Source organism: Mirounga angustirostris, unplaced genomic scaffold (genome assembly GCF_029215605.1).
Source record: "Mirounga angustirostris isolate CCGP_5_RB_7025 unplaced genomic scaffold, mMirAng1.0.hap1 SCAF_1, whole genome shotgun sequence".
Lineage (NCBI taxonomy): Eukaryota > Metazoa > Chordata > Mammalia > Carnivora > Phocidae > Mirounga > Mirounga angustirostris.
This window is the reverse complement of record NW_026991709.1, coordinates 78695844-78817739: the sequence shown is the minus strand read 5'-3', so window position 1 is coordinate 78817739 and position 121896 is coordinate 78695844. Positions and strand designations below refer to the sequence as shown.

General features: G+C 45.2%; 2 protein-coding genes and 1 long non-coding RNA gene across 7 annotated transcripts; 2 read left to right on the top strand and 1 right to left on the bottom strand.

Annotated features, from left to right (window-relative positions):
* The first annotated feature begins 1490 nt into the window (after positions 1–1490).
* On the top strand, positions 1491–4007 carry RTP1 (receptor transporter protein 1). Its single transcript, XM_045863662.1, has 2 exons — positions 1491–1762; positions 3488–4007. The coding sequence occupies exons 1-2, from the start codon at positions 1491–1493 to the stop codon at positions 4005–4007; spliced, it is 792 nt and encodes a 263-aa protein (XP_045719618.1).
* A 10957-nt stretch (positions 4008–14964) lies between these two features.
* MASP1 (MBL associated serine protease 1) lies at positions 14965–79496 on the bottom strand. Of its 4 annotated transcripts, XM_045903176.3 has the most exons (16): positions 79289–79424; positions 70561–70792; positions 50798–50975; positions 49083–49214; positions 46704–46900; positions 45082–45229; positions 43662–43780; positions 42639–42717; positions 36222–36359; positions 35316–35390; positions 24725–24862; positions 23211–23324; positions 22146–22331; positions 20338–20405; positions 18251–18350; positions 14965–17832 (listed from the first exon to the last, which is right to left on the bottom strand). In XM_045903176.3, the coding sequence occupies exons 1-16, from the start codon at positions 79291–79293 to the stop codon at positions 17642–17644; spliced, it is 2100 nt and encodes a 699-aa protein (XP_045759132.2). In that variant the 5' UTR covers positions 79294–79424; the 3' UTR covers positions 14965–17641. The 4 variants fall into 4 exon arrangements, 3 of the variants coding, with proteins under 3 accessions (XP_045759132.2, XP_045759131.1, XP_064438895.1); XM_045903175.3 differs by lacking the exons at positions 14965–17832; positions 18251–18350; positions 20338–20405; ... (1 more) ...; positions 23211–23324; positions 24725–24862 and adding an exon at positions 27261–31334; XM_064582825.1 differs by lacking the exons at positions 14965–17832; positions 18251–18350; positions 20338–20405; ... (2 more) ...; positions 24725–24862; positions 70561–70792 and adding an exon at positions 27261–31334 and having other exon boundaries at positions 79289–79496.
* On the top strand, positions 78651–97244 carry LOC123863530 (uncharacterized). 2 transcript variants are annotated; one of them, XR_010408615.1, is made up of 4 exons: positions 78651–79191; positions 84271–84463; positions 86795–86885; positions 91781–97244. It is a non-coding gene; the product is annotated as an uncharacterized LOC123863530 (long non-coding RNA). The 2 variants fall into 2 exon arrangements; XR_008505027.2 differs by lacking the exon at positions 78651–79191 and adding an exon at positions 79604–79735.
* Positions 97245–121896: the final 24652 nt, after the last annotated feature.

Sequence of the window (121896 nt, the reverse complement as noted above, 5' to 3'; positions counted from 1 at the left end):
ATACAAATAGGTAGCAAGAGTGAAATCATGAAAGACTGAAAAAAAACTTTAGTACCCCAAACTGGGGATTAGCTAAATAAATTATGCCCAACCAGATCACAGAATATAGGCAGCCTATAAGATGGAATAATATTAATTTCTTAGAAAAATATTCACGATATATTGTTATTTAAAAAACAGATCACAGTGGGGTGTGTGTGTACGTGTGTATATATATATTATATATGTATATATATGTGTGTATACACACATACACACACATGTACAGATAAATGGCAGTCAGAGTGTGTTATAATATTAATGATTATTTTGAACATGGGTATTAGGAAGAGTATTACTTTTGCTTTATTTTATCTGTATTTTCCAGTTTTTCTAAATAAACATCTATAACTTTTTTTTTTGAAGAATTTATTTATTAATTGAGAGAGAGAGAGGTAGCGAGAGAGAGCTCGAGTGGGGGGGGCAGAAAGTGAGGGAGAAGCAGGCTTCCCACTGAGCAGGGAGCCCGATGTGGGGCTTGATCCCAGGACCCTGGGATCATGACCTGAGCCCAAGGTGGACGCTTGACCGACTGAGCCACCCAGGAGCTCCAGACCTGTATGACTTTCATAAAGGAAAAATAATTTGTTAAAGAGTAGCAGAAGAGGCACCTAGAATACAGTCTGTTTTCCCCATGGACACCGCCCTCCTCTTCTATAACCAAGTTGAAAATTGTCGTTTCTGCTCCTGCCAGCCTGATGCAATGGCCCCCACCCCTGTGCACAGGTGGCTGCCCCTGTCCAAGGTTGTCAAAGTACAGATCCTGTTGCATTCTGGGATACAGATCCCCCTGCATTATTGGGCACATACCCGCTTACAACCACCCGGCATTGAGCCTGGCACATGCGTATGTTTGAAATGAATGTCTTAATGAATTATTATGGGCTCAATAGCTTGGATTCAGATATGAGCTCTGCCATGTATAAGATAGATGAGTCCCTGTCTCCTGATCTGAATAGTGACAATAATAATTGTGGGTCCAGAGACTTCCAATAGTTTTTGTAAGTGGCTCAGTGCCAGTCACAAAAGGGTGGGAGTGCAGAGAGTTTACTATTATTGCTGCATCTATTAAGAGGCCCACATCTTCCCATCCCTTATGTCTCTTTGGCTCCCTCAGGCATCATGGTTACCATAGCAGCCAGATGCTGATGATGCCTCCAGGGGCAGCAAGGTGAAGCTGAGCCAGTTCCTGGGTCCTCCCTCTGTGCGCCCTTCACAAGCCAGAGTAAGATGGTCTGAAGTTCAGCCTTTTTCCAAGCCCCCCCACCTGTCTCAGGTCACTTAGCCACAAACCCTGCCTCCACGGCCTCAGTTCAGGGCCTGGAAACACCCCTTTGGAGATTCCCTCTTCCTCACTCTCTGTCTCTTGGCGCCCTGCCTGGTTGCTGTGGAAACAGGTTCCACTGTGGACAAAGGAGGGAGCTGGGTCCTGCTTCCTCCTGGTCCTGTCGATGAGGATTTTTAGACCGTGGAGACTGCGCTGCCCTGCCCTGCACCTGCCCTCTCTCTCCTCGTTCTCGCTCAGGTGGAGCTTGCCCTCTCTCGCCACTGACGAGACCATGTGTAAAAGCGTGACCACAGGTGAATGGAAGAAAGTCTTCTATGAGAAGATGGAGGAGGCCAAGCCGGCCGACAGCTGGGACCTCATCATAGATCCCAACCTCAAGCACAATGTGCTGGCCCCGGGCTGGAAGCAGTACCTGGAATTGCATGCCTCCGGCAGGTGAGTAGCCAGTGAGTAGGGACCCTGCAGGCAACCCTGGGGCACCTTCCAAGAAGAGACAGAGATATGGAGGACCCAGGGACTTAGGGTCAGTCTCACGGTTGGGCCGGTGTAGACTGAGAAGCAGAGAAAGAGTCCCTTACTGGGAGGTAGGACACCTGAGTTTGATTTCAGCTCTTCCACTGAACTCGGTAACTCTCCCTCTCTGAGTCATAGTTTCTGCTTCTGACAAAGAGGTGGGATATACTTATTAGTTGTAAACTCTGACATTTTACATCTTTTCAGATTTTAATGATGTAAAATGGTTGAAAACCAAGAAAAGGAGGCTCAAGGTCTCTGGGGATCGAGTTCTGTGCTCTGGTCCTGGGACAGTTCAATTTCAATCTATTTAATTCAGCCTGACTTAATATAAAATACTAAACACAGGAGGTGTGCTAGAAACTGGTTCTACTATTAGCTCCAAGGCCCTTGAGCAATTCTGTTTCCTTCTTGGACCTCCCTTTCCCCACTTGTAAAAGGAGGGGTTAGTCTAGATCCTTGCCTTGTGGGGCATGGACCAGCAGCATCAGCATCACCTAGAATTTGTTAAAGATGCAGAATCTCCAGCCCCATTCTAGACCTACTGAATCAGAACGCACATTTCACCAAGGTCGCTCAGTGATTTGGGATGTACAGTAATATCTGAGATGACTTTCCAGCACTCTTGTCTGTGGGTCTGTTATGTAAAGACTTCCTTTGGGGACAGAATATGGGGAGGCTCTGTGGTGCAGTGTGGCGGTCAGAAGCAAGGCCTTCCTCCCTGCCCTGGCACGGTGCATTCAATTCAATTCAACATCTATTGGACACCTGTTTTGTGCTGGGTACAGGCTCTGAACTCTAGCTGTGTGTACATGGATCATTTTCTTATTCTCTGTGCCTGAGAGTAAAACAAAAGGTTAATTGGGTGACTTCGAAGGTTCCTCCAGTTCTGACATTTTCCAATCCTAGTTTTATAGTTCAATCTCAGAGAGGGAAAATAGTCCCCAAAGGATGTAAGCGAAAGAGAAGAAAATGAGAACATGGAGCTCCTAAACTGGCTGATGGGAGGGTTACCAAGAGCTGGACATTTGCTGGCAGGGCCCAGGAACTTCTTGGAGACCTGGAAGCCTTGTGGCATCTCTAACCTCGGTCAGTGACCTGTGATCACCAGCTGGCCTCAGTCACCTAACTCTGGGCAGAGACTGCCACCAAGTCCAGGCCTTGGGATGCATTAACCCAGGCACTGATTTGGAGGCTGAGAAGTAGTCATGGTGTCATTTTCCTCCTGATTTGGGTCTACCCTGTTCACACTCAGTGTTAACAGGTAAGAATGTGGGGTGGGTGGCACATTTCCCAAATGTTCGGGCCATCCCCTCTATGAGACTTCAAGGAGGCCTGAGCAGGAAGGACTCATCTAGTGCACCCTGAACATTTTGCAGATGAGGAAATATGTCCAGAGCCAAAGCCCCAAGGGCACGGCCTGAGGGCACTGGGATGGAGGAAGCTGAGGCCTCTGCAGGGCACAGGTGAGGTGGGTGCCAGGTGCATCTTGACGAGCCTGCTCTGGTCCTAAGGGCGCCCTCGAAGGGGCAGACCGGACGGATGCCCCGGGAAAGCTAACAACACCCATAAACACCCTGCCTTTGGGGGGTTGTTTCCCACCATCTCCCCTCGGTCCTTTCCTCTTGCCTCAACCCCTCCCCGCAGGTTCCACTGCTCCTGGTGCTGGCACACCTGGCAGTCGCCCCACGTGGTCATCCTCTTCCACATGCACCTGGACCGCGCCCAGCGGGCGGGCTCGGTGCGCATGCGCGTCTTCAAGCAGCTGTGCTACGAGTGCGGCACGGCGCGGCTGGACGAGTCGAGCATGCTGGAGGAGAACATCGAGAGCCTGGTGGACAACCTCATCACCAGCCTGCGGGAGCAGTGCTACGGGGAGCGCGGCGGCCAGTACCGCATCCACGTGGCCAGCCGCCAGGACACCCGGCGGCACCGCGGCGAGTTCTGCGAGGCCTGCCAGGAGGGCATCGTGCACTGGAAGCCCAGCGAGAAGCTGCTGGAGGAGGAGGCGACCACCTACACCTTCTCCCGGGCGCCCAGCCCCACCAAGCCGCAGGCCGAGGAGGGTTCTGGCTGCAACTTCTGCTCTATCCCCTGGTGCTTGTTTTGGGCCACGGTCTTGCTGCTGATCATCTACCTGCAGTTCTCCTTCCGCAGCTCTGTCTGATTCTCTCGATGGGCTCAAGGGGCCCAAGGCCTGTGGGGGTCAGCCAGCTGGAGGGAGGGGCAAAGAGCGACCTGGGCGGGGAGTGGGGTTAAATTCTAGTGCTGGTGCCGCTACTGACTCCATGGGGACCCTGGACAAACCACCCACCCGTCTTTACTATCTATAACATTAAGGGTTTGGCCTGGATTGTTGGTTTTTCAAAGTGAAACCCAGGGCCCCAAAGTTCTGCATAGGTCCCTCAGGGACTTTTGGATTTGGAAGGTAGGCTGAATGAGTAGGTTTCCCATCCTGGTCAAACTGCTTGTTCCCAGCTCCTACTTCTTCCTCTTGCCTTAATCAGAAGAGTTCCAACTTGGAGTTTCGTTTAAGAGTTGTAGATGAAAATAGGTTCAACAGCTTAAAAAAAAAAAGCTTTAAAATGACAGGACTTGATGATCTCAAAAGGCCTTTCCACAGTGATGAGCTCATTCTTGCTTTCTTGTTAACCCCCCCCCCTCCCCCTCATTAGCTCCCACATCTGGGGCTGCAGCATTAAATTAGCCTGTGCCTAGTGTAGAAGCCTCATCCACAGCTCTGCCTCCGTGCACACAGCAGAGGTTCCTTTTGAAGAAAGAGAGGTGGAGGCGCTTGGCTGTCCCTTTGCTGCCGGGTACACAGGGTGCCTTGCTTCTGTTCCCCAGAACCCCAGCTTCCAGCTTCCCTCCACTCAGGGTGGATTCTGAGGCCTGCCTGGCTCAGAGATGGTGCCTGGGGCAGAGTCCCATGGAGCTAGGCTTCCCACCCATTGCATATGAACAGACAGAGAATTTAGGGGAGGTTTAGAAGTAGAGTGTTAGATGCAAAGCACAAAATCCCTACGGAACAAATATATGACTTGCCATTATACTGAAGAGTCTGCAGAGTTCAGGGACCCAGCCTGCCTGATTCTTAGCAGTTCTGATGGTCACGATGCAGGGGCAGGGGCCTGGCCTCCTGGGCTCTTTGCTGAAACCCTACTTGAGAGGCTTTCCCACATTGGCCATGCATAGGCCCTCTCACCAGCCATCAGCTGTTCACCTAGAACCACAGGGATGGGGTGTCATTAGCAAGAGAGGAAGCATTAAAGATGTGAAGTGTTTTGCCCATAGAGAAGTGCATAGATATGTGGGAGAACCTTACATCACTTTAAAATGGCATGCGGTCTGGTTTGGGGTGGGAAGAAAGATTTTCTGATAGTAGGAGTATGGGTCAGGTATGGGGGGAAAGCAGAAGGCAGGAGGTGGGATGCCACCCTGCACTTTCAAGAATCCTCATTCACCTCACCTCTGTTAATAACCTTACTCCTCCCACTTCCCTCCTCCTTCCTTCTTGACTCCTCCTCCCCTTTTTAATGGAAAGTCACCACCATCTGTAGTAGTGGAGGGAGGAGGGCCACTTATATAAAGATGGGATACTTTAATAAAGACGGGATATCTTCAATCAGGCTTAGCAGTCATTAATGTGTGCTTGAGATTCACCACAGCATCCCTGAAATGTAATGGGCTCTTGGACACCCCCTATCTCCACTCCCTGTCTCCCCTTTCTGGGGCTCCCTCATAAGGCTTTATCTAGCTCCAGTTTCAAGGTCTGGGCCGATCATGTCCATGGCCAGGAAGGATGCGGGCAGCCCTTGGTCAGTCATCCAGGGGGCTCAGCCTAAGGCCGGTCTTACCCTTGCCCTTGTGCAATTCTAGTACCTGTGGTTGGTGACTTCCTTTGCTTGATTCACACAGTGCTCATCCCTTTATCTATCCTTTTATCCATGTGTCCTGAACACCTTCTGCTGGCAAGCCCTGATTTGGGTACTGAGATCCAGTGGGCACTAAAGGGGCAGGTTCTGTCTCTCAGAGATCTCTGCTTATTGCAGAAGTTATCAGCCCCAGCTGAGATTTAGAAATCCTGGGGAGCTTTTGAAGAAATATCAGTGCCCAGCCTCCACCTCAGACCAGCAGAATCAGAACTTCTGGGCATGAGGTCTGAGCACTTGAATTAGAATAAGACTTCTGGGTGATCCACCTGTGCTGCTTGGTATAATCCTTCTGAGGAACAGGCTTCCTTTTGCACCTAGTCTTGTTGTAATGAGCCTCAAGGTCGTCCTTGAGGACTTGCCTTGGATTCTCTAGGGCTAGGACTCAGCTTCCCTCTTACTCCCTACTTCCTGCCCTGGGGACTTGAGTCTCCCTCAAAACTCCGGGTTCCTTCTTGTTCCCTGCTACAATGGCTGTCCTGCTCTGAGAATCTCCATTATTGAGCTCTGCCACCCTTGCCAGATGCTTATCAAATTTTCTTATAATTACTTGCCTATGGCTATACTCCCCCCTGGAATGTGACCACAGTGTGTAAGTGACTTACCTCGGGTCCCACTGCCAGCTAGTGGCAGAGCGAGGAGTCTGACCTTCACCTAGTTTCAGTTCAGACCTCTTTCTTAAAGCATGAAGCCTCTTCCTCTGCTATAGGAAGGTGTCTGCAATCTATGGAGGGCTCCTCTGTCTCCCGTATTGTTCTTACACTTGTTACGGCTGGGGGCCGGGGTGGGTTTCTAGGTTTGCTCACTGGCCTGACCCTCGTCTTGGCAAAGACTTCTCTGGGACAGTTCTCCCTTTGCACATATTGATTGCCCCATGCCACAAGATGAACTTGTTAGATGTGCCCTAGGTGTTATAAGTAAACTTCTCAGAGATATTTCAGGATCCCAGGCCTCTCCCATTGGAGCTTCTGGGTGCTGGTCTTGATGTGCAAGCCAGGAGCAGACCTACAGGCCCTGACTTGTGGTTCCAGAAACAGAAATCCTCCATGTGGGGTCAGCAGGCAGTGCAGCTTTGATCACTTCCCTTAGACTCATTGGGACAGGGCCAGCCCCATGGGAGAACGCTTCCTGGGTGTCAGGAGCCCTGAGAACCAAGAAAATCACCAACTCAGGACAATTTCCAACATAGTGAGTCCAGAGACCAGCAGAGCTATGAGACAGATTCGATCTGGGGCCTTTATGTCACGGGTAAGGAACGGAAGCCTAGAGAGAGTAGGAAACTTGACCAGCATTATATAGCACAGAGTCAGGGAAGATGATATAATTCAGGGTTAAGAAACCCCTGAGTGGGATGTCCACTATCACCACTGCTATTCAACATAGTATTAGAAGTCCTAGCCACAGCAATCAGACAACAAAAAGAAATAAAAGGCATCCAAATGGGCAAAGAAGAAGTCAAACTCTCACTCTTTGCAGGTGATATGACACTTTATGTGGAAAACCCCAAAGACTCCACCCCAAAACTGCTAGAACTCATACAGGAATTCAGTCAAGTGGCAGGATAGAAAATCAATGCACAGAAATCAGTGGCATTCCTATACACCAACAACAAGACACAAGAAAGAGAAATTAAGGAGTCGATCCCATTTACAATTGCACCCAAAACCATAAGATACCTAGGAATAAATCTAACCAAAGAGGCAAAAGATCTGTACTCAGAAAACTATAAAATACTCATGAAAGAAATTGAGGAAGACACAAAGAAATGGAAAAACGTTCCATGCTCATGGATTGGAAGAACAAATATTATGAAGATGTCAATGCTACCTAGAGCAATCTACACATTCAATGCAATCTCCATCAAAATACCATCCACTTTTTTCAAAGAAATGGAACAAATAATCCTAAAATCTGTAGGGAACCAGAAAAGACCCCGAATAGCCAGAGGAATGTTGAAAAAGAAAAGCAAAGCTGGTGGCATCACAATTCCGGACTTCCAGCTCTATTACAAAGCTGTCATCATCAAGACAGTTATGGTACTGGCACAAAAACAGACACATCAATGGAACAGAACTGAGAGCCCAGAAATGGACCCTCAACTCTATGGTCAACTAATCTTCGACAAAGCAGGAAAGAATGTCCCATGGAAAAAAGACAGTCTCTTCAACAAATAGTGTTGGGAAAATTGGACAGCCACATGCAGAAGAATGAAACTGGACCATTTCCTTACACCACACACAAAAATAGACTCAAAATCGTTGGAAGACCGAAATGTGAGACAGGAGTCCATCAAAATCCTGAAGGAAAACGCAGGCAGCAACCTCTTCGACCTCAGCCACAGCAACTTCTTCCTAGAAACACCACCAAAGACAAGGGAAGCAAGGGCAAAATGAACTATTGGGACTTCATCAAGATAAAAAGCTTTTGCACAGCAAAAGAAACAGTCAACAAAACCAAAAGACAACCGACAGAATGGGAGAAGATATTTGGATATGACATATCAGATAAAGGGCTAGTATCCAAAATCTATAAAGAACTTATCAAACTCAACACCCAAAGAACAAATGATCCAATCAAGAAATGGGCAGAAGACATGAACAGACATTTTTCCAAAGAAGACATCCAAATGGCCAACAGACATGAAAACGTGCTCAACATCGCTCGGCATCAGGGAAATCCAAACAAAACCTCAATGAGATACCACCTCACACCAGTCAGAATGGCTAAAATTAACAAGTCAGGAAACGACAGATGTTGGCGGGGATGCGGAGAAAGGGGAGCCCTCCTACACTGTTGGTGGGAATGCAAGCTGGTGCAGCCACTCTGGAAAACAGCATGGAGGTTCCTCAAAAAGTTGAAAATAGAGCTACCCTATGATCCAGCAATTGCACTACTGGGTATTTACCCCAAAGATACAAATATAGGGATCTGAAGGGGTATGTGCACCCCGATGTTTATAGCAGCAATGTCCTCAATAGCCAAACTATGGAAAGAGCCCAGATGTCCATCGACAGATGAATGGATAAAGAAGAAGTGGTATATATATACAATGGAATATTATGCAGCCATCAAAAGGAATTATATCTTGCCATTTGCAACGATGTGGATGGAACTGAAGGGTATTATGCTAAGTGAAATAAGTCAATCAGAGAAAGACATGTATCATACGACCTCACTGATATGAGGAATTCTTAATCTCAGGAAACAAACTGAGGGTTGCTGGAGTGGTGGGGGGGTGGGAGGGATGGGGTGGCTGGGTGATAGACATTGGGGAGGGTATGTGCTATGGTGAGTGCTGTGAATTGTGTAAGACTGTTGAATCACAGACCTGTACCTCTGAAACAAATAATACATTGTGTGTTTAAAAAAAAAAAAAAAAGAAGATAGCAGGAAGGGAAAAATGAAGGGGGGGAATCAGAGGGAGAGATGAACCATGAGAGACTATGGACTCTGAGAAACAAACTGAGGGTTCTAGAGGGGAAGGGGATGGGGGGATGGGTTAGCCTGGTGATGGGTATTAAAGAGGGCACGTACTGAATGGAGCACTGGATGTTATACGCAAACAATGAATCATGGAACACTACATCAAAAACTAATAATGTACTGTGTGGTGACTAACATAATAAAAAAAAAGAATGACTTATATTCTAAATGTTGTGTTTAAAATCCCTTTGCTTTTATTATAGTATGTTACATATAGGGATACTTCATTTAGTTTGCATGCATTTGAAATTTATATACGGTTTACTAATAAATGATTCTTTCTTTCCAATTAAAAAAAAAAAGAAACCCCTGAGTCCTGGTTCTTATGAGCTCTATGGCCTTAGGCAAATTACTTAAACTCTTTGAGCCCCATTTTCCTTCTCATCAAAATGGGAATAATACTTGTGCCTCGTCAGGCTTTGGTAAGAAAGAAATGATGCACTGTTTGTAACATTGTGTGATACAGAGCATATGGCCATCTTCTTCCTTCTTCCCCTTTCCTTTTCAGCTGGTAGCCTCTCCTTCGAGTCCTGAGGGGCTCTTTCTCTTTGTGATTGCAGCTTTGTTGGTAAATGCTTTAGGGGAAAAAAAAAAGGTGGGGGGAAGGTAAGGGTTAAGTTCCCCGCCCATGGTTGAGATGTGGTTTATGTTTATTTTAATATATGTAGAGTCATTTCTTTTCTTCCCCTCAAATTTATTTCAAAGCAGTGACTTCATTTTTCCAGTGGCATGGTAGCCGGCCACTCTTCATTCTTCAAAGATAGCTAGCTATATAAAAATCACCCCAAACAGAAAACACCAGTGATTTCTGGGCTCCATTCCCACTGGCTGAAATACCCCAGAAGGAATTTAGCTGGATTCCAAGTCCCATTCTGGTTCTCTGTAGGACTCCCCGCTAAGGAAATTCCTCTGGAATCATTTTGGCCCCATACTGCCACATGCGTCAGGGAAATGAAATCTGCCTGTTGTGTGGCTATTTTGTGACGCAGCTTGTGAGGGTAGCCGGGGGTGGGGGTTGTGCTACAGAAAGCTAATTTGCCTGGAGTTTGGGCAACATGGGTCCCAGCTCTGGGTTAGATGTTAGCTGGGCATCTTGGCAGCTGACCTTGGGTGACTTCATCTTTCTCCTCTCCTGGGTCTCCATTTCCTCATTCGTAAAGCAAAAAGGGGAGGTGATCCATCAGCGGGTCCCTGCTAGTCTTGACCTTGCTCATAAACTGGCCGCTTAGCCTTATTTGTCCTCACTCATTTGGGGTGGTGCCTGATGCTGGCCCGCCCAGCAGGTCATCTAGTTTCATACTTCAGTCTACCTACGTGGGTTTGGAGTTTGATCTTTTTTCCCTTTCCTTTCTGGAAGCAAACTTGTAGACCTCTTGTTCTAACTAGATCTATCTGTAGCGATATTCACATTTTGAAAGGCAGTTACCTTGAGAGGTTCTGCCTTATATAGGGACTTGTGTGATAAATTAGAGGGTGTTCAGTACTACCACGAAGAATAAAGTAGGCAAGGGAGATGGAAGAGCAAGGGCTGCAGGTGTAATTTTAGATTGGATAACCAGGGAGGGTCTCACTAAGAAATGGACATTTAAAAAACAATGAAAGAACTGAGGAAGGGGAATGGCATATGCCAAGGGCCTGAGGTGGGAGCAGCCTGGAATGTTCAGCTGTGAGGAGCCCAGTGAGGCCAGAGTGCAGTTCAGGCTTAGTAGTCATGACTAAGCGATCACAAGGGTCAGAGTGGTAATGGGGGCCAGAGCATATAAGTCATCAGTTATGGTCAGGACATTGGTTTTTCATCTGAATAAGACAAGAAGTCACTGGAGGGTTTGAGCAGTGGAGTGATGCCATCCAATTTGCCATTACCATGTTGAGAATAGACCAGAGAGGAGCAAGAATGAAAGAGGAAAGTTTAGCTGGGAGGCTCCTGAAGGAATCCAGGAAAGAGGTGATAGTGGCCTGATCCAATGTGGTGGCAACTGGGATTGGGTCTGGGTATGAGTTGAAGGTAGAGCTGAGAGGATTTGCTGATGTCTTAGACATGGGGTCTAAAAGAAAGAGGGACCAAAGAGGTCCCAAAGTTTTTGGCCTGGGAAACTGGGAGAATAGAGCTACCCCTTGAGGAGATGAGGAAGGCTGTGTGAGGAATAGATCTGGGGGCAATGTCAGGAGCTGGGTTTTGGACATGTGAAGTATGAGATGCATCATAGGCATTCTGTTAAACAATTTAATGTGAGGCATTAAATGTGAGAAATGCAAGGTGGCAGTGGAATGTTCATGATGGCAGCTCAAAGGAAAGGCCCAAGCTAGAGATAAAATTGGAGCGTGATCACATTTAGATGTTATTAAATGTCATGAGATTAGCTGAGATGTCTCGGGGAGTGAGGGTAGATAGAAAAGAGGCCAAGGACTGAGACTGGGGCTCTCCATGTGCAGAGGTTAAAAAGAAGGAGCAGCCTACAAGGGGCTGTGGAAGCTGAGGCACAGAGAACATGATGTGTTTGAGCTTCCAGAGCCATCGAGCAGCAGGGCTTGGACTGGAAGCCAGGTCTTCAGAGTCAAGGTTCAGAGCTCTTTCCACTGGCCCAAAGCACCTTACCTGTCATGGCATCAGCTCGCTCCTGACCTGGGAGTCCTGTCCCTCTCCCTTGACCAGGAAATGTCATTTCATCAAGGACATGGGTTGTTGTTTCTGTTTTTCTTAGTGTGTTTGAAGTATTTCATAATTTTAAAATGCGCTAAAATAAAAGGCTTTGTGGGAAGCTTAGACTGCCAGTATGGATTTGGGCACTGGACACGCAAACTCAGACCAAAGGGAGATGTTGTCAGAGTTGTTTAAATGAACAATTCTGTTGTCTTGGATCCCGTTGGCAGACCCGGGCCACGAGTGAGCATTTCAATGGGCATGGATAAAATAAGCCAAGATAGTGTCAGGAAATGGGCAAGATGGAATAATGTCACAGGATAAACAGCTCTAGGGGACATGAAGTTCTTTTTCAAAATAGGTCAGCATCTTGGTCCTGGACCACATCTACACTGTGCCTCCCAGATTCCCAGGGCTTGGTCTGTCTGCTTCTGGCCTGTAGTATGGATTGGGGTCATAACCTGTAAATTTGCAAAGGCCTCCCCTGGGACTGGAAGATGTTGGTGGGGGCGATGTGTTCCCACCCACGCCGATCTGTTCCCACCCACGCCGATCTGTTCATTCAGCATGCTCCCCCTGGGCGCCATCCAGGCTTGACACACATTCTCCTTGTCATAAAACTATCTTGTCCTAACACCCCATTCCTCAGAGAGGACTCCCTTGGAGACTTTGGGATCTACCTAGGTGTCGAAAGGGTCCTGGCTCTTTTTCCTGTCATCAGAAGCTCATTGCTGGGAATTGAGCCTGGGTTTCTGCATCCAAATGATTTTTCTTAACTTCGTCAAAAATAGGCCAACAGACACCAGATGCTGGAGGTGGTTACAAAAGCCCTGTTTGTGTCCTTCCCTCAAATTCAGGGAACCCCATGGCTTCCTTTCTGGAGATAAGTGTGGATGCCTGCAGTTCACAGAAAGATCAGGGGTCTGGAAAACCACTACTGCCCTTGGGTTTGGGACCATGCCCTGTTTTCTCTCTGCTTCTCTGCTAATTCACCTTGAAGTGTTAACAGAAGCTGGGAGTCTCTTAACAGTGTCTCCTTGAGGCTCAGCCCTAGATTCCCAGAGCTCTGAAAAGCAGATTCCTGTCCTCCCCACAGGCCTGTCCTCATTTAGGTCCCTTGCCTGATGTCTGGAAGTCATGTTGAGTCCCCTACCTTCACTGTCTTCTCCCTTAGTTTCTTCTCTGCATTAAGGCGTTACTTGAAAGGTCAAGTGATCACATCTCTCCTTGGTTCAAAAAACTCAAATGTCTCCCTGTTCCCGAAACCAAGCTGAGCATCTAAGTTCTGCACTTCAGATCTTCTTGATGGTGTTCTCTTTTCTCCCAATTTTTCTGGCTCTCCAGGGACACCAAGTCACTCAGTTTCTCCCAAACACCCACTGCCCTTTCATATCCTTGTTTTCTCCTTTGCTATTCTCCCATGACTAGAATGCTTTCCCCTTCTTCAGTTTATGAGTGCAAAGTAAAAAAGACTATTCTGCCAAGAAAACACTCATGCAGAGATGTCTTAGTGATGGTTTTGTGGCCAAGAGTCACAGAAATTTCTGGATTGTGTGCTAGAGCAGCAAGGCATCTATCTCACCTCTGCTTCCCACCAGCTGTCTGACCTAAGTCAGAGACCCAAGCTGGAGAAATAGAGGTTCCCAACATTTTGCAGGGGTCACATATGGGCAAGATAACTAAAAGTGTGGTTCTCAAACTGGATGCACATTAGAGTCACCTGGGGAAATTTTAATCCCAGCTGCCAATGCTCAGGACTTACTGCACACTGGTTCTATCTGAATCTCTGGGGTGGGGAGGTGGGGGTAGGGCCCAGACACTGGCATTTCTGGTAACTCCTGTGTACAGCCTACTTTGAGAACCACTGGTGTCGAGCCAGTGAAGTAAGAGCTGGGGTCCCAGAGCCCACGAGAACTGGTTTCAAATCGCAGTGTCCCCATCTCCTGACTAGGAGACCTTGGGTCACATTTTTAAAATACAAACTTTTAATTTTAAAATACTTTTGTATTCACAGAAAAGTTGTAAAGATGGTACAGAAAGTTTCCATAAAGCCTTCCCCAGTTTCCCCTATTATTAACATCTTGGTTCAAGTGTCACAATTACTAAACCAGTTTCAATAAATTTTTTCTTTTTCTTTTTTTTTTAAAGATTTTATTTATTTGAGAGAGAATGAGATAGAGAAAGAGAGCATGAGAGGGGGGAGGGTGAGAGGGAGAAGCAGACTCCCCGCTGAGCAGGGAGCCCAATGCGGGACCCGATCCCGGGACTCCAGGATCATGACCTGAGCCGAAGGCAGTCGCTTAACCAACTGAGCCACCCAGGCGCCCTCAATAAATTTTTTCTTAACAAAAGTCCATCTTTATTCAGGTTGCCTTCATTTTCACCTAACATCCCTTCTCTGTTCCAGGGTGCCATCTAGGATCCATGTCCCATTTAGTTGTGAAGTCTCCATGTGAAGTCTGCCAGCTAGTAGGAAAAATTAAGTGGATGAGAAAGTCAACCTATGCTGCACTAGAACCTAAGTCTCTTGATTTCAAGGCCTATTCTAGACCCAGATTGGCCACCATCTCTGTCATGTGATTGGCATAGATTTTTCCCTCCCTGATCTTACCTATCTTTGCTCGAAAGGCTGCTTGTTGGTGGTTACTCTTTGATTCCTGCCATCAGGGAACAAGATCAACTCAAAAGAAAGTACATACTACAATCCAGAACAGGACACTCATAGACATGGTGCCATATTTTCTGAACCACACAATTAAACACATGATCCAAAAAAAAAAAATTTTTTTTTCTATTCTGGGTGTGGATGACAATCAAGAAATGGAATTTGGATGCTGAAAGATTGGCATCCTGGGATATTTTGATAATTGATAGGAATAATAGGACGAGGTATTTAATCAGAACTGACCTGAAAAACCTGTCATGCTATTGTATTGACAACAGGATCTCCCCCCATCCCTCTTCATGGTACAGTGATACTAATCAGAGTCAGAGAAATGTTGATGTGAAAAGTAAACTTACCAGAATCATCAGTGCATGAAAAACATACAAGCCCAACAGAATGCTTTGACTCAGTGCAGATGTTTATTGGAACAAATGTGTAGTTACTCACAATAACAATAGCTTCTGTTGCTAATGAAATTGGCATGATCATTATTGCTCATAACAACATTCAAGGCCGGAATCACAGCTTTAGATATACAAACTATATTTTAGGGAGGTGGATTTTTGTTGTATGGAAGAGGCAACCTAAGAGGCCACACATTCTGAAGTTGGAATGGGCTACATCTAGGCGTAATGAGTTTCTCATCTCTAGATAAGATGGTCCTAATAGACATTCCAAGCCTCTGCTTCTATGACCACGTGAGAAGTTTGGGCTTCTTGAACATTCGCAGCCGTGCGGGGGCTGATATATCTAATAAATGTTTGCTGATCAAGGGTAAGCTGGAAGTTCCACAGCACATTTAGACATTTCCTCAGAATAAGGCTAAAATTGTAGTTGGGGAAATAAACAAGAGGAACTGGGTCCAACCAGAAGTCTGGATTTGTACATAAATCTTTAGGCTATTCAAGTCCCATAGTTGTCTGACTTTTAGGAGAAAGGCTATTTCAGATGTTGGTTCTGATCCCAGAATCAGAACAATGGCCTAGTAAATGTCATTTTTGTGAGAGAAGTGAGTGTAATCTCAGGAAAGCCTGAGTGGACGTTTACTCTTGGGCTCCTTCCACCTGGAAGGCCTCCCTCTCTCTTACCCGTGGAAATGCCCACCCTCCTCAAGGGTCAGCGCCAACATCATCTCCTCTGGGATGCCTTCCTGAAGTCCCCTATTCTAACTCCTCCATACCAGAGTGGCCATTCTTTTGCCTCCATGCTGCTCCCAAGGATAGCACTTAGCAGGGTTTATTCTGTTCATGGTAGTCACCTGCATATGTGTCAGTCTTTCCTGTAGAAGCTCCTGGAAGGCATGAACAGTGCTTCCCTCATCTTGGTATTCTCCATAGCAGTCAGCACAACCTAGCCTATGGGGGCACCCAGGCAGTGCTGTGAAATGGAAAGGTATGGGGTTTTGGAATGTCTTAGAGCAACTCCCAAACTTTGCATTGCAATTCTTCGGTGTCCGAGATAAAGCTTCAACTTGCTTGACACATCTCTGATGAAGTTGGGTACCCATTGTCATTTTCCCTCTACAGCACAGACTGCAGGGTGCCAAGAGGTAGAATGACTTGCTCATGGAACCAGAAGCAGGCTGTGAACTGCTGTCCCTGAGCATTCAGCCTAGGGCTTAGTGTCCATGAGTTCTCACCCCTCAGTATCTTCTCCCAGCAAGAGATCCTGAATGACTCCACCAACTGTAGTGCAGGCTAAGAATTGAAATTTCCCATGAAGACCGATTTTGATAGAACAGAAGACAGGAATTTGGAGCTTCTGACCCCTTGAATGGCTTAAATCTCAGAGCTCTGGAAGGGATGAGGTCTCTGGAAGCTTCCTGAGAGAGGAGGTGGCTCTTGGAGGGGAGAGGTATTCTGCCTGGGAAACACTTATGATCTTGCAAGGCCAGGGCATTCAGGGTGAGGGACAGGGGTAAGGAATCAGTGGAATGGCTTCTTGGGGTCAGCTGTGGACATAAGGAGGAAGAGTGCAGGGGCCTGAGTCTAGCCCAGCAGGACTGACCCTTGTGAACCTCAGGTTCCCAGGAAGGGAAGGAGCAGATGTTCTGCCTAGGAATGAGGAAAATTCCCTAGACTAGCACTTTGTGGAGCTACATTCTTGGGAACTGGGGCATGGTGGATGTGGTGGGGGTGGGGAGGGCATTGCAGCAGAGGTAGTATTGGGTCTGCATCAAAGCCCTATTGAACCTTAAAGTGATTTTTACTTTTTGGTTACTTCAGTTTTCATTCATCTCATCAGGGAAAAATGTCTTCATTGGATCCTAGACTGTCAAACCTGGGAGGGTCCTTTCAGATGAGGGGAAGGGACTTCCATAGAGTCACATGGGAGCTGGGGGCAGAGCTAGTTCTAGGACCTGGCCTCTGACTTCCCATTCCATTGCTCTTGGTCCCTCCCTCATCCCCATCCTGCTTCTCTCAGGCACTCTCATGGTTTGGTGTCCCGCTTACATTCATAAGTGCGTTGCTATTGGACATGCTCTAGGACTAAGAATTTTCTCTCTTTTGCTTTTTTATAGGGGACAGGGATTGGGACCGAGAAAAGTGCATAGTAGCAAAGAAGCTTTGCAGGCAGATGAAGGAGATGGTCAAGGTTGAGGGGAAGGGTGCATATGGATCAGCCCCAAGACCCAGCGGGATTTGTAAGAGAACTTCGTCTGCCTGGTAAACACAAGGACCTTTTGCTAATTCATGTTTATCGAGCACTTAGGTTTTGTCTGCACTGTGCTCAGTGCTATGTACATATTAATTAATTTTATCCTCATCTGACATTTATGAGGTAGGTAAGGTATGCCATTTTCATAATATGGAGGAAGAAACGGGTTCAGAGGTAAAGTCACCTGCCCAGTGATGCAAAGCTAGTAGTCGACAGGGCCTGGATTCAGCCTTGTGTTCTGATCACTCAGCTACTCAGCCTTTAGAGAGTGTGAAAAGCAGGCTGAGATGCCCCCGTTATGGGCGAGTAAAGGGTGGGCTGAATGAAGTGGGGGAGGGGGAGGGGCATCCTGCATCAGAGAATTATCCTGTGCTGCTGACTGACCACGGACAGGGGGTGTGTGGGGGGGTGAGGAATGGAATTCAATTCCTCATCCTGGTGACCCTCTGGATCCAGTCCTTATTGTGGTAGATGTAGGAATACACCCCATAGTGGTCCTTCTTTCCACAGTCCTCACCCCAGGACACCGTTCCCACCAGGTACCACTGGCCTCTCTCCTTATCCAGGGTCACCATGGGGCCTCCAGAGTCCCCTGCACAGGCATCCTTTCCCCCTAGATGAAAAGGAGATGCAGGTTAAAGCGCTCCCCTTCTTAGCCCCAAATCCAAAGGAGCCTCCTTTTCCCTACATCTGACTTGTATTTCATAAAATTGGACGCGAGGGGGCGCTATAGACCATGTGACCCAAACTTGGGCTGAGGGCGGTTCTGCTGGGCCTCCTCCGAGCTCAGCGATTTCAGAAAGTGTGGGTTTGGGACTCTCCTTTCATAGGGGAAAACTTGGGCTTGGGGAAGGGAATGACGGGAATTTCTTAGCGCTCCTTTCTCTGACACAGGGGAATTCGAATTCCCAGTGGAATCCTGACCTTCTTCCTCTCCTCTGACTCCTCCTCCATTCAGCCTTCCAGACTGGAGGGTTTCCAGCCCTTCGGTGGCTGGTGGTGCCCTGTTGTATTCCTTCCTCTTGACTTACCTTCCTTCTCCCCAGCGCAGATCATGTCCCTGGTCACTTTCCTCTTCAGAGGGGCATAGGCCTCCAGGCATGTGCGGTGGTCCACAACTGGGATTTCGATCTGGAACATAAGGCCATGGTTGGTCCCCACCCCTGGCTGAGGAGTCCGTTCTGCTCTGACACCCCTAGAGCTGGCTCCTCCCCGTCCCCTTCCAGGATGAGCCTGAGTCCACCTTAGACCTGGTCTCAGCAATTGCCCTCTGCTCCGGGTGAAGGAACACTAAAGAGTCAGGAGATCCATATTCTGCAACTGTCTCAGGCATGAACTTGCTGTGTGACCTTGAACAGGTCTTTTGCCCTCTCTGGGCCTCAGTTTTCTCATCTGTAGAACGGAGATAATATTTGCCTAGCGCATTCATTATTCCAAATATGGAAATGTATTCAAAACTTATGGTCAGTCTACTTTCCCCCCATCCCTACAATTACTGGCTATGGAATCTGCGACATAGAGTGTAATCACGGCCCTTCAGACCTCTGAGACCACTTCCTCATCTGAAGAATGGAAGTCACCATATTTGACATACTCATCACATGGAACGGTACAGAGGAGACGAATGAGCAGATGTTTTGTAAACTACAAGCGCAGTATAAAAATGTTCAGTACCGTAGGGTTTACCGCTGCTCACCTTAGAGCAGGCATTTACTTACTTTCTCCCCCACTACAGTATGAGCTTCTAGACACTGGGTCTGTATTTTGTCCACTTCTACTTACACGGCTTGGAACATAGTCAACACTCAGGTATATATATATATATAAATATATATTTTTTAACCTGAAGCAATAAAGTAAGGTACTGTGATTAGTGTTGCCCTTGGGGCTTGGGGGTAAATGTTGAAGGTGAAGTCTGGAACCACATGAGGAAACACCTGAGTCTCATTTACCCAGAGCAAGAACGGCATGAGTCACATACCCCAAAAGTATAGCTCCTGCTGACTTTCACCTTTTAGGTCCCTCCTGGGCCACGGCCTTCCCAAATAGGTGGGGAGAGAAAGTCAGGGCAGGGTGGTCATGAGCCCATATCCTCAGCAAACCACCAAGTGCATGACTCACCTCTATTCATCGTTCAGGTATTGTTCGAGTGTTACCTTCTCTGGGGAGCCCTTCTGGACCCCAAAGACGAGGTTAGATTTCCTGTTGTACATGCTGGAGCTTCCTGCACTTCTTCCTCATCACATTTACCATGTTGGTAACTACTTTTTGTCCCTCTCACTTGACTATCAGCACAAGGAGGCTGGGGACCAGATGTGTTCTCCCCCACCCCCTGCCCCCAGCATACCTAGTAGCTAGCACAACGTCTGGTACGTGGGAGGCACCAGGTAAATACCTGGGAGTTAATGAAGGAAGCGATGAATGGTTGTTGCAAATCCGAAAATTTAAAGTATGTTAAAATAACATATGTTGAAGGATGCAGAGATTAGCTGTGGCAGTTACCAACCCCAGTCATGTCCGAGCCAGGCAGGTCTTGGGGGACATCCAGCATTGCCCCTACCTTTGCAGCTTGGGATACTATACAATGGCCCAGGGAGGCAAATGACTTGTTTAAGATCACCCAGCAAGTTGGTAGGAGCCAGTACTTGGAGCCATAGCTCCTTACTTCTAGTGCAGTGTTCTTTTATGAAATGATAGAAATGTGAACTTCTAAATGCAACCATCAAGTTCATTACTGCAAGGACTGCAGCTCTCAAGAGGCCATTCTTTAGTTCATGCTTGGTTATTCTGGTATGTGGATACTTATAGTATACAGATGCCTTGTGGGGTGTCCAAGCCCACTGTTTTCTGGAAGAATTTCCATTACCTGAGGCTTTACTATGCTACAGAAACATTGAACAATGTTTAGAGACTAGAGCCCCACGTAGAACAAACAGACCAAGCTTGTTAGGATTCACAATCCCAGTGAACTTTGGGGGTGAGCCTGGGCCCCTGGAGTCTCTCTCTCACCCACCCCCTGCCCGAGACTCTGAATCCCTGAGGGGCAACATGGAACAGGAGGGTCCAATGTGGGGCAGGCAGAAGCATCCCTCTCTATAGGACATAAAATGAACTTCACCTCCATCAGGGTCTCTGGGAACCTTTGCAAGAACTGCTTTCCCCAGCCACTGACGATGACCATGTCCCCTGGAAGAAAGAAGACACGGTGAGGGACGAGTGGCTGTCTGTGGGGTTTTCAGAGGGTTGCCTCTTGCAGCCCCATCATTCTCTGCTTGTGGAGGAAGGGTTAAATTTGCCCCATCAGAGAAAAGGCGACATGGTGGGGAGGAGGACTGCTGGGCTGGAGCTCACAGGAAACAGAGGTTTGGGCTTTTATTTCTGGGAGTCATTAGCTCGTTGATTGGCTCTTCACTCGCCCTCATTCCCAAGTAGCACAGAACCTAGGCTCCACGGAGGCGGCCGTCTCAGCTCTCTGTTCACTGCTGTATCCCCCTGCCTCCAGTAGCGCAGGCCATAGTCGGTGCTCAATCAATAATTGTGAAAAATGTAAAAGTTCAGCCCAGTCCACGATGCGCTATGCTGCCTTTGACGAGCCCCCGACCCACCCTCCCCTGCTGAGCCCCCACTTCCCTACCCATAAAACATAAAAGGAAGAGGCTGGACTTGGGATCCTCTAAAACCTCTCCCAGCTCTGATACCCTACAAGTCTGTGAAGTTGGCAGATGTGGGGACAAGATGGAAATGGTTTGAGCACTGACAGAGAGCAATCATTTCTTCATGTGAAAAAGAGTCTGGCTACTGAAAACAGCATGCGGGGTTACATGGGACAACCTGGCTTCCAGCCCCAGCTATGCTTCTTCCAAGCTGTATCTTGGGTAAGTCACTTCACGTCACTGGGCCTCAGTTTTCTCATCTGGAAAATGGGACTACAACACCCCCCCACAATGCTTTTATAAGTAGTAAATATATTAGTGAAAGTAGAGCAACTGATACATGGTGGGCACATGGCGTCTGATAAATCAGACCCATACCTGTGCCTTTCCTGTTGGCTCAGTTCTATTCAACCACTTTTTGTCATTTGTTCGAACACAAGAAAGTTAGCTATGACGCAGCACCACTGAATTTAGAACAAGATGAAAATGTTGAGTGTATTATGTTTGAGTGTATTATTTCACTTAAATATCACAGCCACCCTATGGGGTGTTATCCTCAGTGTCGGGGCAAGGGGCTTGAGGTTCAGACCCTTCCTCGAGGTCACCCAATTGGGAAGTGGCAGGACCGGGTTTTGAACCTGTGCAGGTGATTAAGCTATTGTCCCTCAGCTCCAAACTTGCTCTTTGCTCTGCTTGGTGATGCTGCAGATGAGATTCTGAAGTGGCAGTTCCGCTTTGTCGGTGGGGGGGTCTCCCCAAAATAAGGAGACTTCCCGGAAGGCTTGTTGTTCCTGTTGGCACTGACCTAGCCCCGGGGCCTGGTCCCAGCTATTCCCCCCAGCACGTCAGCACGGGGCCCCTCCGCAGGCTCCTGAGTCCTTTTTCCAAGCTTCTACGTTCTCTGACTCCATCCTCTCCCCTTTGTTCCCCCAGGCCGAGAAGGGGTGGTTTTTTCCTGCGGGTACTACCTGCGTTAGGTTAGCATCCCCTTTACTGCCCTCGTCCTCCAGGGCCCTGGATTAAATTCTCCCTCTTGCAATGACTCGTCTGGTTTCCGTTTTCTCATCTGGACCCTGACTGATCCAGGCCTTCGAGTACTGATCAAGCCTGCCTGTTTACTGTGTGCTGCCTTGGATCCACCTCTGACTTAGCTGTTCTTGGGGAGGCAGCCGAGGGACCCCGCAGACCCTGGCAGCTGGCTCAGCTGGCTCAGCGGTGCCTAGGGAGGCCCCTGCTGTTCTGCAGGGGTGGGGTCAGGCATCGGGCAGAGTACCTTCCTGGGGGGGGCCCTCAGGCAGACAGATGGGCATCACAAAGTCGCTCAGCACCGGGCTCTCCAGCAGCTCCACCAGAGCCACGTCATTCTCAAATGTGTTGGGGTCGTACAGGGGATGGAGGAAGAGGCGTTTGGCCCTGAGGTGCTGTTCATTCCCATCCGACTGGCGCCTCCAATACTTGCCTGGGCGAGAGAAGGCACATGAGGCACGGGGTAAGGTCCCACCTTGTTCCCTGTCGCCCCTTGTCCCATCTGGTCTGTTTTCAGCCTTTAACCCTTTTGCTGCCCCCGCTCCCCTTTTCCCAGCCGTCCCACCCTACCTGCCCTTCGCCAAGTATTCCCATAGGCTCCCACCTCTGTCTTTCTTCTTGAGCTGATCCCATTGCCTTATAACACTCATTCTGATGCTCACTGCCACATGTTCAAACCATATCATCACACCTCAGTGCCTGGGTCATGTGTTCTCTCCTCCAGGAAGCCTCCCTGATTCTCGCGTTCGATTCTTCAGTTACAAGTCTCTTTCTTTTGAATTCCCATGGCACCTTATCTGTTTCTCTCCTATAGGACTTACTGCTTCCTATCTTATACTAGAGGTCTCTGTGCTCATATTTTATTCCTTTATTAGACTGTAAGTTCCTTGAGGGTAGGGACTAGGTCTTAATTATATTGTGTTCTTAGATCCTGGCATAGGGTCTGTAGTGTGACTATGTGCTGAACGATGTGCTGAACCAAACTGAATCAGCTGATGGTCTAGACTTTACAGAAGAGATGGTAAGCTGGGATTGTCTGGGTATGACTCCCTTGAAACCATGGATTCCTAGAGGCCTGAAGTGTCTTTAGAATGATCTAGACTGGGCTCTTATTTTACCATTATAAAAATGGAGGCCTCGACTTCAGTGATTTGCTCGTGGTCTCGCCACCTGAAAATCTTAGCCTTGGGCTTGGACTCCAGTTCCAGCTTGTTCTTCATCCCAGATGTCCTGCCCTGATAAGTGAGCGAGTGGACACACCCCATGCCCAGAACCAATGCTGGCTTCAGGAGTCAGCCTGCCCCTCACTCACCCATGATGATTTTGAAGTCAGAAGGTCTGAGCAGGTCTGAGTCATGTAGGACTGGGTAATCTGGATCGAGCGACCGGTGGAGGCAGTGAGCGGCAGTCACGATCCAGCTGGAGCCTGAGAACGGAATTGTACATATGTTCTGCCGTACACTGCCCCGTCCTGCCCCCCATTGCTTCAGACCACTTCAGGGTACCCCTTTCCATTGCGTTTCGGAACCCCAAGTCAGACAATCATATAACCCTAATCTGAAGATGAGGAGTTAAATCTGATTTCATCTGCCTATTCTAACCAAGAGGCCAAGACCGAACATCTTAAACAGGGTTTTAGGGCTCCCTTAAACCTATGGGCTTGGTGAGCCCCAGACAGCCCAAGGTGGGTCCACAGAAGACCCTGGGCTTACTGGCCACCCTTCAGGCCTTGTGGTCCCTGGACCAACAGCATCAGCCTCATCTGGGAACTTGTTGGAAATGCAGACTCTCAGGCTCCACCTCAGATCTATTGAAATAGAATTCTGCATTCGGTAGTAAAATCTGGGGATTTTAACAAGACCCTCAAGTAATTCCTATTCACTTTAAAGTTTAAAAAGCACTGATCTAGCCTGGAGCTGTCCTCGCCTGACTCCACTGTGTGAGTGGAGTGAGAGGAGGGCCTGGCAGTCTGGGGGCTGCCCAGGCAGATGTGGACCCATCCAGGCCTTCTTCCTTGTGGTGAGATCAGACCAGGAACTGGCCAGGGACTCTAGGTGGGTATCAATTTTTCCTATAATATCAGAGCTGGAATGGACCTTTGATCATTGGGACCAACCCGTGGCAGGAAGAGCCATCAGCCATTTCTTTCCCACCCTTGCTCCCACTCCCACCCACATTCACTCCATTGCAAAATCCTGACAATTCTATTTTCTAATGCTGTTGAGTCTGTCTTATTGCCATCCCTTGTCTCCTGTCCTTATTCTGAGGCTAATGACTCCCCTCCCCACAATTGCTACAGCCACCTCACTGAAATCCTGGCTTTAGGATTTACTCTCCTTTCAATGTGTATGGCCCCTGGAGAGAACATTCTTATAAATCTGCAGCAGCCTTCAGGATAGATCTAAATTCCTAAGTGTGGTATTCAGGGCCTTTGTAAATCTCCCTTCCTTGGCTTCTCCAGGGTGAGTTTCCTGGTTCTCCCTGGTGCCATAGCCCTGGTACACCTTGCCTTTGAGGTTCACATGAGTGCCTTGTAATCAGTGTTTGAGGGTCTGACTCCTCAACTTAGTCCTCCCCAGTGCCCGAGACTGACCAGGACTTCATAGGTGTTTGTTGACTGAAGGAGCAAGCTAGAGCAGGAATACATATCTCCTAGCTCCAGTTAAGGGCTCTTCCTACCACACTGTCCTTCTGGGTCTCACTTCTAGTGTGGACAGTGAATCTCAATGGAGAAATCTTGGTCAGTCTCCAGGAAGAGGGTTGGGTTCTTTCACTTTCACCCTGCCCCCTAATGCTGGGTCCCCAGCCCTTTCCACATCTCCTTACCTAGAAGGGAGCCCCCACAGAAGGGCTGCTCTCTCGGGTATGATAACATGGCAATCCAGGGGGTGGTGCCTTTCTGGGCTGGGCGTCCATTGAAGATCCTGGCCAACAGCTTTCGGGAGAACTTGGGGACCCCACACACTGCAGCCAAAGGAGGGAGGGACAGATCACACTGTGGCCTTCATCTTGCTCTTTGCCAGAGATACCAGCTCAACACCCTCTCTTTTTATTTATTTGAGCTCAATGCGGGACTCAATCCCAGGACCGTGGGATCATGACCTGAGCAGAAGGCAGATGCTTAACCACAGATGCTTAACTGACTGAGCCATCCAGGCATCTCTCAACACCCTTTCTTAGGAACATCTATTATTTTTGTTTTCCTGGCATTCATTGCTCTTTTAAGTAACAGCACTCTAATTTTCCTCTGGGGTCTATTCTCCCTCAATTCTTAGTCCATATGCCCTGAGTTGGAATGATCTTACCTCTGATTCTAGAGGTAGGAATGTGACCGAGACCTGATGAATTAAATCCTCTCATCCTCTGGGGACGAATGCTCAGAGATGGGAATGTAACTGTGGCCAGCCCAGTGAAGGTCTGCCTTGGGAATTTTGCTAACCATATTAAAAAAGAGAAGGACTTTCCTGTTGGGGTTGCTAAATTGCTGACTATAAGCTAAGGTCTGCCAATGATCACTTCATGGGGAGTCTTCTGAGAATGATGCTACTAATGGAAAAAAGTGAGTCTAGATGAGGAAGAGTGAAGCAAGAGGGAGACTGTATCCTGATATTTGAGCTCCTTGATCTAACCATAACTGAAGCCTTGTGATAAGGACTTTTCAGCTATGTGAGCCTATAATTCTCTCTCCCTTCCTCCCTCTCTCTGTCCCTCCCTCCCTCCCTCCTGTAAGCTGTTTGTATTGGGTTTCTTTCACATGAATGAAAGAGTCCTGACTAATGAAGAATTTTCATGCTGTATCCACAGGGATCTCTTCTCAGAGAAGCCCTTCCTCAGGGCCTTGGGGGGTAAAGACCCCTACAAGTGTCTGCCTGCTCCGTATTGTTTCCACTGATTTGGATTTACAGACACAGACACACAGCATCTTATAGCTAAACAGCGCTTGAAGACTATTTAGTCCATTCCTCTCATTGTAGAGCTAAGGAAACTGAGGTTCTAAGAAGGGAATTAACATGCCAAAAGTTACTCTATGAGTTAGTGACAAGACTCATTCTAGGTCTCCTGACTTCTGAGCTTTTCCTACCCTGGCCAGCACCACTAACTCTTACCTGTGTGACTTCCCAGAGCACTCATACCCAGGTAACCGTCTGCCTTCTTTGTAACTGTCACCTAGCTGCTGAGTAGGGCTGGGATGCATCTTCAGCATCTCCCAGTAGCTTCATTCCGCATGTCCTTGGCCACTGCCCCAGGCTAATGTCCTGTCCCCATTCCCAGTAGAATCTCAGAGCCCACTGGGTGAGAACTCCCTCAAGCATCTTCTCTCCATCTGCCCCCTCTGTAAACTTTTTTCTCTTCAGAAGTAATTCTGGACTCTGGATCTCCTCACTTCCACACTCTCGAGGGCCTGGCTTGGAGGATTCTCACCCTTTTCCAGTATCTTGAATCTCTCCTTTGCTTATGCCTCCAAAACATGGCCACATCTTCTTACCCTAAAACCATGCTTCTGCTTTCCTGGCTTCTCATTCACTCCATAGTCTTTCCCTCTCAGCCTTTCCATAGCCAAGCTTCTGAAAAGAGGAGTTGACACTCAGTCTCCACATCCTTCCTTCTCCTTTGGAGGTGGATTTGGAAGAAGAGAGCGCCAGGCTCTGCACACTCCTGGGAATAAAGTAGCTGTTTGGACATTTAATAGACCCCCAATCATAGATGGAGGTAGAATGGCTCTGGGCCCATTCATGGGACTTCAAGGGTGATATTTACACGTGTAGGAAGATACTATTTGAAATTTCCTCTCATGTATTCTTCATTTCCAGGGATTTCCCTTGCCCTCTGGCTCCCTATTATTAAAGCTGGAGCATCCAGTGCTTTAGGTGCGGCTGGACACAACTTTGAGTTTTGAAGGAGCAAAGCAGAAACCAAAATTAGAAGTGGAAATTTTCATTTGAAGAGTCAGGGATTGTGCTAAAAGATTTGTAGGTTTCAAGGAGCCAAAACCCAGAGAACTAAGTATACCATCATATGATTTTTACTCCAAGTCAGAGAGAAAGGAGGATGTAAGTATAGTCTCCTGCCTCAGGAGAGAGATAAAACCTAGGAGAAGTCTGGACACAGAGTGGGGGAAAGGAGGGAGGGAAGGAGGAGAGAGAGAGAGAAGAAAGATGGAGAAGGAGGGAGAGGAGGGGGAGAAGGAAGAAGGGGGGGGAGGAGGAAGGGGAGGAGGGGAAGGATGAGGGAGAGCTGGAGACTTTGAACACAGCAGGGGGCCTGCTTCTTGGATCCTCTCAGAGTTGACAGTAGAGACTGGATGCTTATCCCTGGGGAATGTCCTGCCTGGAGACTGTCCTCTAGAGTGCCCTGTGGCATTGGTTCTCTTGACTACTTTATCCCTCCTCATGCTCCCTCCGTGGCTTCTGAAGCACTTCTCTTCCTGTGTTTCCGACCCCTTTTTGGTCTCTTTCTTGAGGTTTCTCTTCTCTCCATGCCTTCCATGCTGGGGTCCCCTCGATCGGTCCTTTGTCCACTCTTCTGTACACTCATGGTAGATAATACCAGTCTCCTCCCGTGGCACCCTACCACCTATCCTATACCCTGATGGATTTCAGATCCGTGTCTCTGACCTGCTCTGGCCTCTGAGCCATTCCTTTCTTGCTATTCCTTCCTTACATCTCCAGCTGGATTGCTCATGACCTCCTCCCCTCTGACATTCCAAATGTCTGTTAATGCCCACATAGACGGCATCCCGGTTTCCTCCATTTCCTTCAGCCCCCATATTCAATCAGCCCCTAAGTTTGTAAAAAATCACTAGGAGAAGCAGAGAGTAATGTGTTTCCTCCATGCCATGTCACAGAGTGCTTTCCATGTAACCTCATGGTACCTCAGTATCTCAGTACATCACAACATAAATATCTAGAGGAAAGGAAAAATTTGAAATTTTTAGTAGAATCCAAAACAGATAATCCTCAAGACCAGTTACATGTAAAACATCAAGCACAATTTAAGATTCTTTTAGTTCTCAATAGTGTAAAAAACATGATGTTTTCATTATGATACAAACCCCAAACAAAGGCAAACCATGAGTGCATCCATGGAGAAGCCTCGCTAACAGGTTAGCTATGCACCTGACCCCGCTCCATGCCTGCACCATTTCATAGGATTCCTATACACCAAGCCCTGCTGAATACACTACTTGGATGTTTTAAACTCCTCCCGCATCTACATCTGCACCAGCTTAGCCCTAGGTCTGGTGGGTTTTCACCATCTCTCTCCAGAGTGCTTCCCTCCACTTCCCACACCCTGCTGCCCACCCTCAGGTCTACGCATTCAGAATTCCCTGTCGATGAGACCCTGCATTTCTAACGAGCACTCCAGGTGATTCTGATATACTCCCACTTAGAGAATCACTGGTCATAGGACAGCACAAACATAGTATAGCCTTCGAGACTCCTTCCACTCTCCCGGATTCCCCATGCTCCCGCTCCACTCACGCCCGCTTCCCGGCTTGATCTTCATCCACCCTGGCCCATCTCTCCTGGTGCATTCTTTGCAGCCTTTTTGCAAAGCTCTCCAGATCCCCTTCAGCCCTGTGACTCTCTCCTGCCTTTAAGCTCCCACAGTGCTGCAATCTCTACTTCTCTTATGACACTTGACGCCTTTCACCTGTGTGAGACCTAGATGCATGAGACCCTGTCTTGCATGCTAGTTTGGACTCTTTGAAGTCAAGAACTTAATTGGCAGGCACTTCAGTGAAGGCGTGCACAGCCTAGAGGGACACATGTCCATAACCGACTCCATTCTTCATTACTCCTTCTTGAATGAGGTCCAGATGACAAAAGCTGTACCTTTTCTGTAATGGGAGAGAGAGTAGCTTAATGAGGGGCCAGTCTCTCTTCAAAAAGCCAAAAATAAACAAGCGTCAACAATCATCAAACCCCAGAATGAAGGCTGTTGGTTATCCACAGGAAGTTTATTTCCACTTTAGACCCCTGACAGGAGAAACAGAGTGCAGAGGTGCCTTGCAGAGTAGTGAAGCTTGTGATATAAAATATACAAAATATAGCACCCTCTACATAGGAGTGTGCTTTCATGAACCGGTTGGAAAAGTGGACACTTCCCAATTGTTCTCTTGGAATCCCTCTCAGGGACTTCTCTGGCTGCCTCGCTCTGATGGAGAAATCCCAGAAGAGCAAGCTCTGGGGAGAAGGAACACAATCAACCCTGTGAGGCTCAGGGAGAGCCTGCGGGCAATCAGAAGACTAAATGCTAGAGTCAGAAGGACCCTGAGGGGGATCTAATGTCTTCCTTTTACAGATGGGGAAACTGAGGCCCACAAAGGAAAAGTGATTTGTGAGAGGTTAGACAGCCAGTTAGGGGCAGAGCTGAGGCTAGAACTCAGCACTCTTGGCTTTATCTCTTTTCACTGTCTTTTACGGGCAAGTCTCTGCTTCCCTTGTCTGGCTGCTGGAAACCCAAGGAGTGGATCTGGATCTCTGTGAACATCCATGCCAGGTGGGTTCTCTGAAGAGCTCAGACTGCGGGCACACCAGATGATCTGGCGGGATCAAGTTACACCTAATGTCCTGAGCCCACTCCTTCTTCCATTTTCCTGCCTAGAAGCACACACAGTGGGGCACGGTGTGGGCCTTCTCTTTTTCCAGGCAATCCAGTTGAGTCTCTGTTCCTGGGACTGGGGCTCAGGTGGCCTTTTCAGATGATATCCTTCAGAGCTGGAAGTTTGCTTCATGCTTGTCTGGAGTTGCAGGTGTGGACACCTGTGTTGTCAGCTGGTACTGGAGAATGACACATGAGTCTAAATGATGTGTTCAAAATCAACAATGGAAGTTCTCAGGGATGGGGAGCCTCCCACTGATATTCTCCTCCCCTTAGTCACCACAAAGCTTTCCAGCTTTCTCTTTGTCCTTTAATAGAGAGATTTCCTTTAATAGAGAACACAGGGATAAGGCTTGGATTACAAGAAACTTTTGGGAGAGAAATCCAAGGGATGAAAGTACCCCAAGACATCACACTAGGAGACAGGGCCTTGGGGGTCTGACCCCTGTCTCCTCAAGCCTGAGTGCTTTCCCCCTAAAAGGGACTAGACTCGTCTGTGCCGAGGGCCAATTTGAGAAAATAGATGGACTCAGTGTTCAGCTCAACATAAGGGATGGTTTTCTAACAATCAGGTCCAAGCTCAGGCACACCAACAGTGGGACCGAAGGGTTTGGTAAGTGAGTAGGAGTGCATAAGGCCACCGGGGTCAGGCCCTTCTGGAGAGGAGTGCTGGGATTAGCCAGAGGGCTAGTTCCCTCATTGTACTGCAGGGGAGAGTGAGGCCTACAGAAGGGAAGGGGCTCGCTCAGGGCCGTGGACCCAGGCCTCTTGCATACAGCCTTTTCCTGTACCACACTGTTGCCTCTCAGAGCCCCGGGGGCTGTCTTGGGAGGAAGGGTTCCATTCCGTTTGGTCTGGTGAGTAACTTGGAGTGTGCCGTCGGAAGTGCGCGTACAGCCTCACTCAGGCTGGGGGAGGGCAGGCCGGCCCTGAGGACGTCGGTCAGCTCACCGTTCCACCTGGAGCTCTCCCAGACCTTGTGGGGAGCCCATCTGCTCCCACACCCAGTCCACATAGTTGGAGACCTTCGTGTAGACCCCATAGACCTGCTTGCTGCCACATTCTTCAGGGCCCCCCCAGGACACCAGGCCTTGGGCCACCCAGCGCTGGCTCAAGTCATCCAGAATGACAAAGGCCCCACCACTGTCTCCGAGGCATGTGTCCTTGCCACCCTCGAAGTAGCCGGCACAGAACATGTTCTCTGTGACACTGTAGTTCCCCGACCGGGACTCGTAGCTGGTTTTGCACTCTGCATACGGCACCACAGGTAACTTGACATACTGCAGGACATCTGACAAGGTCCGCGTGCCACTGCTGATGATCTCATCCACGGTCACATTAGGATTGGAGATACCCCAGCCAGCTACCAAGCCCAGCATATGGGGCTCTGGGCCTTCGGGCTCAGGACTTGGCAGGCAGATGGGCATGACGTGGGGCCCCAGGGGCACGGGCTCCCGCAGCTGCACCAGAGCTATGTCATGGTTGTAGTTCTGGATGTTGAAGTCTGGGTGGAGCACCACCTGTGCCGCAGAGCTGTTGACAGCCCCTGATTTGTCCCGCACGTCATGCAGGCCCAGGTAGACGGTGACGTGCTCCTTGGAGACCGGTATTACTGTGTTGTCTCTTCGCTGGGAGCGCAGCACGTGGGCTGCTGTGAGGATCCAGGACTCGGAGAGCAGGGCCCCACTCCCAAACCACTTGTCATTTGGCACCCTCGAGGTATCCTCCACCACGATCAGGGCCTGCCATGGAAAGAGGCCAGGCTCAGCATTCCGGCCCCCGATGATCCTCTTGACCAGGTTTGGCAGTGAGCGGGAGGGCTGACCACACACTGTAAGGAGAAGGAGGGAATGGGGATAAGAAACAGGGACTGGTCAGATCAGCCATGTGAAAAGAGCCACAGAAAGAAATTCACGTCTCATCCACTGTAGATTATGCCAACATGGGACCCTACTCTACATTACAGGGCCATGGTGGCCCGGGAGAGCTCTGCATGGGTGTGACTTTTGACCTAAGTCTTTCCAGTTGGCCTGTGTGTGGTCTAGCTCTTCTGTAGCCAGTGCCATCTATGGACCAGACCATTGCATGCATGGGCCTTCACCATCCTGAACCATTTCCAGCCAAGTTCACTTTGGCCTGGATATTCCAGAAGTGGCCCATGCTGTGGATACTTAGAAAACTTCTGGAAACCATAGGTCATGGGCTTTGAGAGATGGAAGGAAACTAAAAGACTGTCTAGCAGGTCACAGCGAACACTGGACTGGGAGCCAAGATACCTGGGGCCTTGACCTGGCTTTTCTCTCATATGTCCTGTGCGATTCTGGGTAAGTAAATTTGTCTCTCTGGACTTAAATTTTTGACCGGCTAAATGAGGCAGCTGGTCAATATGATCTCTGTGGATCTTTCAAATTCCAAATTCCCTCAATTTTTATTTCATGTTCCCTGGCCACCCCCATTTTATAGGTGAGTAAAACTCTCCAGACGTTAAGCAATTAGCCCAAGGTCACATGGCTATGAAGTTAACAGGGGCATTAGCAGAGGGCTTAACTAGATTCTAAGATCAATGTCTTGTCCTATATCCCACAGTGCTTCATTACATGTACAAATCATGGTCATGGGCTCTATAACTTTTTCTTCTTTGGCCTAAAGGACTCATGCTGTGAATGTGTGCACAGGGCATCCAGGGTTAGGGAAACATGGCATAATCTACAAGCAATGATGCATAGGCCCTGCTCTGAGCCACCCATCATTGCACCCAGGAACCCTGCAGTACCTTCAGGGGAAGAAGAAAGGTCTGATCAAACTTCGTTCCACTGAGTTGTACCCCGAGCATGCACATGCACCACCAGCCTCCTGCAGCCAAACGCCTTTGGCCCATGAGCAGGGGTCTTCAGTACCACTCCTCCACTGGCCAAGAACAAGCTCACATGAGCCTTCCCAGCAGGGTTCTTAGGCCTAGGAGGTAAGCCTGGTGTGAGTATGGGCTTCTTCCTGGTTGCAAATAGCCAGGCTATACTCTTTGGTCCTGGATACTTTCAATGATCCTTTAAAGACCAAGGAACATTTAAATTTTCTTGGCAACTTTGGGAGGTCAGGTTTTCAGCAATCTAATGCTTTTCAGATGTTCTTCCTCCTGATGCCAAAGGTTTCTTACATGATCCTTAGGCACCCTGTCATTCCCACCAGGCCAGATGTGAGCTGGCCTTTGCTAACTTTCTGTGGCCTGGTCTTCCAGAGTGGAAGGCCAGGCTCTTAGTTACAAGCCACAGCCTATGAGGTGACATCTCAAGGCGATCTGTGACTGGCCCTGCACAATAGCTCATTTAGTGCTGAAAGGCCCTCATCTGGTGAGGGCCAGGCCTGTGGCTGAGTCCATGTTTCCAACAAAGCCAGCACTGAATGGTGCCTTTTGCCAGTGTCAGAGCTGGGGAAGCTTGGAGAACCACTAATTTACAGATACAGAAATCGAGGTTCAGAGAAGGCAGGTGACATACTCAAAGTCATTAGTGACAGAGCCAGAAGAAGAGCCCATTTCTTCTAACTCTTGCTTCATTTTCTCCACTAAAGTTTTTCTTCTTGATATGCTTTTGTCCTTTCAAGAGGTTGAATGATGCAACAAGCTTTGAGAGAGCTCATTGAAATGAGGCCATTCTTTTTGGTTGCTACCATTCTCCATCCAGTCTTTCCTAGAACAAAGGTGTCTTCTTGAAAACCTAGAGCTTCAGCTGTGCTGAAGCCAGATTTGGGCTCTAGAGCACTGGAGGTACTGAGAGAGGGCCCTTGAAACAAAAATGTGATATTGTATAATTCTGGGTCCATGAGGATGGCATGAAACACAATCAGAGTCAAGAACGTCTCAGCATTGCTTGTGCTGATATCAAAGTCTTCGCTTCACCTTCCAGCTCTGCCCCTAACTCTGTGGGTAGCCTTGGGAAAATCATTGCATCTCACTGATCCTCAGTTTTCTCACATGTAAAATGAAGGGCAAATAATATTTGCTTAATAAGGTTCCCTGGAAAGGTGGATATTATGATGCTAGATAAAACGGCTTTCCCCTTTCTGGCTTGCTTCTGTGTTCAATTTTGATGTTTTAGGAGGAAAGACTTTAGAAATCTCTGGCATGGTCCAATGGTGAACCATGGTTCTTCCCAATGCCAGGTATTAAAAGAATTTCATGACTCCCTGTATCTAAGATGCTTTGTATAAATATAGAGGATGATGACCGTTAAGGGTCATAGAATGTTACGGATCACCTTGTCCTGCTCCCTCACTTCTTAGGTATGGAATCCTAGCCTCAGAGAGGTGAGATTACTTACCAAAGATCACAATAAGAGAATGATAGCACCAGGACTAGGACCCAAACCCCTGACTCCCAGCTCAATGCCTCTTCCCCTTCCAGAGGTTGCAACATGGCTGCCCAGGACGAAATCTGCCTGAAATGCTTTTTCCTTTGGCCCACATGGTATTTTAGCAAAATGGGAATTAGATTTTCCAGTTTGCCACAGCTCCACCATTCCCTATCTTCTCTGAGGGTTCACCAACTGTGCCCTCGAATGTGCTCCAGACTAAGCCTAAATGAGATGATGGGAATCAGCAGAGTATGAGTGGCTTGACCTTTCCTCTGCTCCACCTCCTCCAAGTTCTCTCTTGGGCATAAAGCCCTCCCAAGTGAAGTCTTCCTAACCAGTCCTCACCCCTCCACTCCCAGACTATCACACGCAGTGAATTCCTCCTTCTCTAGGATCTCATAGCCACTGTGATGGCCAACATGGAATGCTAACATTTTCTTTGGTTCTTGAGGACAGTGGCAGACAACTCCATAGTCTTTCCATTTTAACATCTAAATCTAACATCTAGAAGCTTACTGAGTGGATATTGATGGTTACTAAAATGTACCATTCAGATAATACACTTAGTTTTCCCAACACTCTAATTCATAAAATGCAAATGCCACCCGACGTTTAACTACACGGCAAAGCTCATGCTTTGCTGCTTTTCCAGTGAACATGCAGATGGGATCAGCATCGATCCCCAGTGCTGCTCTGAATGGTTGTGTCTTTCAATTAATTCTGCTTGATTAATTAAATCAATTCTGCTATTCTTGCTTTTATTACAAGTATAAATATCTGTGCCATGACTATTAATTTTTTGGGGTGTGGATTATTTGTTTCACCCTACAGTGTGCATTTGAGGCTATAATTTTCTAGTAAGTCGATTTGAATGTAAGTGTGCCCTATGATTGCAATGCAAATCACCCATACTTTTAATGCTAAAGCAAATATCTACAAAATGTCCCCCAAATCTCTATGCATAGTGACACTTTCTATTACCACAAAATTCTTTTTTCATCTTAAAATGGGGTCAGTAGGTGAGCCATAGAATTGTAGCAGTCAGTAAGACTTGAACAGGTTGCTCTTTGGAAGAACTTCTTACTCTGTCCTATACTTATTTGTTATTTGTCTTACATTGTTCGTCTCCCCTACAGCACAGTGAGTGCTTGAGGACAGGATGGCCACATTCCTAATTTTCCTGGTGCACAGCGGGTGCACACACAAACCGTTGGAGGGAAAGCCTGGTGGGAAGGGAGCAGAACTGCAGAGAAAGGAGACAGGAAGGCTCTTGGTGTGATAGCACAGGCTGAATATAGAAGCTGGTTGGTTTGCAAAAGTGTGAGGTTGGGCGTCTCTATCCTTGGCTCTCTGAGATATCTTTTAACAAAGAACCAAAGCATCATGGTCCCCATCCCCACTCATCAACAGCCAGAGCACCTTGGATGGGAGACCTGGAGGCAGAGGACTTGAGAGTCAGGTACCTGGCAGGCATGTGGGCTGGCTTCTCCCCAGTACTTCATTCATCCAGACTCCTTGGGCGGAACAGGTATATATACCTGGGTGAGTGAAAAAAGGTGGGAGAAGAGGGAGAAAGGGTTGATTTGTAGCACGTGGAAAATAGATCTGGGTTCCTAATTCTATGGTGGACCACTGCACGTCTTCCAAATGGTCTCTCTGATGCCATTCTCTTTAAGCCAGTCCTCCCTGCAACCTGAAGGATCTTTCTAAAATGGAAATCTATGCTTTCCCTCTGCTCAGAATCACCAATGGCTCCCCATTGCCCTCAAAAACAAACAGCACACTCTTCAGCAGGGTACCTGAAGCTGTGCACAATCAGACTCCTGCCCGGGGCAGGGGGTGCTCCTCCCTCTGCCCCCTCGCCCCCCCCAGCCGGCCCTTCCTCCCCCTCAGGCACCAGGTCCCCCAGAGTTCTTTGTGGCACACTTGCCTTCTCTCCTTTCCCCGCTTAATAAACTTTTTAAGAAACCACACTAGTGTCCACCATCTTGTCTGAGTCTTACATTAGCTTTGTGAATTATACCGCTGCTCCCCTCTTGGAAAGTGAGGATTGGAAGCTTAGAGAACTTGGAAGAATTTTCTTAGTACCAGTCTGTGGTGGAGGCAGAGCTGGAGGGCTTTGCCATCTCCCTGAGGGTTCCTTGTCTGCCAGGGCCTTGGGTGTGCATGTGAGGGTACTGGGGTGCCCTGTGGCCTAACCCCTGGGACATCAGCCTGAGGCAGGGAGAGGTGAGGCATGCCGCCTAATGTTTCTCCTCCCAATTCCTCCCACACTTCAGCCAGTGGTCTGGCTGCTGCAGCCCCCGGTCCAACCCTGAGACCCAAATGGTGTGAGGCGGGAACGTGCTGGCTTAGCATGGACGGCTCACCTGTGATATTGTGGAGCATCTTATAGTACGGCTGTTGGCAGGAGTACTGGATCTCAGATTTATATGTGGTAAGGTTGTTCCTGGTGGAGAAGGTGATCAGCCCATGTTTCAGCTCTGCTGGGGCTCCACAGTCTGCAACTGAGAAAAGAGAGTGACACCCCCAATTAACCTTTGCTCTCCTTCTTGGGGCCATATGGTGGGTCCATCTCACACAGATGTGCAGGTTGTGCACTGCACACACCTGCAGAGAGCAATGCTATAGTCTGTGAGAATGGTACAGGGCCTGTGCATTCTGGATTGTCTGCCTTGGGGTGGTGCTGCTTTTGGGGTCTCTCCCATCCACTGTGGCACTACCGTGTGGCCAACTCACCTGGCCTGGTGTCAACTCCAGGGAAGGGGCAGGACTACTGAGATTTAAGCAGACCCCAGACTTTCCCCCACAGAGCCCTTTCCTTGACTTCCAGTTCTATTACGCAATCCTCTTAGTCTCTCCTGTCTAAGCACGAGGCCTCCAGCTCAGCGAAAAAACTCTGGTTGACACAAACAGAAGAATCTTCAGTTCTTCCTGACCGAACACATGCTGAGTAAGAGCAGTTAATGTGCTCACACTGGTGCTTGGCATACAAAAACCAAATCAAACAGAAAGAAAGCAGCTCCTGCGTGAGTACAGGACCCTACCCTGCTGGCTCTCCATAGGCATCTTGCTTGGTCACAGAAGGCGGGAGGTGAGATCTGGGGTAGACTAAGTTTCCATTATTCACCTGCTTATGTTCTCCAATTGCTGGGGGCTGGATGTTGGGCCTCGCTGTAGGATGCCTGCTCCTCAGAGGTGGTCTTAGGGGCATCGCCAGCACAGAGTCCAGCATGAGTCTGTCAGAAGCCAAGTCACAGGCTGAGGCCCCCATTTGTCAGGGCCTCTTCGGGAGCCTCCTTTAGGGGGTGGTGTTCACTTCTAAGGAAATCTTCATCTTAGGTCTAACAGGCTATGCCAGAGTTGAAGAATCATAGTAGAATCATGGAACTTTTTAGTTGATAAGGAACCCCAAGGCAGACAATCCAGAATATCATTTTAACTTTACAGATGAGCTCAGAGAGGAGACTTGGCTGGCCTAAGGTCACACAGCGAGTTACAATCAGAAAACTAGACCTGACTTTAAACCCAGTGTTCTTTTAAGAAAACCAACCGACAGTTCTTAAGGATCTGTTTTCTACTTAAAATGGCTTAAAATCAATATTAACTGGGTAATGATGGACATTAGCTAATAATCTCCTGGTTATTTCAGAGGACAGTATTCCAAAAAGAAGAATTTCCAGTTTCCCCCTCCTTGGGACACAGAGAGAAGGCAATTTGCCCTTGAGATGCTACCCAGAAATTGTAGTTTTTAAATTTAGAACTCTAAATTCATCATTTTGATTGAATAAAGAGTTACCTAATCTAAAACAGAGTTGACTGCAAGGCCCTCCATTGTGGAGGAGAGGGGTGAAGGCTGAGAGTAAAACAGGTGCCTCCTATCCACAAGGAATGCAAAAGCCAAGAGGACTGGTTAATCTTTGGTCTTGACCTCTAATCCCCTTGGACAAATCGTTCCTATTCATTTTGATGACCCAAAAATGGAGACACTCTACCACACTGTGTGAGTGAGAGTCAGCACTAGGATCACAAGAGGCGATAATAGCTATTATTTAAAGCCATAACACAGTTTTAAATGTATTTTCTTGCTGAGCCTCAAAGCAGATTTTTCTTCCTTTTTTAGGAAATGCCATTGACTGGTGCCTGGATCTTGGTATTACTCTTGTCTCTCCTAACGTTGGCCTAGCAGTTCATTTTGCCTAGAGTATTCTCTGAACCTAATACCTAGTTCCAGGGGGAGGAATTGCAGGGTTGGCCTTGGACACGGCTACCTGGTCAGGCTACTGAGAGCCTGTTACTTGGCCAGCAAGGGTGGGGAGTTATTTCCTGAGTAGAGGGCCTGCTTTCCTATCACTCCAGAGAAGTAACTTTGCTTTCCTATCACTCCAGAGAAGTAACCCTATAGCCAGATAGAGGTGAGAAGTGGTATAAAATAGAAGGTCGCTTCAGCTTGGGTATGGTGAGTGGGGGTGGTATGATTCTACTCCCAAGTCTACTGTGGCAGGTGAACGGCCATGTCTCTCTGGGACCTGGGGACGACTTCCCTTTCCGAGGGGCCTTGAGCCCTGGCACAATCAAAGATGCTACACCCAGAGGCCGCTTCCTCAGCTGGTCTCGCTTCTTTGCTTTAGGAAGGGTCTCACCCTTTCCCTAACGTTCCCTCTGGCCAATTCCACACCTTGGAATCAAAATGTCCTTTATGTTTCCATTCCTTTGGCCTCCCTTTCTCCTCATTCTCTGGGATGGGATACACCACCCCACATTCTGTCTCTGCTGTCATCTCTGGCTGACGTTTATTTTCCTTCAGACACATCTTTCTTGACCCGCCATCCTGAGTGTGCTCTGCCACAATCCGGGGCTTCCTGGAGAAGGACACACCATGGGCTCCCCCCGGCCCTCCGGCCTCAGGGACGGCCCCCTACCCCAGCGCCTCTTGGTCCCCGCCCTCGGTGCACCTGAGCTCCAGCATCACAGAGCCCTCACTGTGCCGCTTCCTCACCTGCTTCCCCCACACCGGAACCCCTGGGGTCCATGCTCTGGCCACCCTGAGGCCTTGATCAAACACTGCTTCTTCTTGAGAGTCTTTTTGCAGTCTTCTAATTGGATAGGACTGCCTCCTCCTTTCTCCTTACAGAGGCCTCTATTCATATTCATCTCTCTGACACATTTATCTTACGTTGCCCGGTATTGCCATTATTGGGGTCCATATCAAATCTTCTGCCTAAATTAGGATTCCCTCTATCTCACTGAGTACAATATCTGTTACACTTTGGGGACATAACCATACTGATTGAACTGATGCTCATCTTTACTGCCCACCTCCTCTCTGCTCTCAGGGGCACCCCTGCCCTAGGCTAGCACCACAATCTATGCACCTGCCATCACCCACCCTTGCAGGGTTCTGTCTGCATCAAGAGCCCATGTAATCACCACACAGACTGAGTAGTCACAGTGTAATGCACGGCTTCTCTGATATGTCTATTCCGGTTTTGTTCAGGCTGAAGCAGAGGTTCCCACCGCCACTACAGAGCCCTTTATCGTGGGACCCAGTGATGTCCCACTGCACCAAAGCTGAGGACTGCTGCTTTTGAGGGTGAGACCTCTTTTGAAACCTTTAATCAGCGAGTTTTCAGAAATGCAAGATTGTAAGCCCCGGCCCAGAGGAAAGAACCTCTGATAATGCACTTTCAGCCCCGGGTTAGGTGCAGGTGGAATAGAAACTTTCATGGATGAGACTATGTCTAGGTTTCCTACAAAACCCATGCTCTATGAGTTATTGTTAGTTTCACCTACTCCTGGTTGTTAGAAAGTAGCCACAGATAAAAATATTAAAGTCATCAAGTCACAGGCCTTCTGGCCCATTTCAGCTTCAAGTGTGGAGTGGATTAGGAGCCAGGGCCCACTTTGACCTGGTCAGCCTAGGGGCATGTGGTTGTATATGAAATCTTGGGTCTCTAGGACCAAAGTCATTTGTCCTTTGAGAAGAGTACTGTCCACTTGGAGGTGCTACAAAAAAAAAAAAAAAAAAAAAAATCCCCCTTGTCCTTTCATTATTTTCCAGCGTACTGATTCAATGATGAGTGAGCCCTCCAGTGGAGAATTGTCCTTTACACAGCAGTTTCAACTGCTTGACTGTGTTGCCTGGTTCAGCATCCACACTAATCCGCACAGAAAGTGGAAATGGAGTGTTGGCGGGGTGGGGAGGGGTGCAGTAGTTCTGGGACCCCAGGGTCTTGTGAGTGGTCCATTCCTGGACGTCTGTACTCTGTGGGGTCCTGTCATTCACTCTGTCTCTTGCTCTGACCCGAGTTCGTTCTCCTCATCCATTTCGGTTTCTGCCACCAGGGTGAAGTTCAAAGAAGGGTCAGGAGGTGCAGGGAAAGGAAGCAGAGAGAGGAAGAGAGAGAGAGAAAAAGAAGAGAAAGAGAAAAATTAGCAAGCAAAGCAGAAACAGTTCATGCAGGAAATACAGAAATCGCTCCACTAGACTGATGAAGAATGCAGTTGAGGTACAGCCGGTGTGGGTGACAGTTTGGGATTGTGGAATTTGTACCATTCTGAGAATTTGCACAGTCACAAGGCCTGGCTCATGAGGATTACAGCATCTGCCCCTGGAGCAAGCTTTGTATTCATCTGGTCCAAACCTTCATTTGGCACACGGCATGCAGGGTGGAGCAGGACTTGTCTTGGGTCACCGTGGCAAGGTGGAGGCAGGGTCGGGACAACAACCCATAATTTCCACTTCCTGTTCCAGTGCAAGTGACTTCACCACACATGCACACTTCCTGTCTGTTCCCCACCTCTTTCCCACAATCCCCAGGGACTTGAAATTTCTCAGTCTTGCTCATCTCTGCACCTCCCTTAGGACCCAGCCCATGCCTGGGGCAGAGAGATGCTTAGTAAGAACCTGCTCAGTGAATGAGCAGAGCCACCAGGAATGTCTGAATGGGGATTCTAATAATCGTAATCTGGGCTATCCTGGAAGAACTAGGTCATATTCAGGAGAAAAAAAAACCCCTCTTTTCTTTAGTACAAAATGACAGGCATTCTTTTGTATACTAACGTAAGTTGCATAAAATGGTACCATCAAATACGGTAGTGTGTTACTCTTATCAGCTCTTCTGTTACAATAAAAAAAGTGTGCATGCTTTATTAGAGGGAAAATTATTATTAAAGTTTTCTACCTCCCAAAAGCATGAACGAGAGAAACCAAACCACTGCCTAATGGGGGGTGGGTGGAGAAAGGAGCTTTTATTGGGCTTTCATTTATTCCTGGTTGGTCCACAGGTATGATATGTACAGTAACTCAATTGCTCCTTCGAAGAATCAAGAATGCAGGAAACTGAGGCCAAAAGTCTGAGTACATTGCTTGGGAACATTCACCTGGTTGAGTCTGGATTTGATCTAGAACTTCCTGACTTTAAAAATATCCTGTCCTCCACACACCACATTCTCTTTTCCTTCCTCCTTCAGAATGCCCCCTTGCTTTGCCCTGCACAGTGCTTTTCTTCCCACAGAACTTAGTTACAGCACTACACGTGAGCAACGTGTCGGACGAGGTGGTGGATGTGTCTCCTAGCATTTGAGTTCCTCAGTCTCTGGACCTTGTCATTTCTATCTGAATTCCCTATAGGCATCCAGTAAATGTTTGCTGAAGCCATAAGATGCCCCCCTTTCCCACACTGTGCTCTGACTCCAGCCACATCATCATGTTAAAAAAGAAAAATTAAAAAGCAAGAATATTCTCCAAAACTCTGCCTGGGATTTGCCTAAAGACAGTTCACCCTGACATTGTCCCCCTGGGGCTGTGGGAGTGAATCTGTCTGCTTATGGAATTTGAGCCTTTTAGAAGAAGGGACAAGGACACCACTCCACAGTTTATATGTAGTCATGGGGCCGGGCGGGACCAACCCTAACTCTTGACTTCTCACCTCTCCATCCTAAAGCCAATCCCCCCCTTTCCCCTTCTCTTCCTTCCCTTGCCATCACCACACCTCCCTTCCTCACTGCTGCCATAATGAATTTCCTAAAACGGTGGTCTTTACAAGTCTCGAACCAGAACTACCTGGATAAGGGAACAGGGTGGTGGCTGGTAATCTATATTTTTACAATGCTCACTAAGTGATTTACATGGACTACATTATTGGAGAGACACCTCAATATATTCTAGAGTATTAAAGCTAGTTCAACTTTTTATTTTCCATTTGAGGTGAAGGATCTTGTCCATGGTCGCAGGGTGGGTTAGGAGCAGAGCCAATGCAAGAACTCTGGGTCTCAAGAGCCCATGCAGAGCTGTGTCCCCTGCTTTACACATACCCACTGCACTGACCTCACAGCCTTTCCTGACAGGCCTTAAATCATGAGCTGTTCCAGAAACCTTAGTGGGTATGGCTGATGGCCACATGGAGACTGGCAAGGTCACTGAGCTCTGGGCACTGGTGCTGAAATAGTTTCCTGAATTAGCAATTGCCAGAGCTACTTTGAAACCTGGGGACAAGCTACTTATTCCTGTAGCAAGTGTGGCAACCTGTCTGTAGACAGAGGTGAATTAGCATTTAGGAAGTAAACTGGGACCAACAAAAAGTTTCTTTTGGAAGCTTGATGTCTTATTGCTCAAAGAAACACTAATAGCCTTTTGGTCCAGCCCTCATGTGTTTACTGAATTCCTGCTGCCACCCCTCCTTGAGCACACCTGTCAGGTTTTCACCCTTGTGTGGTCTCTGGTTGGAACCCACCAGTGCTAGGGAGCTCATTATCCTTATCATAGACCAATTTTGTTTTCTTACTTTTACAGGTGGGAATCCTGTTACTCCACGTCCCATCCTTCAGACACTCAATCTGGAATGTATCCATCTCCACATTATCCTAGGAAGAAACATGAAGAAGATATGGCAAGAAGGAGGAGGGGTGGGCTCGGTGGTTGTTTCCCAGTATAACCAGCTCAAATTCCAAACCCAGTTGTCCTTGACTGAGATTTGCCAACCATGGGCCTCCAAGGTCAAGCTTGATGATAAGGAAAAGGGAGATGCTGAATTCATAGTACCCTTTCCTACTGTGGAGAGGGGCAAGGACTGTGTGGAAGAAAGGGCTTGGACAACTGTCTGGGAGGGGAAGCTTTTACCCCTGACTCCCGTTCTAGAGTAGTGCCTCTCAAATATGAGTAGGCATCAGTATCTTTTGCAGACTGCTGGGCCCCACCCCCAGAGTTTCTGATTCAGTGGGTCTGGCTTGGAGAGCATGGTTTGCATTTCTAATAAGTGATGTGATGCTGTGGTGGGGACCCCACGTGGAAGCCCATTCCTTGAGAGCCTTCCTCTAGTTTGGCTCACACTGGACTCACCTGGGTAACATAACAGAAAAAACAATCACTGACCCCGCCCAGAGATTCTGCTTAAATTCATCTCAAGTGTGGGGCCTGGGAGGTGATTTTGTATTATTTTTAAATTAGACAGGTGATTCCTAGGAGAGTGAGCAATGTCTGTCTGCCACCTCTAAAATCTCCACTTCCTGTCCCAGTTTCCCCCAGTAAGCCTGATAGATGAACTTTGTTAAGGTTGTTTGTCCTTTGTCCTTTGTTTTTGAAATTCAAATCAGCCCAAGACTTCTGTGCCATTTCCAGATGTGAAAATCTGGGATGCACGCTTTGGATTTTCAGACGACTGAATTTCCGGAACACGTTGGAGGTTTATGGGGAAGTTAGCGAATACTGTGGTGGGATCATGACAAGTTCTGGAAGCCCATCTGCCTCGGGAGGCACTGGAGCATTTCTCTGGCCTGGTGGCTCTTCCTCCCCCAGCAGCACCCTGTACCTTCAGCACTTTGTAGCCTGCGTCACAGCTGATGAGCACCTGGTCTTTGAAGGAATACGTGGTTTGCAGGGGCTCGATTTTCCCGTGGACAGGAGGCTCTGGCTCTGGGCACTCGTTCCCTGATGGGAGCAATGAAAGAATGGTGGGCAAGAAAACAAGGAGAAGTCTGCAGCAGGTGGCCAGCCCCCGCAGTTCAAGGTGTGTTGCAGGGGAAACCCACAGAACTGGGTGTTGGGGGCCTGCACCTTCTAGGCTGTGAAGACTTATTCTGGAACGTTGAGCAGGAGACTTTCCAACTTGGACCTCTAGTTCCTCATCTGTAAAATGCGGTGGTTGGTCAGATGATTTCATCACGACCATGCATTAAATGTCATTGAGTGCAACCCTTGTCTGAGGCTGCCTTTACAACATCTTCCATAGTAGACATCAACCACCTATTTGCATTCCTATAGGGACAGGGAGCTCAATACCTCCCAAACCTATACCTTTCTTACTGGACTCCTCAGGAACGGTGTTTTCCTATTCAACCAAAATCTATATCCTTGTAATTTGCTCTCATGGGGCAGAGCTTGTCTTCTTGGGCTGCTCAGGATGACTCTAATCGCTCTTTCTCCCCAAGACCATTCTTCCAAGTGTTAGAGAGATTGTGACCATATGCCTCTGAGCTCTCCCTTCCAAAGGCTACGTTGGACAGGATTCCCAGGCTGAGTCTATCCCTGACATTTTTTCCTGGGCAAACTCTCTGTTAACAGTCTCTTCATTCCCTTCCCTAGAACTTGACACCAATGTGATAATGCAGGCAAGGCCAGGATTCCAGACCAGGATCTATGAGCTGGATTAGCCACTCCCAGCACCCTCTTCTTCTGAGGCTTACTGCAGACTCCTGGGGCAAATGACTCTATCAGGGTTTGGGGCAGAACTGGCTGCCTTGGGGTACTGGGGAATGAGGCCTGTGAATGCTGCCAGTCCGGGGCTACAGGAGTCAAACCGCCATGATGAAACATTATGCGCTACAGGCCCACACTCAAATTCTTGCCCGAGGCTTGGAGAAGGCTCAGTTGGGAGGGTTCTCTCTAGGCCCAATGAATCAGAGTGAGAGTAGAATTCAGGAAATAAGGTGGGTTTGTTTGTTTGTTTGTTGTTTTTTAAATCTCCTTATGTGATTCAGAAGTGTAGTAAGTTTGAAAACTATGTCTAGTCTAAACCCACCATTATTGCTGTCCTTGCCCCCCTTTTATGGATGGGAAACTGAGTCAGGAGAGAGAATGTACCTGGTTCCACCTCCTCTGTAGCAGAGCTGGGGGGGGTCCTGCCACATCCCCAGAGGAGTCCCAGGCCTGCACCCCTCATCCCTCAGCTATTGCCCCACAAGGGCTGAGCACAGTGACCAAGCATGACCCACGGAGAGAGGCCGTGTTACCTGTCGCCCTGTATGAGAGCCTCCAGCCCCGGTTCTCCCCTGAGTTGTCGCTGCGGAATAGGATCTGGACGCTGTGGCTCTGGGTATTGATGGGTTCTGGTGCTCTCTCTCCACAGAAGGGCCCCAAAACTTTTGGACCAGCTTTAATCTGTGAGGGGCAAGGTAGAGAAAAAGGGTCACATCTGAGCAGTGGTGGCAGCTGCTGGGACCATCTCTATACTACACCCTGGTTTTCTGGAAGTCTCCATGTGAACCCATAGTATTCACTCATATTTTTAGTGGCATTACCATTCACCAAACAGTTCCATTGCCACTCTCTCATTTAGAGATTACAATAGTCTTGGAAGTGGATGAGGCAGGCTAATAACCCTCTGCTCAAAGATGAATATTCTATGACTCAGAAAGGGACAGAGCCCTGTCCAGGTGCATAGGATAGAAAAGGTCTCGCTCTCAAAGAACCTGCAGTCTAGTCGAGGATGGCAAGGATGGGGGGGTGGTGGGACTGACAATAAATAACAAGCAAAATAATTACATGTTGTGGCAAGAATTATAAAAATAAACAGGACGGTATATACATATAAATATATGCTATATATTTATAATTTATGTAATAAAATCTAAGTAACCTATCTAACTCATTATTTATATAATAGATTACACTTCATTTATTTTTTAATAAAACTTTAAATAGGTGGTCACGAATGGCTTCTTTGAGGAGGTGACATTGGAACTGAGACATAAGGAGGAGGGGAGAATACTTTCCAGGGAGAGAAAACAGCATATGTAAAGGTCAAGGTCAAAGGTGGGAAAGGGCTCAGCAAGTATTAAGAACACAAAGGAAGCCAGAGTGGCTGAAACAGAGGGCGTACCATAGCATGAGGTAGGAAAGACAGGCAAGCGCCACATTGTGTTGAGGAATTACATTTACTTCCAAGAGCAATCCTGAATTAATATGGCTTTTATAAAGATCAGCCTCGATGCCATGGAGAGCAGACTATGTAGGGCAAGGGTGGAAGCAAGAAAACCAGTTGGAAGCTTTGCAGCGGAGATAATGGGGTTTAGCCTAGGATGGAGTCAGTGGGGAATGGAGGGAAGGAAGTAGGCACTATTAGCTGATCTGGATTTCCTGACTCTCAGGCCCAGGTCCTCTAACTCTTTTTCTTTCCATCTCCAAGGACCAGGACTTCTGAACCTCACCTGGTGACTTCTACAATCCTGGGTGATATCTCCATCTTATCACCCTTATTGTGGATGGGGGAAAAAGTGAAGCCCCATGAGGTTAAACGCCTGGAGAAGGCTCACAGCAATGCTCCTGGGATACTGCGTATGGTAGGCAGAATTCTAAGATGGTCCCTGTGACCTTCACCTTCCCTGTGACCATCACTTCATGATGATGTCAATTAACATGGCAAAGGGGATTTTACAGGTGGCCAAGGAGTTAGTGTCAATCAGGGAAGATCCCCTAGGCTGGATCTGATTAAGCTGGTGATGCTATTTTAAGTAAATAGATGCTATTTTGGGAAGCAAGCAGCTTGGTCCCCTATCCTGGGAGAAGGTAGAGGGCCAAGAATATCAATTTTCCCAATTCAGCCAAGATTTCCCAGCATCCATTGTAGGCTTACCTTGATGTAGTCATAGGGACAGGACACCTCGGGATGATCCTCAATGTCGAAAATGTCCTCGAACTGCAGACTGACCATGAAACCCTCCTCTAACTCTATCGTGTAGAAGCATTCTGAGCTCTTAGGATAAGGGTTGGGGAAGTCCGGGCTGGTGATCACGCCGGTCCTCTGGGTAAAGAGGTTGTCACTGCATTCCACTGTGGGAAACATACCAGAGCAAAGTGGCACATCAGAACCATGGCCACAGCAACCCCTCCCTTATCTGTTACTGTACAATTTTTCCCACTGCTCCTGAGAGGCAATCAGGGAAGGCATCACTATCCCCATTTTACGGATGGGTAGACTGAAGTTCAGGGAGAAGTAATTTATCCAAGATCACACACCTAGTAATTTTCAGAGTCAAGACTCAAAGGCTGTAAGTGTGATAAGCCTTCTTATCAGATTCTCTGGTATTGGTGAGGGGGCAGGAGAGGTCTGAGATGGAAAGGTTTTGAGATGGAGTGGTAGGGGGAGACATCTGGACCTCCTATGTCTTGTTCTCCCCTCAGCCCAGGACTCCATTGTCTGTTCAAAGTCTTCCTGATCCCTCATCCAACACAGGACCCTCACACATACCCTCACTCTCTGGCCCCTGGACTTGCTGTTTCTCCTCTTGCTGCTGACAACTACCTGATATTATGCAATATATTTGCTGGTGGATTTTCTTGCCCCCACTAGATTGTATGTTCCCTGAGTTCAAGGATTCTGCTTTGTTCCCCACTGTAGCTGCAACAAGGACCCAGTGTCCTGGGATCCTGGCCATGGCTTAGCCCTGCAAAGACCCTTTATTGGGCACAAAACCTTTCTCTTTGGGCTGACCCATCCTAGATCTGGGATATCAATCCTTTCTAAGCCCCTGTTATTGTGCTCATTTGCAAGTGACAAAATTGGTTCAGAGAGGGGGCAGGGCTAACGTGAAGTCCTATAGCTGTGAGCTTCAGAGCATGGTTAGGAGAGGGCTTTTGAATCCTCATCTGTTTTCATTTCCTACCTCAAGCACTCTCTGGGGGGTGACATTGCCCCCATGGGGGCTAAAATTGTTTGGGGAGGTTACTCTTTTTATGCATAATACACAGATGGACAGAGTACATAAACTCATTTATAGTATTATCTGTGGTATTAAAATTTCACAGATAGGGGAAATTAGGAAGATAATGTTTAAAAAGGCTCCTGGAGGCAGAGGAGAAACTGAAAACAAAGATTGAGAAGCTCTGCTCATTCTTAGCTCCCCCTGTACTTAACATGTAGTAGATACTCAGTCAACACCTACTGAATGAAAACCATGGAAAATATAGCCCTCTTGAAGAAAACTTCTGTATATGCCTGCTTTATAATGATGAGTCACATGAGGGTTTTATTCAGAAGCAAGGGAAGTATTTGAAGGAGGAAGGAAAGGAAGCCTTGTTTCCAGCCTTGCTCTCCTCCAATGATCCCCTAGTCGGCTTCCAAGTGACACTCCTAAAACGCAGATCCTTACCCTGTAGTCATCCATACTAATCTGCTGTCAATGCCCCAAATATGCCAAGTTCTATCAGGCCTCTAAATGTTTGCAGAAGCTGTCCTCTCTGCCTGGAGCACCCTCCTTTTCCTTCTTCTTCCATCTCTGCCAAGGGCCACTATCTCTGGGACATGTTTGCTCGCCACACCGTGTAGACTCAGATCAGATTGTGCTGAGCCCACACTTCTTTTACAGCATTAACTACATTTCACCATTTACTTCTGTGGCGCTTACCCCACTAGCCAGGGAAGCTCTCATGGAAAGTGGCTGAAGCCTTCCATTTCTCCATTTCTCCATCCCTGCCCTGCCTGGACACAACAGCTAAGTGGGCACGTTGACTAGACATGAAAATGAAGAGAGATAGAAGGAATGGGGCATTTTCTTGCTGTCTCTCTTTGTGTCTCTCCTCCCACATCTTTCCTTTGGACTGAGGTTCTTTCGATCACAGAGGAACTTGGGAGACCATGGGAGTGAAGAGGAAAAGGAACTGCTGGGTGAGATCAAGCTCATGGCTCAGAGAGAGGGGACTGGGAAACCTAGGTTTTCCCATAACTTGGCCAGGCTGGTTACCTACAGTAGGAGAGCAGAAATCCCTGCTGCTGAGGAAGAAAGATGGCCTAGAGGCTAGGGCTTCTCAAATGTGGTCCTTTGAGAACCTGAACCCAGACTTCCCCGCTGGTGGGCATTTCAGCATCTTCGTCCATGTGGGATCTGAGGCAGAGATCTCTGGCTTCATTTCTTATTGTTCCTACTCCACATCCGTCCCTCCTCCGAGCCTCCCCTAATCTTATTGAGAAACATGGCACGAAATGGTGCTATACAGTGTGATCCGCAGGCCCCACCTCGGCAGGTCCTGTTGTCTGTGTGGAGGAGGTAGCCAAAGCGGCAGGAGCAATAGTAGCCGCCGATGTAGTTATGGCAGTAGTGGTCACAGGACAGCTCCTCGTCCTCCCGCTCGGTGCACTCATCCACATCTGCAGGGCAATCAGTCCATGTGTGAGGATGAAAACAACAGGCAACATCTACAGAGCACGTCGTATGGGCCACTCCCTGTGTTAGCTTCACATAAAGCCCCAAAGTAGCCATTCCTTCCATTTACAAATGAGGAAACTGGAACTCAGAGCAGCAAGGCAACTTACCCAAGATCACAGAAAGCCAGGTTCAAGGCCAGGCAAGCTGACTCTTGGTGGTGCCACTGCCCTCTAACAGTTGTGGTCATAGCAAGCAGGACTCTTACCATCCACATTCCACAGATGATGAAACAGAGACTTGGGGCCTTTAAAGAGCTTACTCCAAGTCACAGAGATGGTAAGTGGTGGAGTCAGCATTCATACCCAGGTAGGCTGGCTCCAGAACCCATTCTTTCCTTCTAGTCCATGCTGCCCCTCTCTCTCTACATCCTACTTCCCTGGGCAGTGGAAATGTAAACATTAAAAAGTATGCTCTCAACCCAATTTAAAGATCTGATGGTACACTTTCCCCCAACAGATACAGGAATGGCCAACAAGCACATGAAAAGATGCATGACATCACTAATCACCAGGGAAATATAAATCAAAACCATAATGAGGTACCACTACATAACCCACCGGAATTTTAAATTTTAAAAATTTAAAAATTGACAACATCAAACTCTCATACATTGGTGAAGAAATATAAAATGGTGCAAAAACACTTTGGAAAAGGTCTGGGAATTTCTTATACAACTAAATATACACCTGCCCTATGACCCAACAATTCTGCTCCTGGATAGTTACCCAATAGAAGTGAAATCATGTTCACAAAAAGACTAGTACAAGAAGGCTCATAGAAACTTTTTTAATGAGAGCCAAAAAAATGGATAGAGTGCAGGTGGAAGAATGGATAAAAAGATTGTAGTGTATTCATACAATGGAAAATTACTCTGCCAGGAAAGGAGCAAATTACCAATGCGTTGCAACATGACTGAACCTCAAAAACTTTATGCTAAGGAAAAGAATCCTCACTTCAAATGTATTTTGTGTATGTTCATTTATATGAAGTTTAAGAAGAGGCAACACTGATCTATGGTGGAAAAAAATTGGAACAGTTGTTGTCTCTAAGGGAGATAGGAGCAGAGTGTGATTGGGAAGGAACGTAAGGGAGTTTTTCTGGGTCAATGGTAAAGTTCAATATCTTATTAGCCGTTTGGGTGACATAAAAATAAATTTCTCAAAACTCAACAAGTGTGCTTAAGGTTTATACATTTCATTGAATGTAAGTTTTATATTCAAAGAAAGAAAATTGTGGATAGATATTGAACTTCAGCAAAATGATATGCATGCTGAGTTATTTAGGAAAAAGTGTACTGCTGTCTGCATTTTACTTTGAAATGCATCAAAAAGGATGGATTGATGGATATGTAGAGGATAGACAGATGGGAGATATGTGATAGAGAAAATGTAATAAGATATTAATGGCAGAATCTCTATGGTGAGTATATAGGTGTTTATTGTAAAGAAGAGAGCACACAGTACTTTCAGTCTTTAGAGCGAAAGGGAGACCTAGTAGGGATGAGCCACCCACTTCTCCCACTTACCCACGGCCATGTAGTGGGCATCAAAGCCCGTGAATCGCTCCTCATTGGAGAAATCCGACCGGAAAGTGATGGACATGAAGGAGCCAGGGGAGAACACGACTTCCTGGCCGGGGGTCTGCTCTGTGTCTGTAGTCTCCCGGCCACAGAAGGTTGCCAACACCTGCTCTTCTGTTTCTACCTTTGGGGTCAGAGAGAGGAAACAAGATGAGCAGCTTCCCAAATTAGCTCCCCTGCTGGTCTCCAGGAGAAAGAGGAAGAGCCTGCCCATGAGCAGACCAGGCAGCCTGGGAAACCCAGAGAAAGGGGATTCGGGATTGTGGTACTTGAGGAACGACACAGTATGGGGTAAGTCTATGTGGCTGTTCAGTCACTGCTTCATTCACTTTTATAGGGTCCATCAGAAGTAGCTTGACATCTGTCATTCCTATTGACAACAAAATGGCTTATTTGTTGAAAATAATTTTAGAATTCAGGAAGAGTTAGATAATCTCACGGATAGATTCCATATGCAATAGGAACTGATCACATTTCCAAAGAAGAGAGACGAACTCCAGGTCATTCATTGAGCATTCAGTGGGTGCCTGCCAGTGAGCAAAGCACGGGAGCTGTGCACGGGGAGGCAGAGTTCAGATGGATGGAAACACAGACAGGCCTATTATACAGTGTGACAAGGGCTTCAACAGGAACACAAGCACTGGGAACGCATGCACTCGGAAGGAGATGAAAGATCCCATCAGAATGGAAACTGCAGGAAAGCGGAGACTTTGTTTTCTTTGCAGATGTGTTTTCAGTATTTGGAGCGGGGACTAGTGCTTAGCAGTTACCCAACAAATGTCTGTGGTCAAGAACTAAAATGCGAGGGCTGTTCTTTTTTTTTTTTTTTCTTTAAGATTTTATTCATTTATTTGACAGAGAGAGACACAATGAGAGAGGGAACACAAGCAGGGTAAGTGCGAGAGGGGGAAGCAGGCTTCCCGCTGAGCAGGGAGCCTGACGCAGGGCTCAATCCCAGGACCCTGGGACCATGACCCGAGCCAAAGGCAGACGCTTAACCACTGAGCCACCCAGGCGCCCCGCGAGGGCTGTTCTGAGAACAATGAGAAGTCAGGGAGTCTGTGAGGATTAGAGGAGCGGTACGTTGCAGGATAGGTTGAAATGAGATTATGACTGAGCTTGAATACCATAATAACACTATGTGACTCTTCATTCTGTGAGTAAAGGAGAGACACTGAGAACTTTTCAACAGGGAAATTGTGTAATTAGAACTATATTTAATAGGTGGTCTTCATAATTCAGAAATGACTGGAATCTTCCCTGAAATGGTTGTGTTTGTATTAAGACTCAGAGGCAAAAATGACCTATTTGCTAAAAGAATTCCCTACTTTGGAAGAGCCAGAGGCCCTGTGTAAATTCAGGGACCCAAGTAGAAATCCTAAACTGGTTGCGTAAGCTGATGTTGTGTGAGTTTGGTTTGGGAAGCACAATATGGTAGCTGGTTGGTATATTTACTTGACTGTGGATACTTGGCCTACCTGCCACTCTATCATTTACACTAACTGGGTTCTTTTAAGGTTGTGTTTGTGTTTGTAACCTCTAGATTGACATTTTAGCCAAGATGCATGAGAAAATCCTCTTAGCAAGAATGATTTTGCTGCCTTTCAAAGTCATTAAAGGAAAGTTCTCAAAAGCTCTGCCTATCTCTAGTAGCTTCTAACGCATTCATTGTTTTGTTCATTAGCTTAGTATGTCAGAAGTGTCTTGACATTTGACACTTCTGTTTTGAAACTAATGATTTATTTATTTAAGATAAGTGGGAGTTTTAAAGAAAAACAATTTGCCCTGGCAACAAAACACAAGGACAATTAATCACTAACTTTGGGAATTGAAGTGTAAACAGAAGATGAGATCATGGCTTTGCTGTTTATTCCTCTTCTCTGCAGATACTAACCAAACTCACACCAGCCTTATTACTGTAGAATGTACCTATCTGCCCACAGTCACTTCCTCTACCCACCACGGCTGGTTTGTGATTTTGGTTATCTGAGTTTTCCAGATAGCTGAAGTTTACCTGACTATAATTTATTATTGTTATTATTATTATTACTATCATCATCATCATCATCATCATTATTTGGTGTAATGCTTTTTAAAGTGCTTTATACAAATCCCTGCTTTCTTAGGTGAAACATGCTAACCCTTTTTTGTCATCCCGGGACATTATTATGAAAGTCAACCATCTTGGGGATATTGCGTTGTGTCATGTTACTTGCCCTGAATGGAACATCCCAGACTATAATTCCTTTGTAATTCTTATGCCTCCCCTGTCTTATGTAGTGTTTTATTTTGTGTCTTTTTTTTTTTATCAGTTTGTTAACTGAAATATGTCGTAAAATAGAAACTAGTTAAGCTGCTCTTATTAGAAGTTAATAAAAATAAAACTAAATAGATTTATAGTGAAGGCTTAAGGAAGGCATGAAGGGGAGAGCACTTGGTGACTTCTGTTTGGGAGTAATATAAGGTAGACAGACCTGGCAGTTAGAGGTCCTAAGCCTGTTCCTGACTACCATAAACTGTTATATGGCTGCCTCCTCTCTAGCTCTGTTATCCACTTGGTAGAACAGGGGTTTGAACTAGCTGAGCTATATGTTCTCTTCCAATCTGACATACTAGTGTTCTAACAAATCATCATACCCACACATTCAATAGGCCAACTCAAAGATGGTGAGCAGTTTCAACACACTGACTGCTTTCTGTTGAAGAACTTGATGAACTTGAACTTCTTCATGATCTATAACCATGTAATACCAAGTCAGTTACTTAATGAATAATGATGCCTTGAGCATGAATACTTTCAGACTCAGCAGCTTCCTTTCTGTATTTTGGTATCCCCAAAGTCTCTGTAGCATGGGCAATTTCCATGTAGCTACTCTCTGTAGCATGGACACTTTCCATGAAGCTATTGTCTACAGCATGGACACTTTCAAGTGAAACCAACCAGAGATAACTTGGATCAGGGGGAGACCTAATGAAGGTCTGTGATAATAACTCTCTTGTAACTTCCCCCGGACAAAGGACATTTTTATGATGGCAGATAAACAGTCATCACATGCAGAGCCACACTATTTCAGTGAACAGGTAAGCATGTTCTGGCTGAGGCCCATGGGAAAATCTGAGCCATCTCTACCTTTAGGAGCAGGGAAGAGAAGGCCCAGAAAGCCTAGGAATTCAGCCCGCAGCTCAGAATGGAGTCTTGGAATATCAGAGCTGGGAAAGAGGGACCTCTAAAAGTTATTTCAATCCCCCTCCTTCTAGTGGAAACTGAGGTCCAAAGAGGGCCAGTGACTTGCTCAGGAGTAGAGAGATAACCACGACCATTTCCCGATGTCAGTTTTGCTTTGGGAACTCTTGTGACCCTGAAGAAAGGAACCCACCAACCCAGAGAGTACATGACAAGAGACATAGGCACTTTGCCAAACAACTCTTCTGGCTCAAGGGCCTCTTCAAACTTTATCTTGGGTGCATGGACTGTCTCCCAGAGAGGATGTGGCTCAGTGACAGCTCCTACTATAACGCAAACAGAGGGGTCACTGACCTTGGTTAATATGTGTAGCCTCTGCTATGAATTGTAAAATTCTACAGAAATCATTTGCCTCTGAGTGCAGGCAGAAGATTGAGCCCTGGCTTCTGTTTGGACTGTCCCATTTCTGGGGTCATCATATTAATGATGGAGGGAAGTACCTTATCAAATGAAGACACAAAATTCATAATAGAGAACCATCTGGCTGGGAGTCACAGACTCTTCATTTTTCTATTTCTTATTATGGCAACCGTATCCTTTCAGGCTATTGTTATTTAGGGCACCAACACATGGATGCATGTCCTCAATTTATATTCTTTCAACTCAATTCAAAAAGTATTTATATACCAAATTCTGTCTGGACTACAGTGTGGAGGATGCCAAAAATTATTTATTTGTTGCATGAGCTTAAAGAGTAAGTCCCCTGCCTCGGGGAATGTGAAATTTATTAGGAGAGTAATATAGGTGCTCAAATGGGTATGTGTAGGGAATTGTCAGGGCATAGTTATTGCAATGAAAGATAGGAAGCCCCAGGGGGATCAAAGAAGGCAAAAAAAAAATGACATCGAGCTGAGGGAAATCATAAAACATTTAGGAATAAGAGAATGTTCTTTGAGCTGAGGCCTGAAAGATAAATAGGACTTAGGGAGATGGAAGTAGTAGGTGGAGGGCAGGGGGTGGCAGGAAGAGCTTTCAGGATGAGGGACTAGTGAAGTCCCAGAGATACTCAGGGTCTCAACTGTCCCTTCCTTCCCACTACCACCTGCCATAGGAAGGATTCTGTTGAGGTCAGGGAGCCGGGAAGAGAGATCTAAGGAGGAAAAGCCAGAGTCTGTTTTCTATGAATTTTCACCTTAGTATAAACAGCACAAACCTTGGCAAAACTAAGGCAGGGCAGCAGACACGCTGGCCCAATTTCTGTGAGAGCACAGCTGTGGCTCCTTTCCACGTGTCTCTAAAGTCATCTCATTGGAGTTGAATGGATACATTGACCGCTATCCGCCAGTCCTTGGAGCAATGATGGAGAAGGTAACTCAGAAATGATTGCTCTCATTTTATTTTACTTTTTTATTTTATTTTTTTAAAAATATTTTATTTGACAGGAAGAGAGTAAGAGACAGAGAGAGAGAGAGAGGGAGCACACAAGCAGCGGGGAGGGGCAGAGGGAGAAGCAGGCTCTCCGCTGAGCAGGGAGCCCAATGCAGGGCTCAGTCCTGGGACTCTGGGATCATGACCTGAGCTGAAGGCAGACACTTAACTGACTGAGCCTCCCAGGCGTCCCTGTTCTCATTTTATAAAGGGAAACCTTGAAGGCCAGATAATTTCAATGAATCAGGCCAGGTCATTATCTACCGAGTGGTGGCTTCAGACCCATAACTGCAGCATCCCAATTCCCTAACCAGTAACCTCCTGTTCCTTCAAGGCTTGAGGCAAACAAAGGCTGTCCTACAGACCCAGGTACCTTAAGGCTTTGCTTGTCAGTGTTCCCAAGCTGTATCTTGGAGCTTCTCTGCCATCTTCTCTGGGCCTTTGAAGAGCTTTTCAGAATTAATGTAGTCAGATATTCAGGGAGTGTGCTGGATTGTCCTGCTGTCGATTTAGTTAGTCTGGGAACTACCTTCCCTAGAATCTCCTTTCCTGTAAAGTTCCGAGGTAGAGTTGGCCAGAGGAGACACTTGTGTGAGTTTAGAACACAATCGTTCTTGCTCTGTGAAGGTTGTTTTGTGATCAGATACAGAGATGGACAGATGTAGATGTGCCCTTTTGTGATCAGATACAGAGATGGACAGACGTAGATGTGCTCTTTTGTGATCAGATACAGAGATGGGGCAGATGTAAATGTGCCTGATAGGTTCCAACTTGTCCTCCCTCTCCTCCACTCTGCATCCAGCACTTCTTTCCAGCTACTGGCTCTGATGACCAGCGGTGGCCTAGACCTACTGCCAGATGCTCCCACAGAGGTGGGAGCTGCTCAGAGCCAACAGCTTCTCACAGACCTCTCCCCAGGGGCCCCCCTTCACAGGCACACTTTGGCTCCTTAGATGGTCTTGAATTCTCACATTCTCCTGCAGATGCCAACATCTCCACACATGCCAGGGCTTCAGGAGCTGATTAGTGACTGGTCCTCTAACGCCCCAGCCCCGCCCTTCACTGCCCCAGCACCTCCTCTCGTCATGTGATTTCTGATACCCAAAATAGCCATTACCTCACATTGCTCACAGAGGCGCCGCTTTCCTCACTGAACTATGGCTGATACAGTTACTGGAATCATAAGTCCAGTGCTGTAGTAACAATTAGGACCCATGGCTTGGGTTTTGGGATCGGCAGCACGTCGAGGCTAGAAAAGCAGTGGGCCAGTTGCTACTGGAAGCTTGCAAAGGCGATCTGAGTCGTGTAGTGTGAAACATTTGACGCAACTTGCCCATGGCAATGTAGAAGGTAGAAAAAGGTACACAGTAAATTTGTGGCTTTGCTAAGGAGATCTCTAGGCAATGTGGAAAGTGTCAGTATGTGTTCCTAGCTGTATACGGCAAGGTACTTCAGGAAGAAGTAGGTCTTCAGTGTGCAAGCCTTGTGACTTGCTTTGACAAAAGGCATGTGATATGTGGAGATAGGGTGCCACTTCCAAGGGGCCCGGTAGCTCTTTCAGGCATCAGGGGGCCTTGTACCTCTTTCCCAGGTGGAGTATTGCCTTGGGGCCTCTGTGTGAGGAAGCCCTGCCAGGCCTACTGGAGAAGTGAAGGTCGCATAGGGCAGAGATGAATGTCCCAACTGAGGTCTCTAGACCAACCAGCTGACAGCTACCATCAACTGCCAGACAGGTGAGTGAGGCCATCTTGGACCTTCCAGCTTTAGTCCTGTTCTCTACAGGAACAGCCTCAGGCAAATCCAGCCAAAGGACCATCCTGCGGAGCCAAGCCCAAACCTCTGACCACAGGATCTGAGCAAATAAAATGGATGTTGTTTTTGCTACTGAGTTTTAGAGTGGCAATAGATACGCTATGGGGTGTAGGAAGCAAATTTCGACAAAGGGTAAGACTGACATTTTTAACTGACACTTGGAGAATTTCAATCTCATGGGTTCTTGAGGCCTTGAGAGTTACTTAGTCTATCTTCTTATCTTTCTACCACACCCTTATAAAAAAATCATGCCACCTTTTCACAATCAATTGCAAAGATGAGATACTCACTAACTTCCAAGATAGATCAGGCCGTTTGAATTATCCTCAACTTAGAAAATTCTCTCTTGGCCCCCTATCTGGGAATATAACTTAGGGGAAGATGTTCTAAGTGTGGAAAAATTTTTTGTGAACAAAGATGTGTATAGCAGTCATGTATAATGGTAGAAAACCAGAAACAATGTAAATATCCAATTCTAGGGAGAACAGTTAAATTAGCCTTGACTTAGTAAATATTAGACAGCTGTTACTTATCACATTAATGGAAAAATTACAATGATCTGGAAACCTTCTTAGTAGGTTATATTAATCAAAAAAGGAAAAAAAGCCATATATATGGTGAAATCACAACTATGGTGAAGGTATGCTTTGAAAATAAAAAGGAGAAGGAATCAGAGCAAACTGTTAACAATGGCTAGTTGAACTACAGTTAATCTTTCCTTTTTCTCTGTTTTTATATTTTAAAAGTATTTTAAAAAGAAACCTGGACCCACAACTACTTCCCTCTAGCTTCTGTCAATGGCATAAACTTCGTTAGTTAGGGTCAACAAACAAGGGACACACAGGAGGGGCAGCTAACCTAGCCTGGAAGTTCAGGGTCGGTTTGCAACCCCTCTGTCTCTCATAACCACCTGAGTCTCTGGTATGGGGACTCTTCATCACTCTGTCACTTCCTAACCTTTTCTTCTAGCCTCTGGGTTCCAACAGAGCTGAAAAAGACATGGAGATCTTTGCTTTACTTCCACAAAATTATACGGTGAAAAATGAAATTCTGATAAAACAACCAAGAAACTCAGAATAACTAAAATTCACATATGGCAGTGTGTGGCAAGGAGAGTCTCCTGTCAAGAAATGTCTTTGCGATCGTGAAGTGCAAGGGGGAGTCAGTGGATGGAGTGTAAATGGATGGATGAGGGGAGGCAGAAGAGTCCCTTAATGTGGAGTTCATGAACACTTTGTGCGAAAGAAGGAGGGAGAAAGAGAGAAAGAGAAAGAGAGAGAGAGTGTGTGTGTGTGGGTATGTGTGTGAGAGAGAGAGAGAGAGGGAGGGATTGGGCATTTAAGACTGTGGTAAGAACATCTCTGCTCTGTTTTGGTTTCTCAAGAGAGTGAGTTGAATTGTGAATTGCTTTGAATTTTTAAAAGTTTTCTGTTTACTGAAAACCCCTTACTGAGACTGGATCATGAGGGACCTCATCTTTATATGAGTCACACATGGGTCTTCACCAATTGTTAGATGCTGGGAAAATCACTTAAACTCTCTGTGTTGTAGGTTGAATTGTGTCCTCCCTCCCTGAAGGATATAGTCAAGTCTTAACCCTTGGATTTGACTCGATCTTATCTGGAAATAGGTAGGTCCTTGCAGATGTAATCAAGGTCAGATGACATCATGCTGGCTTAGGGGGGGACCCTAATCCAGTGACTGGTGTCCTTATAAGTGGGACATTTGTTCACAGAGACACATGCTGAGCCAAGTGTGAAGGCAGAGGCAGAGATTGAAGACATGCTGCCACACACCGGGGAATGCTAGGGATTGTAAACAACCACCAGAAAGCTAGAAGGGGCAAGGAAGGATTCTTCCCTAGAGTCTTCAGAGCCTTCAGGGCACAGCCCTGCTGACACTCTGATATGAGGCTTCAGCCTCCAGAACCGTGAGAGGATACATTCCTGTTATAAGCCACCTCGTTTGTGGTACTTTGTCATGGCAGCCCTAGGACACAGATATGTTCTGGATGTATCACAGGATTACTGTGAATACGTATGAGCTAATACACGTGAAACACTTAGAAAGGCCCCTGGGATCTAGACAGTACTCAGTACCTCAGTGAGAAGAACAGGACTGCTGAGATCCCGTCATCCGAAATGACCCGCTTCTGGACTCCCTGCTAGGTGGGCATGAGTTATTTCCCAGTGTGAAGAAGAATGAGAGACTGGAACTGTCCCTGGGTCCCCTCTGGTTTCCAGGTTCCACTCCTTCATTCCTAATCTCCCTGAAGCCATCAGCACAGACTTCCTTTCCTGTGAGGACCCCGGAGCCCAGGGTGATGGCGCAGGAGGGGAACCTCGAGAGCCCTCACAGTCTGGCCACTTCATTTGGCAGGTGGCATCTGTCTTCAGTTCCTTTGGCCCTCTGAGGAGCCTCCTGGCAATCCTGGGAGGTGGGTGACAGGCAGAGGGTATTATACTGATTTCACAGAGGAATGGGAGGGATCTCTAAAAGCTTCTATCCCACAAGAGAATATAAGTCCAGGAATCTTCCCCACTTCCCTGTGTATCAAAGGATTGCTCTAGATGTGTGAATTTAGGCCCGTGATTCACTCACAGCCCTGCGCCCAGGACTTCTGACTCACAAGGGAGTGCTCTGTGCTCCCGGGCTCACCCTCTCACTAAGTCCATCACCTCCAGGGATCGAGCCAGGGCTCCACAGCCCAATCTTGCTACTTTACCCACTTGCCCAGATTTCAGAAGGAGCAAATTAAAGTTACAGGGTTCCAGACAAGAGCCTGGGACTAGGGGAAAAAAGAGATGTGTGTGCACATGCATGTTGTGTATTGCATTCCAGAAGCTCTTGAAAGCCATGGAAGTAAAAATAGCACAGCTGGTGAGTCTAAGACTCAAGATGACCTCATCTGAGAGGGGCTGGAGGTTGATGCTTCGATTTTGGCCAGGTCATTTGGCCGTAAGGTTAATAATAAATAACAGCAATACTAGTAGTAGTCATCTCCCTCCTCTGTGTGGAACTTTCCAGCAGACAGGTATGTTCACCTTCTTTATTATATTTGCTTCTGATGGCAGTCTTGCAGTGAATGCACTTCAGGCAGACATTGTGATTCTGGGCCCAGAGAGGTGACGTAAGTCCCCAAGGGAACACAGCCTAGGAGTGGCAGACCTGAGACAAAATCCTGATGGCCTGACTTCCAGCCCTGGTCCAGTAACTGGAATCAGAGAACCATAGAAGGTCAGAGATAGAAAGGATATGAAAGCCTATCAAGTTCATCTCTTTTCTGTCTTAGATGGGCAAAGTGAGACTCAGAGAAATGAAGTAATTGGCTCAAAGTCGCATGGCACAGTCGATGGCAGAACGAGGCTAAGGGATCAGGTGTACCATAGTCCCAGTACAGTGTTCTTACTTACATGTTGATCAGAGTAAAAAGCTCCTCACGGAGCTGGGGTGAACCCCTCAGAAGGTATCGTGTCCATGCGAATGCTAGACACCATTAACAGTGTGGGGCCTGAGCCATGGTGGGCAGGTCCTTGGAGTCCAAGACTCCCACTGTTCCCAGAACGACTGCCCTTTTGCAAGGAGGGCTCTGGACAGAAGAGGGGATGGTCTCCAGGCAGCAGGAGCAAGGGGAGAAAAAGAGGGCTGACAGGGAGGGGTCTCCGGGAGCCTGGGAAGCAGGCGTCCCGCAGGTGGGAAACTGGCAGTGCCCACCGTCCCAGTGGGAGCGAGTCTGGGAGGGGGTAGGCGGGAGAGTCTGGGAACAGGGGCTGGGCAGGAGGGCCAGCAAAGATTCACTCTCCCTGGCTTGTGAAAGACTCCCCACCCCATGCCTCCTGGGACTTCAGAGCCAAGCTCATTCACATGCAAATCCCCTCAGGGACTGAGAGGCTGGGTCTCAAACTGTTCGGAGCTGGAAAACAGTCCAAGGACAAGAAAACACAGCAGGGTTGTGTTCTTCTGCAGCAGAGGCAGCCTGGCTCAAGGTATGTCACAGTCGGGACGGCGGTGAAAGCAGTGATTGAGTAAGAGCTGAGGGCAGTGAGGGGACCTGCCACAGGCCAGTGTCGCCAGGCTGAGTTCCTGGGAATGTGTGAGCTGGCGTGTTCCTCTGCCACCACCAAGGACCATGTCCGGCCCCAGCCAATACGAACATCCTCAGATCTTCACGTGGAAACCCTCACAGAGCGCTGGAATAAGGACCAGATGACCTGGGTTCTGGTTCCCCCTCTGCCCCTCCTATGTCAGGGGTCACTTGTCACTTGAACCTCCCCAGGCAGTAAGTAGTGTGCCGGAGCTGGCTCGTATCTGTTTATAAGCACAAACTGTCAACTTTTCAGAGATTTGAGGACCCTGTTGTTGGACACAGCCATCATTCGAAATTGGGTTTCATAAAGTTGCAATTAATTAAATTGTATTAAAGACAAATGATACAAAAACTCATCCTCTCCTATTCTTAGCATTTGACTGTTACCTCTGCACTCGAGGTAATTACCGTCTAGCATATCTGAATGGTGCGTGGTGCCTGGTGCGCTACTGAGCATTTCATCTCCTCCCCGGTCCCAGAGCCACTTGTTAATCATTTACAAGCACACCGTCTTCGGGCCTCCGTGCTCACAAACATCTAAGGTGGGGACAGTATATAATGCTGTCCTCTGAAGAGTCAAGAGGTCATGAAACATGGCATGGAAAGAGCTTGTAAAGTCTGTCATTCATTGCCTGTCAGCACTGAGCAGGGGCCTTACCTCCCAGCCCTCTGGTGATCTGTCCCTCCTTCCCTGCTCCCGACCTGCACCTCTCTGTCTCCACTTCCCGTCCCTGTCCCTCCTGCTCCAGTCACACTGCCCCCTTGCTGCTCTTCAGACACACCAGCCACTTGCCCCCCTCAGGGTCTTTGCACTCGCTGTTCCCTCTGGTTGGAAGGGTTTTTGCCAGAAAGCCACGCAGTGAACTTCCTCAGCTTTTTCAAGTCTTTTCTCAACTGTCACCCTGTCATTGAGGACTACCCTGACCAACATATTTAAATCACAGCCCTCACCCCTCCTCACCCAGGCCCTCTCTATCCTGCTCTATTGCACTTCTTTGCCTCTCACCTTACTACTCACTGTAGACATTATCTGTGGATTGTGTTTAGTGTTTATTATGCTTCCCTCAGTGCAATATAAGCATCCTGCTGGCAGGGATTTCTGTATGTTTTAATTACTGCTATACCCTAAGCTCTAGTAAATAGTAGGCATTCAGTAAATATTTGCTGAATAGATGAATAAACGAATACCTCCCATTGCCTACCTTTTCCCTTTACGAGCACACCAGAGGAAATTCCAGCTCTGCTTCTTACCGAGGTCTATCAGAGAGCAGCCTGTGTCCACACGAGCATGCGGATTTGCACACCAGGTGCATGGGCACCCCAGAGCACTCCCACTTCACACTCATCTGAGCTCACCCGTGTGCTCTGTCCCAGCACTGGGACCTCCCTTCTGTTTTCCACCACCCAGAGCCTGTGTTCTTGGCACTTCCTGCCTAAAATGAGCTTTGGTCACACTTTTCGGAAGCTCATTTCCACTTTCTGACTCCCGTGTGCCTAGAATCGGAATCTGCTCTCTCAGGAGTGGAAGAATCCCCCTAGGGACTACAACTGAAATTCATGAGAAACATCTCTCCTTTTCTCGTTTCCTTCAGGGGCCAAGGCCGCCTGTCTAATCCCAGAGAATTAGCAGAGCTGTTGCTGTTGCTGGGGTCAGCCACAGCCTGAAGGTCGAGGGCATGTTCTGAGTAAACACAGAGCACTGCACAGAAGTTAGGAGCCGGCGGGTCAGGGAAGTCAGTCTTGGAGCAGGGCCCTGGGAGGGACTTATCTCTCAATAACACAGCAGGATGCAGACTGACCCAGCGAGGCCTGGGGAAGGGAGCACTGGACTGGGAGTGGTAGGCCATCAGAACTGGAAGGGCTTGGAGAGGCCGGCAAGTCCACTTTCCTCCCTGGGCAGATGGGGAAACTGAGGCCCAGAGCAGGGAGCTCACTTGTCCAGCATCTCAGTAGGAGTCAGTGGCTGACTTCTAGACCAGAGCCCCTTCCTTGTGCTCCATGCTGGGAGCCATAGGCCTTCTCCTGCTCGGCCCCGAGACTGTGCTGACTGCCCGGAGCTCCCGGGGCTGACGGTCTACGAGAACGAGCTGGAGCTCACCCTTAGGGCTTGTGTGTCACCAACGGATAAATCAAGTACTCTCATCCCTCACAGCTCACTCTCTATTTCTTGTTATTTCTGTAAAATGTTTTTCCTCTCAAAGTTAGGATAAAAGAGAAAGTTCTTTAACAAAATCTAGACAACACAAGGACCCTCAGGGACCTTCTGTTTTATAAATTTTACTAAATTACCCTGAACGGCAGTGTTGCCTTAGGAATAATACATAGCCAGGAAGCACACCAAGGTCTCTTCCAGGACAAATGTGTTCTAACAGAGAAGGACTACATGGAGAGATGAAATTATGACTTGGGGGTAAGCAGACCAGGGGCTGAGAACTACAGAGACTAGACAAATCCACTCAGGTTCTTTGTGCTGTTTCTCTTTTCTTTTCTTTTTTTTTAAAATAGGCTCCATGCCCCCTGCGGGACTTGAACTCACAACCCTGAGATCAAGACCTGAGCTGAGATCGAGAGTTGGATGCTTAACCGACTGAGAGACCCGGGAGCCCCTGTGCTATTCCTTTTGCTATAAATGAGATGTAATCATCCCGGCTCTGCCTATTCCACGAGAATCAAGTGTGGCAATAAATTAGAAACTGCATTAATGTGTGTTACTACAAGGTAGACACACAGAGGAAATAACCTCTTGTATCTGATCGGTCCTTTCAAAGTACTTTTCCATAAATCGTCTGAAAATACTGAGCGACATGAGCAAGGTCATAGGGAGCCAGTTAGTGGTATAGTCAGAGCAGATGAGAAAAATGATGTTCATTGAGCACCTGGTGACAACAACATGTACTTTATTACTCACAGTGCTGCCATCATTACCGCTCGAACAGTATTGCTGAGTGAATTACATATGTGCTGGACATATGTCATGAAAACATTTGCCTCATTTGGCAATAAGCCCACGAGATAGGTATTATTATTATTATCCCCATTTTACAGTAAGAGGTGGAGGCAGGACCTACCCCAGGTCCTTCTGGGTCTAAAGCCTGATCTGGAAACCGTTGGGCATGCTTGCCTCTTGCAGTAGGAATTTCACTTACAGCCAGCATTTCATTTAAATCCTCCCACAGAGGCGCCTGGGTGGCTCAGTCAGTTAAGCGTCTGCCTTCGGCTCAGGTCATGATCCCAGGGTCCTGGGATGGAGCCCTGCGTCGGGCTCCTCGCTCAGTGAGGAGCCTGCTTTGCCCTCTCCTGCTCCCCCTGCTTGTCCTCTCTCTCTGTCAAATAAATAAATAAAATCTTAAAAAAAAAAATCCTCCCACAACCTGTGAGGAACTTCTTTTTCTTTTTCTTTTTTGTAACTGATAAAACTGATGCTTAGGGAGATCGAGAAGCTTAGGGGAATTGCACTGTGAACTCCTACTTACCCTTCAAGACTTACCTCAAACATCCAAAGCCTTTCCTGAACACCCAGGAATGACTACTCCCCATCTCTATACTGCCTCACATCCTTTGTGTTACTTTGTGCAGCTTTAATTTATTAATTAGATATTTGTCTCATGACACACTGTGAAATCGCAAATTCCTCGAGGGCAGGTATTGTCTCATTCACGTTCGTGGGCCCTGTCTTTGGTGCAGTGTCCAGCTTCCAGTAGGTTCTTACTGAGATTCTTAGGCTTCATTCCATAGATAGCAGGGAGCCATATAAGGATTTGAGAGTATCACAATCAAAAAAATGTTTTAAGATCTCTCTGGACACGTGCCTCTAGAAGGTGGACTGGATGGGGACAGACTGACAGCCAGTAGACATTTAGGAGACAATGGCAATAGACTAGGTGAGAGGGATAAGACTGGAATGAAGGCGTGAACAGTGGGAAGCATGGCGGAAATGTTGAGTAGGTCAAGGTTAGAGGCTCGACAGGAGAAGTGGGTGACTTTGCATGAGCAGCTAACAGAAGCCAGTGGAATTGTGTGTACTCAGCGAGACCAAGAGAGAATAAAAGCCAAATGCAGGTTCTTATTATCTCTTTTTCCAGTGAACAGACGTTGTGAAATGAACTTGAAGATAGGGTGTGTGTGACTATGGGATTCCCTCTGTGGTTCTGTTTTCTCAGTACGTCTTTCCGTGACTATGGCTCTGGGGCCCCTTTCTAGGCACGAGTCACCACTTCCTCTGATGCCCAACCAAAGGAACTAATTTGTTATATTCCTAGGGAAAAAGGCCCTTCTGGACATACTCAAAGACAGTGCTCTATTATACTGAAGAGAGTGGCTAAGTTTGACTATAGGCAATGTTTGCCTTATATCACACTTACTTACATTTACATTACCTTAAAAACCTAAGCACCCACAAGATGGGACTTCACTGTCATTTAATTAATTTATTTTTTTTAAAGAAGAAAAGACTGAGAGTCTTGAGATATAAATTCTGGTCCCAGTGTGGCCCTGACCACTGAATTGTCCTTCCCTAGGCTTTGGACATGATGGTCATAGAGTTGAACCGTGATTTCTGAGGTCTTAGATGCACAGAATATCAGGGCTAGGGTGTCTTCGGAGACCGTTGGCTTCAACTTCCTGTATTTGAGAGAAGAGGAAGTGGAGTCCCCTCCAGAAATATTCACTCGCCCAAGGCTCATTAGTGGAGAATGACCCCAAGAAACCAGCCCTCCTGACTCCCCAGCCAGCGTCCGTGCTCTGCCCCTCGCCTGCAGCATTAACCGCCTGTGACCCGTAAGCCCCATCCGTGCACGGCAGGGACCCACACATTGCAGCCATGTTCCAAGGAAGCAGATGCTCCTGCAGATGTGCACTCGCCTTGAAGACCGAGGACTGCGGGGAATCAGGCCAGAGAGGAATTTTCATAAAACGAGAGCATCTGGACCGCAGCCTTGGGGTCCTACTCTTCTTCAAGCTACTGAAATACAGAGTCAGCTGTTCCATTATTGTCACCCCTATGGGCTGGGCTGGGAAGGGCCAGAAAGGGTCCTTGTGAGCTGGAGGGTGCTTTAAATCTACTCCTTGGCCTGCCAGGGGAACTCAGTCACAGAGTGAAAAAGCCTCCAAATAGGGGCTACTATCGCGTCAAATGGAAATCAGTGATATTTAAAGTTGCTTGGGAAAGGACAGTGGTGGTGTGGTGTGTTTACAGGTTTGCTTTGAATGACATGTCACTAAGGCAACCCCAGCAGATGGTAGGCTCTTATTGGATTGCTTATGGGCCACGGAACTTGGAGAAGTGGATGTTGTAACATATTATTACCAGTGTCTGGCATTATCCTAACTAGGATAATGGGGGTTTGGTGGGGTCATCTGGACAGTTCTGGCAGAAGGAGTAGGATTAGAGTCCAGGAATTTAAGGGACTTAAGGGATCATCTCATGTCACCCCCTCATGGAACAGATGAGAAAACGGGATTTTGGAGAGGGATGATGACTTCTCCGGGAATGACATGGCATGCGCCTGCTTTATTCCTGCTCTCAATCACAGCCAGGAAAGGCACACATTCTGGGGGCAGAGGAGGGGGGCAATTAGAAAAAGTGAATGGGTTTCAACTATATGTGGAAGGCTTCTGGGTTTGGGAGTTCAGAGGCCAGAGTACTCGTCTTGTGCCTGAATTCTGAGCTCCAGGCTCCTCTCTGTCTGGTGGGCACTAAAGCAATACTCAAGCTATAAATCCTCTAAGGCAGGACCTTCAGGGTGACTGAGGAGGATGAGTGAACTGAATGAGCTTCTGAGCCACATTTGACCTGCTAGCCACTCTTCTGTTTTCCAAATCAGGCCTACCAGAAAACTGTTCGAAGAAAACTAGGAGGAAATGTTTGAAAAACAATACTAACCACAGCTATGTGGGATTAGATGAGTCTCCGGAGGGTCGCTACAACTTGACATTCTGTGAGTCCATGAGTGCAGGAGAGGAACTCGGCCAGGGGCTTGTGGATGGGAGCACAGGGTCCGTCTCTACATGAGCACCTGTTGTCAGCCAACCAAGGGGCAGCGTCCCGACTAGGGAGGCCTGCTCAGGCCCCATGGCCGCCGGAACCTCTGCAGGGAGGCTGATGGCCATGCTGGGATGGCATTCTGGAAGGGAGTCAGCACAAGCGTAGAGATACATCTTGCCCTTCTTGCCCAATACGTGAAGCCCTTCTTCCAAAGGCATTGGGAGAAGGTGTCTGAAGTAGAGATGCAAGGACTGTAGGGCCCTTCAGGTACCAGACAGCTTCTTTGCTGTGCCCAGGGGTCATAATCTTATTTGGAGTGAGAGAGTGCTCTAAGATTTTCTTCATTCAGGAGTTAGTGGCAGATCAGGGACTAGCCCAGGCATTTCCTGAATCCCAGGCAAAAATCCAGGACCATGCTATCCTTCCAGGGGACCTACCTCCATCTGCCTGGGCTTTCATGAAGGTATCTCACTGCTCCTGATAGAAACCATCAATCAGTTTCCAAAATATTCTCCAGCCACAAAAGCCAAATTTGGATAAATGGTCACCAGGGTCCTTAATTCAGTGTCAGAAGAGGTCTTCATATTCTATCATCATTGCCCTTGAAAAGTACCTTTCTTTTTTTTTGCCATTACAAAATGCAGCTGATGTCAGCTCCTTAATCTGCCTTGCCAGGAGGTTCAGTTTATTAGGGACAAAGGAATGAGTTAAATCCTCTGTTGTGTGTTTATGATCTCTAGAAGGGAATCCTAACAAGGTCAAGCTTGGCAGCTGTCTGAAGAAGAGGAAAACTTGTGAGAAATGATTGCTTTGTGTATATGAATTGAGAGTCAATTCCTCAGGTGGAGGAAGGGGGTGGATAATGACAGTAAGTTATTGTTACAATTCAAGAAAAAAAAATGCTGTAATGTCCATAGTCTTAAAAGCCTCAGCTACCAGTAAAAGCAAGTGTTTTCACTGAAAAAAAATTCTAGATGGGTGACATGTTTGAAAATAGAGAAGAAAGCAGTTAGGAAGTTCACATCTAGCCTTATTTAAATCTTGGAACTTACTGTCGCATTAAGCCAATGTTTGGTCATTTTCCTTCTGGTTAAGTCCACTTTCTAATCCAAATATTTGAGAATGCCACAGTTTTATGACCAGCATTAGTTGGGGGGATGGGCTGGAGGAGTCAGCTAACCTAATGGTTCCTACCCATAATGCATCTTCTCCTGGAGTCTGGCTCTGGCAGAGGCTAGATTATATCCTGGAAGACATAACTAACATGTTTGTCAGAAATTTCACTTTATGATGATGAATATGTAGTCTTGAACACAAGTCTCCTTGCTGGATCCTTGTGACTTTGAAAAGTTGGCTCCATTTTTAGTGAATTCATGGACACTATATGTCAGTCTAGATGGCCAGCCCACATCATCTCCCAGAGCAACCAGCCCACCCCACCTTCCTCATTCTGTATCCATCAGTCTTTTTGTGTCCTTACTCTTTTCCATCTTATGCAATGGCTACTTTGCTAGGCTCATCTCTCTTTGTAAGGGACCAAATCTTTTGTATCTTTAAATTCTCGCAGTCCTCAGCCCAAGACATTCACAGAAGGGCAGCATCCCACTGAACAGTGGTTCTCAGATTAGGAGATTTTGTCCCTCTGGGGATATGGGCAACCTCTAGAGACATTTTTGGTTGTCACAACTGGTGGGAGAGTGATCTTGGTATCTAGTGAGTAGAAGCCAGGGATGCTGCTAAAAATCCTATAATTCTCAAAACAGCTTTCCTCAGCAAAGAATTATCTGGCTCAAAATATCAATAGTGTTGAAGCTAAGAAACTCTGTCAAAGAGCATCAATTTGGGAAAGTTTTTAGTCACAGGAACCTTGTTGTAAATGAGATATTTGATGCAGACCCAACATATAAAATAAGCAATACCCAACATTTAAAATGAGTTTAAGCAGGGTGGGGGTTCATAGTCCCACTTATCCGCCCCCTTTCTCCCCCCAGCAGTAGTCTTATAAGCCCCTGCAGTATCCTGGGGCTCAGTGGAGAGCAACTTGAGAGCAGTTTGGTGTAGCCAAAAGAGCATGGGATTGAAAGTCAGAAGACATGGGTTTGGAAATTGACCCACTGCTTACTAGCTGTAGCTTCACCTTCTTGGGTTTGTTCCTTTGCCTATGAAGCAGGACAATAGTAGTACCTGCCTTATAGGATTGTTTTAAAGATGGAATGAGATTATAAGTATAAAACTACATTGTAAACTCACTACTTTGCTGTTGATCAAACATTCTGGTTAATACAAGGTTAACTCTTATTGAATTACCGACTGCAGAGAACAGAGACCACATTAATACTAAAAATATACAAAACCTACTCTAGAGTGATTTGATGAGAACTTTTCCAGAAAGCCAGAGAGAGCTTAGAAAGTAGGTTCTTAGGCCTCCACATCTTTTTGAGCCAGATTCAGCCTTAGTAACTTGATCTCTCAGAAGCACTCCAAACTTTCTCAGCCCCACTTTCAAAGAACAGCTTCCCATCCATGGCATTGTTTGTGGGTTCTCTCTAAATTCCAGGGAATATTGCTTCGATGTTGTAATCATTTCCTGCTCCTCTTCTACATGATTTTTACATCCACCTCTGATGGTGACCCCCCACCTTGTCCACACCCTTTGCAGAGAAAATCCAAACTCCTTAGCATCACATTCAAGACCCTTCAGAATCTCACCCTAATCCAACCTTCTGATTTCACCTGCTACTGTCTACTACTGCATACCCAACCCTTCCCCAGTGCTTGATCATTACTTAGGGAAGTGGGCAATGCTTTCTAATGCCTCAGCTTTGCACATAATTATGGCTGTGCTCCAGGCTAGTTATGCTTACTCTGGGGTCTCTGCCCTTTTCTTTCTGCTTGTAAAAGTGATCTTGGAACAGATGTTAGTGGAAACTTTAAGGACTTTGAGAACAGAAAGAAAAAAGGGAGGTTATGTTTGGCTGAGTTATACATTGCCAGCCTCAGTTTCTCTTGTGGTCCTTTCTAGGTTTATCACTGAGCCTGCACCTAGCATACCACCCCCAACCTTCATTCATCATGTTGTAAATTTGTGTGTCTTCCTCACTGGACTGCTACCTTGGGAGGGTAAGCACAGTATCTAATTCATCTAGGCTTCTCTAACTCCTAGCAGATTCTCCAGTAGAGAACCTGGCTCAGTTAGGGAAAACCAAGGGTCTCACCTTCACATAGTCATATTCACAAAGGTAGGAGGATTCCAAGTTGAAGTGCATGAAGTAAAGCTTGATCCGAAATCCCTCTGGGACAGTGATATTCCAAGTCACCTCTGAATCACTTGGATAGGAGTCTGGATAGCCAGGTGACTGAATCTGGCCAAACATATTGTTAAGCTCCACGGTATGGGCCGAAGCTTTCAACAAGGAGAGGCACAGAGCATGACAGAGAAGGAGCCACCTGAAAGACATGAATGGATCTACTTACATTCATGGACACAGGTCCTCATCCTTTAACTAAGCAGCTAGGAGACCAAGCTCTTGACATATCTCTGCCACTGACCTGCTGTGCTTACTCTTCCCCACCTGGGGCCTTGCTTATCCAGTCTATTCTACAGGGAGATGGTGACTCCATGATTTCTATGGTTTCTTCCAACTGTGCTCTTCTGAAGATTTAGTAAATATTCAAGTCTCCTAGACAGTCCCCTATTTGGGACTCTGACACTTATTATTTTACTGTTGAGAATGTAAATTTCATAATTAGGTAAAAGTTGATGTCCTTTCAAGGACACCTGGGTGGTTCAGTCAGTTAAGCGTCTTTTTTCAGCTCGGGTCATGATCTCAGGGTCCTGGGATCGAGCCCCACGTCAGGCTCTCTGCTCAGCGGGAGCCTGCTTCTCTCTTCCTGCTGCTCCCCCTGCCTGTACCCTCTCTCTCAAATAAATAAATAAAATCTTAAAAAAAAAAAGTTGATGTCCTTTATTCAACTCGGCTTCATTTAAGAATCAAACTCTTGGTTCAGTTTTGTAAAAAGTAAGTAATAGTGACATGGTAATACTGGGATGAGACTTATACTCAATGATGGGATCTTGCATTACCTTAAACAGATTTAACAAAATCAGTCAAGATATGCAAAGTTTTTAATTAAGAAAGAATAAGCAAAACAAGTTTTTTCCCCCTCTTGGTAAGTATTCTTATAAAAGGATTAGAAAACTACAATTTATTTCCAGCTGTAGGCATCAGAGATAATGGACTATTGAAAGAATTGCATAAGGAAGGGGCAAGGAAAACTCAATAAAACTTAATGGAACACACCCAAAGTGGCGCAATAATGAGTCAGAATGTCCAAGGCTAGTCAGAACCCTAATGAACAATATGCACCACATTGGGCATCTAATAGATTGCTCCCCCTGCAAGACCCAGTGACCTTGAACTCAAACACTCCAAACCTGGCTCATCAACTTCTTCCCCAAGTCCTATTTATTCCACTTCCTATGTTTTGGAAATCCATCTACTTCTCTCCAGTCTATTAATTTAAACATTCTTATCTGGCCTATTGCTATTGCATCCTAAGTAATCTCCCTGTCCCCCACTTTATACCACTCAGCACTTTTCTGCCGAAGTTGATTTTCTAAAACACACATGTGACCAAGCTGTTTCACTGTGCCTGCAGGATAAAGCATCTGCTCCCAGGATGGCAGATGAGCCTTTTTTGATCTAGTGCTGATCTGCCTGTCCAGCCTCATCTCAGTGCCAGCTATGCCCTGGTATGTCATTCTGAAAGTATGCCATGCCTGTGCATGCCTTGGTCCCCTTGCACATAGCCTACCTATTCTTCATCTGCTTGCCTTATTTATCCTTCACCATCCAGCTCAAAGCTTCCTGGTCTATGGAGTATCCTGTACACCTCCAGATTCCACAGCTCCCTGTACGTGCTTGCATTCTGCATCTCTCACACAACACTGCTTTAAGCACAGCCCCCGAAGTTAGATGTATTTGGGTTCAAATCCCCATTCTTCTACTTACTGATTGAGAAATCTTGGATAATAGCCTCTCTGAGGCCCAGTTTCCTCGTATGTCAAATGGGGATTATAATTTCTAATTATAGGACTCACATGAGCATTAGAGATGATGTATATAAAGGACCTAGTATACAGCCTGGTATTAATAGATGGTGAATGAATAAAATGAATAGATGAATGAATGAATGAATGAATGAATGAAAGTGGTGCCAGAGCTTTATATAGCCTAAGTCCATGCTGGGAAATTAGACCAGCATCCTCAGATTACAGTAGCTCCCCTTTATCCATAGTTTCCTCTCTGTGGTTTCAGTTATCCATGGTCAGCCTTGGTCCAGAAGCAAGATGATCCTCCTTCTGACATATTGTCCAAAGGTCAGTAATAGCCTCATGCTATGTCATAGTGCTTATGTCACTCCCCTCACTTCATCTCATCACATAGGCATTTTATCATCTCAGTATCATCAGGAGAAGGGTGAGTGCAATACAATTAAGATATTTTGAAAGATAAAATCAACACACAGAAATCAGTTGCATTCCTATACACTAACAATGAGACAGAAGAAAGAGAAATTAAGGAGTCAATCTCATTTACAATTGCACCCTAAAACCATAATATACCTAGGAATAAACCTAACCAAAGAGGCAAAGGATCTGTACTCAATAAACTATAGAACACTCATGAAAGAAATTGAGGAAGACACAAAGAAACGGGAAAAACATTCCATGCTCATGGATTGGAAGAAAAAATATTGTTAAAATGTCCATGCTACCTAGAGCGATCTACACATTCAATGCAATCCCTATCAAAATACCATCCATTTTTTTCACAGAACTGGAACAAATAATCCTAAAATTTGTATGGAACCAGAAAAGACCCCGAATAGCCAGAGGAATGTTGAAAAAGAAAAGCAAAGCTGGTGGCATCACAATTTCGGACCTCAAGCTCTATTACAAAGCTGTGATCATCAAGACAGCATGGTATTGGCACAAAAACAGACACATAGATCAGTGGAACAGAATAGAGAGCCCAGAAATGGACCCTCAACTCTATGGTCAACTAATCTTCGACAAAGCAGGAAAGAATGTCCAATGGAAAAAAGACAGTCTCTTCAACAAATAGTGTTGGAAAAATTGGACAGCCACATACAGAAGAATGAAACTGGGCCATTTCCTTATACCACACACAAAAATAGAATCAAAATGGATGAAAGACCTAAATGTGAGACAGGAATCCATCACAATCCTAGAGGAGAACATAGGCAGAAACCTCTCTGACCTCGGCCACGGCAACTTCCTGCTAGATGCATCTCCAAAAGCAAGGGAAACAAAGGCAAAAATGAACTATTGAGACTTCATCAAGATAAAAAGCTTTTGCACAGGAAAGGAAACAGTTGATAAAATCAAAAGACAACCGAGAGAATGGGAGAAGATAGTTGCAAATGACGTATCAGATACAGGGATAGTATCCAAAATCTATAAAGAACTTATCAAGCTCAAAACCCAAAGAACAAATAATCCAATCAAGAAATGGGCAGAAGGGCTGTCTGGGTGGCTCAGTTGGTTAACCAGCTGCCTTTGGCTCAGGTCATGATCCCAGGGTCCTGGGATGGAGTCCCACACTGGGCTCCTTGCTCAGCAGGGAGCCTGCTTCTCCCTCTGCCTACAGCTCCTCCTGCTTGTACTCTCGCTCACTCGCTCTCTCCCACCCTCTCTCTCTCTAGCAAATAAATAAATAAAATCTTAAAAAAAAAAAAAAAAGAAATGGGCAGAAGACACAAACAGACATTTCTCCAAAGAAGACATCCAAATGGCCAACAGACACATGAAAAAGTGTTCAATATCCGTTGGCATCAGGGAAATACAAATCAAAACCACAGTGAGATACCACCTCACACCAGTCAGAATGGCTAAAATTAACAAGTCAAGAAACGACAGATGTTGGCGAGGATGCGGAAAAAGGAGAACCCTCCTACACTGTTTGTGGGAATGCAAGCTGGTGCAGCCAATCTGGAAAACAGTATGGAGTTTCCTCAGAAAGTTGAAAATAGAGCTACTCTATGATCCAGCAATTGCACTACTGGGTATTTACCCTAAAGATACATTCGTAGTGATCTGAAGGGGCACCTGCACCCCAATGTTTATAGCAGCAGTGTCCACAATAGTCAAACTATGGAAAGAGCCCAGATGTCCATCGACAGATGAATGGATAAAGAAGATGTGGTATATATATACAATGGGATATTATGCAGCCATCAAAAATGAAATCTTGCCATTTGCAATGATGTGGATAGAACTAGAGGGTATTATGCTAAGTGAAATAAGTCAATCAGAGAAAGACAATTATCATGTGATCTCCCTGATATGTGGAATTTAAGAAACAAAACAGAGGATCATAGGGGAAGAGAGGAAAAAATAAAACAAGGCAAAACCAGAGGGGGAGAGAAACCATAAGAGACTCTTAATCATAGGAAACAAACTGAGGGTTGCTGGAGGGGAGCGGGTGGAGGGATGTGCTAACTGGGTGATGGACATTAAGGAGGGCATGTGATGTAATGAGCACTGGGTATTATATAAGACTGATGAATCACAGGCTTGTACCTCTGAAATCAATAACACATTATATGTTAATTAATTGTATTTAAATTTAAAAACGTTTTAAAAAAAGATATTTTGAAAGAGATTCCATTCACATAATTTTATTGCAGTATATTGTTACAGTTGTTCTATTTTATTATTAGTTACTATTGTTAATCTCTTACTGTGTCTAATTAATAAATTAAACTTGATCATAGGTATGTATGTATAGGAAATACATTGTGTCTATAGGGCTCCCTGCTATCTGTGGTTTCAGGGGTCCTCTGAGGGTCTTGGAACCTATCCTCCCTGGATAAGCAGGGACTACTGTAATGGTTACACTTTGCTAATCAGAAAGTTGTTTCTCCCTAACCCTCCTTCCCCAGCACACAGATGCTTACATGTATAAATATGCATACACATGAATTTTTGAATATGTAACACAACAAGATAACTGTAAAGATAAATTATCTAGCTGTCTCATATGGTATTTACATGAAAGGTAAATAGGTAAGTGCAAAAAGGCCTAGAAGGATATCACCAGTGTATTAACAGTGGTTATCTCTCAAGTGGGAGTATGAATGTTTTAAGTTTAATTTTTGTGTATATGTGATGTTCATATTTGTCAAGAAGGACCTTGTACTGTTTTTTTAATAAAAAGAAAATAATAAAGTCTTTTAAATTTTTTTCCAATGTCCCTACAATAGTAACATGTGAGGTTTCAACTGAGGAAACAAAATGTTTTAATCCAATTGCCAGGGTCAATATTTCTTTAAAACCAATCTTGGAGGGAGGGCCTCCAAGGCAGAGAGAAGGGAAGGCAAAGGTCCAAGCTCTCCAGCGAACTCCAGGAAAGCAGAGTCTAGAAACCTGATCTTTCAGGGCCCACACAGCCCTAATTTTGAGCGAGGAAAGGTACGGATGTTACCAGGGCTGGAAGTTCTGGTTCAGTTCTGCCTGGGGAGGGGAGAGTCCTAGCCTTGGGTCAGAAGAGCTAGTTTCAGGTCCAGCCTTTGACTCTATTTATCTGACCCAACTTGGGGAAGCCACGTAAGGTCTCAGTGTCCTCGTCCAGTAAGGGGTGAAAATAATGACTCGCCATAGGGCTGCTACCAGAGTAAAGGAGGACTGGAAAGTGCTTTGTTAACCGCCCAGCCCTAAGCAAACATTAGCTATAATTACTCCATCATGCTGCTTCCCGAAAAGCAGAGGTTAGGAAAGAACTTTGGTCCCCAAGCTGGACTTCACTGCAACATTGACACCCAGATTATGCAAGGCTGAAAGGTCAACTTTCTCCATGCCTGCTTTTTCCAGACTACATGGAGGAGACTCTGAGCCCCTAATGCTGGTACTGTCCACGGCTGGCTGCCGACAGCCCCCATTCAGCCCCAAAGGCCCACATGTGGTAGGTAACGGGCCAGTGTGGGAAGAAGCTTTCTGTTCTATTTTGTGTACATCACCAAACAGTTTCAAACATATGAAACAAATATCTCCTTGCCCATAATGGGCCTGAGCATATGCTTGCTTGCTTTAGGAGCTGCCAATCGAAGAATGTAAGTGGCGGCTTTTGTTTCCCATCACACTTTCTGGATGTTTCTTGCTTCCTATACACCAGGCCCCGGCTGTGAATTCCTGACACCTGCTACCTATTCTCAAGCTAATCAAAACGTTTCACTACATTTGCTTGACATGTCAACCAATATATAAAGCTGGGACTGGATAGGCCCCCTGCAGGAGCAGGCTCTGGGGAGTGCACAAATGCCCCTGTGTGTCAATGACTGTGGAAGAAGTAGTACTTTGTATCCTCTTCCTTGCCTCCCCTCACTTCAACCTACACTACACCAAGACTGTGAGAGTTGAAAGCCACTGTGTAGATCCCTTGGACAAGGCCCTTATTTGACAGATGATGAAAAGGATACCCCAAGTAGTGACATGTCATGCCCAACACCATATGGCGAATTAGCTTCAACAGAAGAAGAGAATAACAAAAGCTAACAGAGGGAGCTGCTGGGTCCATGCCCATATCATGTCTAGGCATTTGGCCAAAGCAATTAATCCTGTGAAAAATAATTTAAAAACTCACGGCTTTATGTAGAAATTTTTTAAAAAAGATACTAATAACAAAGCCCCTCTCCAACAAATTCTAGTTTAATTGGTCTGGAGTGAGGTCCAGTCATTGGCACTTTTGAAAGCATCCCAGATGATCCTAATGTACCGCTAGAATTGAGAGCTATTGGTATAGAATAATACACTTGGTTGAGAGTCTGGTGGAATGTAGTAGAAAAAGTCCTGGACTAGGAGTCCAAAGAGTCAAGTTTGAGCGAGAGCCTTTTCAAGATCATCCGTGTGGCTTTGGGCAAGTTGCTTAACTGCTTTTATCCTCACTTCTCCATAAATCCTTACTTCATCTAAAATCTAAAGACCTGATGAGAGAGGCCTATAAAAGTGCTTTACAAACTCTGAAGTGCTGTGTCCCTATGAGGGAGACCCTTTGGAGACTTCTAGTGGAACACATCTCCACTGATCTGTTGCTGGTCAGCTGAATTCTATTCAGTTAATATTTATTGAATGCCTGATAGGAAACAGACATTATGCTAGGTGCTAGGCATACTAAGGTGAACAAGACATAGATCCTTGGGGCACCTGGGTGGCTGAGTCGTTAGGCGTCTGCCTTTGGCTCAGGTCATGATCCCAGGGTCCTGGGATCGAGCCCCGCATTGGGCTTCCTGCTCAGCGGGAAGCCTGCTTCTCCCTCTCCCACTCCCTCTCTCGCTGTCTCTCTCTCTGTGTCAAATAAATAAATAAAATCTTAAAAAAAAAAAAAAAAGAGAGAGAGACATAGATCCTATACTTAAGGAGCATTCGGTCTTGGAAAAAGAGATAGACATTTGAATAGCAAAATATTATGAAGACGAAGAGAGACGTAGCTCCCAAGAACAGGGATAGCACAAAGGAGAGGATGCTCATTCTGGGGATGTTGGCCAGGCAAGAGGAGATGATGTTTGAGCTGTGGCTTGAACAATGGGGGCCTTTAGGTGGAAAATAAGGGGGGAGAGCTGTTCTGCGCTAAGGGGTGAGTGAACACAAAGATACAGAGCTGTTAATCAGTCTGTATGTTGGTATGGCTGGGGCATGGGGTGGTAGGGTAGGATTCTGCTCTCTACAGATCAGTTGAATTGTCACTCCATATAGATGGACATAAATCCTATCTCTTTCAGGAGAAAGGAAAATGAAGTTAGATGGCAGACTTAATGTTACAATGGATTTTAAAAGAACAGATCAAATTAACCTTAGAGACTTGATTATTTCTCTGAACCACAGGTAATATGAGCTCAAAGAGTTAACAGAGTCTGAAGCCCCCCATTGGCCCCAGACCCAGAAAAGTTGCTAGGTGACTTTGCAGAAGAGAAACAAATAGAAACCCTTTTCCAATTGAGAAGAAAATCAGTGAGAAAAGAGGTGCTGAGGGACTCAACACATCTGCAGGGTGTTTTTCTTTTACCTTCCTTTCTTTGGGTATTATTAACAGCATTAACACTTATAAATAGTAAAAATAATTATAGTGGTTGCGTTTTGAGACTTGCAGAGGAAAACTTAGAAGGAATGCCTGGTAAGAAGGATCAAGTAGCTCTAAGTATAGGCTGAGGAATAGGAAATGTTGAGGAGTTTAAAAACAATTAGAATTGAAAGTCCTGGATTTAGAACACCAGAGCCTCCTTTTTTTTTTTTTTTTAATTTGTGGTATCCCTTTAAGAGTCATTTGGTACAATTCATAGCCTGATTCATGCCACCAGCTGCCTCTGATTTCAGTGAGAAATGCAGAAATTTATAGGGAACTGTAAAATGGGGACAGGTTTTTCGTTTTCTAAATTGAGGTTTTAACTGGCAAACTTCTGAAGGTTTAAGAAACCGCAGAGCTGAGCTGTGGGAAGCTGGCTTCATTTCCGGTCAGAAGAAATAAACACACAAACACATATCTAACTCACAAAGTGTCGCAAGAGATAAACCAATACTCTTTGCAGAGGAGGAAAACAAAAAATCAGCCTCGTGGGCAACAGGAGGAAAGTCACATTCGCCAGCGGACAGCCCCCTATGCTGGCAGAGGGAGAAACTGAGCCTGGGCAGCGACGGGCAGGATTTGCACAAAGTCTCCCGCTTCGAGCTGCGTGTCTCCGCAGTCCCAGGGCAGCGCCCAAACCACATTGCCCTTCTCAAAGCCCCAGGGATTGATGAGAACCCCCTGCAATAGCCACAGGACACACAGGTGAGTCTTCCTGGAGACCAGGGCAAACCTTCCCGGGCTACTTGACACCTGGTTCCCGAAAGGGCCCCCCCATGTCCACTCCTGCCCTGGCACTCACCTCATTTTCCTGCCTGGGGTGCTCCTGGCTGCCTGGCTTCGGTCCCCGCGGCCTGACTTTCCCGTGAGCTTGTCCCCCGTGTGGTGTCAGCGATGCCTTATCTTTGTTCTGAGGTCCCTGTGTGTCTCTGGAATTGGCTGGCATTCTTCATTCAGGTCACGCCTTCCCCTGCCTGCAACAGATCCTCTCTCCCCCTCTCTCCCTCTGCCTCTTCCTCTCTCTCTCTCCCTCCCTCCCTCTTCTCTCTCCCTCTCTCTCTCCCTCCTCTCTCTCCCTCTCTCTCCCCTCCTCTCTCTCCCTCTCTCTCTCCTCTGACTCGCTTTTACACACACTCATAGGAACCTGACAGAACAGAATCTGTCTTCTTCCTGAAAAGATCTCCAGTTCCTTCCTTTATCCTGTGTGGCTGGCTCCAGCTCTTGAGAGAAAACTGAGAGGCTCAAAAAGGTATTTGTATCTGTGTGTGTGTGTGTGTGTGTGTGTGTGAGAGAGAGAGAAAGAGAGAGAGAGAAAATGTGTTTGTGTGAGTATGTGTGTGTGAATGTGTATGAGTGTGTGAATGTATATGAGTGAGTTTGTGTGAATGTGAGTGTGTATGAGTGAGTGTGTGAGTGAACGTGTGTGACTGTACTGAGTGTGTGTGTGTGTGTGTGTGTGTGTGTGTGTGGAGGGTGGAGAGGGACAAAGTCTAATCTCTCTTTAGTCTCCCTTGCCAGATGGCTATAGTTTTCTGCTCTTCTTCAGGACACGGGCAAAAAGACACCAGTGAAACAGAAACAACCAACTAAGAAGGCAATTCTAACATCTATACTAGGAAAGAAAAAAGGTCCAAATCCCAAAGCCTCAGTCAGCCTGAAAACAGCGACAGATCTTCCTGTGAACGGAGCTGTTGGCCAGGAATGTGAGGGAGCCCCAAGTCCTGCAGTTGCCTAGTGGTTCTTCTTTGCTTAAAAGCAATACTTGCTCTGTTTACCAACTCAGAGTGTGCGACCAATCCAGCCCAGTGAGGGTCCATCACGGCAGGAAAGCCTGCACCCCTTGGGTAGAGAAAGACCTAGGTCTGTATACACGTCTACACCTTGAGATTGTAGAGAAATACAGCACCAGATCTAAGCTGAGCTGAATAATAAGACAGTTTCTCCCCCCCCCCCCCCCCCACAAAAATGGCAACCGATACTGAATAGGGAGAGAAATGTCTGGGTGTGAAAAATAGATTTTACGGAGAACCTTTTCTGTGGTAGGCACAGTGCTAAGCATAAGCATCATCTCAAGCGCTCCCACAAACCTGTAGGGGTCACACTGTTGTACTCACTTTACAAATGAGAAAACTGAGGCTCAGAGAATTTCTACACCTTGCCAAGATTATCCAGCTCTTTTTCACTCCTTACTGCTACTACCATGAATAGTTAACATTTATTGAGCACTAGGTGTCAGGGACTCTTCCAGTAATGTGTTAATTCCCTTCAATCATCTTTATATCTTGTAAAGTTGGGTACTAGGATTATCCCCATTTTACAGACAAGGAAACTGCCCAGAGAGGTTAAGTAACGTAGAAAGTGATAAGGGAAGAATCTGAGATCTTACCCACTATATCTTACTGCTTTTCCCTAACCTATTCTAGTGCCTTTGGTATTTCAAATACAACATTCATGGAGAAACTCAACTTGAGGCATTCTGAAAAGAGCATTAGACTCAGAGTGAGCTTTTAGCTGTAATCTTTCCCCTCTGTCCAAGCCAGCTGTGCACTTTGGGTCCAATACTTGGCACGTCTGGTCCTGCTTCACATCTGGGAAATGAGGGATGCTAGGAGTCTTCAAGGAGATTATGCCTTCCGAAGTGCTGTGTTAGCTGTCCAACAGTGTACCCCAGAGAGCCAGCCCCAGTCTGACCAAGGTAGCAAACGCAGGTCCTCTCCACGCGCTGATACTGCTGCTTTGGCACATTTGGGGGAACGCTTCTTTGAATCTCGCTGGAATTCTCCCCGCTCCATTTTCTCTCCAGTTTCTCTATTTTAACACTTTCGAATGTCAGTCTTGCCAGGCCTGGCATTAGTGAGAGGCTGTGGTCGAGAATGTGGGTGCAAATATATGAGATGAGAGAATATGTTTGAACTCAGGCACTGTTTTAGCCAAGTGTTGCTTTCTGTTTCAGGCAGAGCAAAAAAAAAAAAAAAAACCAAAGCCATTTAAAAGTCCCATTAAGAAGCTTCACAGACTCCTCAGACATCAAATAACTCACAAAACAACATTTTAATGATTTAAGTGTAATGAATCAGAAACACATGGACTACATTTCTCTTGGAATACCCAAGCGTTTCAAAACTGAAGGAGAAAGAACTTGGCTCAAAGCACAGTGCGCTGTGCAGAGGGCTCTGCCCGTTACAGACACCCCCTCTATTCATGAGGCAGCGGAGCTGGCCCTCTCCTAATTTAGGGCACATACAGGAATATGGAGTCATCTGTTCTGGGCACAGAGGGAAGAGCTTGGGAGCGAAAGCCATCAGTTTCTCCTTGTAAAGTGTCATAGAGCAATCGAGCTTCCCAGAATAATTTCCTGGCCATATTTTTTCAAGGCTGCCAATGTTCAATGGGAGACATTTGAAATACGTTCTAAGCCAAAGTTCTGCCAATATACAGCAGATCTGATATGTGCTTCCCTGGGAGTTAGCCAAGGCTCAGATGGAATCTGCATGAAAACAGGAACTATATGGCTCAGTGAATGATCTGGGTGAGATGCAGGGCAGTTTCCCATTGGACTAGAAGACATTGGTGATATTGTCCTGACCTTTTGATAAAGACTCTCTGAAGTATCATTAATAGATCATGGGAAGTAAGAGGAATGCAAGGGACATTGGTTTGGAAGTAGGCTCAGTGTCAGTAGGCTGACTTGTATGTGACCTTGGGCAAGTCATCTACTTTCTTGGTTGGAGGGAGGGGGAGGAGGGGCATCCACCTGCTCTGCTGTACAATGAGGGGATTGGACCCCGTTGAGGGAGCACATATAAATGTTGGTGCGAGAACTGGGGAATGATATTGCAGTGAAGACAGTCATGGGGGTTACTCTCATGACCTGTGAAAAGAGTGGAGCCCAGAGCATCCCTCTCATCTTGATACTTGCTTTATCATAGCTGCATGATGTGGCTCAGGATTCCATCATAGGTATTCAGGAAAATAACTATAAAGAAGATTCAACTAGTTTTTTAGAAGTTTGACAGAAAAGTTAAAATAAGCACACAATGAACTAACAATATGTCACTTAGAATCATAAAATGTAGAACGACAGATGTGGACCCAACACCCCCAGGTTATAGTCAGGGACAGGGTCAGGAACATAGTACTAAGAGAGTGCATGTTACAGAATTCCTACCACTAGAACCGGGCTTGGTTTACATGTTCTACCGAAGTATTTATTATATGCAACTCCTGAGCTGAGACTTTCTGGAATCCCATGAATGTGTTAGGAAATGTAAAGTATCTGGGCATGGGATTTTGTTGGCAAAGCCAGAAATCCAGGCTTCCTATAGAATATCTAAGAAACTGATAAATAGCCCCAAAGATGGCACCTTAGAATTAAATTTTGTGTTCTACAACACATTGACTATGCTGAGAGCCATTGATTTGGAGCCTGGATATCACATTATCAGAATAGTACAGGGGATTTAAAAAATACCAATCCCTAAACTTCATCCCAGAAAATTCAAATTCAGCAAATTTGGGGTGGGGCTCCTGAATCTCTAATTTTAAAAGCTCTCATGGCACGATTTTGCCAATTTGGGCGCACAGAACATAATGGTGCATTTTATAATTGGCGGCATTTTAGGTTTGATGAAATATCCTTAGCATGTGTCAGATACTTCCATATACATTATTACATGTAATATTCATATATTTTTACAGATGAAGACACGGAGGTTCAGAGAGACTATGCCAGCAAGAGGACAATTGATGTGTAGAGCCTAGGCCTCCTGACCCCCGATCCAGGACTCTTTCCCCTCATCTGCAGGCTCCTGACCCTGCCTGTGGACTTTGAACATCCATGAGCCATGCTATCTTGTGTCTAAAAGATTGCAGGGAAGGAAAAAATAATTTCTACTAAAAAAATAAACTATTTGGTTCTGTTATGGGCTGAATTGTGTCCTTCCAAAGTTCATATGTTGAAGCCCTAACCCCCAGTACCTCAGAATGTGACGATTTGGAGATCGGGTCTTTGAGAGGTGATTAAGCTAAAATGGGGCCATTAGGGTGGACCCTGATTTGATGTAATTGGTGTCCTTATAATAAGAGATTAGGACACAGACAACACAGAGGAAAAGACCATGGGAGGACACAGTGAGATAGTGGCTATCTGCAAGCCAAGGAGAGATGCCTCAAAAGAATACCTTGACCTTGAACTTTATTTATTTATTTTTCAAGGTTTTATTTATTTATTATTTGACAGAGAGAGAGACTGCGAGAGAGGGAACACAAGCAGGGGGAGCGGGAGAGGGAGAAGCAGGCTTCCCGCGGAGCAGGGAGTCTGACGTGGGGCTCGATCCCAGGACCCTGGGATCATGACCTGAGCCGAAGGCAGATGCCTAACGACTGAGCCACCCAGGCCCCCTGATCTTGAACTTTAAAACACCTGCCAACACCTTGATTTTGAAGTGCTAGTCTCCAAAACTATAAGAAAATACATTTCTGCTGTTTAAGCTACCCAGTCTGTGGAACTTCGCCATGGCAGTCCTCACAGACTAATAAGCTCTCTTATACAAGGTTCTCGAAAAGCATGAACCACATGCCACCAGGGGCATCAGGCTGATTTCAGGTGCCACATACATGGAATTAAAAAACACTGGGTCAGTTAATATTCTGTTTGGTGCATAATTAGAGAAACCTTGACTAATGCACAAATAGAATTTATTTTCCTCACATAGCAAGAAGTGAGGAGGTACATAGGTCTGGGGCAGCTGATTGACATTGTTTTCTTTCTTTCTGCTCTGCCAGCCTTAGGATATGGGCTTTCATCCTCATGCCTGCCACCTCATGGTCACAAAAAGGCTGCTGTAACTCCAGATGTCATGTCCACATTCAAAACAGAAAAAAAGGAGAAAGAGGAAAAGGGGACTGGGAGACTTCTTTTTACGTCTCACAGACCAGAGCTAAGTCACGTGGCCACCACTAACTGCAAAGGAGACTGGTAAGTTTGGTTCTTACTTTTACAGCTTATAGAGCAGAGCCAGACAGCAAGGAAGACAGGGATTAGAAATGGAAATTGCATGAGTCAACCTTCAATATCTGTCACCACCATATGCCAAGAAAGTCCTGCCTTTTTCATTTCTCTTTCATTCCGGATATTATTGAGAAGAAAATCTCAAGGTGATGCCAATATGCCGTTGATATTCATTTCCCTTTTAACAAGGAAAGGCAGGTCTCAAATTCAGTCTTGCAGAGACAATATTATTCTGCTAGGATTTAACAATTTTTATTCATTATATTTATTTTTATGTTTAGAGTAGCAGCATACTTTCAAATATATGGATTTCAGTCAAAAAAACAAGAAACAAATCCAGAGTAGATCAGACTTGTACCTCTGAAACAAATAATACATTATATGTTAAAGAAAAAAAAAAAAGAAGAGAGTAGGAGGGAAAAATGAAGGGGAGGAAATTGGAGGGGGAGATGAACCATGAGAGACTATGCACTCTGAGAAACAAACTGAGGGTTTTAGAGGGGAGGGGGGTGGGGGATGGGCTATCTGATATCACATTATACCCGCTGATAGGTATTAAGGAGCGCATGTATTGCATGGAACACCGGGTGTTATACGCAAGCAATGAATAATGCAACACTACATCAAAAACTAATGATGTGATGTATGGTGACTAAAATAACATAATAAAATAAAATTTAAAAAATAAACACAAATATGAAACAAATAATAATAATAATATAGATGGTATTCATGCATACAAAAAAATTATAAAGGCAAGTGACTAAATATTGGAAGCCTTGTGGTGGACACGGTAGAAATAGCCCAGCGCCGTGGAATAGCCTATGAGTCGGGATGCTGGGGATGGAGGTCACATTCTGCCCCAGCTTCCTGTGAAGCCTTGTTTCCAAGAAGAATGTTTCATCCTGAAAACAATCAACAAAGGCCATGCATTATTATCTATATTTTACATATATGATTCATAATAATATTGAGATGAGGTAATTGAGTCCTAGAGAAGAGAAATGTATTGCCCAGGGTCACATTGAAACTAGATGGTGGGCTGAGACCATGAATCAGAGTTCCCTACTCCCATGTTCTTTTCTGTTAGGTTGTAGGCCACTCTATTTGAGACTGAGTACTTTGAAAAGAAACTGGCTGGTTTTTCTGAAAGCCCCAAATGACCTTTGGCTGGCCAACACAGCTGGCTCTCCACCACACAATTTCGTTGAACAAAGAGGTATGCTGAGGTATTTTGACCTCTCTTGAAGATCAAAATCTTCATTCTTCCTCAGCTGCCAGTAGGCTTATCACTTCTAGAATCTACTTCGGTCTCTGGATAAGAGAGGATTCCTCTCCCCTTTTCCCACGTCTCAACCTACCCTGATTCCCACCTTCTTCCTTATTCTTTAGGACAGGGTCTAAGTTTATTAGTGAGCATTGGAAGTGAATCAATTGGCCATACACATCAGCTTCTCTTGCTTTCTGCCTTATTTCATTCAGTCAAAAAAACAACTGGGAACTAGCCTTCTTTGGGTCTTCTGGCTCTCTCTTTGCTCTTCTTTCTCCATGTATCTGGCCAAAGGGTGATAGGGGGAGGATATTAGGATTTAAGCTCTGACAGAAGGTGGGCATGCTTTTTTTAAACTTCTGACCAAAGGGAGCCCTGTCATCGAGCCCAGCTTTACAGGAGAGCCCCAGTCTGTGGAACCAGGTACTAGCCTAGCTGATAACACAGGGTACCTGGTTTTCTGTTTGGTTATTTCTCCTCAAGGTAATCTTGCAGGAGGAGGTGTGATGTGTAAGGAATGATCCTGGGGTTCTTAAGTACTTGAGACATATACCATCTGTTTGGGTTGAATTGTGTCCTTCCCAAATTCATATGTTGATGTCCTAATCCCTAATATCTCAGAATATGATTACAAGGGCCTTCAAAAGGTAATTAAATTTAAAAAGGTGCTGTTTAGGTGGGCCTTAATCCAATATGACTGGAGTCCCTATAAGAAGAGGAGATTAGGACACAGATGACACAGACAGAGGGACAACCACATGAGGACACAATAATATAGCCATCTACGAGCCAAGGAGAGAGGTCTCAAAAGAACCCAAACCTGCCAACACTTTGATCTTAGACTTCTAGGCTCCAGGACTGTGCGAAAATAAATTTCAGCTGTGTAGGTGACCCAGTCTGTGGTATTTTGTTATGGCAGTCCTAGGAAACTAATGCACCTTCCATACCTCCCTTACCTTTGCTCACCTAAATCCATTTTATATCAACTATAGTTGCTATTCACTCATATTATGTCTCCCCTCTCCCAGAGGTTCCCCAGATGCTAAGGCCACATGGACCAAGCAGAACCAACCACAGGACAGCATTGGTTAGGCTATAAGAAGCAAATGGACAGTTGGGGTAAGACCGTGGGGTGAGGGGGTGGACTCAGATCATGGAGGAGTCAGGGTCCTTACTTCCCTAACTTCCTACTGCTATTTCATGACTATTACTTTTCCACCCTCTTTCCAAATTCCCCTACCCTTCTATCACTCTGGCAAACTCTACTCATCCCTGTTACTGCCACCTTCCAACCTCTTGGTCCTATCCTATATTCCTTTCTTTAAGAACTTAGGCATGTGGCTCCATTGCTTACCTTTCCTTTCCAGTTCCTCCTGATGTCCTGAGGGACACTAGGCTCTCATCCTTTGAGCTCCTCATCTTCAGTGATGACTTCTTCCACTTTACCCTAGCCATCTATGATACCCATAGCCACATCCACCTCTGAAAGCTGCATCTCATAACACCCATTCTCTAACCACCATCTCCTATCTTTTTAGGTCTTTTACTCCTTCAATAACCCTATAGACTCCAATAACCCTAGACTTCAATCTCATCCAGACATCCAGTCCTTTGACACCATCCCATTTTAAGTCTATCAGATCCTCTTGCATTTACATCTTTTCTGAACCCCACAACCAATCATCAGCACTCCTTTGCAGACTATTCTTTCTCTACCTGCTTTCTCAGCTCTCTTCTTGCTTCAGAGGAATCATTCTTTATCTTTCTAGTGAATCATTGAGAATCTAATGGAAGCTAGATCCTTTATCTGGAATACCCCCAATAAAGCCACACAGTCCACTCCTTCAGCTCCTTCAACTCTTTCTAAAAGTGTCACTTTCTCAGTGAGGTCCTTCCTGACCACTCTATTCTACTACTTCTATTCTTACCCACACTCACAATCCCTATATCCGGTTTCAGTTTTTTTTTTTTTTTTCATGGCACTAACCAGCAGCTAAGATACCATTTATTTTTAATTATTTATTTGTTTGTTGCTCACTTCCCATCCCATTAGAATAACACAATCTCAAAGTGGACAAATGTTTTTTTTATTTTTTGTTTAGTGCTCTATTTCCAGGACCAGGCCAGTGCCTTTGACTTGCACATAGTAGGACCGTAATAAACCTTTGTGGATGGGCTTTCTTCAGAGAAAAATTTAAATATGCACATATTCTTAAAACTTAGTATATAATTTCTGGGGCCTGGTGGTCTTTCTGAGGCTGTGAAGTTCAGAAGCTCAGTGTTAACCATTCTTCCTGAATATTTCTCATGCATTCTACCACCACAGTTTAAATGGTGTTGTATACTGATTACTTACAAATCTATTTCTTTATCCTACATGTCTCCTCACAGTTCCTCACTCACCAGTCAAACGTCTGTCTATTCCCACCTCCATTTGAAGTGTCCTTTGGACAGAGGTTGCTATCTTTCCATTCCCAACTTGCTCATTTTCCTGCACCAACTACGTCCATGAACCACCAACAGCTCAGAAACTCAAGCCAGATATTTGAGTGTCATCCTTGATTTATATTTTTCCTTTCTCCTCATATGCCATCAATCAGTAAGTTCCATTGTTTACGTGTAAGTATCTTTCAAATCCAACATCATGCACAGCTTCCATTCCCCACTGCCCCTGTATTACTGGAAGATTATATCAACAACCTCCTAATTGGTTTTTCTGTCTATAGTACCATTCTTACAAAAATATAAGTCTTATTCATTCTCTCCCTTTGTCAAACCTTTTCCTAAAGGCCCTCCTTTGCTTAAAGAGTAAAATAAAAATGTCTTAAAATAGCATTTGAACCCTGAAGCCTCATGTTGACATGAGGTGCCATGAGATTGAAGTAGCATGCAGTATTAAGCCAACAAGTGGAGGGCAGCTGCCTTGGAAAGTCAGCTGGGCCCACAGCACACTTGGCATGGGTGAGAAAAAAACTGTTGTATGAAGGCACTGAGCTTTGGCACTGTTTGTTTCTGTAGATAATCTGGCCTATCCCGACACGATACTCTTAAATGGGATTGCTCTTTCACTTCTGTATTCTTCCCCACGCTTAGGCACACACACTTTAATGTTTAGAACTGGTACCAAACTAGTTGTTTATTCCAGATTTCATCATGCTCTTTCATTCCTGCATGCACTTACATAGTTGGTTCTCTTGGTCTCTAGTGCTATTCCCTTTCTCATTTGCTTGTAGAACTTCCTCTAATTTATCCTTTGAAATCTTGCTTAAATGTCATTTTCCTGGAAAATCTTCTCTGATCACCCAACAGAGAAGTAAATATTACCTTTGTTCCTTACACGTGTTTTAAATTATTGCATGTGTCAGATTACTACTTATGTCCCTCTTTCACTATAATAATTCAAGGCCTGAATAATATTCTCTGTACCTTGGGATCAATAGTGCTTTTTGAATATATAGATGTTCAAATAATCTTTAAAAAGGCATCAAGCTAGGTAAACACACAACTGAATTTATAATTACAAATTGTGATGAGTACTATGTAGGAAGAGGACAGAATTCTTTGGGAGAGACCAATAGAAGGGCTAATTTATACAAAGTGGTCAGCAAAGTCATGGTGTTATGGCAGCTAAACAGAATGGGTGCAAGTTAGCTAATAAAGGGTTGGTGATTCAAAATGATGGACTATATTTCCTGGACTTCAAGACACATGGAAATTCCCCATTTCTGGACCCAATCCATAAAAAATAATAAGAAAGACTAGAAATGAGATAAATAAAGGAACAACTGCACTGAAAATCAAGACAAGGAATTATCTGTAGATGAGAAAATAGGAAGGCCTGTACAAGGAGGTCTGTAGATGAGAGGTTGTAGCAGTGAGCTGAGGAAATCATCCTGACAGAGAATGCATCCTGTGGGAACCCATCCTGACCATGTGGGAAGCCATCAAGATCCCATGGGGAAGCTGGAAGCTGACAAGACTGTAGCATGAAGTCGCTTGGAAAGAAATAGAAACCGCCACCACAGAAAGGTTGCCAAACAAGGATCAACAAATATTTTTTTTTTTAAGATTGTATCTGGAAAAGGGATAATAAATTCAATAAGAGAATTTCATGTAAGGAAATAGAGTTAACAGAAACATAAGAACAGGATTTTAAAATAACCTATCTCCAGGGAGCTAAAAGAGGGTGTATCATCTATGAAACAAGAAGAAGAGAAAGATCTGAAATAAAAACAAATTGAAATACAAAAAGAAGCCATTGGATAATTAGTGAAATTAAAACAATACTTTTGCATTTACTAAATGTAATTATGTTAAGTATAATTATTGAAATTAAAATGCAATCATTAGTATGATAGCTGAATGGTCACAAATGAATTAATTAATGATCTGAAAAATCAAGCTGAGGAATTTCCCCAGATGAAGAGATCAGAAGTATGAAAGAATAAAGGGAGTGTAGATTCAGAAGATCCTACATGCATCTAGTAGAATTTTCATTAAAAATAGAATAAAGAGAGGGAAAGGAAGAAATTTTGAAGAAATACTGGTCTCAGTTTTCCCAGAATCGAGAAAACCATAAATTCTCAGTCCGAAAAGATCTTCCAGTCCTCACATGGGATATATGCATAAAATTATATATAGATTCCATGTAGTGAAATTTCAGCATATCAAGGATAAAGTTAAAATTTTAAAAATTACCAGAGAAGGAACGAAAACTAGATTAATATCCAGATTTTCTGCCAACCACCTGGAAACAAGAGGGAAATAAAAAATATCTTAATGTGCAAACGAAAAATACTTTTAAGCCTGTCATTCTACACTAGCCAGAGGATTATGTCACTCAGCTGAAATAAAGACACACTCAGGCTCTGAGAGCTTATCATGTGCAGGCCCTTTCAGAAAGAATGGAGGATGTTGGAGACAGTTAGTGTTGGTGAAAGTGGGAAATGGGTCCACTGACACAATGCTTATAGAAATGGACAGGAGCCTGGCCACTGGGAGGGCAAGCCGGGGCTATTAGTAAAATAAAAATGTGCAAATCTTACAAATTGAGAATCTTACTTCAAGATATCTGTTTTAGAGAAACGCTCACATGGGCAAGCCTGTTCCTTGTAGCATTGGTTGTCAAGGTGAAAAGTGGGCCTCAGTCAAATAGTGACTAAATGTAATGTAGTCATTCTATGGAATGTGGAGCCCCAGTAAGAGAAAATGGGAAAAATCTATGTATAGCAACAGGGATTTATCTCTGAGACTTATCACTGAGTGAAAAGGGAAGGTTGAAAAATGATACGTATGTTAGGATACCATCTTTTGAGTGAAAAAACAACAGGTTCACCAAATAATACATATTTTGTACATATCATAGACATTTTGTATGTATTTTCCATATGTCATAGAAGTAAGTGTGGAAGGAGATAGATCAAACATAACCAGTTACTTGTGTGAAGGAAGTGTTCAAGGGAGGCTTTGTTCCTATTTATAATAATGCAGAGCCTTTAGGGGTGCCTGGGTGGCTCAACTGGTTAAGCATCTGCCTTTGGCTCAGGTCATGATCCCAGTGGAGCCCCACACTGGGCACTGGACTCACTGCTCAACGGGAGTTTGCTTCTTCCTCTGCCCTCCCCCACCACTCGTGCTCTCTCTCACTCAAATAAATAAATAAAAATCTTTAAAAAAAAATAATACAAAGACTTTAGTGCCTGGTCAGGGGTGCTTAGGCAGGGGAGTGGCATGATCCAATTTATAGTGATAAAAAAATCCCTCTGGGTATTGTGAGGAAAATGAATTTGGAGGAGGGGAGGCAGAGAGACCAGGTAGTAGGCTGTCCTGGTAGTTAGGACCAGGACTCATTCATCCATTTGGCAGTGTGGGCCAGAGCCTGGGGCCCATGAAAATGTTTTAATTAAAAAAAAAAAAAAAAAAAACCTACAAATATACAATAATAAACTTAGCCTGGCTTATATTTGCCTTTATACCAATGCAGTGCTAAAATGTAATTTTTATTTATTTTTTAGATGGATGAAGGAGCTCATAAAGGCAAAAGTACCTAGAACACACAAAAGTCATAAAGCAGCCCTGATTAGGAGAGAGCATGCTTGGATGGATCAGCACGGAGCCAAGTGGACAAAGGCAAACTGTGTTTTATAACAAGAAGAGCCTGAATCTTGCCCTAAATTGAGAGTGAGGAATGAGGGAGGGGAGAAAGCAAAGATAAGTCCCAGAATGCTGACTTCAGGGGGTGCTGGGGCCACTTACTGGGACAGGGAAGAGGGGAGGAAGGTTGCCAGGGCCCACAGGATCACGAGCCCTGCCTGCCAGGCCAGCTGTGGTAAAGTCACCACTGATCCAGGATCTTGAAAGGGTTGAGGACTGACACTGAATCTTTACGCATCAGGAAGACAAAAAGGATTTCCTCATGAAGACTGACATGATCAGACAGTGTTTTAGAAAATGTGTGTTTGGTGAGCATATGGGACATAGAAGATAAACCAGGAGCTAACAATACCTAAGTAGCCAGGCCCCCCAATTCTCCTGCCACTCCCAGGCTCAGGAAAATGTAATGAAATGAAAGCAGTTTGGAAAAGAGCTGGAAAGACCTCCCAGCTAGACCCAGCCCAGAGCGCAGCTTGGCCAAAGCTCAGGCTCATGCGGAGCACATGGGCCTTGCAGCTGGCTGCATTCACCGGCCAAACCACAGGGCAAATTTAAACACTTCAGTTGTCACAACACAGCAGACCTGAATGACAACAGCTTTCTTAAAAGCAGGACTTTTAAAGACAAAAACACTTCTTCACACACACACACAAAAAAACCCCCAAAAAACAAAACAAAACAAAATCTCAGGAAAACTGGCTCTCTCTCAGGCAATTATTTTAAAACGTTGGGCCTCAAAATATTTTCAGCCCCAGCCCACATGGAAGGGGCACAAAGCTGTGTGGACCTTCTTTTGTCTTCACCATATCTGACCGAGAAAAAGGGTGACTCTTCTGAAGACAAGCCAGTAGACCCGGAGTGTTGAGCACCTAACACATGTATTGTTAGCACAGTAGGAGTATTTGGGTAAGCCATGATAGCTCTTTGGGCCTGAGTTGTTTTGGATTTTGTCCCCATAAGTGGAAATAATGATAACACTTTCCTTACATACTGTTTCGAAGACATAGTTCTTCTTCTCCTTCTCCTCCTCCTCCTCTTCCTCCTCCTCCTCCTTCTTCTTCTTCTTCTTCTTCTTCTTCAAGATTTATTTATTTATTTGAGAGAGAGGGGAGAGAGAGAGAGTGTGTCATGCAAGGGTCAGGGCAGAGGGAGAGAAAGAGAGAGAATATTCAGCAGACTCTCTGCTGAGTGTGGGGCCCCACTCGGGATTCGATCTCATGACCCTGAGATCATGACCGGAGGCGAAATCCAGAGTTGACGCTTAAACCAACTGAACCACCCAGGCGCCCGTCAAGGACATAGTTATTCTTAAAGTCCTTTCAAATATGAATACCTTTGAGAATATAAGGAAGGCTATTAACCTCCAGAGAAAATTGTGTATTCAAATAAAAATGTTCATATACCTGGGTATTTATAGGATCAGTGATAAAAAGCTCCTTGGTAATATCTTTTTATTTTTTTATTTTTTTTAAGTTTTTTTTAAATTTATTTGACAGAGAGAAACACAGCGAGAGAGGGAACATAAGCAGGGCGAGTGGGAGAGGGAGAAGAAGGCTTCCCGCAGAGCAGGGAGCCGGATGTGGGGCTCGATCCCAGGACCCCGGGATCATGACCTGAGCCGAAGGCAGATGCCTAATGACTGAGCCACCCAGGGGCCCCTCTTTGGTAATATCTTTAAACCACCTGCAAAACGACTGTCCCTTTATGGGGACACAACCTATAGTAATAATTACTAGTATCCATGGAAAATAGGGGTAGAAGGATCATGAAAGGTATATGTAGAAAGTGGTCTTCAAGATGGACTAAAAAATGAGCAGGATTTCAACAGGCTGAAGGAAGAGCAAGAGCTACAGAAACAGCAAAATGTGAAGTGGGAAAACCAGTGGTAGAGGGATTCTACACAACAAGTAAGGAAAGGATACTGACCATTTGTTGAGCTTGCGCTATGTGCCGGGCATTACATGCATTCTCTTATTTGATCTTCACAAGTTAGTTATTGTTAGCCCCATTTTAGAGATGAGGAAACAGAAAATTAGGGTGGCAAATAGTAAGGCAATAGTAGAGGTAAGGACTTACCTTTAAAGTCTCTATTTCCATTCTTTATGTGGTTCTCTTTAATTTGGGGTATTCATGACAATTTTCATAATAAAACACTTGTAAAGTCTCTTGCTCCTTGCAATTTCTCTACCACAAGATGGCTTAATGAGAAGAGCATTATCACCGAATACCAGTTATCTGTGCAACTTTGGATATGTTTCTCTCTCCTTCTGAGTTTCAGTATTGGTTCTCATCTGCAAAAGCAGATGAGATTCACCTCATCTGGATGGGATTCATCTAGAATGATCTCCAAGCACTCTTCCAACCTTAGAAATTATGATTTTTTTAGAGTCTATGATTTTTTATTCATTGTTCAATAAATAATTGTCTTTCACATGTTCATACTCCTATTTTCTCAGTAGCTTTTTTTTTTTTAAGAGAGAGAGAGAGGTGAGAGAGGGGTAGAGGGAGAGGGATAGAATCCCAAGTGGACTCTATGCTGAGCACAGAGCCTGAAGCAGGGCTCAGTCTCACCACCCTGAGATTATGACCTGAGCCAGAATCATGAGTCAGACACTTAACCGACTGAGCCACCCAGGTGCCCCAGGTTATTTTATTTTTAAGACAGCTTTATTGAGGTATAATTGACATCCAATAAACTACACAAATTTAATGTGTACAGTCTGATAGGCTTTGACATATGTATGCGCCTCTGAAACCATGGAAAACATTTCCATCACCCCCAAAAGTTCCTTGTGTCCCTTTGTAATCTCTCCTTGCCCCTCCACTTTGCCCCTGCTCCCTAAGGAAAAACTGAGCTGCTTTCTGTCAGTACATAGGAGTTTGCATTTTCCACAATTTTATGCAAATGAAATTGTACATGATGTACTCATACTTGCCTGGCTTCTTTCACTCAGTGTAATTTTGAGATTCACCCATATTGCATGTATCATTAGTTGATAAGCCATAATTTGTTTATCCATTCATTCATTAATGGACATATGGTTTGTTTCCAGGTTTTAGCTATTAAAAATAAAAATGCTGTGAGCATTCACATACATGTGTTTGTTTAGAAACATGCTTTCATTTCTCTTGGGTACATTTCTAGGAGTGGAATGGCTGGGTCATATGGAAGGTATAAGTCTAATGTTTTAAGACCTTGACAGTTTTCCAAAGTGAACATTCTAATTGTGCCACATACTTGCCACAACTTGGTAAGGTCGGCCTTTTTAATTTTAACCATTTTCATATATTTTTAGAGGTATCTCACTGGGTTTTAATTTGCATTTCCATAATAATGATTTTGAGCATCTTTATTTGTTTGTTATCTATATACCTATTTACTTTGGTAAGGTGTCTGTTCAAAACTTTTGCCTGTTTTTTTCAATCATATTTGTTTTCTGATTATTGAGTTCTTTATATGTACTGAGCCCATTATATACATAAGTCCATTATCAGATACATGATTTGTAAATATTTTCCCCTAGTCTGTGCCTTGTCTTTTCAATATCTTAATGTCTTGCTGAAAAAAGCTTTTAATTTTGATAAAGTATAATTTATAAATCTTTTTCCCTCTGGATCATGCTTTTGGTATCATATCAAGGAAATCTTTGCTTAACCTAAGTGCTGGCACACTAAAGCCCATATACTGGGTGGCTTAAATAATACACATTTATTTTTCATAATTCCAGAAGCTGGTAAGTCCAAAATCAAGGTGGCAGCAGATTTGGTTCCTGGTGAGGGCCCTCCTCCTGGCTTGCTATGGCTTGTTACTACTTTCTTGCTATGTCCTTACGTGGGGGGAAAGAGAAGGGAAGCAAGATTTCTGGTGTCTTTTCTTATAAGGGCACTGATCCCATTATGAGGGTCCTACCCTCATGATCTCATCCAATCCTAATTACCTCCCAAAGGCCGCCTCTCCAAGTACCATCACATTAAGGGTTAGGGCTTCAATGTGAATTTGGGGGTGGGGCACAAACATTCAGCCCATCAGTCACAATGATTTTTCCCCTGTGTTTTCTCCTAGAGTTTTTAGGTCTATGACCCACATTCAACTGATTGTTATATGGCATGAGACATGGATTGAAGTTAAATTTTTTTTACATTTAGATATCCAATTGTTCTGGCATGTTTTGTTAAAAGGACTATTCTTTCTCCACTGATTTATCTTTGCATCTTTGTCAGTTGTCCTGTATGTGTGCATCTATTTCTGCTCTCAATTCTGTTCCATTCCTCTATTTGTTGATCTTCATGCCAATACCACATTGTCTTAATTACTGTAGCTTTAGAAAAAGACTTGAAATCATGTAGTATTAACTCTCTAACCTTGTTATTTTTCAAAGTTGTTTTATAAAGAGCTTGTCAATTTCTACCAGAAACCTTGCTGGGATTTTGACTGGGATTGTGTTGTATCTATAAATGAATTTGAGGAGAATTGATATCTTAAGAATATTGAGTGTTCTACAGCCGCAGCAAATTCTTCCTAGAAACATCGCCAAAGGCAAGGGAAGCAAGGGCAAAAATGAACTATTGGGACTTCCTCAAGATAAAAAGCTTTTGCACAGCAAAGGAAACAGTCAACAAAACCAAAAGACAACCGACAGAATGGGAGAAGATATTTGCAAATAACATATCAGATAAAGGGCTAGTATCCAAAATCTATAAAGAACTTATCAAACTCAACACCCAAAGAACAAAGAATCCAATCAAGAAATGGGCAGAAGACATGAACAGACATTTTTCCAAAGAAGACATCCAAATGGCCAACAGACACATGAAAAAGTGCTCAACATCACTCAGCATCAGGGAAATCCAAATTAAAACCTCAATGAGATACCACCTCACACCAGTCAGAATGGCTAAAATTAACAAGTCAGGAAATGACAGATGTTGGTGGGGATGCAGAGAAAGGGGAACCCTCCTACACTCTTTGTGGGAATGCAAGTTGGTGCAACCACTCTGGAAAAAAGTATGGAGGTTCCTCAAAAAGTTGAAAATAGAGCTACCATATGACCCAGCAATTGCACTACTGAGTATTTACCCCAAAGATACAAATGTAGTGATCCAAAGGGGTACGTGCACCCCAATGTTTATAGCAGCAATGTCCACAATAGCCAAACTGTGGAAAGAGCCAAGATGTCCATTGACAGGTGAATGGATAAAGAAGAAGTGGTATATATATACAATGGAATATTATGCAGCCATCAAAAGGAATGATATCTTGCCATTTGCGACGATGTGGTTGGAACTGGAGGGTATTACGCTGAGCGAAATAAGTCAACCAGAGAAAGACATGTATCATATGACCTCACTGATATGAGGAATTCTTAATCTCAGGAAACAAACTGAGGGTTGCTGGAGTGGGGGGTGGGGTGGGAGGGATTGGGTGACTGGGTGATAGACACTGGGGAGGGTATGTGCTATGGTGAATGCTGTGAATTGTGCAAGACTGTTGAATCACAGATCTGTACCTCTGAAACAAATAATGCAATACATGTTAAGAAAAAAAAAAAAGATAGCAGACGGGGAAGAATGAAGAGGGGGAGATCGGAGGGGGAGATGAACCATGAGAGATGATGGACTCTGAAAAACAGAGAGTTCTAGAGGGGAGAGGGTGGGAGGATGGGTTAGCCTGGTGATGGGTATTAAAGAGGGCACGTTCTGCATGGAGTACTGGGTGTTATGCACAAACAATGAATCATGGAACACTACATCAAAAACTAATGATGTAATATATGGTGATTAACATAACAATAAAAAATTTAAAAAAAGAATATTGAGTGTTCTGATCTATGAACACAGTATATCTTCTCATTTATATAGTTCTTCGATTTTTCACAATAGTGATTTATTGTTTTCAGTGAATAGTTCTTATCTACCTATTCTCATATTTATGTCTCTAAGTATTTCATAAATTTTTATTTTATTGTAAATGACTTTATGATTGCTTATTCTGATTAATCTGATTATGATTATTCTGACTGCTTATTGCTAATATATAAGAATAAAATTCATTTTGTATATTGATCTTATGTCCTGCAACCTTGCTGAATTGACATTTTAATTCTAGTAGCTTTTTAAAATTAAGATTCCATCAGATTTCCTACACAGATGATTGTATCATCAAGAGAATAGAGAGTTTTACTTCTTTTCTAATCTGGATGCCTTTTATTTCTTTTCCTTGCTTTGTTACACTGGCTGGAACCAAAAGTATAATACTGAGTAGAAGTGTGAACATAAATGTCTTGCTCTTGATCATAGGGAGGAAATACCCAGTCTTTCACCATAAAATAAGATGTTAACTGTAGGGTTTTTTTTAATTGCCCCTTTATCAGGCTGAGGAAGGTTTCTTCTATTGGTAGTGTGCTGTGAATTTCTATCAGGAATGGCAGTTGGACCTTATCACTTGTTTTTACTTTTCATTTATTGAGATGGTCATATGATTTTTCATTTTTCATTTATTAATATGGTAAATTTCATTGGTTTATTTTCTTGGCTTTTCCAGAAAGTCTGTTTTGCATTCCTGAGAGAAACCCCACTGGGTCATGATACATTATTCTTTTTTCATATTTTTTGATTCATTAGCTAAAATTCTATTAAAATTTTTTCTATCTATGGTTATGAGGGATATTACTCTGAAGATTTCTTGTAATGTCTTTGTCTGGTTTTCTTGCAACATCAGCAAAACATGGCCTCACAGTGAGTTGAAGAGTATTCCCTTTTCTTCAATTTTCTGGAAGAGTTTATGTGGAATTGATATTATTTCTTCATTAAGTCTTTAGTGGAATTTACCAGTAAGGTGATCGAGGCCTGCCCCCCTCCTTCTCCTTTGTGAGAAGATTTTTAAATACAAATTCAATTTTGTTAATAGATATAGGGCTATCCAGATTATCTATTTCATCTTTAGTAAACTTTGGTAGTTTGTGCTTTTCAGGCATCTATTTTGTCTATGCTGTCAAACATTGGCATAACATTGTTCACAATATTCTCTTATTATGCTTTTAATTTGTAAAATCTCTGGTAATGTCACCTCTCTTATTCCTGAATTTGGTAATTTATATTTTTACTCTTTTTGTCTTAATCAGTCTATATTGAAATTTGTCAATTTTATTGCCTCCTCAAAGAAACTACTTTTGGTTTCATTGATTTTTTTCCCCATCATATTTCTGTTTATATTTCTTTGATTTCTTCTCTGACCTTTAGTATTTCTTTTATTCTATTTTGAGATTAATTTTGGTTTATCATTAGTACTATAAATTTCCTCCTAAGTACTGCTTTAGTAGCATCCCACAAATATCTCTATGTTGTGTTTTTATTTTCATTCATTTAACATTTTATTTTTTGAATCCTGGTTACAGAGAAATGTGTTATTTAGTCAAAATATTTGATGATTTTCTAGAAATCATTCTGTTACTGATTTCAAATTTAATTCCATTTTGGTCAAATAATCTAGTTTGTATGGCTTGAATCATTTTAAATATATTGAGATTATTATAGGTTTTAAATATAGCTTATCTTGGAAAATATTCCACGTGAACTTGAAAGGAATGTATATTCTGCTGTGGTTGGGTAGGGTTGTCTTTAAATGTCAGATTGCCTGATCATGTTATTTAAGTGTTCCATACCCTTACTGATTTCTTGTCTGTTTGTTCAGGGAGGAGTATTGTAATCACTAACTACAATGGTCATTTTTTTCTACTTCTTCTTGTAGTTACATTAATTTTTGCCTCACATATTTTAAAGCTCTGTTATTAGGTATATAACACTAGGATTGTCATAACCTCTTTATCAATTAATTCTTTTATTTACCATTATGACTTTCTTTATTCCTGGTAATATTCTTGGCTCTGAAATCCAATTTGTCTCATATTAATATAGCCACTCCAACTTTCTTTCATTTATTTATTTATTTATTTATTTATTTATTTATTTATTTATTTATTTATTTATTTATTTATATTTTTAAGTAAGCTTTACACCCAACATGGGACTTGAACTCATGACCCCGAGATCAAGAGTCACACATTCCATACACGGAGACAGCTAGGTACCCAAAATTAAAAGACTGAGATTGTCAGATAAATAAAAAAGCAAGACACAATGATATGCTGCTTATAAGAAACATAAAGATACAAGTAGGTTAAAAGTAAAAAGACAAAGATATAACACAGGAAAAGATATATATATATATCTTTATATTTAGATCATTTACATTTAATGTGATTATTGACATGGTTCAGTTTGTGTGTATCATATCACTTTGGAATTCTATTTGTTCTATCTGTTCTTTTTTTTTTCCTTTCTTTTAGATTAATCTATATTAGAATTAGTATATGGGCTCTAACTTAATTTTATCTCTTTGTTATTAGCTTATTAGCTATAATTCTTTGTTTTGCTATTTTACTGTCTGCTTTAGGGTTTCACTTATCACAGTTTACCTTCAAGTAATGTACAAATTCATGTGTATTATAAGAAACTTACAATAATATACTTTCATTTTCCTCTTTATGTCACTAGACTGTTGTTGTCAGGAATGTTCCTTACACATATGTTATAAACATCTCAGTACATTAGTATTATTTTATTATTTTATTTTTTAAAAATAATTACATTTTAAATCGATTTAAATAATAGAAGAACCTACCCATATTTTTTTATGTACTTAGCCATTTCCAGTGCTCCTCATTCCTTTGTGTAGATCCCTATTTCCATTTGGTATTATTTTCGTTCTGTATGATAGAGTTACTTTAATATTTCTTTTAGTGTGGATCTGCAGGGTGATGAATTCTTTCAAATTTTGTATGTCTGGAAAAGTCTTCATTTTGCCCTTGTTTTTATTTATTTATTTAGAGTATCTGGGGAGGGGCAGAGGGAGAGGGAGAGAGAGAATCCCAAGTAGACTCCCCACTGAGTGCAGAGCTTACCTGAAGTTCTATCCCATGACCCCAGGATCATGACCTGAGCTAAAACCAAGAGTTGGATGCCCTACTGACTCAGCCACCCAGGTGTCCCAATTTTGCCTTTGGTTTTAAAAGATATTTTCACTGGAAGTGGAAGAGCCTATCTATATTCTTTTGTGGGTGAAAAGAGGCACAATTAAAATGACAGTTCACATATATCAAGCACTTATTATATGTCACCCCTTAATTTAAGTATTATTATTATTTGCATTAGACACATTTGGAGACTCAAACTCTGAGAAATTAGGTAAGTTGTCCAATGTCATATGCCTGTCAAGTGGCAAAGTGACATTATTCATGTGACTTTGGAATCTCTAATCTTAACCACAACATTCCATTGTCTATCAAGAAAAATAGAAGACCTGTGAATGAGCCAGGACCTACTCCTGGAAATGCCTCATGCTTATATTTCTGAGAAAAGATCAAGTCATTTAAGAGTCATTCCAGATTCTTTCCAGGACAATGGTCTCAACAGGAAACTCCTGGAGCCCTGTGAATCTGAACAACTCCCCAGAGACATGCTTATAGAAAATATGATCAACAAAGCTCCACAACCCAGCTGGTTGGTTAAGACCAGCCCAAAGTAATTCCCAGAGCCTGGGAAATGGTCTATAAAATCAGCTATTCAGGGTGTTGGGAGGGGACTTATGATGTATAAAGGAGCCTTTCCCACAAATCCTCAGAGACATGGCCAAACCAGTTAGTGGGTTTGGGAGCAGAAGACTGGGGTTTTAGTCCTGCCTTTATTACTTTTTCTGGTGGTGTGACTCTTGAGAAATAAACTTACTGTAACTTAGTCTCCCCTCTATAATATGATAATAATAGTAATATGATAATAGTAATTTCAATCCACTCCTTTGGGTTTTCCTGGAGAATCTGGGAGATACAGAGTGAATGTACATGAAAATCCTCTAAATCACTCTCTTATTTGTCATCTGTCCCAGGGAGCCTCCCTGACTGCCCCTGGCCTCACACTGTCTTTAGCTAAAAGTGTCTTCTTTGAACTTTCAGAGCCATTCTACATGCCCTCTGAAGTCATGTAGCTCTGTCCATCTTGTGCTTCAGTCATTGATATGTGTATTTTATACTTCCTTTTTTTAAAGGTATATTTATTCATTTGAGAGAGAGAGAAAGCACAAATGGGGGGTGGGGCAGGAGAGGGAGAGACAATCCTAAGCAGATTCTTAGCTAAGCACAGAGCCTGACACAGGGCTATATCTCATTACCCTGAGATTGTGACCTAAGCCAAAACCAAGAGCTGGACGCTTAATCGACTGTGCCATCCAGGCATCCCTATACTTTCTACTATACAGCTAGCTCCTTGAAGAAAATACTTATAACTACATTATTGCTGTATCCCCCAAGGCAACTTGTGCAATGCTTCACATATTTAGGAGTGCTTCACACTCCATAAACATGTGTTTAATTATTAAAAGATTGCCAGAATGAATATTATTAGAAATAATATTGGACTGGACATTTCAGAAAGACCCCAGGAGACCCAGGTGAAGATGTCCACAAGAATGTCTCTGATGGGTTTATATTATTTTCATCCTCCTTGGTTTGAGGAATTAAAAAAAAATTGATCCACATTTATTGGTGTGTTTCACTGTGCCTTGGCTCAAAGCTCTATCTGAAATGTATGGCAAGTCCATTCTATGATGTTCAGGGAAAGGTCATGAATACCCTTAACCAACCTGGTCACAGCTGATAGCTCCTTCCGAGAACAAATACTATGCACTATGGGAGTTTCCCTGTGGATGGTAGCATATCTTCATGTTAACATCCATGCAAAGTCTCACCAGAGGATAGGGCAGATGCTGAGATAGCTCTACCTCATCATTCCTCTTCCACTGTCCTAGTTCAAGCCCTCACTGTATCATTGGGAAATTTGTGAGCATCTTTGAACTGGCTTTCCTTTTTCCAGACTTCCAATTTCCAATTTATCCTCCACCATGCCCATCAGTGATTCTTCTCGAACACAGATTGAGAGGTAATTTGGGTTCCTGTACCCAATTCCAAAGTGTGGAGGGGGAGGGGCTTCCCCCATGCCACCAAGCAACTCAGTTCAACTCAATTCTGACACAATCTACCTCTAATCAGTCTTATAAGACTGCCCCTCTGTCCTCCAATTCAGATGCCAATCACAAGTCCGGGTTGTCACTTGTGCTCCTGTCTAACCAACTGTAGATTGGAGGTTCCAACAACCCCCTCCAACTCACGGTGCCAATTGTCTAGGTTATTACTTATACTTCTGAACAATTGGCTATAAATCAAAAGTTTCCATGACCCCCTCCTTCAGTTTGATTAGTTTTCTATAGGGGCTCACAGAACTCAGAGAAATGTTTTATTTACTAAGGTATCAGTTTATTATAAAACGATATAACTCAGGAAAAACTGGGTAGAAGAGACACATAGAACAAGGTAGGGGGAAAGGGCTTGAAATTCTCATGCCCTCTCCAAGCACACTATTTTCCCCAAATCTCCATGTATTCATCAACCTGAAAACTTTCTAAACCCTATCCTTTTGGATTCTTTATAAAGGTTTCAATACATAGACATGGTTGATTAAATTATTGATCATTGGCAATTGATCCAACCTTAAGCCGTTCTCCCTTTCCTGAGGTCAGAGAGTGGGACTAAATGTTCCAACCCTCTCAGGTGCCTGGATGGCTCAGGTGGTTGAGCAACTGACTTGATTTGGGCTCAGGGTGTGATCTCATGGGTCATGGCTCAATCTCATGGGATTGAGCCCCACATTGGGCTCTGCACTCAGCAGAGAGTCTGCTTGAGGATTCTCTCCCTCTGCCCCTCCCCCACTGTCTCTCTCTCTCAAATAAATAAATAAATCTTTAAAAAGTTCCAACCCCACTCCTACACTGTTAGTGGGAATGCAAGCTGGTGTAGCCACTCTGGAAAACAGTATGGAGTTTCCTCAAAAATTGAAAATAGAGCTACCCTACGACCCAGCAATTGCACTACTGGGTATTTACCTCAAAGGTACATATGTAGTGATCCAAAGGGGCATGTGAACCCCAATGTTTATAGCAGCAATGTCCACAATAGCCAAACTATGGAAAGAGCCTCGATATCCATCAACAGATGAATGGATAAAGAAGATGTGGTATACACACACACACAATGGAATATTATGCAGCCATCAAAAAATGAAATCTTGCCATTTGCAATGACGTGGATGGAACTAGAGGGTATTATGCTAAGCGAAATAATTTAATCAGAGAAAGACAATTATCATATGATCTCACTGATATGAGGAATTTGAGAAATAAGACAGAGGATGATAGGGGAAGGGAGGAAAAAATGAAACAAGACAAAACCAGAGAGGGAGACAAACCATAAGAGATCTTAATCTCAGGAAACAAACTGAGGGTTGCTGGACGGGGGCGGGTGGGAGGGATGGATGAGGTGGCTGGGTGATGGACACTGGGGAGGGTATGTGCTATGGTGAGCGCTGTGAATTGTGTAAGACTGATGAATCACAGACCTGTACCCTGAAACAAATAATGCTTTATATGTTAATAAATTAGAGGATAAATATACAGCAAATGGGAAAAATTAAAAAATTAAAAAAAAATAAAAGCCACAAAAAAAAGTTCCAACCCTCTAATTATCTAGTTGGTTCCCCTGGCAACCAGCCCCCACCCTTAGTTGGGATTCAAAAGTTATCTCATTAACATAACAAAAGACACTTTTATAGTTCATCACCTGGAAAATTCCAAAGGACTTGGGAGCTCTGTGCCAGAAACGGGGACAAAGACCAAATATGTATTTCTTATTATAAATCATAATATTATGAGAGGCAGCCTGACAGACCTCACTGTGAATCCAGACTCTGCCATTGCCTGGATGTTTGACCATGGAGAAGAACCATCCTCCCTTCCCCTTCATTCCTCATTTGTTGTAAGCATTATATGGTATGTTGCATGGACTTCTCTTAGTACTGTGCCTATTGTATAGTTTTAAATTTGAGTAGTTGTCACTAATTCCTATCTTTGTCACAATGAAATGTATGTGGCTTTGAACAAGTCACATTTGGTCTTTGAATTTCAGTACCCCCATTTGAAAAATAAATACATTATTTAGGATCTCATTCAGCTGCAACAGTTGATAATTCTATAAATGGACTATTAATTCAATGACATGTTTGAAAATTTAGTTTTGGGGCTCTCCAGAATAACTGTGTAGGTTTTCACGTTCTGATGTTCTAGAAGGTCCCCTTGAGTGCTTGACAGCTGCCCACTGAGAAATCAGGGTTGATGGGGATGCATGAGTGCATCCTGGCCCAGCAGCCTCTCTTAGCAGGGGTTCTGGGGCTGACTGAAGGGGTAAACACCTCCTCTTCAGACCTCTGTGGACTGAGGACGGTGGGGGAAGCTCCGAACCCCTTCTGTCAGCGTGACCTTAGGCTGTTCCACCTTCTCAGAACTTTTATTACCTTACGTTAATCCTTACACAATCACCAAGCTCCTTCTAACTCTATGTTAGAAACCATCCACTGGGCATTTCCCAATGGATGGCTAATCCACACCTATATGGAAAAAGAGCTTGTTGTGTGGGTGGATGGGCTGTCGGTATTGGATGGCGTGGCATGTTCTTTTCTCAAATATTCTGTGGAAGTAGCATGGGACAAAATGAGGAAGTCTGGTCCATACCAACACTACTTGGATGGGTGGACACAGCTCTAAGAACTTGAGCACCCCATGTATTTTGCCTGAGCCTGTTTCCCTGTGGGACAGGAGTCATCATTCAGCCTACCATTTGGCACTGTTAAAAATGAGGACTATTATGGCTGTTGTTATTTTTCTGGACATTCAGGGTTTTGCACAGAGATACAATGAAAACATTGTATACCTCACACTAAAAAATTGAAATATACACAAAAAGCTTTTATACCAAGTTAGAATTTGGAGCAGAAATTATTTATAAAACAGTCATTGCTACTGGGCATGTTTTGGTCAATTAAATTCTTTTTAAACTCTGGCTCTGTGGTGTACTGGTTTTGGAATTAGTAATGATGAAACATTAGTTACACTGGTGAGTAATGGTTTTACTTACAACAGGATGAAAATGTTAACCCAGTGGTGCCCAGAACCAAACATAAGACCTCCGAGTGGTTACCGTCCTGCATGTCAGAGGTCATGGTCATTAATATTAACCTTTAGTTGGGTGGTTGAGACACACACAACAACTAACATTTCACTTTGCAGTTTTACCTGGCTGTTCTCTCTGTGCTTTTTCAACCCTTTTGAGAGTACTTGCCATCAACTTTTTTTTTTTTACTGGCAGAGAAACTGGGTCTCAGAAAAATTGATTTGGCCAAATTCACACAGATCGTAGGGACTGACAAAGCCCAGGAGGTCATGAGGCAGCAAAACAGTAGAGAGAGCAGGGTCTAAAGTCAGGCATCAGCTGGTGTGGGTACCTGAGGAACCTGGGAATAGTTACTATGTGTGAAGGGGGGTAATGACTATTTCATGGAGATAAAATGTGTACAGTGCTTAGCCTAGGGCTGGGCACTTACTTAAATCCTTAATAAAAGCTAGATGCTTCTTTTTCTTTTTCTTTTTTCTTTTTCTTCTTCCTCTCTTTCCTCTTCCTCCTCTTCTCCTTCTCCTTCATCATCCCCCTCACTTGCCACCAGAGCACATGGTTGTTGACAAACACAGCAACAGGCAACCTCCTACTTACACAGTTGCCCCAAACCGCCCAGGAATATTCCCCCTACAAACCGGTCTGGGGTTGACTAAATTTCCTCTTCCCTTTCTGCTCGTGTGTCCTGGGCTTTGGAGATTTTCCTCCCCTCTTGTCTTTCCCTCCCTCTGCTTTTGCAGTTAGCCCTTCAGCCTGAGGTTTGACCTTACCTGGCTCTGGAGTGAGGGATGCTGGGTGCAGTGCTTTATTTCGGGTGGAAATGGGGGGAGAAAAGGAAAAGCTGGAGCAATTCCTCTCTCTAGCCTTCCTCAGGAAAGATCCCTGCTCTGATCTCCCAGAGCCCATCCCAGCTGTCACCCTCCCCTAGACCTGCATTTCTTTCTCCCTGGCTTAACTCCCTTGCTCCATCCCTTAGGGCCAACCTCCTGGCAAATCTGCTTTTCCTCTGCACCATGGGGTGTGTAGCTATCCTCTGTGTTTGCAAAGAACTCGTGTTAGCAGCAGTATCACCTGAGAACTTGCTGGAGTCCCGCAGTCTCTGAAGTCCTGCAGCAGACTTACTGACGGAGAACTCCAGAGAGGGAGCCCAGCCATCTGTAGTTTAACAAGCTCCCCCAGGTCATTCGGATGCACCCAAAGTGTGAAAATCACCGTTCTAGGGCAGCTGAGAACCTGTGCGTTCCACCTTGCTTCTTGCTACGGGCAGTGAGAACAGCATAGTTGTTTGTTAAAGGCTGTGTGCTTGCCGCAGGGGCCAGGCATGGGGACTGGAGGCGGAGGGTGGAGGAACTCACGGTGAGTTCTGCTCTGGGGGAATGGAAGGGGCAAAGGGGCAGGAATCAAGTATTTCCTGAGTATTTACTACTTGTCAGGCACTTGGCATCTACTGCTTCCTTTTATCTTTAATTTAACAGTTAAAAAAATAAATGTTATTTATCCCTACATTGCAGTTGGGGAATCTGAGCCGCTGGGGCGGGAAAAGGATGAAGAGAGGGGCGAGACTGACATAGACCTGGGCCCACAAACTGGACCACAGTTGGGGCAGGATGTTGTATAAGAAGAGCCCAGTATGGGGCACCTTCATGTTATCGGTGGGGAAACTGAGAGCCAGAGAGAAGAAAGGACCTGCCCAAGGTCACATAGAAAGACAATGTCTAGGGACACCTGGGTGTCTCAGTCGATTGAGCGTCTGCCTTTGGCTCAGGTCATGATCCCAGGGTCCTGGGATCGAGTCCTGCATCGGGCTCCTTGCTCAGTGGGGAGCTCCTTTTCCTTCTGCCTACTGCTTTCTCTCTCTCTCTCTCTGACAAATAAAGTCTTAAAAAAAATAAAAAAGAAAGAAAGAAAGGCAATGTCTAGTAATTTCCCATCCGGTGCTCTGCCCCCCTCCCTATCAATAAACAGTTTCTTGCATTTTTACAAATTGTTTTTAAACTTTTTATTTTGAAGTAATTTCAGATTGACAGAAAAGCTGGAGAAGCAGTCTAGATTTCCATTACATCCCTCACTCTGCTTCCCCTAAAGGTAACACCTTACATATTCATAGCGTAGTTGTCAAGAACTTTTAGGTTTAATTAAACCTTTTATTTTGAGGTCATTGTAGATTTACATTCAGTTCAAAGAAATAATGCAGAGTTCCTGTGTCTCCATCACGCAGTTTTCCCCAATGGGAATATTTTACCCAGAACTTTTATGTTTGTTGATTTGTTTTCGTTTTATTTTTCAAGTTCATCCTCACTCAGGAGAAAGTGTTCAGATTTCTTCTGAGGGGCCAAAGAAGACAGAAAATAAAAAGAAATAAGAATTATAGCGGTTTTCTCAGCAGGAAAGATGAGCATTCTGCTTTTTCTGGACCCACTGTTGCTTCTCCAGGGACCTCTCACGCCTTCCAACAAAAACCTCTGGGGCTAAGGTCCTGCAGGTGCCTTTGAAAGAGAATCGTGTGGGCAGGAGGCAGGAAGGAAGCAGGGGCAGTGTTCCAAGAGCTTCAAACCTCAGGAAGATCGTTCGCCCTTGAGAGGGACCTTGGAGGTCAGCCACCCCATTCTGCATCTGCCCCTTGTGTCTCTATCAACCTCTGACCCAGCACCACCAATGCTGGGAACTTGCCCTTATTCAAAAGCTGTGATACCTTGGGGGTGCTGGAAAGTTCTTTCACTAGACATGGCAGCAGGACAGTGTTTTCTTGTTCCTTGTCATATTCCTACCACCCAGACACAGTGCTCAATAAACACTAGGTGCATGAGTGGCTGAATGAATGAAGCAATGAGCAGACATTCTGCCCAGCTTGTGAGGTTGGAGGCATGGTCTTCCTCTGAAAGAGGAGGGTGAGGAGCTGCCTGGGATGCTGGGATCACGACAGAGCCCAGCCTGCCAGGGACAGAGCCAAGTGCCTGTGTCTTGTTGAGGGTAGGATCCCTGGAACTGGAGAGGGATGGAGAGCTCCAGGGTAAGACGTCTCTGGGGCGGAGACAGGACTCTTTCAAGTGTTCCGAGCGCCTGGCTGAGTGGCCGCCTTCCCCCACGGCCCTGACTTATTACATTCCTGGTAAGTTGAGGGAAATTCAATCCATATGTTCCCGGGGTTATTTACACGATTCTCAGCAAGATGCTGCCATTGTGTAAGAGCCATTTGACGTCGATGGTGCTGCTGTCTTTTTTCCATTCTGGAAGAAAAGCCAACTCCCCAGTCCCTGGAAAAGGAGGGGCAAGAGGACAGGGAGCAGGCATCTGGGGCTCGACCCACCGGGCAATGCAGTGTCTAGGCAGAAAGCGTTCAGTGGACCTCCAGGGGGAGGCTGAAGAGAGAGGGGAAGACAGGGACATTGGCAGGTCGCTGCTCCCGGGACTCCGGCCCAGCCTGCACCCATGGGGGCTCTGCCAGCAGGACCTCAGCAAGGGGGTAGAGGTGGGAGCCCCTCAACGACGCACAGAAGAGCAGGAAGGATAGCAGGAAGATGGGGACTCCCAGGAAAGGAACTTAGGTTTGCATAACTGTGGTTAAGTTGCTTCCTCCCCATGGGCCTCAGTTTCCCCTTCTGCAAAGTGTGCAGTTGCACTCTGTTCCACAATCTTTGTAGGTGCCAATAGCCTAGTCTAGAACACTTTTTTGGTCTTATTGTGAGTATTATCTGACACTGCTTAAATAAATAATTTTCAAGAAAATATTTTTACCACAATCCTCAGTAAGAAATACATTTTATACACTAACCCTAGTATATATAAATGAAACAATGTTTTCACAAATCAATGCTTATCCTTCCTACAAGGATGGACATGTAGATCAATGGAACAGAAGAGTCCAGAAATAAACTTATATATTTATGATCAATGAATTTCCAATAAGGATGCCAAAGCCATTCAATGGGGAAAGATTGCCAATTTATGGGTTTTTTTAAGGTTTTATTTATTTGAGAGAGAGAGAGAGCACAAGCTGAGGGGAAGGGCAGAGGGAGAAGTAGATGCCTCGCTGAGCAGGGAGCCTGATGAGGGGCTCGATCCCAGGACCCTGGGATCAAGACCTGAGCCAAAGGCAGATGCTTAACCGACCAAACCACCCAGGAGCCCATAAAGATCACCACTTAAAATGGTGGTGGCAACAATTAGATATGCACATGCCAAAATACATAGACTTAGGCTCTTCTCATGATACAAAAGTATGAATTAAAAAGTGGATCATAGACTGGAACGTAAGGAGCACACTGTGTGTACATGGAATAAGAATGATCCTCACAAACGTTATGCTAAGTGAAAGAAGCCAAACATGAGAGACTCAACATTTTGTGTTTCCCTTTATATGAAGTTTCTAGAAAAGGCAAGACATTAGAGACGGAAAGCAGATCCGATGTGCACACAGGCTGTCGGGCTACTCACAGGCCTGAGGGAACTTTCTGGGTGGCAGCATTCTAAACCATGATGATGCTTGCACAGCTGTGTAAATTTGCTGAAAAGGGTCACACTGCACACTTATCAGGGATGAATTTTATGGTATACAAATTATAACTCAAAGAGACATGTCCGTTAATAAGAGTAAATGTAAATGATAAAGATGATAAAGGAGTTGTTCAGTTGTGTTCTTTGGGCGTGATGAGTTCATTCCAAACCACCTCTTACTACTTGACCAGTCTCCCTCTGTAACATCCGTAGCATCATTACCCACGGGTATATTGCTCATAAATGAGTAGCCATTTGAAAATATTAGAAGAGATATGTAGTGATTTATAAAGAAAACTAAACTCTTCTAAGAAAAGGAGTTTAGGGGCACCTGGGTGGCTTGCTTGGTTAAGCATCTGACTCTTGATTTTGGCTCAGGTCATGATTTCATGGGTTGTGGGATCAAGCCCTGCATCTGGCTCTGTGCTCAGCAGGGAGTCTGTTTGAAGATTTTTCTCCCTCTTCCCCCACTCCCAAGTAAGTAAATAAAGAAAATAAAGAAAAAGAAAAGGAGTTTATTAATCTGTCTTCCAACACGTTTATACGTAATACCAACCCATGGCATGGGTATACCAGAATTAGCCATAGTTTCAAGCATGTAAGTTTGTCAAACTCACTAAAGGCACAATCTATTGGTTCTGAATACTTGTGAAACACAAGGAAGAATGTTCTGTGTCTTCTTAGTAGCTTAGGATAGGAACCAGATACCTCCAAAAGTTTCCTACCCAGTTTAGTGGCTTCCAAACCTCATTGTGTTTTATTGACAGCCCCCACCCTCAAGATCTACACAAACAGTATCTCTTCGAGGCCAGAAGCTCTTGGGGATCCTTGCAAAGCTCCCCAGATGGTCAGGGAGATTTGTGAGGTTTGTTTGATGAAATCAGCATCATCAGTTTTGAGATAGATCACAAAGAACTGGCTTCCAATTATGGTTAAAATATCAAGGTTTGCAAATGAGCCACTTTATTTTTTTATTTTTTTTAAGATTTTATTTACTTATTTGAGAGAGAGAGGGAGAGCAGGGGAGAGAGCACAAGTGGGGAGAGGCAGGGGGAAAGGGTAGGGGGAGGAACATGGGGAGGGGCAGGGGGAGAGGCAGACTCCACACTGAGCAGGGCTCAGTCCCAGGACCCTGGATCAGGACCTGAGCAGAAGGCAGACGCTTAACTGTCTGAGCCACCCAGGCGCCCCAAATGAGTTACTTTAAAAAACATTTATAAAGCAGAGTATAGACTGAGTTGTCTCCACGGTCCTACCACCCATTCTTCCTCACCCTCACATCTTTAGAAAAGGGTGGAGTAACAGTTGGTAGGCTAGAATTTTGCTAAGTCCTGGGATCTCAAGTGGATAACCTCAGATCCTTAGCTTTTAAAAGCCTCATAATTCTTTTCAGTCAAAGAGAGAATATCATCAATTAATTTTTTAAATTGTTGGTTGCTGTGAGGCCAAGTCACCTTCCTGTGCTTGCAGAAGCTTATTTTTAACCAAGTGCAGAGTTTATGTTTGCCGGATTAAAGCTGGGTTTTAGTTCTTCACTCTTAACATCTCTTTGAATCTTCATTAAGTTATTTAATGAACTTCACTATTTCTCTCAGATTTATATCAACTCAGATTTTGGCCAAGTGAGTTGATATATTTATGGTATTTCTTTTCTTTGTACCACACTTGAATCAACCTGTGAACCCGTTTTCGAGCATATACCTCCCCTCCCCTCCAAGAGAGGCTCTGGACCTCTCCCCTGCTCCAGCTCCTCTCCAGGACGCTGGCTTCTCCTGCCACCCTCCCTCCTGGACCCTCTGCTGTGATCTCCACCCACTCCACCTCCATAGCAGAGAGAGAGAGTCAAGTTTTCCCGCCTGAACACCCAAATTCTTCTCTGGCACCTACATCCTTCCCCATCCATTTTCTTTCCCGGCTAGGCTTCTGGAGGGAGGAAGAGCCCCTGAGTGTCAGTATATTTCTCCAGTTACTCCAGACCCTCTATTGTCTGGTGCTGTCCCCATTATTCCAACAAAACCACCCACTGGATAGTCATTCAGGACCTCCTCATTGCCCAAAGCCAATCAACACATTTTCTGTTCACACCTAATTTAACTTTCCTGGTGAGTTTGCTTTGGGGGACAATTCTCTCCTCCTTAAAACAATTTTCCTGTGGTCTTACAGGCACATTCCCTTATTCCCTGGTGCCTCCAATTGCTCCCCCCTCAGCAGTCACCACAAGGCATCTTTTTCACAGCCCATCCCTTACTGTGTCGCCTTCTGTCCTTGGTCCCTTGCCTCTTCTCATTCTTCTCCAGGGCTCCCTCCAGTGTGGCCCTTGTCCATTTGTACCAGAAGCACCCAAAGAGCTTAATTCTTGCTGAAAGTGCAAAGTCCCGGGACCGCCAAGCCCAGACCTACCGAATCAGAATCTGGGCGGGGGGCCTGGGACTCTGCATTGTAAGACCCCCATTACACTGTTGTCCTTAAAATCCTTTGCAGGGATCTCAGTGCTGGAAACGGAGGCGAAGCTGCCAATGCCCTCATGGGCTGGCCCCTGTGCAGCTCCTGGGCTTGCCTTTGCCACCCACAACTCAGATGCATTCTGTACTCCAGGCATACCCTTAATGCACCTGCTTGTTCACACCTGTTTCTGTTGCCAGATGCCCTCTGCCAGAGCTCACCTGAATTCACCTTCAAGTCTCAGAAACTACGTTGAGCTTCACAGCCTCACCTCAGTGTCCTCTCTTTGCCCTTAGGGTGCCTGTGTTTAGGACTTCCCACATTGCATTGTGACGCTTGATTGACCTGGCTGGGCCTCCCCTCTGACTGGAGCACCACATGATAGGGACCATGTCTTGCTCTCTCCAGGACCCCGAACTATATGGGGTCCACAGCACGGAACAGGAAGACAGTGGTCCTGGCGACATGTGCAGCATGCTGTACTGCTCGCTTGGGTGACGGGGGACTTCACTCACCTGTTCATCTGTTCCAGGCTCCAGGCTGGGTCCTGGGATGCAGAGCGTGAACAGTCTTTGCTCTCAAAGTTCTCTTGTTGAGGGAGGAATGCAGAAAAGTCAACAGGAGAACCTGGGTAGAGAAGGCTGTTGCACAGGGAAAGTTAGGGAACTGTAGGAGCACAGGGGAGGACAGTCAGCCCAGACATTGGTCCCAGATGGAAAATTCCTGTCCCAGAAGAGCGAAGTGGTAGGAGAAGTTAACATTGCACAGGGAGGGAAAGTGCTCTGGAAGGAGAATGTGAAGGCCTAAGCTTCAAGGTCGGCTCTGCCACTGATAAGCCACCCACCGCATGGCCTATGCAATCCCTGAGCCTCAACTTACATGTAAGTAAAGGGGAGAGTTTGAACTGAGTTCCGTTTTGAAATCTGTGAAAAGATTAAGAAATACAAACAATGCAAGAATGTGTTGTAAAAGGTGCATTAATAAGTCATGACCACCAGATAGCACCAGAGGATCACTTTTAGCACAAACTTGGGCTTTGCCTCCATAACTGAAACCTCAGGAGGGAAAGCGGGGGTCCAGGAGAATTTGAGGCTGATAGATACTACCCGCTGGAGGTTTGGCCTTTCTGTCAGGCTCTTCTGAGACAAATGAGCAGAAATTCTCATTTAAAACTCCTCACTTTGGGGGAACTAGGCATTTGTTACCTGTAAATACACAAAGCCTGGTCCAGCATTCCCCATGCTCCAGCTCCGGTTCTGACCCCACATGCTGGACACACCGAGGGAGAGGTGTTGCTCAGGTCCCAGTGGGACAACCTGCTCACCCCTCACTCTGGGGGAGGGGGCAGGCATTGACCACAGGAAACAGCATGCACTGCCTTGCAGAGGACACTTCCATTCTTGGGGTTTTAAGCAAAGCTGAGCAGTTGGGAAGTTGACAAGTTTATTCTAGATCCTGATGTGGCTGGATTTGAATCAGAGACCCCTGTTAGGATCGTAATAAAGCCGCGGACCCTCTCCTTCAGAACACTCACAATATGCATGTTATTTCTACGGCTTCCAGACCTTTGCCTAGGAGCCATTCGGGGTTCCCCTAGACCTTAAGAACTAATGTGTAGTCATTCTTGATGATCAGCTATGCACCTTCTTAGTTTCTTCTTAGAGCTTCTTAATTTCTAGTAAGACTATTTCCTCCTGAGATGGTTATTTCCCTCCAGCGAACAAGTAATGGCAATGATGGATTCCGAGTCTTAGGATGGCTAATATCTAAACAGTGGACCATGCACAGATCAGTTAGCTCTAACTCTGATGTGTTTGCACCTGGGTTTTCATGTGAGCACTTCGGCTGCCCAGAGAGGCTTCATTCTGAAGCTGGGCTCCAGGGGAGGCTGAAGAGCTGCAAATGTTCCCAGCTGGGCGCTGCCTGCTGGGAACATACCTTTGCTGCAGAAGGAGAACTTGGAGCTTCTCGCCAGCTACTCATCCACATCTCTGTCTTGCGCTTTCTTTGTAAAGCTTTCTCTGTGCTAGAAAACTCAAGGGTTCTGCCTGCTTTTCTGCGTACAGCTGCTCCACACACTCGTGTCTTTGGGATTCTTTGCTTCCTGAAGCCAACGACCTAGAAGCATCTTAGGACGAAATAACTAGCAATGACCTTGGGATGAGAGTCTCTGTCTGGTCCTGGCTCTGCCATTTATGAATGGCAAGACTCTAGACTTCAAATATAAAATGGGGATAATGGCTTGTCTTTCTTGCTTCATAGGGTTTATTGATTCAGCAAATACGCATGGAGCGCCTGTTACGTGCCGCTCACTGCTCCAAGCACTGTGGATACAACGGATGAGACAGACTGGACTTCTCTGTGTCGATGAAGCCGACAGTGTAGGACAGTTTGAGAATCAAATCTGAAAATACATCTGAATACCTTCTGTTGACTCTGTAGGGCTCTGCTGCCCTACACTCTTCCTACTCTTTTTGTTTGAATTGTTTTGTGGCCCATTGTGACAGGAAACACAGACTCAGGGTCACAAATGTCCCAAATATGGGAGAGTTACCTCCAAACAAAGTTGATGGCCCTCAACCCCGGTCCATGGGAAATTGCAAAGGGGCTGGTCACGCCTGTCTTCCGTCCTCCTCCCTCATACTCTCTGTCCTGGAAGATAAATTAGTGGGACTGGGACCTCCATTATTTAAACAAGCCATAAAATCCCCCATGGAGATTTGGGCAGGGAAGGGAGATCTTGTGGAGAATGTAGGCGGGACATCGCTGCCACCCCAGCACCCCAGGACACCCTGGGTTCTACGTCTCTTGAGGGTTTGTCTCTCCACTCCCACTGCCCTCCCCATCATTAATGCTGGGTGCCCCACTTCATACCCTCCCCTGCCCTGCACCCTCACCTTTTGCTTTATTTATTTATTTTTTTAGTGTCAATGATTTAGTATGGCATGGGGAAGGAATCCTGTTAAAAATTGAAAGGAACAGCACTGGGTGATATACGTAAACAATGAATCATGGAACACTACATCAAAAACTAATGATGTGCGGAGCTCATTCGTTAAGTGTCTGCCTTCGGCTCAGGTCATGATCCCGGGGTCCTGGGATCGAGCCCTGCATCGGGCTCCCTGCTCCACGGGAAGCCTGCTTCTCCCTCTCTCACTCCCCCTGCTTGTGTTCCCTCTCTCGCTGTGTCTCTCTCTCTGTCAAATAAATAAATAAAATCTTAAAAAAAAAAACAAAACTAATGATGTAATGTATGGTGATTAACATAATAGAATAAAATTTTTAAAAATTGAAAGGAAATAAAAGAAAATACTGAGCTGTACAAAATGAGACATGTTTATGGAGAGTTTTGAGCAAAAGACTCTGTGGCAGGGAGCTCTGAATTCCTGCTTCAGGAATCTCTACTCCCCAGCATCCACTTCACCTGTGCACCCCCAGCAGGCCTAGAACCTTCCACGTGAATGTCCTTACTGACTCTGCTCCATCTTGTTTCCTGGTCACTCAGGCGTGGGACCTATTCAAGGACAAACTCTAAATAACCTGAAACTAAGCCTTTTCTTCACTCTAACCCCCCCTTGCTAGTCCAAGTTTTTGAAATGCGTTGACGTCACAGCTGATTCAAAGCCATCTTCTACTCTTCTCCCCAGTATCTCTTGTCTCCCTCCTCTCTCCTTAGCCCACCTCTGCAGAGCATCAGTTTTCATGCTTCCTTGTATCTGTGCCCTTGGTTGTGTCTCTCACATGGAATTTTGGCTCAGTCAGGACACTTTGGAAAATGGAAGAGTAGCAAACTCAATGCAAGCAGAGGCTTTAAAAAAATGCCTGATTTCTCACTTGGACCTCTGACCCTGCCATGAGAGAATGCTTGGGCTGAGCTGCTGGACAGATGTGGCAGACATGTGACAGAGAGCTGACCAGAGAGTCCCCAGCAACCCTGCCAGCTGAGCAACCACAGACATGTGCACTAGCCCAGTCAAGATTGGCCAGGTCAGGTCAAATCAGCGCAACCTCTAAGTGACCTGTAGATTTTGAAAAATAATAGACGGGAAGTTTTAGGATGACTTGTTACTCAGCAAATCCTAGCTGATAACAGCAGTTGCTCAGACCATTATCATGCCTTTCTTAACAGAGCTTATGAAAGGTATTGGTAATTTAATGGTAGCTCATCTCCTGGCCTTCAGGCAACATTCTTCCAGTCCAGCCTCCACTCTGATGTCAGAGTGATCCCCTCATGATATATTGGACTGAACCGAATTATTACCTGAAGAGGATGTGAAGATCATCTTGTCCATTTCACAGATGAGGAAACTGAGGCCTAGAGATGGAAAATGAGTTTTTCATGTCACAAAGATGACAGCCCCATCATCGCCAAGACTGGAATCCGAATCTCTGGGCCCCTGATTGAGGCTCTGTCCCTGCCTTGGAAATCTGCTACTTGGTCAGAGTGGCCCATTGCCATCTCCCACTCTGTCATGTCCATTCCCAGTAGCAAAGGTCTTTCTCTTTTCACTGAGGAGCATTTGGAAGGTCCACATGTCTCTCCTCAAGTGTCAAAGGTGACAGGTGTGTGATGGCCCAATTCGAGTGACACCCCTAGAAGACAACCCCTTCCCTCATCACATCCCACCTGTCCTCTGCTCAGAGGTAGGTCCAGGCCCAGCTCAGACCTTCTTAATGATTCTATGCACATGATCTGTGGCGTCCCCTTGCCAGATATGCATGGTTCTTCCCAGGGCTACAAACATGCCCAGCTCAAAACTTTAATTCTATTTCATTTTCTCCTTTCAGAAGGCAAATGGACAGGATGAGGGTGACATTGATGGCACCTTGATTTGGAAAGCAGTGAATCACTGGAAAACTTTGTAACACAACACCTCTGAGCAAGGCCACTGCAGTGCCCTTGACACGGGGGCTGCGTGCAGGGTCCCTCCTGGCTGTAACTGAACCCATTCTCGGCATCCTGGGCACTGCCAGGAGCCATGCTTTTACATTACATGCGTCCTTCCCCACAGTACCCCAAGCCTCCCAGGCAAGATGATTCCAAATACAACCAGTTCAAGGTTTCCATGTGATCTTACTGCTTTGCGTGGTTCTAAATTCCCACAAACATAGGTTACATATAAAAAGTATGCTAAAAATAGTGGTGGGAGCTGGGAGACCCTGGACTCCCACTTCCCCTTTTCATCTCCAGCAAGGCTTTCCTCTGGGCCCGGCTCGTCTCTGGGCGAGATGCTGTCGGTGGACAGCTAGCACTGAGTAGCAGCAGAAACTCAACAGCCCAGAGACTCTGGACCAGAAAGCGGGGCACCTCACTCCCAAGTGTTTAGGAATGTAACATATAATCCCTTCCCTCTCTCCAGGACTCTTTCAGTCATTTGAATACCCACTGCCCTTACTGGGTGGGCTTTCCATCCACACTGGGGCTTGCAGAGGGGAGCCCCTAATGTAAAGGGTCTGAGTTCACTCAGGAAGGGGGCAAGGGGTGCCCATCACTAAAACCAATTTTTATTGAAGAATAAAAGACTGGGGCTATTCTGTTCTGTGGAGATTATTCAGGAAACTCATTTTCGTGGGCAGAGCCAAAAAGCAGGGAATGCAGGAAAGAATGATTAGGGGATTCTGAGTATGAACCCTTCCCTCCTGTTTCTGAGAAAGTTGAGGAACTTTTGTCTGCCCTGCTTTAAGGAAAACATATGTGTGTACAAAACAGTTGATTTAATGCAACCTTGTCTCCGCCCCTGTCCCAACTCACACACATATCTTCAGCACCCCGAGAGTGTCCCGTTGAGCATCTGCGAAGCCCCCCTCCTTCCAGGCGCCTGATCCCCACACCGTACTTCAATCTTGATTCCTTACACTCTATTTTCAAAATTATAGCCAGGGTGGTCCTGCAAAAACATAAGCCATGTTAAATCAATTCCCTCGCAAACCCTTTCATCAAAACAAAACCAAATGAAAACCCATTTGTATTCTCTACTGATGGCTGGGATATCTTGACAGGCTATGCAGCATCTACCTGTGTTTTGTTCACCAGTATTAAGTACTGTCACCTCTTGGGCTTGGGTCTAATTCTCCTATTTCCTCTTAAAGACTGAAAAATCCTGAAAATGAGGGAAGAGCAGAAATAGGCTAGGAATTCTTTGAGGTTATTAATTTTTATTTCCCACTAGCTAAATTGGGCCCGAGGTTCTCCTGAGAAGCACAGAGCTGTGATTTCAGCAGGGCCCTGCCAGGGTAAGGCCAAGGGATCCATCCAAGGCTAGCACAAGAGAGCAACTGGGGGAAAACCAAAAAAGCCCGTGCAAGTCAACTGGAAATAAATGAGGCTTGGATAAGCTTCATTACCCGGTCCCCCCACCCCCCGGCCCAACATCTTCCCTTTAGGGGGCACTCTGCCAGCCAAGTTCCTAGATCTGCAAGCTGTGAAATCTGATCTGAATAACAGGAGGTAATATTGATGATGGTTAATAATTATTAAGCACTTTCTTTGTGCCATACACTAGTCTTCTAAACCCTTTCTACTCATCCATTCATTTACTCATTCAACAAATATTTATTGGGCATTTACTACATATATAAATAAACAGAACAGATGGATAAATCCCTGCCCTCCAGAGCTTACATTCTGGTACAAGGAGACAGAACACATACCATAACTATAACGAACGGGTAAATTGCATTGTATATTAGGAAGTAATGGACCTAGGGAAGGAAAAGAGAGTATTTGAAGGCAGGGATAAGTTTTATACAGTTGGCCCAGGCTCTGGAAGTGACATCCGAGTGGGGATGGATGTAGTAAGGAAGGGATCTATGTGGTTATCTGGAGGACCAATGTTCCAGGTAGAGGGAGCAGCCAGTGCGAAGACTCTGCAGTGAGAACAACCTGGATGCTCTAGAACCAAGGAGCCCCGTGGCTGGAGTGGAGGTGCCAGGGAGGATGGGAGGGATAAGGCCAGAGATGTAAGGGTTGGCAGAGGCCATGGAAGTCTTAGGGGGCCACTGTAAGGGTTTGGCTTTTTCTCTAACCAACTGGGAGGCATGGAGTATTTGACTTACTGTGACTTATGTTTTGCAGAATTTCTCTGACTGCTGTGTTGAGAATAGACTGTAGGGTGCAACGAAGAAATAGGGAGACTGGTCAGGTGTCTACTGCAATAATCTTGGTGAGAGATGATGATAGATCAGCAGAGAGGGTGAGAAAGGCTTAGATATATTTTAAATATAGAGTCAATAGGACTTCTTGGATCTGTGGTCAGAAAGGAAGGAATTAAAAATGAATATCAGGTTTCAGCCTGAGCACCTGGAAGAACAGCGTTTCCCTTAGCCATAGAGAATGCTGGTGAGCAGGATTTTGGAGGAAGCACAGGAGGTCATTTTGGGACATGTGGTGTTTACTGGAGTGGGCAGTTGGGTATGTGAGCCTGGAGTTCAGGGGAGAAGGTCAGCTGGAGATATAAATTCAGGGGTTATTTGGCACATAGGTGGTAATTAAAACCTTGAGCTTGGATGAGCTCACCCAGGTAGGATGTGTAGATAGAGGGTGGATGGAGGACAGGGCCCTGGGGTCTCCCACATCCTGGGTCTGCAGGAAGATGAGGAAGCCCCTAGAAGAATGAGAAGGAACAGTCAAACAGGAAAGACAAAGCTGGGAGTATGTTGTCCCAGAAGCCAAGGGAAAGGAGAGTGTCAAGGAGGTAGCAAGGATCCCCTCTGTCAAACGTCACTGGTGGCTCAGAGAGGAGCAAGACCCAGAATTGGCCTTTAGGTTTAGCCATGTGGAAGGCATTGATGACCTTGACAAGAACTCCTTTCTGTGGAGTAAAGGGCAGGCAAGCCTCGTTTAAGTGTGTTTAAGAGAAAATAGGAGAGGAATTGGACACAATGAGTCCACCAACATGAGAATAAGCAGAGCAGGGGAAGATCAAGGCTATAGGAGAAAAAGGGAAGTACTGTTGGAACAATGCCATTGGGTAGTCTGAATAGGGTAAGAATCCAGTCACTTTAGGTCATGGAAGGGCTGGCTTTTGTCATAATTTCCTAGGGCTGCCATCACAAAGTACCACAAACTGGGTGGCTTAAACAATGGAAATTCACGGCCTCACAGTCTTGGAGGCTTGAAATCCAAGGTCAAGGTGTTGGCAGGGTTGGTTCCCTCTGAGGTCTGTGAAGGAGAATCTGTTCCCAACCTAGTGGTTTGCTGGAAATCTTTGTCATTTCTTGGCTTGCAGGCACATCACCCCGTCCATGCCTTCTTGTTCATATGGTGTTCTTCCTGTGTGCACGACTGAATGAATTTCCCCTTTTTAGGAGGACTCTAGTGGTATTGAATTAGGGACCCACCCTACTCCAGTATGACCTCATCTTAACTAATTACATTTCTAAATCAGGGCACGTTCTGAGGTGCTAGGGGTTAAGATTTCAACATAGAAATTTTTAGAGGGCACAATTCAACACATAACAGCTTTAGATAGAGGAGGGACAATATATCTGTAGTAACAGGAGAGAAGGTAGAGTACTTGTTTGAAAATGCTGGCAGGTTTAGAGACACATTTGTGAAAGTCCGCGGACGTGCCCTTCTGATTGCGTCCATTTTTTTCAGAGATGTGGAAAGCAAGGTCATTAGCTGAGAGTGCCGGCAAAGGCAGATTAAGGAGAGGGGGTGTTGTGACATTGTTTCCAGCAGGATGAGAGTGAGGGTTCTAAGGAAATAGAGCATGAGAGTTGGGCAACTTTATGGGCACACCTGTGGTCCGTGGTCCTCTTTCTAAAGCAGGGCAGTCAGTGTGGTGTTGAATTTTTCTCATGCTCCACTCAGCAGCATGGGGGCAGCAAGGAGTGTGGGGAGGGTTGGGATTTCCTAGGGCTGTGGTTTTACAAAGTAAGTTCTGAGTGGGGGAGGAGGAAAGGGAGAAGGGAGTTGACAGCAAACCCAA

Excerpts from the sequence above, each read along its gene's own strand:
- MASP1 (XM_045903175.3), bottom strand. Across the intron at positions 50,976-70,560 it reads GTGAATATGACTATGTGAAG|GTAGAAACAGAAGAGCAGGT; the intron begins GTGAGACCCTTG and ends CTGACCCCAAAG. Across the intron at positions 36,360-42,638 it reads CAGGATTCCCACCTGTAAAA|TTGCAGACTGTGGAGCCCCA; the intron begins GTAAGAAAACAA and ends CTCTTTTCTCAG.
- RTP1 (XM_045863662.1), top strand. The coding sequence starts at position 1,491 with ATGAGGATTTTTAGACCGTGGAGACTGCGCTGCCCTGCCCTGCACCTG. Across the intron at positions 1,763-3,487 it reads GAATTGCATGCCTCCGGCAG|GTTCCACTGCTCCTGGTGCT; the intron begins GTGAGTAGCCAG and ends CCCTCCCCGCAG.